Source organism: Phalacrocorax carbo, chromosome 2, assembly GCF_963921805.1.
Source record: "Phalacrocorax carbo chromosome 2, bPhaCar2.1, whole genome shotgun sequence".
Taxonomy (NCBI): Eukaryota; Metazoa; Chordata; class Aves; order Suliformes; family Phalacrocoracidae; genus Phalacrocorax; species Phalacrocorax carbo.
In genome coordinates, this window is record NC_087514.1 from 122,040,084 (window position 1) to 122,184,262 (window position 144,179).

General features: G+C 42.7%; 1 protein-coding gene and 1 long non-coding RNA gene across 4 annotated transcripts in view; both read left to right on the forward strand.

Annotated features, from left to right (window-relative positions):
• Positions 1 to 21,846: 21,846 nt before the first annotated feature.
• Positions 21,847 to 90,912, forward strand: LOC135311739 (uncharacterized). Of its 3 annotated transcripts, none has more exons than XR_010371326.1 (4): positions 21,847 to 21,932; positions 23,839 to 23,897; positions 52,912 to 53,021; positions 89,046 to 90,912. It is a non-coding gene; the product is annotated as an uncharacterized LOC135311739 (long non-coding RNA). The 3 variants fall into 3 exon arrangements; XR_010371328.1 differs by having other exon boundaries at positions 52,915 to 53,021; XR_010371327.1 differs by lacking the exon at positions 89,046 to 90,912 and adding an exon at positions 53,358 to 53,917.
• A 36,542-nt stretch (positions 90,913 to 127,454) lies between these two features.
• Positions 127,455 to 144,179, forward strand: part of TOPAZ1 (testis and ovary specific TOPAZ 1) — a 44,061-nt gene continuing 27,336 nt past the window's right edge. The window contains exons 1-5 of the mRNA XM_064444194.1: positions 127,455 to 128,982; positions 130,477 to 132,931; positions 137,917 to 137,984; positions 140,345 to 140,475; positions 142,484 to 142,545. Of these exons, the coding sequence (XP_064300264.1) occupies positions 127,812 to 128,982; positions 130,477 to 132,931; positions 137,917 to 137,984; positions 140,345 to 140,475; positions 142,484 to 142,545 (3,887 nt within the window). The 5' untranslated portion in view covers positions 127,455 to 127,811. The remainder of the gene's footprint in view (positions 128,983 to 130,476; positions 132,932 to 137,916; positions 137,985 to 140,344; positions 140,476 to 142,483; positions 142,546 to 144,179) is intronic.

Here is a 144,179-nt window from a genome sequence, read left to right on the forward strand (position 1 = left end):
TTCTTTGGGTTTGCAACCTAAGGGGCAGGGTAGTTTCCACAAGTTAGAAGAGATGATCAGCATCCATTAGCAGTCAGAACAGCTTTTCATTCTCCAGTAAATAGCCAGGAGGTTGTGACCATTCCTTTTCTGTTTCATTATTCTACCTCTCTGCCGGTGCATGGGCTGCTATGTTTCACATGATGGTTCATCTTAAATCCAGTTAGCTGGTTAAGTTGGTGCAGCACTTGGTGGTATGTGTCCTTTGCTGCAAGCAGTGCCTGTACTACAGCAAGCTGCCCTGGCTCCCTGTTGGCTTCTGGGTGACTTCTGTAGTGAGAAACTTAACTTCAGAAACACCTCGACACTGATTCAGTTTGGGCAATGTCTGAAAGTTCACCCAGGGAAGATATTTGGCGTTGAGCCTTCAACCCACCCAATGCAAAAGAAAAGCTCAGCTGACTGCCCCAAAGGCACATGCAAGTTCTGCGGCAGGACAGGCTTTGAGTCTGCTTTCTTAAATCTAAAAAATGCACCTCCTGTTAGCCTTAATTTGACTGTTCACAGTGTCTTTTTGCAAAACACAACAGAGGTGGCTTTGCAGGCCCAAGCCACTCAAACCCACAGCTCAGAGCAGCCCTAACTCAGGAAACCTGGATGGACAGCCAGCCCTACCCCATCCGGTCTTGCCTACAGGCAACCTGCAGCCTCCCTGCAGTGCTTCCCCACGTTGTCTGGTGGGTCTGGAGGTCCCTGGTTTCCTGCAGCCACCACCTCAGTGGTCCCTGTCCCCACGCATAGGTGCAGTCCCCTACCAACCCTCCTCCCAGGCTGTGCAGGGATCGAGCTTGCTGGCCTATTCACCAGGCATTCACCCTTTCTGTAACAGAGCCCACATTTTCTGCAGGGAATACTTGCACAGACAAAAATGTAAACAGTCAAAAAAATTCCCCCAAAGAAAAAGGTCAAGAGAAGAGAAAAAAGGGTTTCACTGAGGTTTTTCAGTAGGTCCCAGTGGATCATTTCATTGCAGGCAACTAATTTGTGGGACTTCATGCCAGAGGGCAGTGTCAAGTGTCACTGAGTTTCATACAGGTCCAGAAAAAGTTAGACCTGCATTTTAAATTATGGCAATATTCAGAATGACAATGGGTTTGCTTTAATCACCAAGCAACCTGCTCTGGGAATGTAAACCCTCGTGCTCCAGGACCTACCTCTCAGCAGCAGAAGTTAGTCTATGAGGAAACGGCCTTGGTGGGAGGGGAGGGAAAGGTTTTTCTATACTGCCTACATGAAGTACTGCCTAAATTAATCTAACAGCCTGGACTCGGGTGCCAGCAAGCATTGGGATGTAATGGAATGAACAGAGCTGGTGTCCTCTAGCCTTGGCAACCACTGCTGCCCCTCACCTGCTGGCCTTTTCCCACCTCTCCTCCCCTTCCGTAGCCAGCCATTTTCATCACAGGTACATGTAAACAGCAGCCAGTTTACATGCTATATTCCCAGTTACGCAGTCACAGAGTGTGAAGACTATTTGGTAATAAATACTGAGATGTTATGTATATGTATATAATACATTTGAAGCACAAACAGCAGGTATTCTTAAATGTATATGCCAATTATTAGTATTCTTTGGCTGTTTCTGAAAATGTATAGAGAATAACTCTAATAAAAGCTATGTCAAAAAAAGATGGGAGGGATAAAATCCCTGTGAATTTTTAATCTGAGAAATAAAGAACATACTGTTAATACAGCATAACTGTTTCATTAAATATTTAAAATATACCTTCCATACTAAATTTGTATTTTAACAAATATCTTTTCTGTTTATAAACTTGTAACACATTTTATGAATATTGCATAGAGCCAGGAGAAACTTCCTCAATAAAAAGAACTTAATCCTTACATATTCAGCCTTTTGAGCAAACATTTCCATTTTATATCAGGATACATTTGTATTATTCATTAGAATTTATAAATTTTCTACTTAGAGATAACGTAATTACAAATGTTTCTTGCAAATCTTTCTTACTCCCCTTACATACTATTTCATTTAAATATTATTCTGTTATTTACAATTGCTTCATTTTAATAAGAAAAGATGCTCACAACCAATTATTTAATTGAATGGTGCTTCTCCACACACTATTCATCTCTTTCAAAATAATTTGCATTCTGTGTATTTGGAGCAGATATCGGAAAACATTATTGTCATTTTGTCAAATAATATTTCTGCAATGTGACACTATTTGGGGCAAGAGCTGATACGAGAATGGAAATCATCAGCCTCATCAGCCTTACCAGGATTATATCCTCCTTTACTACATGGAATAAATATCTTACTGGAGGCAGACCTTCAGCTGGCAATTATTTTATGCCCCTGAAAACTGAGCTGAAAATGTTAATTTGGTAGGGGTGCTTCCATGTGCTTCATTTCTTCATGTTCTCAAAACAGTCAGCAAATCCACCAGAAACTGGCTGAGAGGGAAAGCTTCTCAGCCCCACTGTATCTCAGTAAAGACATCCATACAGTGCTCCTTTTCCTCTTTATTTATTTTTCCTTTTTTTTACTATTTTTCATTTGCATTTAATGAAAGTCCAGGTTGCATGAGGAGAACAAAAGGAGCTGAATAATGGACTAAAATAGTCTGTAGGCAAACAGCATCCCTGTAGTACAGCAACACCCTTTCACAGAGTTTTGGCATGGGTTTTTATGGTGTGTTTTAGGGTTTTCCCCATTTACACATCATTAAACTATGTATGAAATAGTAGTTACAAGAGGCTAACTAGCATTGGCTGGCAAAAGCGGTATTTGTGCCTTGATGCTCTTCAAAACACAAATGTCAGATTTTCTATTGATATAAAACATCAACATTGATGCAATCATATTATCTTAGACCAACGGGGTGTGCTCAGACCTCAGTTCTGCAAATACCAAAGCAATTGGTGACGTGTATTATGTAAGATCTCCTAAATGAGTGCTTAATTTTGCATGGTTGTCTGAGCAATTGTTACCCCTTCCTATGGGCATGTGGATTATGAAACATCTTTAATTATCTCACTATACTACTGGGTTTTTTTCTACTTGACCCCTCCCTCACTAATTGCTCCTCAAAATCCTGCTCATCCTCATCATAAATGCATGACTGTCTCATTTACTGCACACTGTTCACACCCTGCTCTGAAAGCAGAATTATTCATGCCTTCCTGGGCTTTGCTGCAGCATACGGTATCAGTGTTTCACAAACATTTAACTTACTCCCACAGTGCTTCTGGTGAGATGAATTATTACTGGAGATGGTTATGCATAGAGAACCAAGACACACTGAGTGTATGGTCCAAACTACCCACTAATTCAGGGTGGAAGGTTTGAAATACCTAAGGCTTATCATTTCATAGTACATCATATTTTCTACAGCACTTCATATGCTCAGAAAATAGCTTCTATTGATTTCGGATGCAACTGTGCACGCCAACGACTCCTGCCAGCCCAATCCTGAGATTTCAGCCTGGATACAGCAACATGTAAACTGTCATCTCTGAAAAACTTGGTTCCTGTGGCTTTCCACCATCACAAAGGGATTTTGTGGCAGAAAAAAGGCCAGGGTAAGATCCCAGGAGGGGATTTGGCTGTGCCATAGAAGACGCCTTTCTTTGCCCACGACACCATGTCCCATGTGCAAACCCACGCTCCAGCTGATGTAAGAAATGAGATGCAGAGAACTGCTCAACTTGCTCCACAGCTCTCATTCAGTCCACAAGCAAACCCAGGCTGTGCATAACACTGACCCTTTGCATTCAACAACACAGTTGTCCTTTAGAGAACACAGTTTGGCCATAAGATGCTGTAGATGTACAACAGAGTCAAATGAGAGTTGTCTGGACTGCCTTAGTTATAGCAGCTTTCAATGTTTGAGGAATTTCCTTTATCAGCTTTAAGACAGCAGATTTTTCATATAGTCTTCTGCATTCTTTTTCTAAGAAAGATGGTGAAAAATTAATCCCATCATTTAGCATCAGATAACATCCATATCGTTCATTTGAGTTGGTAGAAATTTCTATATTCACAGCATAAACCTGTGACGCTGGAGCCAGCCAAGTAACTGATAACAGTGGTAAGGTTTTGTGGACCAGAAGTAGATGAGACAGGTGAGATTCACGGATGATGCACATAGCTGGGGAACAGCAGAAGTCATGGATTTGGGAATCCACTGCAAGCTCCGGATGCCCGCTCCTTGTCCTTGGGGGCCAGCAATGGGAGCAAAGCTGCTGAGAGCACTGCAGAGTGACATTGCCTCCTTTTTACACTATTTATACAGGCATTTCAGGTAAGTGTCAGGTGACATCCGTCACCACCCTGGTCTTGGGCACTCTTGGGTGCTCTGTACACATGTACTGCTGTTACCGAGGTCCTGGAGATGAGAGGTGGCATTGAAGCACGTTGTGTGGTGTTGGTCCCCAGGGAGATTTTTAGCCATTCAGTAGGACAAGTAGTCAATAAGCAGATGCAGCCCACAACGGGTTTATTTTTCGTATTCTTGGTTTTTTAAACAAGACTGGGATGGGTATGGTAAAAAGCATGTCCTTGACACAAGGTCTTGGTTGCAGAAGAATTTCCAGCCCCTACCTTGAAGCTTTCAAACTTCAGCTGAGAGATAAATGGTTTTCCTCAGTTTCATTCTGAGAAAAAAAAATCAGTGAGCAGTAAACATCCAGCATAGAAAACTTTAATGCAAATAGTTAATACTTTCCTGTGTTCAGAAAGGAATGTTTTACCACAGAAAATACCAGGTCTTTTCAGTAAAAGGTAAATCTGTAATTAGAACAACTTCTGTAGTCCTAAATAGTAATTTTGAATAATAGTATTTTTCAAGTAATTTTGATTGATTAAATAATGAGCCACAAGCAGGAATCCAGAAAGATCAATGAAAGAGTTATTAACATTTGATATGCAATCCTGAGCCTGAAAGCAGGTAAGCGTACCCTGTTTTGCAGCAGGAGGCCAATGCATTCCAGGAGCATCACCTCAAAGTGATCACTGAAATGCTTTTAATCTGATATTTCATCTTATACCTTTCTTTTTACAAGTGGCTACCTGACCAACAGCATCAAGTTGGATTTCCTGTAGACACAAGGCACGGGCAGATGCTGGCTTCATTGACAGGATCCCTCTTCCCTTCTTAGCCCCTTAGTCTTTGTAGAACCTACCTGCAAGACCTCTGGCAGATTTTATCGGAAAAGGTTCAAAAGTTAGCAGAGAGGGCAAACTGACATGATAAGGTCACATGCACTTTTATTAAGGAGATGGACCTAGGAAGGTGTGTGCGTATATAATCACTATATACAGAGGGCACCATATACAGAGCACAGCTGAAATAGCTGGAGCTGCGCCAGTTGACATGAGCCGAAGATTTTGCACGTATTGTGCATTCTAGCCTTTCACTTGCGTGGCATGCGGAGAGTCCAAATGGTTTGCTTTTCTTAAAGCAGCACACCACTTGAAGTAGATTTCTAGGACATAATTGCTGTAGCTGCTCCATGTATTTATTATCTTCGCACAATAACTGACTCCAAAGCTTAATAGAATGGGATATCATTTCTTGCACAATAGCGATGCCTTGTTAAATTATTCACATTATTTATTTGACAGATACTAATAACCGTTATTTGGTATTCAAGAGAGAGACAAAAATGACTATTTGTTACATTCCTCCATTATCTAATATTCATAAAACGTATGTGATGCAAAATGCCTTTCTGATGGATGGCCGTCTAGGATGTGTTTACATGTTTTGCTTTATTAACAGAAAAAACAGCTACTGAAACTTATTTACAACTGTCCTCTGGTGCCCAGGCCAGCAAACTTCACTTCTAATCACTGAACCTCCCTCTTCCACATTCAGAAAATATCCTGATTTGGACCACGTCCCACTCCCGCGCTCCTTGGCCTTTCCCTGCGTGCCTGCCAGCCCGCTCTCATGTCTGCGAAAATGTGGGCAATGGATTTGTGCTGTGACCCCTCTGCACAGGGCTGAGGTCCCTCAGGAGGTCTCACTTACCCTGGAGGTAAATTGATGTTGACATTTGCCTTCAGAGATGAAAACCTATTATATGAACATTGGCTGTGTTTCCCAGCCCAGCAGATACCCCACCACGAAACAGTACATTCATAGGCTCGATTCATATGAGAGAATGGGCTGCAGGCAGGATTTATTTTCCCATTGTCCGTTCCCATTGAGGCAAGAGGTATTTACATGTGTTAATAGACATTAGTCATGTAAATCCCCGGTTCATCAATGGGAAAAAGGACTCTGAAATGTGTTAAATCTGATTTTCCAGAAGATTCTAAACAAGCCACACTTAATCATATGCTGCTATCACTACTCCTTTTTTGGTTTTAAGAATGTTATTCTGATTACTCAGATATAATGACCCAAATATATTCAGTTATGCAGAACAATGAAGGGAAATCAAGTGTCCTCGATTCCCTGACATGCTCCTATGGAAATAACTGATCAAATCTTTCAAAGTAACATATTTTCTCATCTTCCATTTTAATCATCACATTATATACCACTACTGTTCAAATGCAAAACCACAAGTTTAGTTTTAAATGCACATGCAGCAGCTTTCTTGTTAGATTTAATCTTTTTAAACCCCGCAAACAAGTTATCAGCCGATTCTATAACCTCAAGCAACGGGCTTTCATTCTAATTAGCAAACAGGAGCAAACAAATCCCAACAAAGAAGAACCGTTCCAAGTTTCCTTGCCAGTACAGCCCATTCAGGGCACAGCAGCCAGGCTGTCAGCTCAAAAATGAGAATTCCTCATATTTTCATTAATAACTTAGACACTGATTTTACTTGCAGATAAGCCCAAACTAAATGGGTTTACAAGTAGGCCACATGTTGAGATTAGAGTTCAAAACTGTCTTGGTAATCCTGGGATCCTTCCTCCAGCAGGAGATGCCATCCAATAAATACAGGAACAAAGTAAGAATAATGCACTGTACAAGCAGAAGGGCGGTTAGGCAGCAGTGCTGCAGAGAAGGATGTGGGCTTGAAGGGGTTTTCAACCCAAACATTAGTATTGGTGGTGTGCTCTGGAACAGCCAAGACATGAAACCACCCCTCACAGAAGAACTAAATCCAGTCTTGGATTTGGTAGGCCTCTACTGTTTGTTGTCTTAGACTGCAAGTCTTGGGGGCAAGAACACACTTTTTTCTTTATTATTGTCTCTGTACATCACATAGCATTATGGGATCTATGTTAAAGCTAAGGCACTCCATCAGTGATGAAGATGATTATGATATTTACTGACTCCACAGCCCCAGTCAGAGACCCAAGAGATGACGAGGTCTGACCTACAAGTGGGATTCCCAAGTGGGACATGTGGGAGCCACAGGGCAGGTAACTCTCCTCAACCCCAGCTCCTGCAGAGCTCGCTCCGGGTCACACATGAGGGTGAGAATGAAACATGGCGCATGTCATCCAAACTACTGCAACAGAGACACATCTGTGTGCTTTCCTAAACGTTAAGCAGACAATTTGTCGAAGAACCTGTCATCAGCTTTTGGGGAAGACAAATACGCTGATTCCAGAGGATCATCCTCATCCATAGACATACTGGCTCTTCTGAAGGACTCCAACAGTCCTGCAATGCAGTGCAACCCTCCAGTATCAATCCAACCTATCTGTCTGGTCTTTTTTTAATAGAATCATAGAATCATTAACATTGGAAAAGACCTCTAGGGTCATCAAGTCCAACCACCAACCCAACACCCCCCTGCCTCCTAAACCATGTCCTGAAATGCCGCATCTACATGCTTTTTGAACACCTCCAGGGATGGTGACTCCACCATCTCTCTGGGCAGCCTGTTCCAATGCCTGACCTCTCTTTCAGCAAAGAAATTTTTCCTAATATCTAATCTAAACCTCCCCTGATGCAACTTCAGGCCATTTCCTCTCATCCTATCACTAGTAAGTTGGGAGAAGAGACCAAAATCTTTTCATCACACTGCCTGAAAATTGGCTTGGTATGGAAGGCAGACAGACAGACTGTGGTTTCCCGGAGTTTTTTTTTGAAAAGAGTATCCTCTTTACCACCTCCGTTTCCTGGCATATGACTGATCGAAGGCAGGGGTTACACATCGCAGTTGGTAGTTCAGCAGTCTTGTAACTGAGTCTCCTCGGCAGCCCAGGGTGAACCCTGGCTGGACGTGGTGATTTGTTGCTATGCATTTCATCAGCTAGCTCTAAAACCTTCTCTTCTGACAGTTCAATCTGAGGCAGTTTCTCCCTCATCCCCAGTAGGAAAATGCTGTGGCGTGGGAGGCTTCCCGAGGCTCCCCTCCAGCGAACACCAGCACAGAGGGCTCGTCTGCCACTGCTGTTACAGTCCTATTGTCTCTAAGTGCTCCCATTACCCCACAGTCATCCGTTGGCCCTATGTGTTTGCTGGCATGTGGCCTCCACCTGATGCAGTTGAAAAAGGTTTTATTACTGGATTTTATGCCTTTTAGTAAATTATTCCACAAAATCCAGTTTGGCTTATTTTACTATGGTTTTGCATATGATTGCAGAGCTTGTGCTCTTTTACTTTCTCTGGTTTGGACACAACCTACGCTTCTTAAGGTTGTCGTTGACAGCCTTCTTTATCCAGCTGCTTACCTTATGCCTGTCTTATTTCCTTTCTAAAATATTTTCTGATATCTGGAAATACCTTTACTATGACCCAGTAAATATGGTGTCTTTTGAGATAACCTCCTCACCACCCTCAAGCATTTTACCCTATTGGCTCTTGCTTTTAATTTCCTTTTAACAAGCTGCACACCCAGATGTCACTGGTCTCTGTGTGAACCGTGCACACCTTTTTCTATCGAGCACCCAGATTCTCTACAGGCTGCGTTATTACTGCACCTGGTGGACATTTCCACCAGGCATGATAACCCACTTATTGGCTAAACAGGTTAAGGACAGGCACCACCACCTTCCCACTGGCCTCATTCCTTTGGATTTGGGGAAAAAGGGAGAAGACTCTGTTTCTTTTTTACCTATCCTACTTTAATCCATCTGGTATGGACTCTGGAGAGTGAGGGACTCTCCTTTTCTGGATTTGGGGACTGAGACTCCTCTCACCCCCTTCTAATCCATTGCCTTGTCTCACTCAGCTGGAGGAAGCAAAGTGACCGAGGCTGCCCTACAATTCTGTCCAGCCTCCATGGCTCCATACCACCATGACCCAACAAATGAATGAGCCAGCAAATGGCACCCCCTATGGAAACCAGCCTGCTCCACTGCGAAGTCTATGGTCAAAACAAGCAATAACCTCTTTACGGCCTTTAGTTTTGACTCCTGTAAATTCTTCTTTTATGATGCCCGCTCACTAAATATTAATCTTCAAGATGCAATGGCTCATCTTTTTATATGCATATGGCTGGACTCATCCCTGTATGCAGGAGTGTTCAGTAGCTTCCTGTGCATTACACAATCCAATACAAAATCTGCACCCCACTCTTAATGACTTTGTGATTTATTGACTTGCACATCTTGCCTCACTTCAGCTCGCTGAGATTTATTTATTCCTTTTGTACATCAGCTTGGGGAAATAAACAGCACACACATCTCCTTTGCAACCAAACGCATGATGGTGATACAACAACAAAATCATTATTAAGAAAAGTCTTTCCTTCCAGGTACTCACATTAACTACTTTTTCTGCAGCTTGCATAACCAAGCCTACTAAACACTGAGTAATTAGCCCTGCTCAGGATTTCTCCCTAATGCCATTATCCTTAATGGCACTGGCAAAGATTTTGCTTCATGTTCTCCCTCCATTGATTGTGTAATCACCAACACGTTCACGCAAATTTTCTCCTGGATGTTGGAAGAGATGTCTTGGTGTAAATTAATGGAATTTGAAAAGCTCTTAGCACAAAATTTTTCGAAATTTATTCCCTCGTTATCTCTTGTGGTTGTCCGCAAAGCAAACTATTCCTCTTTTCAGGAAGAAAGAGATGCACTCTCCTGCTGTGATCCCAAGCCACACTCCCAATTATTTTCCCAAGACCCAAAGACCTAAACGGGCTCTGAATCCACCAGTCCGCAAGGTCCCTCTACACTTCCAGGAAACCAGGTTTGTTCAAAGAGATCCTTCCCTGGGTGATGTGGACATGGTGTGATGCTCTCTGTGCTCAATTCTGCTCTGGCTATTCATGCACTTTGTGTATGCTGGCCAGTCTCATGTGTAGGAGAAAGGGAATAAAAAAAGCGCTGTTGTATCTATGCCCCCCAGTAACCCCTCATTTTCACAATATAACAGACACTTAAAAAAAAAAAAAAAAAAAGGCCAAGATTGACTAAGTCCCAGGACAACTCACTGAACTAGCCTCGCAGTAAAGACTGGGTGAGCCAGCCCCAAAATCTGAGGAGGAGGGATCTGTACCCTGAAAAAGATGTGGTGGCCATGGAGACTAGCAGCACACGGTAAGGTGCAGTGAGATCGCATGGGTGGCAGGGCTGGCACACCCTCTGGGTAAGTACGGGACAGGTAGCTGAGACCCTCTGTGAGGGTTGCATGTCCATATCCTGGCTTCAGAGGGCCAAAACTCGAGCAGAAGTGTCATTCCTATTAAGTGCTCTTTTATCAAAACCGTTTGGGTCAGCCTCCTACCTGATCAGGGCAGAGTATAGACATAAGCAGCTCAAAACCAGACAGAAAGCCAAAAATAACCTGCAACCACACCTTTCTTTCAAAAAACGCCTCTGGCTAGTTGATGGATTTTGGCTTTGGAGGCACTGACCACTCTATACTGAACACAAGCCCCTTGGGACACTTGGGATCCCTCAATGGTGGGGTCAGACAGAGGCACACTTAACCCTTGCAACCCTCCCTTGCCAAAGCCCTGCACTAAGTGTACCACCCTGGCCATGCTTCCCCAGGCTGCCCTTGTGTACACCACGCATCACTGATGACACTGAAATGGTCAGGGGAACAAATAACATGTGAGTACGCATGGGGCAGTCCAGGTGGCTTGGACTGGTGGGTCCCTTTCAGTAACGTACGACACATCTAGAAGCAGCAAATGCTAGTTGCTCCTAGTAAAGACAGGCCTGAAGCCTGGAATGGGTCCTTCAGAGAAATCCGGGGACCCCAATGGCTAAAGAAGAAAGGGCTATTTTATTTAAAAAAAAAAAAGTAACTAAGCACATCTGTATGCAGCACTGGTGAAAGTAAACTGGGAATAGTGAGTGTACTTCTTACATCCATGTTACCAGAAGTATTTGGAAAAAGTCAGCAAGCACAGAAAGAAGAGAGCCCCAAACCAATCGGACAATCAGAGAGCTATTCTCTGGTGAAAGGCTGGGAGTTCAATCTGTTTAGCTCATCAGAAAGAAGACTGAGGAAAGATTTGATAGACAGCAAAATAAGCATTCTAAGGGAGGAAAAATATTGGGTATTAAAGAGTTCTTTTAACTTCATGGAGGAAAAGGACAGCAAGTATCAGACTGGACGGCGAGCTCAGACCTGTTCCAATCGGAAATGTGGCATGCATTTTTAGCATGAAGGTTGATGGGCACTGGAAGCAAACTGCCATGGAAAGTTATGGATTTCCTCACCCTTAATTATTTCAATGAATTATTAAAGTCTTTCTGAAAGATATGCTTCAGGCAAACATGAACATCCTGTGCTTCATACAGAGGTAAGTGAGTTGCACAGAGGGGCAGAGGAAGCAAGAAGAAATGAGAGTATCTTTCTGGCCTTGGACACAACCACCAAGACTAACCTCTTTCATGCTCTTAGGGGCCCTGGTTGCCCCCTCAGAGGAAGAAAACAGATTTTTCTGGAGCAAGTCAGACCTGGGGGTATGTTTCTGCCCTATACAGGGGGACTTTGATGACTCCACTTCTGGACTTACTTCGGTGCTTGAGGACTTTTGGTAGCAATGCAGAAATCAGGAGAGTCTTCTTTTTGTTTACATTTTTAGTATTTGCAGAAATATCTCTTCGATTAGTCTTCCTTTCTAACATGCATCCAGTCAGCTGCAACTGTTTGAACTATTGCCTTGTGGGTTTTATCTCCCTTTTCTCTATTAAATAATCTGTCTTGTATCTCTGGTTCTGTAAAATTAACATTATTTGTAGGACTTTTGCTGGTGTTTACTTGGTTAACCTTTAAAACTGTACTAACCACCAATACATGTCAAAACGGGTGTCCACACGCTGCTCGCTGCTGTTGGATGCACTCAACAAACACTAGCTGGCAGCACCACATTTGCTGCATATATTAGCACTAGCCTATAAAGTTATGGCTACCAAAGTGCATTTCTGCTGTTTAGTTGAAATCCTATCATCTTTATCCTTGCAAGGCTTTTCTTGGCTGAAGATGCAGTTGTTTTTGTCGTTTCCTCGCCAGGCACAACACAAAGGCCTTATTGACTATTCTTTCCTGAGTGAAGGAAGATACCAAGAACAGTTTTGCTTACCTCGTAGGGTCCAGCGCATAAAAGACTTACACTGATACCATTTTCAGCACAGTGGGAGCCAGGGCTTCTGAAAGCCTGGATTAGTCATATTAATTCTGAATTCTTTATCATGGCACCTAATACACGTCAGCTATTGACAAAAACTGTTCTTTGTACGCACATTTTCTATCCTGTTACTTCCACCTTTAGGAAGCCAGTGTCCACAACCCTGTGAACTGGGAACTGCCTCTGGGAACACAATTTTCCCCTTCCAAAAGGCTGAGAAAGCTAAAGCTATTCCTCACCATGCTGAGGAGGAACCTGGAAAAAGGTGTGCCAGAGCTGGGGCACAAGGCAGCAAATGTCCCAGTGATGCCCACGGAAGGATGCTCTGGGGACCCCTGCACTGCCTGGCAGCAGGCGTGTGCTGGTGACAACCTCAGCCGCAGATCTCTGCTGTCTCTCAGATGTTGTCCCATGCAACCTCCTGATATATACATAAAATCCCCTGGCTGAAGCTGGGTGACATTTCTGAGCCAGGATAGTTGGTCTGGCCAGGGCATCCGCTTCCAGCTGAGCTGGTGAGGATGCAGGACATAAGCACCTGTTTTGTGCTGGTCACTCAACACCTGCAGAAGGATGGGTATGACTCCTCTCCCACTGAAGGCAGGAGGGAAGAGGGAAGCTTAGTGTACAGCAGTTAAGGCAATATGGGCTACATCCTTACCACGTCTCATCATTTGCTTACTGGGATGTAGCCAAATGAAAATACTGTAACTTGGAGATGGAAATTGTTGCTGTTAGCTCTGAAATGAGAACAGACACAACAGGACAGAGGAAGGTCCACATGGTTAATGGCAGAGGAGCAATGTAGTGGGTAGTGCTTCTCTGTTAGACACAGCCTCCAGGTACTAACAGCTCAGAGGGTGCCTGAGGTTGAGGTAGTGCCTTCATATGTAACAACCTTTGTGGGGAATTCTTCCCATCAATCTACATTGCAATCCATGTAATTCCAGAAGCATCATGTCCTGAGATAACCTGTGGGCTGCATGAGAAGTGTCTCCCTCTTTTTGCTTTGAATCTCCTCTGAGATTTCAGTTGGTGCCCCCTAACTCTCCTGCTGGTAGAGCTACCACAGACATAATTCTTGCTTTGGAGGCAAACCATACTACCAAGACCTTAATCCATGGTATAAATTACAGCAACCTTTGGCCTGTCCAACAAATGCCAGCACCAGGTGGCACAGGAAAAGGAAATTGAGACTGGTCTCTGACACCCACCTTTATTCCCTTTGCTGAGCTGCCTCCAGCTTTGGCTGACAGTCAAGTTCTACAGCACAAAAATCCTGAGACCTTGTATATGTAGCTCACATGAGCAGCCCTTCCTAAAGAAGAAGCCCCTTGCAAGCCAGGGACTTGGCCCAGGAACAGGTTTTCCTTTCATGAGAAATGGTTGCAGGTTCAAACTCTAATTTGTTTGATAATTTTTTATTGTGCTGGCCAACATGAAAGAAAGAGATTTATTCATGAAAAGGACAACGTCAGCATCTATTCCCTGTGCAAACAGATGAGAAAAAAAATATCTGTAAACAGCAGAAGTAAGAGAGAAAGCATAAAGAGCAGCATACTAAATTACCCCTGCCATGTGGGTCACTTTGGAGCATGTTTTTATTTTATTTATTAAACAGCTTCTGCACAAAGTGTGTTTTGCTCAACTAAGGCATCATACAGTGAATACTAAAACGATGCTTTAGCTCTTAAGTGCTGGGGGAGAGTAGAAACACCCTTTTTTTTCCTGGAGTTATTGTTTTATAAATAAAAGGTGCTGATGATACTGTGTGTACAACACAGATAGGGCATAAAGGATCACTGCAGTGGCTTGATAGGGATGATCTGTAGCTGAAAACCCATTAATGCAGACAGTAGGTGAGGCAAACGTGCTGAAATGTCAGGATGTGGGATGCCAGGAGAACAACCCTTAAAATAGTTCCACCAAAAATAGCCTCTGTGGACAATAGGAGGTGGGGGGTGTCTTCATTTATTTCTATTACCAGCTCCTTGACACGCCATCCCTCGAGCTCTCCCAGTCACAGACGGAGCAGGAGGCCAGGCAAAGGGCACAATTCCATCCCACACATATGTGGCACTGCTGCAGTTCATGTAGGGATGGGAGCACTGGTCAAAAAGCAAAGCCCACTGCCCCTGGTGTGCTGGGGCTGCCACAGCCAGGAGAGGAAACAGTCACCTTGAATGGCTGGCAAATACGCTGGGTAAAACTACAGCTCCCCAAATGCTTCAGAGCTGCTCTCTGCAAACAGCAGCAAATCCTCTGGTGGAGCCCAGAGGAAATAAATTGAACTGTGCCTACAAGCTGACAGGGTCTGTGCAAGAGGAGGGGACGAGTACTGATGGTGTGGCTCTGGTGGGGAAGTGGAGTCCTACACTCCATCATGCCCAGCACACCCCTATTCAATAATTCGAAAAAATCCCTTCCCAGCACATAGGTTACCTGGAAAGCTGGACCAGCCCTCAGGGATTGCAGGTGGTGCCCACACAGTCTTCATTTCCCTGGGCAAGCACCACTTAGATGGTTTTGGAGAAAAAGCCATCGCTCAAGATTAAAATAGAACAAAGCTTCAGGGGGACTCCAGAGATGCTGGGTGGTACCAAAGTGACCTTAACAAGGGTTAAAGGGAAAGACTGAGCAATGCTTTTGAGCTGCCAGGTACATTCCCCAGCCACATCTCACAAAAGCATGAGCCCTAGAGTTCAACTGCATTCCCCCACCCAACTTTGGTTTCTGCAGGAAAAAAAGTCCAAAAACCAGGTGTGTATGCAAGAACCACATGTCCCCAGAGCATGATGGCCGGAGGACTAGTTATGCCAGACTTAGTTCTTGGTACACACTATAGGCATGACCCAAGGCAGGGAGAGGAAGCCTCCAAAGAAAACAAAACCATAGGAGATACTCACATTTTGGCATGTGGTGAAATACAGTGATGTCAGCAAAGTTTCATTTGCAATATGTGCAGTGAACATAGGTGGGAACTCAGTGCTTGGGTTTGCAGCCGGCAGCTTGCGATTCAGTGTGATGACTCAGGACTTTCAGTTTCTCTGCAGGCAAAGGCTGCTCAGACCTTACCTAGGCAGAATTTCCAGTTTTCATGATAAGAGGCCATGTCTTGCTCTCCTAGTTCTTGCTCTGATAAAGCTAATTTTGCACCTCACAGCATTTCAGAAGTTTTGTACACAATCATTGTAGTCCTGAAAAGAGTTGTAGCCATTGTTTGTTGGCTTTACTGCCACCTTTTCTGTGCTTAAAACAATGTTTTCACACTCTTTTTGAAACCAGCTGGTCTGGTGCTGTATCTGCCAGATCTTCCTGGCAGACCAGGAGGTGAAACAGTCATTCCCATATTGCCCTCCCTCAGGTATAGATGTTAAAGGCAACTCTTGCTCCTGATGTCAATTTTGTAATGTGGCCATGGAGTATTTCCATGTACCAGCTGTGCAACATCACTCTATGCAAGTCCAAAGGTCCTCGAACCAGAGAGCATTCAATGCATCCAACACCTCCAGTGCTTTACGTCTCTCTAGGTGACAGTAGAAGATGGGAGTAAGATTTATAGCTACGTCAGGCATAATTAAATAACACAGGATTTGGAATAAGTGAAGTATAAACAATTCACTTCAGGTGTCAGAAAGGATGAGGTGGAAGTAAATCTGAGTGAAGCTTTGACTTTAGAAAGATTTGAGTGAACACAGACATTTCAGCACTTGGGAAGGTATCAGAAGGAGGCAGACTGTAGCCTTTGGAAGCATAAATCATAGACTGCATCTATCTTCTCCAGTCATTAGGAAAAAAGAATGAATGACAGAAAAAGAGAAAGGAGAGGAGGTCAACAGAGAAGGGTTAAAGGTTAATTTCCTGATTGCCAGGATATGAAAGGTAATGGCCCCAGATGCCTGTGAATTTCCTTTCAGAAGAGGCATCATCATTTAATGCACTCTTTTATTACCGCTCTCATGTCAGCTTCCTCGTGTTCCCAAACGGTCTTTTCTTCTGCTGTTAATGTGATAACAATTCACATACCATTGTCTTCTGACGGACCTTGGTGTTTTTCACGTGTTAGGGTAGGGCAGTAAATCTGTTAGAAACATAACCTGCTCCTGCTGAAGTCAACGGGAGCTTTGCCACTGATGTCTATGGCAATGCAGAAGGTCCGATTCTGATGACTAATGGCATTAGTCACATCTTTACTGGAACCTGTTGTTTATGAACAATTCCAAAATGTTTGTTCAGAGAGCTCGATTTACATGCAAACATTGCCAGCTTGTACTCCATATTATGATATCAGGAGCTCTCAAACCCTGGTGTATGTCACCCGCAGTCTGCAGGCTGCCCGCTGCTCTCATTTTGAGTGAGGGATTTGCATTTTGGATGGCAGGTAGCATACAAAGGGCTCTTTCTTACAACACGCGTTGTACAGAGAAGCAGTCTATATCTAGCTTTCAAGGTTGGAAGGTTACAAGCAGGTGGTGAGAGTCCTGGTACCTCCCTGCTCCTTTGCCACTGCTGAGTGGGCAGTCAGATTGGAAGGGATGAGCAATAATGCCTTAGATTCAGCCAATTCACCTCAGCCATCCTATAGAAATAATAAATTTCTGTAGACTGTTTGCTATGGGCAATGGCCCCAGCCCCATCATTCCCTGATGGAGGGCAAAGGACATGACAGGGGATGTGCCCTGCAGCTATGTAGTCACATGTGGATTGGTACCTCTCCCTGGGTTTCCTAGGTCCTGCCCCATAGAGGGTTGCTGGACCCACATCTGCTGCAACAGGGTTCAAAAAACGTCCTTTTTGGGATTGAGGGAGGGAAGTAGGGGGCTGTCTCCTCCCCAGGTTCTCTGGAAAGAGGGGCAGGAGCAACTAGCAAGCTCTGAAGCTGTAGTACGCTGCCTTTAGCACGGCTCTTACTCGAAGCATGTGGCCCCACGTGGATACTAGATGGGGAAATCGTTTGTGTTATGCCTTGACCTCTCAGCTAAGCTTAGGACCCAGTTTTGTATATGCTTAGTTTGTGGTCACGAGTGTCTAGGACTTATATAGACACAGCAGAGCGAGGCAATATTATCTCTCTATTGCAAGGACAAAGGGGTGGCGGCTGGCAGGACAGCAATGGTACCCACAGCTCAGGATAGGAACTAAAACTGACTCTACAAAGTCTTGCCCCCAACACAACCACAAGCTCACGCCTCCCCTTTGCAAGGCTTTTCAAGTCAAGTTCCTCTGCTCAGAGACAAGAGAACGAGTCCACAGTACTATAATGGCTAAATGGGGCTTACTGGCTTCTAACTGGGGTAATACGGCACTTACCCCCTTCTCACGTACAGCGAATAAATCACAGTTCACCTGCTGCTTTTTGGAGAGGAGCCTGAAGTGCCTGCGTAATCAGAAGGCAGTTCTGAACACGTCCTGAGGGTTGCCTGGTGGCTGAACTACCGCATCTGCCTGCCCTCGAAGGATGTGAGAAACTGATGCACAGATCCAGTGCACGCAACTTAATTTTGTATCTTCCAACTATGCCAAAACAGTATTTTACACTTCAGCAGAGAGCTAGTCACTGCGTAAATGGGCCACTAAACGGAGTTATGCTGTATTGGCACTTCTCAGAACATCAGGCATGGATATTGCCATTTTTTGGGATGTGGGTTGTAAGATGAATAGATTTCATACCATGACTTCCAAGCCTCCCTACTGGGACTTCTGATCAACTGTCCTATTCACCACAGTTATGGCAGTTATTTATGTTAAATAGATTAAAGGCTGAGCAACTTAGATTTTCTCTGAGTGATGTGTTGTTTCAGCTTCTTTTACATTAAAATTTGTTTGCATTAGTGAGGAAATGCCATACTTGCATTCCCCTGGGATAAAAATTTGCTCTTGGACTCAAGTTTACCTGTTTCTTGTTAGAGTAGAATTGTCTTCTGGTGAGGGGGTGAACAGGCCAGTTCCTGGTGACCATTACTTATTAAAACACTTAATTCTTTATGCACCTTGTAAGGTGACCCCTATGGCAGAAGCAGTGGAAAAGACTTTGTAATTTCCCATAAAAATAATTCTAACACATTTTCAGCCCAGCTCTTTTCCCACAGAGGTCACCAACCAAATTCCTAGAACTGTCCCCTATCAGGCAACTAGTACTTCTCTACGTACCATAAGTTGCAAGACACAAAAGTAATCAACTCCTTATATTATTCACAGCTTTGCTATTTATTGGGATTAGAGTCAGACTCTTCGGAAACACTTTCTAGCACTGTTTAAAGACTTTCAGTTTTCTGTTTTACGTAATTTAACCACTTTTGTTCAAAAATAACTCTGCAAGTATTCTTCTACCCTAAGTATGATTACATTACTAAGGAAATTCTGGAAATTTCTATAAATAAGATGACAAATCTTCCTCTGTTTGATTCAGGCTGCTTGTGTATGCTTTCTTTCTCTCCCCCTGCCCCACAGTATTGATCTGTGCTGCTGATGAATTAGTAGATTAGTTCTTATTTTCGTAAAATTACCAAAACTTCTGTTGTCCCCCTTGTAAGTATCCCTTCGGTAAGGAGGGAGAAGCTACAGGGGAGTCATACTCAAGGAGGGATGCAGCCCTTGTTCTTCAGTGCCTTTGCCAGGCTATGAAGCCCTGTGTCCCCACCACAGGCAGATGTTTACACCTGTCAGCTCTGCAGCCTGGCTGGGAACATCTGGCCAAGGGACAGGGAGAAGAGCTGGCAAAGGGGTGTTTCAGGTGAAGGTGAGCCAAAGGCTTTGCCCGAGTACTGCCAGGAGCAAAAGAAAGCAGGGGCATGCATTATACTGCTTTTGTAACCTGCTCCTCCTGAGCTTTGCTGCTTCTTAGTAGCACTAAAGGTTTAGAGTATCTGTGCACCAGAAAGCTTTCCTAAATCAATAGTCTCCTGTTGCTACATAAATACCTAACTGGAGCAAAGATGTTTATTTTCAAAGTGGGAGATGTTGCTCCTGTGACAACATTTTATTATAATGATTTTGATCCTGAACCTGCAATCTTTACACCGAGACAAGACTCTCCTTGATTTCAGTGCAAGCTTTGTCTGACTGAGGATTTCAGAATTAGCTCTTTGCTTTTATTTTTATTGAAAAACAGGCCAGCACTTGACAAGGAAAAAACAGTAAGTGGATCATGTCAGGGAGACAAGTTTCTATGAGAAATTTCTAGCAGGAAAAACACAGCTTTACGACTACATGGCAGTAAGTTACAAGGTTAAAGTGTTAAGAGTTTTCCAGGAGAAAAAACCGCTAATGCACTAATGTGAAGGGTACCTATTCCATCAGGGGAAAAGGCCCAACCCGGCATACGCCTCTCGTACCTCTTCATCAGAGACTACACCAACGACTAAAGGCTGAATAATAAGAAAATACGTCCATGAAAATTTGAAACATCCACGGAATGAAACACGTTTCGACCTAAGAATTTTTGAGGGAAGGTTGCACATCAGTCTGGCCATACTTTATGCCACCAAAGGGGCCCTGATCCCAAGCGGGCTGTAAGCCTACCCGGTAGCAGCGGCCCTGCACCAGCATGCTTCCCTCCATGAGATGCATAAAACCACGCCATTTGCAGAGGGGAGCCAACTGCACACAAACCCTGTAGGGATGGGCAGCACTTAAAGCTCTATAGCTAATAGGAATTGCAGATGCTCTGAAATGGCAGCAGAGGGGCTGGGGTGGGGGCTGCCTGCCAGCCGTGCTGTGCTCTGCAGGCAGGGAAGAAGCACCAGGGGAGCAGGGCAGGTGCGGGAGGCTGGGGGCACTCGGCATGGGACAGGAAATGCAGAGCTGGGGCTTCACTTGGTGCCTGACACCTGTCCCCCAGCATCGGTGGACCCCAAAATAGCCTGTGACAAAATACCAGCAGGCAAGGATGTCCACTGGCTTGTCCGGCGATCAAGAGCAAATGGGGTGTTTGGATGGGTTTGGGTTTTTTTCCTAGGGGTGGAAGGGCAGTTTGGGGAGTCATGGAGAGGTTTTTTTTGTTTCAAACCAGAAATTCCCACTGGGAGCAGAGGGTTGTGAGTACATCGCTCAGCCTGCAGCCGCTTGCTGAGCCCTGGTGTGCACCTTGGTGCCCCGCTGATACAGGTGGGTGCTCCCAAAAGTTCATCCCAGCTCTGGTTTCTCTTAAAATAAAGGGATTGGTGCTGCTGCAGCCACAGACCCAGCAAGGGGGAATGTGGGGATGCATTCTCCCAGCGGGGTGATGGTGGTGTGCTACATTAAAAAGCATCAACCCCATTGCCCAGAAGGGGGGTACAGGTGCCTGAATTAGGTAACCCAGTGATCTCAGGCACCAGATTTCAAAGGTGGGGAGCAGCAGGGGCCACACATCCGTCAAGTCTACCACCCCTCCAGTGCCCAGCACAGGCAGCAGGCAGAGGCAAGGCCCTGGCAGGGCAGGTTCCCCACACCCACACACCCCCCCGTTAGGAGGCTGCACCAAATAGTGATCTTCAGAAGCAGAGGAGCACCAGCATCACTCTGTAAAAACGAGCGTTCAGCTCATCCTTACATGCCAACCCATCGCAATGGGATTTTGCAGCCCCCTTGCTCCTGCTTTTTAAAAAGAGATAACAGCGGGGTCAATATTTTTAATTAAACTCATTCCTTTATAGGCGTGAAGCACAGGCATCTTCCCTCCGCGAGGAAAACGCGCTGGTGGCGAGGGGGTTTCTCCCGGCGCCCCCCGGGCCCCCACGCTCCCCACCGCGCCGCTCACATCCCCGCGGGACCCACCTGCCCACCTCAAGCAGGCCTTGGCACACCATTTTATGTTCCCCCAGCCCGCCACACGCCCCAGCCGCGGGTACCTCCGGCCACCGCGGCTCTCACTGCGGCGCTATTAAGCGATCGGTACCGGCCCACGGAGGGGGGGGGGGAGGGGACAGGGCCCCACCCGAGGGCGGCACCTCCGAAGGTGCGGGCCGGCAGGCTCGCCCGCAAGTCTGGCGGCGGCCGCACGGGGTGGCCCCCCGCGGGTGGGCGTGCCGGTAGCTCCCCGCCCCGAGCCGGCAGCACCGGGCACGCGGGGGGGGCGGCTCGGGAACGGCTCCGTTCTAGAACGCCGCGTCCGTGAGCCTTCCCCCCCCGCCCCCCCGCCACCACCGCGGCGTTCTAGAACCCGGTGTGGCGTGGCGTGGCGTGGCGTGGCGTGGCGTGGCGTGGCGTGGCGTGGCGCGGCGCTCCCCCCCGCGGCCGCCGCCCGGCGGGGCCCGCCCGGCTCCGCAGTGTAGGGGCTGCCCCGTCACCTGATCGCCGCCGCGCGCGCGCGCGGGGGCGGGGGTGCCCGGTATATACGGCCCCGCCGCCCCCGCCCCTGCCTGCCTCCTGCAGCAGGGGAGGCTGCGAGCCGCCGCCGCGCCGGGCCACGGCAGGTGGGCGAACCGGGGTGCTGCCACGGGGTGAGTGCGTGGGCGGTGGGCGCGGGGCTCCGGCGCCCCCCCCCCCCCACGGTCCCCTCCCAGTGGGGGGCGGGGGAGCGCCGCAGCCGCCGCCGTGGGAAGGTGCCGGTAGGCGGGGGGCTCGCCCGGGCTGTACCTGTTGCGGGGCTCGGGGGGCTGGGGGCGTGGGCGGATGGGGTGCGGAGTTTGGGGCGGGTGGGTGGCCCCGGTAGCCGCCCGCGGGTAAGAGCCCCACCGACCTCCGGGGGTCCGGCCGCCGGGAGCGGAGCGGCTTCGCCCAGCCCGCCGGGGGGCTGCGGGGGGCGGCGGGGGCAGCCTGCGCCCGGTGGCAGCGGCATTACGGCAGCCGCGGGCGCAGCCCCCGCCCTCGGTTCTCTCCGGAAAGTTTCTAGAACTCCTTCAAATGAGAAGTTACATTGACAAAAAATAAAATCCCGAGCACCTGGGGACCGGCCCGGTAAGGGTGCTCGCGTGGAGGCTGATCCTGGCGATCTGCCCTTCCCGCACGGCTGCGCCCAGGCTGGCGTGTGCGGTGTCACGGGAAACACGCGTGGTCCTCCTTCAGTCCGCCGGCAGCGGTGCTGGGCACGGCGTGGTCGGGTCTGCGCGGTGCCGGGCGGCAAAGGCTCGCCTCCCTGCGAAGGGCTGCAGAGAAAATGGGTTTGCAGTGCCTCAGTTGTTGGGGCACGTGGGTCTGGGGCTTTTATTTGAGTTAAAATCCTCCCAAACTTCTGCGACCATCACATTTTAGCTGCTATTTTCCTCAGGAGGATCAAGCAAAAGCACAATTTTCTCTTTTTAAAATTTTGTTGGGGAAAGCTGGTATATGAGAGAACTAATTCCGATTATTGGTGTGTTGGGGATGAGCAGCCGCTCTCCAGAAGCACGCCTTTAACGGGCAGATTTTGGGATGCAGGTGCCGTGCGCCGCGCTTGTGTGCGCAGGAAGGTTCCAGAACGGCGGCGCCGCCCTTTCCCCCAGCAAGGCAGGCGCTGCCCGCTCTGCGGCGAGCCCCACAGCACCCACCTCTCGCTAGGGACCACACAAGGGGAATGAGCAATCAGGCTTCCACGCTGATACAGCACATCTTGCTGTAACCTGGGGCGGGGGATGACAACGTAAAGGTTCTGCGCTGGGTGTATGCGATGAGGAGGAGATGTCGGCTTCCCTCGTGCAGTCGTCGTTTGATGACCAAGCTGTAGCTCGGTGCGGTCATTAGCAGGGAACCATCAAAAAAAAAAAAAACAACGCCATTGTTGTGTTGCTTCTACTGAAGTGGTTTTGAGAAATCCGGGTTGCCACAGCCTGAAAGAAGTTGAAAAACGGCAGTAGTTGAGGATGCTCCCTTTTAGCAAGCCCTCTCCTCCTGCAGTAGAGCACTAGCTCTCTTTGTAGCATAAGCGTTAACATGCTCTATGCAGCAGGACAGGATCTTTTTGCTTTCTAACAAACTAGACAAAGTACACAAAATCAGCTGAGAAGGGTGAGACCTACTGGGAGGGAGAAGAGGAAAAAGTGTTTGAGGAGACCTTGATTTCAAACATCACCTTGTGTGTCCTAGCATTTGTCCCAGCCAAGCAGGGTTATTACCTCCTGAAGGTGTGAAATGCATGGCGTAAAGGCTTGCTTGCTTTTTTTTTCCTTGCTGCTTTAGCAGGAAGAAAGTAGTTATTCATGAACATGCATTTCAGGTGTTTCTTAAACATTCTTGCATTACAGCTGTAACACCAAGAGGTTAAAATACCTAGAACGTTTGTTTCTCCTTATCCAGTCTCTCACAAACCGTATTTAAAATTAGAGCATTGTTAGCAAAATCACAGGTAGTTCTGGGGAAGCGGGGGATGCTTTATGATTGAAAGTCACAAAGTCAACAAATAACATCTTCACAAATACCTGGGTCTTGCAGGTCTTCAACGTGGTTGGCACTGCCACAGCTACCTTCCTGCATGCGGCTCAGTGCAACGTGTAAGTACGAGAGGTGTTCTATGAAATTTTTGTGTGTGGATTTTGGTAGATGAATGTTCTTTTCCTCCCTTATTTAAATAGGTGGGTTGATTGCGACAAACGGGGAGCGTAGCATATTGCAGATGTTTTTGGTTGGGAGGCATCATGGGTAATACCTGAAAGGCTTTGCTTTTCATTAAAAAAAAAAAAAGTAACTAGGAAAGAATTTGCCTGTATTTCCAATGCCCGCATCACTAGCACCTATTCCTTGTGAAAGAATGAGATGTATTTCAATTAACTGTGGCTATGTTATGGCTTTTCTTGAGCCATTGAAATGTCGGAAGGTAAGTATCCCAAGGATTTCATGAATACCGCTCAACAGTCAATGAATAGATGAAAACCGCAAAGCAAAACTAAGGTATGGTAACAAATACAGCTTATTTCATGTGAGAATAGTGGTTTCAGTGTAATAAGGCTATAAACTGTCTTACCAGCATGAAACATCTATGTATTAAATGCCTGTTCAGAAGGGAAGAGTTGGCCGCACTTTACCACAGGTTAAGTAATTGTGGGGTTAATAGGGTTCTGTCAAATCCGTACTGGGAAATACTAATGTAAGCAGTGATGATTCTTCTCAATATGCCTGCATTTTACCTTGAAAAGAAGTCCGCATTTCTGAAAACTTAGTACTGCGTAGATGCATGATGGCTGTCTGGAGATGTAAAGTAGGTTTTAAAAAGATGCTGTGGAGGGGAGAAATAATGGATGCCTGTAAGATCAGTTTTAGAAATAGAAGGGGGGAATTGGGCCTTTCCATGAAAATAGTGTCCTACCTGATTATTTTCCCTTAAACACATCAGGCTAAATGATGCTCCATTTTTGACTGGGGTTAACATAATACTGTTGTTGGCTAGTCTTAGTCAGGCTTGCGTTTTAAAAGACAGGTGAGGGCTACAAGTTCTCAATGAAACTGGGTGTACATAGAGAGACCTAGGAATGTGTGCTATTACTTAAAATTGTTTTGGAAACAGGAAATATTTTCTGTACTTTAGCAGTGTCTTCAGTATTTTCTCATAGTGTGTACTTGGTATTTAATGTTAAGGTACAGCTGCCTCAAATCAGTCATATAAATAGTGATTAAGTAAATGTGACGTTCTCTCACAGGAGACTTGTAATTTACTGTTATGAATTAGGTGGTTAAATTCAGATGTTTGTTGAAAATCTAATAACTTGGATTTCACAAGTATAAAGTTTTTAACATTCTTTTCACATGCCATGCATTTGCGTAGTAGTGTCAATACATACGCATGGTGCAAGGAGAGGAAACAATATTTACTTCATTTAATTTTAACCATTACACTTAATATATCATATGCGGATGGAGCGAGGTTGATGGGGGTGTGTGTGTGTAAAAATCCTTGTTCTCAAAATACTTTTAGTAAAAAGAGTTGACCAACATAGGCTTGCCTGTTTTGGGGAGGGGAGTGGGTGCTTTGGAGAAGGGTTTGAGTTTTTTCTTTTGGTAATTCTTCATTTTTAAATTGGTTTCCTAGATTAAGAAACCAGCAAGGGAGGGGGAGATACGCAAGATGTTAATACAGGAAAAGGTCCATACTATCCTCTTCGTTCATTGTTTCATTCATGGGGTTTTTCCTCCTCGTGTATGACCTGCCAAAAGATTACTTGGGAGGGAAAGAAGAGAGTGTGTTTTTAAGGTAGATACATGTATCAGAGGCGATGCTTAATTAGAAAATTGTAATACAGCCCTACAGCCTAATGGAGTGAAGAGATGACAATTCTCAGCCAGCTGGGTGGGGCACAATGCAGTGCTAACTGTAAGCCTTTTGTCTAATAAAAATGTCTGAAACAAAGTGATTGTCTGGCAATCAGCATCCCACTTGACCTTTTTAAAACCGGAAAACAAAGTTAATTAATGTATCTTTCAGTCGCCACCCGGTACGTCGGGATTTTTGTGCGTTACTAGAGAGCTTTGACTCTTGCTGCTTTGGTTCCTATCGCAGCAGTGGCTATTCAGACCTTGAAAGATTATTTGTAGAAAGAGTGCCTGTTGAAATTATTAAAGCCTTGGAGAGAGAGGAAAAAAAAAAAGCCCTGTAGACAGCTGCTAAACTACTTTGCCTGACTGTTTTTAAGGTTTCTTTTCTTGTCAGTGCAATGAATTGACTTTACCAGAGTTTCACAGGGTTGCTGGAAAATACAAATCTTGCCGTTCTTAAGCTGTGCTTTAAGTCTCCTGTATTACTGAATAGTTGGAATTACTAGATAATTACAGAAAACCTAGTGCATTATGTAAGTTAAATGTAGGCATTGTTTTAAAACCTTATTTTAATGAGATAAGGCATTCTTAATTGCTCTTGCTAGAAAAATGAATTTGAGCTTTTTTAAATGCTGAAAATACTGCATGATCATTAAAGAATTTGTAGCATTTCATAAGCAGGATACTTGCAAGACGCTGGTTTTGGTTGTGGGTTTTTTTTAGGGCTCTAGAATGTAAAATCAAGTCTAATAATCCCAGACGTGTAAACAGCTATTTGTTTTGTTAAATTCGAAACAGTATAAATTGTATAGCTTGTGCAAGACTCTAATAAGCCTGAACCTATTGAAAACTGTGGTGTACAAGGGTCTGATTGTTCTGATGCAGATCATCAGTGTGAGGGGAATTTTTTATGTGGTTGTGAGACCTTGGAAATAATAAAACTAATATTTGTGCTGGTTTGTTAGTCCATTAAATGCTTAATTACTTCCTTTGAACACAATTGAGGAGGTTCATTTACAAATTAATACTTGTTTTTAATGCTAGGTGACAGTATCACTACTGAAATGCAGAATTCTCTGTGGTTTACGCTTTCTGTAGAGACAAACAATTTAATTTGCATGTATCGAAAAGAAAATGGTGGCTTCTCATCTCTCAGTGAAGACTGAATAGAAAACTGATGTGGTGATGTCTTAACACTGGGGCACTGTTTTGCCAAGAATAATGTATATGCCGATGTATCATCGTAAAATTAGACAAACTTTAAAATGAGCACTGAACATCTTGAGGTGCAGTTCTGCTGCTGCGCTTAATATCTGAATGTTATAATGTGTGTCTGCATTACTAGAACACACTCAGGCTTATGTGTTGTATTATAGATAAAACAGGGAATAGACTAAAGAGGGGGAATGTAAGTGCTATCCAGGAACTGATTTTTCGTAAGCTTTCTGCAGGATATTCAGTGCTAAGATGAAAAAGTAAAAATGGTAAACGGTACATATTTATCATCTGTGCAGTATTGATCTAGATGAAAAGGAAACAAGTGAAAATCAGCATTTTAAATAGAACTTAAAAATGAACCTCAAAGACTTTGAAACCTGTAATCAGTGTAAATTGGAGGGGAGGAGAAGGAAGGGATTGGGGGAACGGTTGCAGGAGTAGAGCACATGCTCTACTTCTTCAGCTCTATTTAAGGAAGCAGGTATCGTGATGGAGAAGATAAAGCGACCACCTAAATTTACTGGATTTCAAAACAACTAGTAGCACTTGTGAATTATATGGGGTATTTCTGCAAATCAGTGTGTTGTGTCTGTGCTTTGTTGGAGCAGCAGACCTATTTGCAAAGCTGTTTGTTACATTCGTTTTTATTATAATAGGGCTTATATGGAAATATTCCTGCAATGCATCTAGAGAAAAGACAAATGGCAGCGTTTATAGAAGGTGGCAGATTATACTGCAACACGCATGTAGGGAGGAGGGGGCTGGTGTCATGTCGTCCCCAGCCCCCTTATTAAAGAGAGATTGACGTTATTTTGTTTAGTCCAATGTAACATGCACCATATTTAATGTAAAGATTAACACAATAGGACCCTTAACCTGGTTAAAGACTCTGGGTCCTGCCCCAAGGTAAATAATGAATATGGTTTTGTTTGCCTGGTGGGTCTTACTGTGTGCAAAAATAGCTGGGAGTCTGTTCTTTTTTTCTTTTTAACTGCTTGTCTCGCATATATATCAGTTAAAATAAGGGGTGTTCTGGAAGAAGTTTGGCCTTTCTAACAAGCCAAGAGACTTGGATTTTGTTGTTTTATTTCAGCTGAAGAGCCTGATCCCATTTTAATAATTTTATACTTAAAGAGCAGAACCATCAATTTCAAGATTAAAAAAAATGAATGGTGACCTCTTTAGCTGATGTAAAGCAGCAATTGCTCTGGTGATCTTGTGCTGTATATCCTCTGTAGTGAATGTGGTCCTTAATAATTCAGGAGTATATTGTTCATTTTTGTGTAAATTTGGAATTTAGTTTTTGTTAAAGCATAAGAAGGAAAAACATGAATAAGGAAGGCAGATGAGGAAAAAATGGTAATTTTTTTTCCTCATTGGGAAAGACTGCTTTCCCTGCAGAATAGATTTAATTTCTCCATTTTCCCCTGCTAAGGGGTAGCGTATGAAGGGATGCAAGTATTAGAGGATGATATAGGCTTTATGTGCAGGAAGGGGCAAAGCTGGACCCGAGTGTTTTGGTGTCCTGATGGGTCACACCTCCCCCACATGGGCCCACCTAGTGATGGATAGGTCTGGCTGAGTTTTTGGTTGCTCTTTGTTCTGGTGAAAACCAGTGCTCATCTTGGAGGCTGACAAATAAGAAATCGATTAAGGATTTACTAAAGTGTGAGCTTAAATTAGAATGCTTCTGAAGACAGATCTAACCTAGATTTAGACTGTAACTGAAAGAAAAGATGTGAATTATTATTTTGGTTAACTATTAAGGTAACGATGCCACGGTCAGTTTTGGAGCATATTGCAGTAAAATGGCTGCCTCCAGTTGTCTTGGCTGTGCTTACAGCAGCGTGAGCTCTGCCCCGAATCCTTCATCAGTGGTGGTTCATGGTCCCAAAGGCCAAACTGAGAGCTCCTCGCTTTGAGATGCACCTTGTACTTGCATCCTTGAACAGCTCTGTTAGCACAAGCTCAGTGTTTTCACTCAGTTTGCTGGTGTGCTATGGACTTTCATCCTGAGCTGCTTGACTCATCAAGACCTCTTAAAACAAATATTTGCAAGGTTGAGACAAAAAGCACTGGCATTGCTGCAGGCAGGAGGAATGGTGCTATTGACTGCAGTTGAGCCGCCAAGGCGTGCCCCGCTGGTGTCATGTAGTGGCTGTGCATCTCCTTCCCCTTGCATGGTGTCCTCCCAGGAGAAGAGGGTCTGCAAAAGGCACCATAAGAGCCTCTTACCACCTGCTTTACAATTCAAAGCTAGGTAACTTACCAGAACAGGGTTACTCGAGCCTAAAGAAATTAAAAATATCTGTGTAGCAGTTAGTGACTCTTGCACACATTGCACAGCTGCTCAGAGGCGATCGGCAGCCTCACTGTGCCGGAGCAGGTACTAGAGCTTCAGAACTAGCTCTGGTTGCAAGTTACCCTTGAGGACTTGTTTGTTTACTGGACGCCAGTAGAAGTGCGCTTGGTGTGCTGTGGTAGGTATTGCATCAGTGGAGATGCTAGTGGCTGTGTCTTAAATCCCTGCTGTTGACTGATCACCAGGTCCAAGTAAGCCTGAGGAGCTTGGAGCTGGCACTGGTAGGGCAAAGCTTGCTCCCAAAAGGAGAATGATGTTGCTGTTGATTCCAGAAGTACAACCTCATCACATCTTCCAGTGGTTCTCTAGCTAGGTGGTATAAAACCAAAACCAAACAAAAAAAACAAACCCCCAAAAAACCCCAAAACCATTTTCCTTCAAAGCTTCCTCTTTAAAAAAGTTAGAGGTATTGCCTGGTGACTAACTTCAGGACTGCAAGCTGGTTGTGCAGGGACTTAAGACAGCTCAATCTGTCACAGATGCCAAGCCTGACCTTGGACACACAGATAAGCTTCCCTCCAGCACTGTTTTTCTGGCAAAGAATTGGGTGACATGGTGGAAGTGGTGTTTATTAACTTCTTGTGAGCATGCTATCAGGTCTAATGTTTGTAAAGATGTTTATGATACTTTGGGAAGAAATGCAGCATGCTTCTGGCTGGCACTCCTGCTTCATAACCCCCTTTGTAGGGGTGAGGTGAGAAGCATGGTTTGAGTTTCTACTCCTCCAAACCTGCTCATCATGGGCTCCTTTGAAAAACAAGGACGGCTTTCCTGGATGGAGAGGTTGATTCCCCAGACCATCTGAATGCATTATTCAGCCAGCTGTCAATATCAGAGCCTGGTGGAATAAGGAGCATATGGGGCTGCATGCAGCCTCCTTTTAGGGGAAGGAAGGGGTTTTTTCCCTTGTTCTGTGTTTTAAGTGAAAGCAATGTCTGCTGGCCAGAGAAGTGACTGGGAAGCGCTGTGTGCTCCGTAGCCTATAAAGGGGGCTTTGACACTGCTTGGAGCCGAGCAACCGGAGCGTGGATGGGATTTACTGCTGTGAGTGATGTGCCCTCTTCCCTCTGCGGTGCGCTCAGCAGGAAGGCTCCGCATCTGCCTGCGGCTTTTGCCCCTGGACAGCGTCACTTGCTGGGTTATGGCGGCTGTCGTTTATCATCACTGTCTCTGACTGTAAAAGACAGTCCAGTGCTCCTGAGAAAACAACAGGAGGATTGGCTATGGCCAAGAAACAGCTTGCAGGGTTGGCAGGCTTTTTTAAGTAGGGAAGTAACTTCAAAGGAGGAAAAGGAGGTTGAGAGGGAGGGAACAACCCCCAAAGACTTACAGCAACAACTTTACATTTGCACAGAGTTGAAATTTGCATAAAGAATGAAAAGTGATATAAATAAATGTACCTGAGCACAATTAGACATAGGAATTATTAAAAACAAAAACAAAAAAAACCCCCAACAACAAAAGGCAAGAGGGCATGTTTTCAGAAAGGTCAGGAGGATTAAGATTCCTGCGAGGGAAAGTCAATGGGAAGCGAGTGGAGTTTTCTGGGCAGGAAGATGCAGCACATATCAGAAAAGGGAATGGGTGGGTCACCTGGATGCTGCAGTGGGCTCGTGGGGACTTGGAGCATGTCAGGCGCAGGGGACCCGGGAGCGCGCTTCTCATCATCAGTGGGCCAAGGGGTTGGTGTCCAGGTGGATAACAAAGAGCCCATATGAGGGTGTGTCGGGGTTGAATGGTAATGGGATTAACAGCAAATTCTCAATCTAAAAACTAACAAGTCCTTGTACTTGCTAGCTCAATTGTCTTCCCGTTTAAAATCTGCTGGCTTTCTGCTTTTGGTTTCAGCAGGTACAACTACGACACTGAAAGAAAGTCACCTCAGGGTGGATAAACTGCACAGGCTCACCATTAGCCTCTCTTAGAAAGGTGTTGAGTACTTGTGTAGCAGTTTATACTGGGAGCCATGGTGCCCTGTACTGCTGTTGTTTGGGGTTTTTTTCTTTTTTTTTAATTTTAGGGCTTGTCTACTCATGCAATGTCAATGCTCTGGAGACCTCCTGGTTTCCCTTCAGGTACGTTTTCAGCAAGGTTAAAGTGACTGTATAAAGCCCATTTGCCTAAACCTTGAGCAGGGTTGATGAGTTTAAAAGGTAATCCAGCAGTGTTAGGAAAACAGGCTGAGGGCCACTAGCAAATTCAGCAAACCCTTCCATCAGAAACCAGAGTGCAAAAGGGCATCTAGCAGGGTGCAGCATGTTACACAAGCAAGTGCATCGGGAAAGCCTCTGGCATCTGGTACCTGTACTGCCCCAGTGATACATGCAGGACCTCTGGTCACTACCAGCAGTTGCAGGAGAGCAGCCTCTGACTTTGTGCCACGTGTGTCCATTGTGCATTAAGTCCTTGCAAGGCTTGGCTGAAACATGTGGCAACTTGCAGTGGAGGAAGCCTGTGGAGTTGGGGTGCAAGTCCTTCCTACTGTGCTGCCTTCTCCACCAAGGTGCCTTAAAAGCCACTAATCTGTCTTGTGGAAAGTGTGTTTGGGGTTTTTCCTGTTGACTGTCAGCTCCTGCCTAGTCACATCAGCATCACGTAATCTCCTGCCCCCGTGTTTCTCAGTTGCCATCTCGGTCTCGATGACTTCCCCTCATGGTTCACCTTGTTCTTCCCTGGCTGCTGCTGTGCCTGCAGTAGATCTGGGTGCTGTTACAGGCTGGCATTCCTGTGCAGTGGTGCTGCGAATAACAGATGGTACAAGAACTCGCATCTTTGATGCATCCCAGAAGAGGCACAGATGCAAGTTCAGGCTCTTTAGGAGCAGGGATTTCTGAAAACACATACCCGATGAGCAGCAATGGCAGCAGCAGCAGCAGTAGAAAGCTTCAGTAGGTACCTCCACCCACACCCCATTTCAAAATAGTAACACGAGCATTCAGCAGTTGGTAGTTTAATGTGTCCTGGGATATACAGATTTTTTTTCTTAAAGCTGTTTTTGCTGGTTATTCAAGAATCATGTGATCAAAAGTTAGAGAAGTTTTATTTTTCTGCATCTTGAAGGTTAAAGTGGCAACAGTTTCTTTGTGGTGTTTGACGCAGGATCTAGCCATAGCCTGAGAGCACACAGCTTCCCTTTGGTGTGCGTGGCTGGTGGATGATAACATATCAAATACCAAGGAACAGCTGAACAAAAGCTCTTTTTAAAACAAACAAAAAAACCCCTACACCAAACTTCACAGAGGCCATAGCATTACTGGTTCTTAAACTGGTTTGCCCTGTTGGGCTAGGATTGGAGGCCACATTAGATGCATGTGCTCTGTCAGGGAGATAGAGAAGACCAAGTAAACCCTGTACTCCTGCTTGCAAAAATAATCCAGGCTAAGTCAAGCCATTCCTTAACACCACCTGTCCAGAAACTTGGTCAAAAATGCCATTTCTGCTACTTTGATTAGGTCAGAAGGTGTAACATTGGCGCCTCAGGAAATGCAGAAGGAATGGGATGCCTTGTTGGCTGTAAGGTTGCCTACAGTTTACCTGCTGTTATGGAGCCACCAAAAATGCAGCCAAGTTTTTGCTACAACCTCATAACAAAGTTGGTGAGAGCAGTGTTAGAAACTGTGGTGTTTGGTTGCCTCAAGGCTTTTGGGAATAGAAAATTGAGGTGATGCAGGAGATGCTTCTGACAGGCAGAAAAAGGGATGTGGGTTGCTTTGCAGGTACCAGTTCTTGCATTGTCTGCATCTTGCTTTGCATTGCTTGCTTATGTTATAAATAGATCAAGTCAGGAATATGCCTCCCTTATACGAATCTGCAAAAAACACAGTGTGCTTCTGGGTGTTGTATAGCTAACCTACAAGGGGTTTTGTTCTTGTATCTGTTTCTGGAGGGGCTGGGCGCTGTGTGTGATCCGCAGCACTAACAGGAGTGTAGGCAAGAGACGAAAGGCAGAAGGGCCTTTGCAGAGAGTGGTAGGGGAACAACCTTTCCATGGCTCTCACCCAGACTGAGAGGAGTTTAACCTTGCAAACTCTGAGCTGTCAGAGGATTTGAGGGGGAGAGATGGGGAGCGCGTGGTTTGGCAAATCGGCGTTAGGGGTTAATGCTGCTCAGAGTGTTTTGACCCCACAGGCAGGTGCTCTGGGGCTGGTGGGAAGAGGAGCCAGGCTTGGGACTTCTCTTGTTTGTGCATTTGCCTATCTTTTTTTTTTTTTTTTTTCTTGTCTGCCCTTGCAGCCCAGTCTAAAGCCATACTCCGGAGGCTGTGCCCTCTCCTATGACTGAGTAAGCAGGGTGAGGCCCCTCATTTGCTGGAAGCATCCCGGGGGGAGCAAGGGGAGCCAGGCTGCGGGGTGCCGAGGCATCCCGGCTTGGGGACTCCCCAAGCGGCAGGAAGCGCAGCTGTGCCCACAGCCCCTCTCCCTCTTAAAAATAAACCCATAGGGAATTCAATAAAAGGTGAAACCCAACGTAGTAATTCTAAAGAATAACTAATATTTTATTATTGGGAAGAAATTGTCTCTCTGTGTGAGTAGGAAAAAGGAGAATGTGAGAAAGAGTCTATTCTGTAAGGACGACAGGGTGTGGCTCAAGCATCAGTAACAAATGCTGGAAGAAAAAATGCTCTTTGTTCTGCAGTCAGGTGGGTTGACAACTATTCTCACCCATCCCTGGCATGCATAACACCCAATGCAATTAAAAGATTGGGGAAGGCTTGACATACTGAAACTGCTGCAAATGCAGCAAAGAGGTTCGTTCAGCCTAGAACCTGCTTTTTTTTTTCTTTTTAAACAATTAAGTTCCAAAGCTCATCAGTATCAAATCTGGTGTATTTGTGTTTCATACAGCTGCATTGTTCTAATATCAGTGTTTTGTGTGTTTAATGCTTTAAATGGTAAGTTAAAACCCTCTAGCACTAAAATTTATACTGGCCTACATGTGACTAGAATTGGACCAAGGTGTGTGTTGAAGTGTATTAAAAAATGTGTACATCCATATACTCATGCAGTACAGCAAAGTGACTCGTAACGACAATCTTACTGATCAGAAAATAATTTCACAGCTCTTCCTTTTAACCTGCTCTTGTTTGTCTGATAGGTTTAATTACTTTTCTTTTAAAAGATTAAATAAATACAAAATAAAAATACATTCATTGTTGCTTTCGGATTGCTACAGGCTAAAGCAGTATCTTGAGCTTAAAAAAAAAAATCTATTATCCTCTTTTTTTAATGCTTTGTTAGTTCTGCTGTAAGTTGGTTTGATTAAGTGACTAAAGTGTTGGTGTCTTTTTTTTGTGTGTGTCCGTCCCCTGTCCCTCGTTTCCCCCCCCCCCAAAGCATTGGAACTAAAACTTGGTCTCTGCAGTTGCTGGCAAGAAGTGAAATCCTTGCGTAAGTGAAATACTATGAACTTTTTTGTCAAAAAGCAAGCAGGAATGAACATATAATGCAACAAAAAGAGGATATGACCTATATACCTCTCCTCTCTCTTCCCATTTTAAGTAAATCCTTGTAAGTTCAGGGTCAGGAATTTGGACAGCTACTAATTTTGTGTGTCTGCATAAATATATGTATATTTTCATATCTTCTAAAAACGTCTTATTTCTTTTTCTGGGAGGAAGAGAAATCTACTTGCAAATTTACATCTTGTGACATTTCCTTACAACTGCACGCTGGTGTATGCACTGGTAGAGGCCAGCCCATCATTTCTTGGTAAAAAGAACCTTTCAGCTCGGTTACCTCCTGTAGAGAGCTAATTTTCCAGCAGTCAGGCTTGATCTGGATAAATAATTAGAGAGTGCAAGAGAGAGACTAAGATGATCACATCAGCGCTGTCTGTAATTCAGTTAATACAGCCAGACCCTGTGATTTCGCGTCTGCAGCGTACTTGCGTGGTCTCAAAAGCCGCAGAGGCAAGCAAGCAACAAAGCCAATCGGTTACATTTGTCTTGGAAGAATTAGCGGCACTTTTCATTCATTTGTCGAAAGCCAGCAAACAGCTGCAGCATGCATCTGCAACACGAGAAGGTGATTCTTGACACGTTCGCTCTCCCCGCCCCCCCCCCCCCCCCCTTCTGTATGCGAAAATTTCATCACGCTATTAATGCTGGGGTATTTTTTCTTTGCCGTTTGAGACCTTGTGGTGGTTTTATTTCATTTAATATCAGTATCTTGTATAGCGGAGTGAAAGCTGACTAGGTGAAGCCTACCATTTTGGCATTTCTCAATTTTTAAAAAGCTGGTCGAAATGATCTGATAGCAGTACTAAACTGCAGAGATGCGCTTGGTTCTTGAGTAAGTGGCAGCATTTCACATGACTCCTAACATCAGTGGAAGAGATCCAGTTAAAGCAAACTATGTTCTTGTACAGTCTTTGAGGATACATTTGTTATTGATGTGTATTTTTCTCCTGTGTATGGTGCTACAAAGGGGTTAAAAATACATCTTTGGTTCACTTTATTCCCAGTGGTAGCTCCATAGCATTTATACATGGATCAGATTAAAATAGGTCAATATGTTTTGTGGAAGGTCTTTTGACACTTTGGTGCATGACTGCAGTACACCTACCTTGAGGATGAATGGACCCGGAGGAAATCCATGCATTAACAAAAACACAGCCTAGGGATACTTTAGGATCACATTCCTTTATTCATCAACTAAATCAAAGGCTTGACAGAGGATACTTTGTCATCAAGTCAGTCTAAATAATACTTTTTGAGGTGACAGATAATACAAGGTTTTATATCTTCAGCAGAAGTTTGGGATGTTTCTTGCTTATCTAATCGTGTGGGTTTCTTCTGTTCTTTACACTGCATCATTTTGCATTGAAATGTATATGTATATGCTCTAGCTGAAATTTTTCAGAACCTTATTAAGAAGAAAATTGTGTATTCAGGATTTGCCTTATGTCAGGAAGTCTTTGTCTGCCTGTTTGCTTTATTGCAGTTGTTTACTGCCTTGAATTGATTTTGGCTACCAGATCAGTATATTGAGGATGGCTGGGGAAGGCAGAGTGGCGGGGGGCGTGCAGTTCTGCAGTTAGCAGGTCCAAGAAGCTGTTTGCCTTACGGTGTGTACGGGTTTTTGCCTTTTTTTTTTTCCCTTGGAATTTCCATATTATAAAGAGGAAGAGGCTTCTTTTTGATATAATGGAGCCATTAACATCTATTAATAATGCAGACAGGGTAAGTAGCTGGAGTTGGAGCTCCCTGGGGGCCTCGTAAAACAGATGTGCACTATATCTTCCCGGATTTGATAGCTGCTGGGGTCGAGGGGGTCGCTGTGGTTCCCGTTTATTTCCTCTGGCAGCGGTTTTCTAATTTAAGCACCTCTGTCTCCTGGCTACAGTTGCCTGCTGTGATGTGGAGGGGGTGTTCGTGCATTGTCATGCCTGCTGCCGGAAAAAGGGGCACGATCAGAGTCGCCCCTGCCTCCCGGCTCGCTCGCTCTCAGCGCCGTCTTCTCAGATGTGTTTTCGGTTCAAGGTGGTGGAGCTGGGCTCTTCTGTTGTGTATATATATATATTTTTTTTTTTTTCAAAAGAAATTAAGGTAAGCATTTCTTCTTCCTTGCAGCTGCAGATAATTTTTTTTTTTTGCATGGGAAGGAAGAAATATTTCAGCTTGCAAGAGCATGTAGTGTATCGCTTGAGGTGAGGTCTAGCCCCTGGTGGGAAATGTAGTTGCCGTATCCCCTTTTTCAGGATTATGCTTCTCAGTTTTAATTGAATGTATTCATGGTGCTGCCTCTGAATAGATAGCGCTGCATGTTCTTTCTTTAGCTGTCTGCGTTTAACTCGGAGAGGGTGGGGTATACAGAAGGACTTAAAATATTTCATTTTCTTTATGCTGTTTCTTTAGTTGCAGGTTACTTTGCAAAACTAGTGAAAAATATTAGTGGCCGTAGTGTATGGCAAAAAGTCTTTATAATCATTACTGTATCAGATGTAGTTCATCATAGGGGTTTGTGATTGTCTTCAGACAAATATGAGAGGTGAATGTCTGTCCTTGTATGCACTTGCATAGCAATATAGTCTTGCTGTGCGCATTTAAATGTAGAGGTATGCACTTTTGCTAGCTTGTCGCAGATGCGAGCGGGGGGAAAATCCTGGAATCCACTCTGGATCATTTTTCAGCTGGTTACACCAGCTGTGTATTACAGGTAAAAGTTGAGAAGCATGCAGAAAGGTAACGTAACTCCTTGGAAAGGAACAGACAGAACAGTTATTTCTCCACCCCTTTTATTCTTCTATTACTATGTATGCAAATGACCATTAGTCTTTCATTGCAAGGAATACTGTATTACATAGGGAACCATAATTTCTGCTGTATATCCTAAAGTAATATCCTCAGCTGAGAATCAGGTTGCATCTGTCTTTTCAGAAAGATGAAGATACATCAGGAAGAAGGAAACGGCAGGGGTGTGAGCAGGGTTTGGGTTTTTTGGAAGTGCTGCGTAACCCAGTCTATGGGATTTCAGCACGGAGCCTTCAGAATAGGGTGGATGGACCTTACCCTTCTCCCAGTTCATTGAAAACTTAAAATAAAATTTGCCTCTGACTTTATCACACGCTTAAAAACCCTTGCTGTGCTGCAAGGATACTGCACTGTGTGTTCTTTCTCTATACTGAGACACTGCGTATTAGCTCGCCTGTCCCTGTGAATGCGCACCGCTATACCAGGCGCTTCGCTTAAAATGGTACTGGCTGATCGCTGCCAGACCTGGGCTAAGCGGGTGTGAATGGACGTGTTAACTTGCCTACCTGGCGTAGTTAAAAAGCATACATTTTTATAAAACTTGTTCCTCAAATATTTCTCGAATAGTGCCCAAATCCAAAAGTTGAAAAATAAATAATAAAAAAATTGTACGTAAAACTTCAAGTGGGGAAAAAAAGGCTTAAAAGCCAACCTGCGCTTTTATATAAAAACTTTATCTTCTCTTTGATTAGATCCAGGATATACTTGCAGATAGTTGTATTTTTTTAATGTACTGATTGTTCCTCTTATCTTTCTGATGGAATTCCAGGGTAATGCTAATATCTGTAAGACTTCAAATATAAGTGCATATATTTTACAAAACATCTAAATTAATTCATTAAATGTGTGTAATTTTAAAATGAGTATATTTGCAAATAATTTTTAAAAATAGAGCCATTTTTCCTGGGAAAACTTGCTGTCTGTTATTTCTGGGAATTTTGTTTGCTGAATAATACAGAACATTTGCCCCTCATTACAGAAGAGGTCAATAAGGCTCATAACATAAGTCAAAAGAACAATAAAATACTATATATTTTTAATCATATACTTGAGTCAATGGTTTTTGTTGATATTTTGCTAACTTATAATCTATTTGGTAAACTCTGCTATGAATTTATACAACATTTGTATCATTCAGCCCCTTTTTTACGAATCAGTGCGTGAAACTACAACTGCTGTTAGTGCTTAATGATTCCTTTTCTCCTAGCTCTATAAAATAATCCCTTCAGAATAAATTAAAGACCTAAAAATTAACCAGCATAAGGAGAGATTGTGGGACTGAGCTCTGTTTTTTAGTTTACCTGTTGTTTGTTGAAACGAAACCAACAAACCTGAAACCTTCTTTTTTTGTTTGTGTTTTTTTTGTGTGTGTGGCACCAGTCACTTATCTGGGCCCTTTTTGGATTATCAGTGGCAAAAATGTACATCCAAAATGCAGCTCAGATGTGTAATATTTGGTGTTTTAATATTTAATGACTAATTATGGTTGAGATTATATACAAATTCTTCTTTGCCCTGGTAAGAGTTTCTCTGTGAGATGAAGAAAAACTATATAGAACTATATGGATTTTGTGGTGTTGGGTGTCCTTAGTGTATGCTTTCCACTTATTTTCCTGTAAGGGGAAAATACGTACGCAGATACGGTCAGTAATAGGAAACAGTAATTTTCATGATTTTTATACTATGATTGTCTTCTGGGTGATCAAAACCTTTTTTTTTTTTAAGGTAGAACAATAAACAAAGCTAGAAGGAAAATGGTCCACTTAGGGAACTTTGCTGAATATAAAAATACATTACTAGAAGTCAGGCTTCCGCATTCTTTGGGAAACAAAGGAAAGAGGATCTTTCCTTTGTTAATGGTATTTATCATCTTTAACTCATTAGTTGCTGAATGCAGAGATGAAATGTTGGAGGGATTAGAGATGATCCCTGATAAATTTTACATAGGCTCTTTGACGAATGCCTGTGTGCTGCTATTTTGCAGATAAAATACACACAAAAATACATAAGGTGCAGGCATTGCTCCTCTTTAATGCTCCTTAAATAACAACAGATTTTTGTCCTCTGTTGATGTGTGTGTTTAATGCCTTCTAAATAAAGAAAAACAATTGCAGGATTCCTTTTTATCTGAACTTTGGGTGCGCCCTTGTGTAAAATGGAAATGCTTTGAGTCATCCATGAGAAGAAAACAAAGTAGAAGGTGATATGGGGCTGCTTTATTTGACAATCTGTGTTTAGCCTCTTCTGAAAATATATCATAATTTTGTCTGAGCAGCCTTAAATTTTTGAGAAGTTAACCTTTTTTAAAGTTACTCTTCAAAGCAGGATCAATTATGGGTTGACACAGAGCAGTATATAAATATATGGATATATCTTTTAAATTTATTTCTTTTTCCTTTTTATTTACCTGTTGAGTGAAAGGATATGTGCAAAATGCAAGGAATGCTTTTTCCTTTTCTTTAGGTAGGCATAGCCTTTTGCGTGGTGCATATTCTTGGCTTTTTCCAAGTCCAGTGAGTTCTGTTCTATCTGAATTTTAAAGAACGGTGTTTCAGTGGATGCTTCACTACATTGTGCCTTGCTTGCATAGGGCTTATAAATGCATAAATAATTTGCACAATTTTTAAAATTTATTCCCATTAAATCATATATATGTGTTCCTTGAACTTTCTGTTAAGGGGAAAACAAGTCTTCCTTCCAGTGACTCTCGTGCTTTTGTGTGAGATCTTGCAAACCACTAACCAGGATCCTTGCTGTAGCTGCTAACGATAACCTCCAGCGTGTTGATGCAAAGGGAAGAGCAGAAATCTAACAGCTCACACTCCAGACACCCACGCTGATTGCAACAGAGGAAACTCTGTACAGCAGCAAAACAGAATAGTAAATAAAGAGTAAGAAATTGTGAAAATGTGGCAAGTTATAATTACAAAGAGAGGACCTACATCCAGCTGAACACTTTTTTCTGTACGTGACACTAGCGAGACTATTTTCAGGGAAAAATCCTCAAATTTAGGTATTGTGTTTACTTTTCAGAAATGTATATTTCTGTCTCCTGATTTCTGATTAACCAACCTTAAAAGGGGGGGCCCATTCTTCTCTGGATTATGACTCTCATACTCTTAAGAGTCAGGACCAGGTAGAAAGAGATGTAGCATTGGTAGCAAGAGCTGAAGAGCAGCAGTGACCCTCTGCGGATGTGATTTTCCCCATGTCTCTGTTTTGTTTAAGTCAGATATACGCAATTGTACATACATTTCTATTTCTGTGGGGCGTTCTGCATGTGGCAGAGTGGCTGCGAATGCTCCTCAGAGCCTGCAGGGATTCAGCAGGCAGGTTTCATGGATGCGAAGGGACAGTGCTTCCGATACCCTTTCAGTTTCCACGTGCAGGAATTTGAATTACTCCTCGCAGAATCTTGCATCGGGGAGAAGATTATTTGGATCGCAGGATATAAATTAATTCTTTATCGAATGTGCCTGGAAAGACAGGAGGCTGCATTTGTGTACAGAATAGGAGACAACTACTGATTAATTATGCTATAAACCACACGTGGCTTATAAATGTGCATGTGATAAATGTCTGTATTATACACCCTTTTCTATTTTATCCGTGGACAAACCATTCATTTGTCTACCTGAGGACTGCTGCAAATATTCCAAACACCCATCCCTTTTAAAATAAAACCTGTTGAGATAGTAGGTTTGTTTTTTGTTTGTTTTTTTTTTTTCTTTCACCTTGCTGAAATGGTGAATTTCCCCCTCCTGCAGATCATGCCTGTTTCTTGCTCATAAGAGGTTTGAAGGTGACTGGCATGTTGTAAGCAGCCTGACCTGAAGGAGGGGGAGTTGGGCCCCCCCCCACTGGCTGCAGGGCACAGCGTTTGCCTTTGCGGGAGAGGTGAGTGCTGGGCTGTGTGTGGGAAAGGAAGGGCTGGGGGCAATGCTTTGGGTAGAGCCCCTTGTCTCCATCCCTTTCAAGGCCTCTGCTCTTGGCCCTCTGATGGGAGGGGGAGCGTTGCATTTTGGGGTTGAAGGAGTTAAGCAAATGTGACTTTGTACCACCCTGCCTTTTATGCCTGCATTTAGTAAATGGTGTTTTATTAAAATGCAAAGTCACTTTCCTGACACTGTAGCTGCTTTGCTCTGACCTTCCCTCAAGGGCACCTGTTATCCCAAAGGTATGGTTTTCATCCTTGAGGAAATAATATCACTGTCCCTCCCTCCTGCTTGTTTTATGCCCCAGCATTTCATTTCTGTGAGAATCAATGTATCTTCTTTGTGTGTTTAGACCACGAACACTGCATAGGGAGATTAAACTACTGTGCATGACAATTATGTGTACATGAAACTCTTCATTAGCCTCAGTACTAAAGAAAGAAAATAAATGTCACAGAAAAATTTCTGCCCAGTTTTGCTTCTGCAGCAGATGAGTGGGAGTGCTGAAGTACCTCTTCTGACTCTGGAGCGGCAGCCTGCGGGTTTTCAGGCAAGCCTCATCTCCAGTACTAGATGAACAGACACTGCAGCATGCAACCGGGTGGTCCTGGTTGCATGGCTGAAGCAGGAGCTGGGGTACCTCTCACGTGAAGGTGTCTCTGGGCCTGAGCATCTCTGCATCTGTATCGCTCTGTCTGTGATTTCCTACCTCCGAAATCAAGCAGCTGAGCCCAGTCATTCATGAGACCATGACCCCCAGTGGAAGGGCTGGAAGTACTCAGTGCGTGGTGAGAGAGGGCTCAGGTCTTGCATTCATGTTGAATCACTGACAAAAGCCAGGCTAAAAACCCACTGTGGCTGGCAAGACGACACATCATTTTCTGCTTGAACAGCAGAGGGGTTTTTCTCAACATCTTGCAAGCTTCTTGCTCTGTTGGAGATGAACTTTGAACCATTTAAAATTCATAAAACATCTAGGAATATGCAGATTTTCATATCAAAAGTCAAATCCAAGAGCCTATTAAATACTATAAGTACTCTATAATTGGCTTGATTAGGCTAATATTAACTCCAAGTGACACTTCAGTGACATCAACTGTGACAACGGAAGTGACATTTCTGAATTGCCTTATTTTTAGGGAGAATGTTGATCATGGCTTTTTCAATTGTTGCTGTGGCATAATGCTCATAGACCAACATATTTCTGGCAAGCGTGACATGCCCCTGCTCTCTGGTTGCAGGGGTGTGGATGGTCAGACTTGCTGCTGCTCAGTAGGGTTCCTGCACTGACAATATGCAGCAATGGCATTTCTGTCAACAGAAACCCATTGATTTCTGTTAACCTAATCAGAATTAAAAGATTTATTTAGAAACAGCTCTCTATTAGATACTAGTAATGTTTACCAAGGCAAGGAGGAATAAAGACTTCCAATATTAATGGTAAAGCCTGTGAAGCAATGGCTTCAGAGGCTGAGCATATGATAAAAGACCATCAGCAGTGCAGCAATCCTTTCTTTTTTTTCTCCTTAGCAGTGACTACATGTTTTCGATTCTGGTGTAGCTTTCAACGAATAACAGTTTCAAGTACTTTGCATCTAGAGAGGGGCAGCTCGTTCCACCATCTACATCCCATGTCGTTCTCTGACTCCCAGGCTGATACCAGATGTAGATAGTGATCTTTGCAAAGTGCTATGCAAGCATTCATTAAGCCCCACTTTAGATCTTGAAGCTTGTGTTAGCCTCGATAGTATAGGCCAATACTCTTCTTTGAGCTCATGTCCTGTCAGGCTTCATTCCCAACAGTCTGTGAAGGCAATCTCTAAAAATGTGTTCCCTAATCAAGAGCCAATGACTGTAGGAAATCTTTTTATTGAGGGGAAAACTGTAAAGCTTTGGTGAAACTTGCTCTCTTTTAATGATTGTTTCAGCTACATTTATAGTAATGCAGAAAAAGATGGATGCAGAACAATTCTAATCGTGAAAGTGATGGTTTAACTAACTTCTTGTCTTGGTAGATCACCATGATTGGGGTACCACTTCTCAAAATATTCAATGCAGAATTTCTGGTTTGTTTGTCATGTAGGAAGTGCAACATAGATTGTAGCTAAGCAGATGGAGTACTGTCATTGTCTCTTCTGATTGACTAGAAATAACCGTATCTGCTGTGTTGTTGTTCTGTTCTCTTCACCTAGTAATTTTAGCTTTCAAGACCCTTGAGATACAGGCGTCTACTTTCTTAGTCTGTTCCCTGGACAATGGAGCCTTGGTCAGCCTGGCTGATAAATTCTGCTGTAATATATGATATAAGCCTGGGTAGGAACCTAATTAAATTGGCCTGTGCTTCCCTTTTGCTTCACATCTTTCAACCATCGATTGGACTTTTATCCGATATCTTCTAAGTAACTTGAAGGAATGCAGGTGTCTGTACAGAACCTGTACTGCAATATAACACATATCCAGCTTCCTCCAGTGTACCCAACCATACGTGCAGTAACTTAGCTTCATACCCAGATCTTAAATATATCAAGAAAATATATTTTATACAAAAAGAACATTTACACGCTAGTTATTTTCCCTATATACTCCTGCTTTATTTCCTTTCCAACAGGCTTATTGAAATTAAGCCTGTGATAAGTCTGTCACTCCTAAAAATCAGAAATTCTTGTCTGTTGTTCTCATGATTACATGAGATAAAATTTATAAGAGATACTTACTACAGATTTGGTTTAATCCAATTACTTGATTTTGAAAGTGAGGCTTTTTTGTGTTTTATGGCTTTTGTGGTCTTAAATTCTGATGTTGAACATTGCCTGCTTTGCTGCCATTGCTGATAGCAAAGTGTTTTATTAGTAATTTAATATTTTCTATATAAACATTCCAAAGCCTCCTTATCCTTACTGCTTTGGATATGACAGTGTGAAATCACGTGTGATTAACCACGGCAGTACGTCTTGTTGCAAGCCTATTCAATGACACTACCTACGTTCATCTAATATGCTGCAGCTCTGAGGGTAATTATCCAAGAATAATAGTCGTGTTTAGTCTACTTGCATGTGATGCAGAGTCTATTCATTGTTGTCGTGTGATCTTCCGGAAGACCGTTTACTATGATAACTTTGTAATTTAGAACTTGTTTAATGGTTATGTTCAGGTGAAAAGGAGCAAATAACCTATTGTGTGCATCCTACTTCATTTGAAATGTTTTTCTTGCCTAATCAGCGAATTTATTTCATGTTCTAACGTAAGACTCTGGTTTCCACCACAAAATTGTAAGGCTGTGTTTTACGTGTTTATAGCAGCCCAGATTACCTGTGTTTTGCCAAATCCAGCTTTCCTTTCAGCTTTTATCAAGCTGATTGCTGTAAAGTTTGGAACAGCTGGAAGGATTGTTATCTGCTAATGCCTGGAAATATGTTTGCTACCCTGAAGTCAAGGGAATGTAGTTCAATGCAAGAGCCACCAAAACCAGGAAGTTCTTAGGATGGTTTAACATTGTAGTGGATCAGCAGCCTTTAGTTGTGCGCTGTTAGGTAGACATGGCGTGTTCATCACTTCAGCGTAAATCTAAAGCATTTTGCATGCAGCTCTGTATGTTCCTAGCAAAGATCATTAGAAAACAGCAAAGTTCATTTATGGGATTGGTTGAGAGATAAGAGCACCTAGAGGTGACCACCATCCCAGCAGAAGATTCTTGTGAATTTTGAAGTTTTTTTCGTTCCTATTTTCAGGACTGTCCTGTGTTTGGTTAATGAAAGGCTGTTGTTGGCTGAGTGACTGACAAGTGTAAGCCCTGTATTGTATGCCTCTGTTACCCAATTAAAAAAAAAAAACAAACCTCTGTTTTAAGCACTACTACCAAGGATCCTGCATAGTTGTTTGTTTAGTTTTTTAAAATATCTCTGAAAAGAAGAAAAATAGAGCCATCTTTAAATTCACATGAAAAAAAGAGGGAGAAGCACATGGATTGACAGTCACCTGGACTGGAACATCTGCTAAGTGTTAAAATGAAGTGCTTTTCTGGTTATTTCCATTGATTGGGGCTCATGAATGGTTTTCTGTTCCAGCTGTAGCTCTGTAAAACCTCTGACCATGCAGATGATCTCCTTAATGTATCTGGTCAGTTGTCCTGGTTTTGCTCACATCTGAGAAAATCCTGTAGGAAATAGCGGTAGAGCTGGACTCTGTGGTCATGCCCTAATACTTCACTTGCTGAATAATGCAAACCCTTAATTACAAACTCAGCCACATTAAAAAAAATTGTTGAGGTCTGACATTTGTGCAGGAATTAAATGTGCGATGCATTTGTTGTGGAGGCATGAGGTTGTAATTAAGGTTTTATATGATATTGTAAAAGGAGATTAATGTATAGGGTGTTTCCTTATCAGCGGGAAGCAGGAACCAGTTCCCTGTGACGGCGCAGAGCCGGTCCCCATCCCTGGACGTGTGCTGTGCAGACATGGACTTGGGGACTCCATCTAAAAGGGTTTTCATTAAATACCATCTAAAAGTACTGGAGAGGCAGAGGTTGGTAACATAGTCAGGAGTGCTTTTTGGGCTTAATTCCAGGATTTCCTAATTTGCTGAAGTGGCAAAGTGCTCCCTGTCTGACCATGACATAGTGCTTGGGTACTTCAGTGGGGCTGTCTGGGGGTACCTAGAGCCCCTTCAGAGAGGACCCCAGGGCTGCTGTTGGTAGCCCTGTTCTCCAGGCTGCGAGTCAGTGAGGAGGGGGGCAGTGGCGAGGTGGTCCAGCTAGCGCTTGGGCAGTTGGGCTACTACACTGTGCTACTCATGTTAAACGTCAGGGAGCTGTACAGGGGCACGACTGGGGGAACTCCTAGTGAAGTCCATCTATCTTTTTTTTCTCCAGGTATCTGCTGTGGTTCCCAAGCTTTGCTGCTCTGCAGAGCTCACACACAGAAATTCTTGTTTCATCCCCAACCCATCACCGGCCAAATTTTCAAACCAATTTGCTTGTCTATCTGTCTCCCCCTTCCCACACCTACGCTAAAATCTTACTGTTTTCTTCCTTCTGCCTTCTCCCAGCTTCTCCCTATACCAACTGAGCTGCACAGCGAAGGTCGTTATGAAATCCTTTGCATACAGCAGGGTTGATGTTTTCTACATCTCTCCTCTATTGAGTCAAAATTATATTTTTAACTTCATCTGCAAGTCTTGCTTTTTATGTCCAACACAATGGATGGGACAGGCCCAGCCCTCTGTACACACCCTCTGCTATTCTTTTTCTCCCTGGATGGGAAGCCCCCATTTTGCCATCTTGTTGACATAATTTCAGCATTCCTTAAAGCTACTCATGTGCATATGTAAGTGGTTTGCTGAGCCGTACATAATGTGGTCACTTGAATGCTTCTGGAATGCATACGTATCGTGTGAAGATAATGATCCATATAAATGTATTTCCTAGCAAGAGACTCATCTATAGATGATGTGCGTGTAGGTTGCCTTAAGCATTGGAGCTGCTTTTGTGTTTTGTTCCTCTCTGCTCGCTCAGTTTTAGATCCCTTCTTTCAGCTTTGTATTTTTAAAAATGTTTTCTTTTATTAGCTGCGTTAGAGATATTAATTGTACTTGCGGAAAGCCAGTTAGGCACATATGTATCAAAAACCACTATGCTTCTCACATAGAGGAAAATTGCAGATTGTTTTCTTTAGTGATTTGAGTGGTTGGTTGCTGCTCAGTGGGAGAAGAAAGTAGGACTGTGTTTCATAAAATTTCTACATTCCTTTTCTTTTGTATGAGGAAAAAGCGTCAGGTTTTTCACACATGGTTCATCCTGCATCTGCAGCCTTCCAGAAAAGTTGTTCTGTTCTTAAGGACTATGGAAACAAAAAAATATAGATTTGCAAAGCTATTAATTAAAATCAGCTCCAAAATACATTGCTTTCTTTCTCAAGTGAGACAACTGAGATAATTGACAATTTTAGGTGTTGGTTGGTGAGGGCTGGAACTTCCTTTTCCTGTCCGTATGTGTAAAACCATGGCTTGTCTTTGATGTGCCAGAACCTCATTGTCGAGTCATCCCCATGGCCCTCGGTCCTCTTACTGTAACACTTCACATCACTGTTCTGCTGCACAGCCCCATCATTTCCTGCTGATGCCGTGAATCATGCCCTGCGGATGCCTGAAGCTGGAGAGCAATTTCTGCAATTACTGAGTGTAAAAAGTAATATTGACCTCAGCATGGCCATACAAAGACTGCAGTCTGATGTCATGAGTCAGGTCTTGGGCTGGAAAGGAATCAGGTCTCTGCTTAATGGGGAGCGTTGATACCACCAGTATGGTCTTGTTAGGGCTTCTTAGGCTGATCTCACATCAAGTGTCAATCTCAAACACATTTACAGTGTTTTCTTATTTTATTCTCCATATATTGAACTTCTGGGAAGCCTGGCTTGACTTGTGCCTCTAACCCTGTTCATTCACACGGGCTGGAAGTTACTGCTGCATCTGTCTGCATATCCCACATTTTGGGTATTGAATTAAAACACATTAGCCAAAAAGCATGCTCCTTGTTCATTCAATGTCATTGGTCTGAAAGTGCTTCATCTGAAGCATATTGCGCAAAAAAACCACCCCAAATTAGACCAGTTCATGACTTGGGAAATCAATAACTTCTCTGACCTCATGCCAACAGGAAGGTTCAATGACTTCTTGTTTGTATGTTCTGAGAAAAATCTCACTACAAACATGTGAACTGGACAATAGGGTAAGATTAAAAATAATCTCCAGAAGATATTTGCTCAGTTAAAAACAGAAGAACGTAAATTATAATTTTTATGCATATAATCTTGCCTTCATTTTGGAACAATACAACCTATGAAAATAAGCTTGTTGGTCACAAGCTAAAGCTTTCATAAATGTTTAAATTTTAAAAAAACACTATTAGCACAAATATGCTCAGAAATGTGAACAGTAGTTCAATTTAGAAAACCATATTAACATTATTAATCAAAATCCTGAAGACAGACTGCTGACAACACTGATCCATGTGCAGCACATTAGTGAAACAAGGAATAAGGCTTGTACTTTGAGATCATCTTTATACTGCAAAACCAGGATGTATCCATCATGTCACTAAATGTAATTTATAATCCACTGTAGAATAAACTCCTGAGTTAACATTTTTGCACTGCAGGCTGCTAGAAAAAGCAATAAAGCTTTTTAACGCTGTTCCTGATCTGAAAACATTCGTAATTTTGGATAAACATAAAAATACTGATAGAGCATCCCTGACAGAGTCTATGAATTAAGAGAATGCACTCCAAGGGAGTCCTGGCTACACAGCAGATTATTGGGTTTTCAGGAGAGTAAATGGATAAGCTTTGCTCGCAGCCAGATAGCCACAAAGGCATTCTTCCTTGGGCTGAAGTGGTCTTGGCATGAAATCAGTTTGTAAATCACATTGTGCATCACAATGCTACCTCTAATTATTATATGTATTCAAACTTCCAAATAATGTCTTCTCCAGAGCTTTCAAATACTGACTTACGTAGTCAAGCAAGACCTTTTTATAATGATTCAGCACATTCATGTGTGTAAAAGGAAAGCTGTGACAGGGTTTTGCAGCTTCTGAGCAGGCAGTTTTCCCGCTACCATTTGACCCAGGAACATCGAGCTGGTGAAATACCTAACCTTTCCTGCCTGGCAAACCTCAGCTGCATTTGTTCAGGCACTGCAACATCAAACTTCTAGCTTCTTGGAAATAAATGTAGCACTGGAAAAAGGTACCTGCCAGAGAACAGTGGCAGGATTTTGGTATCTTCCTCTGCTGAGGGGACAGGAAAGCTGTACTGGCTGCTTCTAGTCTGTTGTGGTCTAAAAGACTGAAGGGACAAGGATTCTGTCTCGAAACTAGCAGTCTTTGGCTTGTCTGCCAAGGTTGCCAGCAGTTTTAGGGGTGGGGCACCCATTCCCTGCAAGAGCAGTGATCATCCTGCTGCATATGATGAGCCACCAAACAGCTGCCATGCACCGCTGACTTTTGGTTTCTAGCAAAGTGCAAGAACTGTACTTCGCTAGGTAAAAGATGCCAAGTTGTCATCACACTATTTTTGTTTTTAATCTTTACCAGTTCTGTAGGATGTTGCTTAACGCAATCTGTGTGAAAAGCGATAGCTATTTGTCTTCCTTCTGTCTTGTCCCAGTATACTACTTATATCGTACCGTGCTATATTTATGTCATCGAACATGCTCCTCATTTTCATTTTGGTCTGTAGATTCAGAACAGAATACCGTCTTCTTTTGGATTTCTTGCTAATTCCTTCAGTGAGCAAGTAAGACCACAAAATTCATGGTAAACGTTGTTCCCAATGAACATTTGAAGGAAAACTTAAAATACTTTCCTTAAGAACACTTTTGGGACCCCTGTAAGAGACATGGTAATTTGCTCAGATGTACAGAAATGTTAGTCAAATTATTGACGTGATAAAATACTTTAATGAAGGATTCCTACCAGATTTAATCACAACCAGAGGAGTTTCCACATGACACTTGAAAAAGGACAAGCCCTGAAGTTAAGCAAAGCATACAGAGAGAGAGAAAGGTGTGTTTGCACGTTCTGGCACCGGTCTAGATGCTGGCACTTGGTATCTTTGACTGTGTAGTTCAGCCTTTGCAGTGGCATTGGACTTGCACATACCAGAGGTGGGAAATGAAGGGGACCTTACAGTGATTAACTTACCTGAGCAAGCAAAGACACACGAGTATGAAAAGCCTTGTGCACTGGGCAGTGTTTGCATTACAGCCAGAATACCTTCACAGGTTCCATTTTTTTACACTAATTAAGGAAATTGATCTTTTTTCATTAATCGGATTTGGAGTCTGTGTCTGCTCCTTTTGAAGTCGGTAGGGATTCTTCACTTGACCTTGGGGCTGTGTCAGAAGAGGTGAATGTGATACGAAAGAGTGCTTGGATTTACAGGGGGGAAACCCTTGAAATTATCATCACACCTTCTGGTGTAATGTTAAACCCCAAGCAATGATTTTTGTGAATTGTTAGCATTGTTGAAGAAATCCACAACAATGTAAAGGTTAGCTAAAAATACACTACCTGGCTCTTTTGTAATATGTGTTAAGGTCCTAAGTTTTTTTTAAACAGTATTAAATTTGGGTTGAAATACTACTTTGCAATAGGACAGATATTTGAAAATATGTTTTCATTTACATGCCCCTGAGCTAGGGGTGGTTTCATCGATGTTGTTTGGGTCAGAACCCAGGCATGTGGCCCCCATGTTGCCCAGCCATGACATCATTTTCAGTTGCAAAAGAAATACAGAATCTGAAATGGAGGAGGAGGTGGAAGCGACTGCAGGCTCTAGTCTATAATTGGGAATCTTTACTTTTATTAAAAAATGTCCTAGCAGAAGCTTTGTTGTTCATCTTTCCATATAAGTGGATATATTCTCATTGTCTGCTGTTAAGAGGAATATTTTTAACAGCTATGGAAAGGTCCTTGGGGTCCATGTGTGTAATAATAATTTCTGACTTTTAAAGGAAATCATCTGTAAATCCCATTAGTTATCATTTTTCAATTTTCATCTTTCTAAGCATGATTTAACTTCAAGTGTTGCAGTTCTTAAATCTAATTAAAGAATTGCCTTTAGTTCCCATCAGAAAGTCGACCTACTGTAGATTGTTTGATTGAATGTTGGAGATGAAGAAATTAAAGCCCATACCCATTCTGGTATGAAAGAGCTACTGGGATGTTCCTTGGGTGTAGAGTGGGGCTGAATGTGGCTGTCTTCCCCATGGGAGGTGCAGACCTGATCTTATGCCAGTGGGGCTACAGGAGGACCCAGTGGGACTGGCAGCGGGTGGATGGAGGAGGCATGTTTCCATCCAGTGCAGCTCTCCTGATGCCTTCCTTGGATGTGATCCCTGCCAAAGAAGAGAGGGCCATGAAAGCAGCCTTAACTTTGCCCCTTCGGCCGGGGTCCTGGCAGGCAGGTCCCTCTCTCCATCAGCATGGTGCATGGCCTCCCCTTCCCCCTGCTGCTGCAGCCCCGCTTTGTGCTCTTCAGCATCCGATAGCAGCATCCATGGAAACTGTCGCTGATGGTGGCTTGCAAAAGAATTTGTTAATTAAAAGATGTTTAAAATTATAATAAAGTCGCTATCTTAAATCCAACAGGGTTATTGCAAACAGTATCCCACTCTGCCATCACTCCCCAAAGCTGAAATGCAGCTGGAGATGAAGTGCCCCTTTGCACCCAGTTCTCATCTTCTGTTATCTTAGCTCACAGTCAAAAGGGATGGATTAGTATTAAAATTTCCATAGCTGCAGAAGTAGGGGCTTGACCCAATCCTGTGACCACCCATAAACTCTCTTATCTGTCCCCCAGTTTAGCATGGGGTGAGGAGCCTCTGCAGTGGAGCCATTCCCAAGAGCACAGAGAAAATAAAAGGGGGCAAGCAAGAAGGGAATGAAACTCAATAGCCTGGAAAACAGAGCAGAATCACTGCAAAATTAATGTGAGAGCTAAGATTGGACTAACTTCTCGCAGGCTGAGGGGAAATAAAAAGCTAAAATCTCATTAGAGACTTGTGGGTGATTGAGCTGAGGAAATGCTACATGTGCTGAGTCTGGGGGTGTCCCATGGGAAGTAACAGACATTGTCTTTGTGTTCGAGGCCTGGATCCGTGCAGCATGTGAAACCAAACATTATTTGCTGCTTTTGCATGCAGGAATCACATGGTGCTGGAGGGTTGTGAACGTGAGAAGGTAGCAGTCTTTGCTAAAAACAGCTCCAGTGTAACTTAACAAGCACGTAGATGTTATTTTTTAAGAAAAGATTATGTTCTCTCTGCGTGGAACAAAAGCAGGGAAAAAGTAGAAGCCGGTAAGGGATGTCCTTTGGGGTAGAAAAGTTGATGCAGTTTTAATATTAGCCTCTGGCTGATCATTTCCCTAGGGTAATTAAAGGTGACAGCTGTAAGGTTATGGGAGAGTCTGGGAGTAGATGGGCAGAAGGCTCAGCAAGGCAGCGCTTTTGCAGGAGCTTGCATCCAATGGGATCCATGTGATGCGAGGCTCCTCATAAACTCTGAGGAAAGGGTGTCTGACTTCTTATGGACAAACAGGCAGATAAGTTCAACCCCTTCTGTTTCAAGACCTCTTTACTAATATGTTTTGGCAGTTTTCCCTTTCCATCAATGAGTAGGCTGTGAGTAGTTCTTGCTAGCATATAGTAGCTCTGGTAGCTGACATTAAGACTTGAAAGATTACGTGTGGCATGCAAATAGGGGGAATTAATCTGTTGGTGTTTTCTTTTCAGCAAGAAAGGACAAACAACCTGGACACTGAAAATGGCTTTTTTGTTCTTACATTAGTTCCCCATATAAAAGAGTATAAAATAAAAGCTGTATCTAATTTTTTCCAAAGAAAACTTTAACTTATTGTAAGGTCAAAACTTCTCAAATTCTAACCCTGTTATTTCATTCTAATTCTTATCACAAATTGATTTTTTTTCTCCCAGCAGAAATAATTGGTTCTGGCCAATAACAAATCATCTCGTTTTCATTGGCTTGTATCTCGGGCAACACGAGACACATTCTGTAATGGCTCAAAATATCCCTTCTGGATAATGTAAGTAGACCACTAAATTAATCCAATTAAACTTTTTGTCCTTTCAAAGTTAAAAACTAAGGATTTGGGCACTGCCCACAAACGGAACTGAACATGCTCAAATCCTTTTACTATCTGTCATTTTTGTATGTTAACATAAAATTAAATGAAAATGCAGTTATTCCTATTGGTTATTTCTGTTTACTAGTATCACCAAATAATTAATTTTACAGTTAAAGCAGATGTATTAAAATGGAGAACCTCATCCCAGCAATGTACCTGCAGTTAAAGAATATTACCCCTCCGTGAGTTGAGGATTCAAACCAGTCAATTTGTAATTTGTTTCCTAATCTCCAGGAGGAACAAAAATGAACTGTACAGAGAAAGAAAAAGAGCAGAAATTGTATTGGCCTGTCTTGCTGAGTGAAGTGATGGATAAAGACTAATTCTCCATGAACAGCACAACTTATGTTATTGTGGAATGAAACAATGTGCTCAGAAAATGGTTGTTTGCTCTCTGTCTTCCTGACATAGTTGTCTCCACATCTGACACCTAGTGCCATTCACAAGGGTGCTGATGGCAGCTGAAAGTTGCATTAAGAGGAAGGAAAGCATTTCAAGCTGACTCATTTCAGTAAATGAACAAAATTCATGGATCCTCTGACAAGGGCAGTGAAAAGTATGTGTCTGTCTCTCTCCTTTGCTAGTAACGTGAAGTAGGAGTACAAGGGGTTTTCACACCTTTCCTCCCCTCCCTTACATGACAGGGTTGGTGAGTGGAAGAAGACAGCAGGGAGCTCCATAGCAGTGCCCAGTCTAATTCAGACCGCTGCCTACGTCAGGTGCAGGAGTCTCTTGTCTTCCCTATAAAAATGATGCTCTCAACCAGTAAAAAAAATATTCCCCAGAAGTTTAAGATTGATTTGTTTGAATCAGGTACAAGTGTATGTTGATTTGACCTCATTTTATCAAACTAAACAGAGTTTTTGTTTACTTTTTCTAAGATTTCATGTTGCTGAAGTCCCATTCAGCTATGGTGTTTCAGAGCAGAGAACTGTGTTGCTACAGACTCCCTCAGCACTGTGGTCTGAAGAAGGGTTTGTTTTCTGCTTTCACTGTAAAAGTCTGATGCAAGTCAGAAAAGGGGCGGGGGGGAATATCCTTTTTGCTGGTGTCAAGGTTGTGTTTCAGGAGGAGCCATCCCTGACCCATTCACAGAGCTTCCACCTCAAGCAGAGACCAGATCGTGTAGGTCTCATTTTCTGGTTCCTGGGGAGGTGGGGAGCAGTTGCCTTGTTGTGAACATTTGCTGGGTGGTTTCAAGTCAGCAGCTGGGGTCAGGTTTGAGCGCTGGGCTGCTCGTTTGCCTCCCAGCTGTGCTTGCTGTGCCCACCAAGGATGGAGTGAGAGGCCAATGGTGAAAGGTGGAGTTGAGCAGTCCCTGCAGGAGAGGTGGCCCTACCATGGTCTTCCTGCAGCCATCAGTACTTGGCTTTCAGTGGGGACCGTGTTCTCGTGCAGGGTGCAGTTCTACGGGACAAGTGATAAACATGGCATTTAGGCAGAGACAATTCAGAGCCTGAGCAGGGGATGACTCCTAAGGGGTTTCTCTTCTGAAGTTTGAAAGTTAGAAAATGTCAAACTAGGTGCAAGTCAGCAGTGATGTACTGTTGCAAGACAACAACTTGCTGGATCTGAACAGTATTGCACGTGTGACGCATGGATTAATTCTTTTTCAGTAGCTGGTACCAATAAAGACTCAGCTAGGGCATTTGTACGGCCACTTTGGGGCACAGCACTTCAAGGAAAACATAAGAGGGCAAAGGTTAACAATAAGAATGAGGAGGAATTTAGAAAATAGGATGTAGGACAGTAAGTTGAAATAATGCAAGCTGTCATCCAGTTCTTGGCTAGGCTGTGCAACCCTGGAAGGTGTAAAAGGCTGATGGAGAGAGGGGAGTAGCCTGTGATCTGTTGGATAAAGAGCAGTAAGTTGCAGTGAGGAAAATGTATACTAGATTTTAAGAAAACCTCTGCAGCAAAGAAGAGAGGAGCACCCGAGAGTCTGTTCGTGGCAGTCCTGGGGTCTTCAGCACCACGGGGTTCAAGAAGAGCTGGATAAATGCTGGTCAGGAGGAGTCTAGGTCACCGGTATTGCTGCCAGGGCAAAGGGGTGGGTGGGGCACTCCCCACAGTCTCTTTGAACCATGTGGTTCCCTCCTTTATTTTTATGATGGTTAATAGGGGAAAATTATCACTGCAGGTGTGAAAAGTGGGACCATGCCTGTGTCAGTGGCCAATGATCAGCACTGTGTGCACGTGGGGACAGAGGCGGGAGGTGCGGGAAGGTAGCTCTCCTAACCTGCTCACCCCATCCTGGTAATTGCAGATCGCTGCATCAGGGGTAGCCCTGCTTCTTTTGAAAATATCCCATTCTCTGCAGGTTAATAATTTCTTAAAATTTTCCAGTGCTTTTGATTATGGGATTTATACTGATGGCTACGTAGTATTTGTGTATCTGATGTACACTGCATAGAAATAATATCAGTGCATCTTCCAGCCTGGATTCTGCATTGCCTCATTGAGGCTTTTTTGTCATGTGTCAGGTCACTAACATCACTTCAGTAGGGTTTTATAATTGCATTTAATATGTCACTTACTATGCATGCCTCATCTGATTTCTATGGTAATAATGAGATAATTTATCTTTGCTGGGTTGCACAGTCAGTAGTGTGTTGATAACGCATTTAATTTTACCGAGTTAGAAAATCTTGGTTGATTTTAAAGAAGGGTCAAAGCTGAGATAATTTTGTATTTTAAAATACTTATCAATTCCAAACCCTTAATGTTAGCTTTCTCTTTGCGTTTTCAGATAGGGTAACTCCATTCTGAATTTTATTTAGAGAATTCATAAAACTTTTGTCATTTAACGGAGAGAGGAAACACAATGAGAAATTCTGTGCTAATGTTTGTTAGCTCTTATGGGCTCCTTTAGGGGAGGGTAGATGGAGGGTGACAGAGCCAGCTTTCCAGTATCAGAACTATCAAAACAGCAAGCCTTCCTACCTTGCAGCAATAAAAGCACAGTGAACAAACTAGTGGCAGGAGATGGGGGACTTTCTTCCATGATTTTATTTTTTTTAATTTGACAGGAATCTCTGGAGCTGTCTTCTGTCACTTTTAGCTGAACAAGGGATGTCACTTGTAGGAACAGTTTTAGTTTTTAGCCACTTTTTCAAGTACTGTATTTCACTTCTGTACAACAGTTTGCTTGTGAAGTTAATTGCTCTTTTATTTTAGTGACCTTGACTGTGTTTCATATCTAAAGAAAAGCAACATTTGGGTTTTCTAATTTAGAAGCACAAAAGAGGTTGAAAGAGACAGCATTAGTACCTGATTCGCATGCTGAAAAAAGGTGCTTGTGTTAAATTATAGGCTGCTGAAGCTGGGACCAAAGATAACATTATTAGACTTTTGCAATAAATGTGATTAATGGGACAACAGGGCTATCATTTGGGCCACCTCTTATGTATATACCTTATTTACTTTCATGAGTATGATTTCATCATTTCAATTAAATATGTGCATGCATGTATTTTTTAAATCTCTCTTGTTCTCCCCTTATTTGGAGGTTTAAAATGTTTCCTGTCTAAAAATATTCATGTTTTCTGAAGTCTACCCTGGCAGAATTTTTAGAAAAGGAGGAACTTCCCCTCATGTATCATCTCTTGCCCTGGTTAAGATCTATGAGGCTTAGGAGAACACAGGATTATTCTTTGTAATGGAAAAAACTCACCTGAGATGTGAAAAGAGTAGTCAGTTAGAGAGAGCTGCCAGTTTTTTAAGGCTATGAAAAGGTAAGATAAAATGAGCGCTCTGGCTTGTGCTGAGCTCTCTGGGAACAGCTGCTGTGCAGGATTCCTCCTGAAAACCTTGTCCAAACAAATCATCATTTAAATACAGAATTGTTGCTTTACCAAAGCCTCAGTCTTCCAAGATCTTGCAAGATTCTGGGGAGGTCCCAGTTGACTGGAAGTTAGCAAATGTGACACCCATCTACAAGAAGGCCAGAAGGAGGATCAGAGGAATTACAGGTCTGTCAGCCTGACCTCAGTGCTGGGAAAGGTTACGGAACAGATCATCCTGAGTGCCATCAGGCGGCAGCTACAGGACAACCAGGGAATCAGGCTCAGCCAGCATGGGTTTATGAAAGGCAGGTCCTGCCTGACCAACCCGATCTCCTTCTAGAGCCAGATGACCCCCTCAGTGCATGAGGGAAAGGCTGTGGATGTTGTCTACCTACTTTAGTAAAGTCTTTGACGTCCTTTCCCACAGCATTTTCCTGGAGAATCTGGTTGCTCCTGGCTTGGATGGGCGTACTCTTTGCTGGGTAAAAAACTGTCTGGCTGGCCAGGCCCAGAGAGTGGTGGTGAATGGAGATAAATCCAGATGGCAGGTGGTCGCAAGTGGTGTTCCCCAGGGGTCAGTGTTGGGGCCAGTTCTGTTTAATGTCTTTATCAATGGTGTGGACGAGGGGATCAAGTGTGTCCTCAAAGTTTGCTGATGACACCAAGTTGGACAGGAATGTTGATCTGCCTGAGGGTAGGAAGGCTCTGCAGGGGGATCTGGACAGGCTGGATCGATGGGCCAAGGCCAATTGTATGAAGTTCAGTAAGGCTCAGTGCTGGGTCCTGCACTTGGGTCACAACAACCCCAGGCAACACTACAGGCCTGGGGAAGAGTGGCTGGGAAGCTGCCTGTCAGAAAAGGACCTGGGCATGTTGATTGACAGTCAGCTGAACATGAGCCAGCAGTGTGCCCAGCTGGCCAAGAAAGCCACCAGCATCCTGGCTTGTATCAGGACTAGTGTGGCCAGCAGGAGCAGGGAAGTGATCGTGCCCCTGTACTCGGCACTGGTGAGGCCTCACCTTGAATCCTGTGTTCAGTTTTGGGCCCCTCAGTACAAGGATGACATTGAGGTGCTGGAGTATGTCCAGAGAAGGGCAACAAAACTGGTGAAGGGTCTGGAGGACCCTGTGAGAAGCGGCTGAGGGAACTGGGGTTGCTTAGCCTGGAGAAGAGGAGGCTGAGGGGAGACCTTATCGCTTTCTACAACTACCTGAGAGGAGGCTGTAGTGAGGTGGGTGTTGGTCTCTTCTCCCAAGTAACAAGCGATAGGACAAGAGGAAATGGCCTCAGGTTTTGCCAGGGGAGGTTTAGATTGGATATTAGGAAACATTTCTTCCCTGAAAGGGTCGTCAAGCATTGGACCAGGCTGCCCAGGGAAGTGGTTGAATCCCCATTCCTGAAGGTATTTGAGATGTGTAGATGTGGTGCTTAGGGACATGGTTTAGTGGTGGACTTGGCAGTGCTGGGTTAATGGTTGGACTTAATAATCTTAAAGATCTTTGTGCTTGAGATGGATGATTGTAGTGCAGAAGCCTACAGTGCATCTTTCAATAGTCTTTTAACCTCTGTTTGGTCCGAGGGGAGTCAAAGCATTGGACAACGCTCAGCTTGTGCTCACTCATCTTTTGCAGTGGCTTGGTTTTTTGTCAAGCCTGTAAAGAATTTTGGAGTCCAGGAATGATGCTTCCCCCTGCATTGCTTCTCCAACTATGGATATAAATTGTATAAATTTCCCACTATTTTTTAAGACTGAGATAAAGGAAAAAATATCCTTTCACAAAACCAATAGTTTTTGCAACCTTTTAAAAGTACAGACTTGGTAGATACTGGGTGGACAGTGGCATCTGCGTGAGGGATTGGCATGATTCCCGTGCCTCCTATGGGGGTTAGCAGAAGCACGCATTATTCTGACACGTTGTTTGGTATGGAGGAGAGGAATGTTTCAGAGCCTTAAATCATCTTTTGTGAGCAAAGATCAGAAAACGTTGCTCCAGCAGCTGAGCTAGACCTATCAGCTTTTTTTTTTTCCCCCCTTTAAAACACTGCAGTCCACTGTCTTCCCCACTTCCTTGCCTTGACTTCAGTCTGCAGGACAGAGCGCTGTGGCTTCGTTGTGTATGCCTGGTTTTGCACTAGCCTCCATGATATTTGTGTTTTGAAAATAAGTGTCTGTCAACTCCTCCCTGGGAAACAGCTGATTTCTTTGTTTTGGCAAGCCAAAATAAAAGATGCAAACAGAATAAGCACATTTTTCAAATACCGGTATGACCTAATAAGCTAAGCGGTTTTGTTTATGCTTGTGTCGCTGACCAAGATGTTAATTGACTTCTCAGAAGCTGAAAATTAGTTAAAATGGCAAAAAAAAGAGAGTTTTTGCCCATCTGAAAGATGAAATTTTTTTTTTCCTAGAGGCCTGGAAAACCCTTAACTGTTAGCAATATAAAATATTTTGACACGTGACCTAATATTTAACAACCTACCAAAAGCATTTAGGGTACTTTTCATGCTGGTGAAAAAAATAACCTATTAAGCCTGTGGGTCACAAGTATTTTCTGCTTGTAACGCTACCTGGAGGTGGTAATCGAGTGTGGCCTGAGTTCTAGCAACAGTATGAGATGAAACAAGGAGACCATCCGTCCTGCTTGCGATCCTTCTCCAAACTGCCGTAACCGCTGCGTTTGGGAGTCAGTGTGTCACGGGGAGTGGGGGCATAAAGCTGTTGGTCTTGGATAATGTGCAACGTATTCTTCATGTTTGTCGAATTCATTGGGGTTTTACTAAAATTGCTTTGGTCTGGGATTTACATTGGTGTCCGGTGCCATGTCAGCAAAGCTGTGTTTGCTCACCAAACAGGTTTTTGCTGAGGTGGTACATCAGCTCTAAAACCCTAAATGTCGATCCCTTTTCCAGCCTTTCTTGTGCAGAGAGTAAAACAGGATGTGCAGCTTCCCCAGTGCGTTGTCTTATTTCTGTCATCCAGAATAGATAAAATGTGTTTTGAAGGCACGGGCTCCCTCCTAGTACGCCTGTTTGAAGTTGTTTTCCCTGCTGCAAAGCTGGCTGCCTTCGCCTCAGCTAAAATCCAGTGCCTGTTCGGGAATTGTTTTTGTAAAACCAGTTTTAATCTCTGCATGGCATGGTAAACTGGTGTCAACATGGGAAAGGGACTGTCCCAAAAAGCGCAGTGGATTGCGATCCATTCTGTAGCGATTGCTGTCCTGTAGGCTATCTCTTTTTAAGGGAACAATGCTGAATTTAAACAAGAAGCAGGAACAGCTTGGCTTTTTGATCCCTATGCTGAAATACATCCTTATTTGAGGATCAAGGCAACTCTGGAAATTCCTATATCTTGAGCTGTTAAATGATGTAAAAACCTCCAAAACTAATATACATGCAGTGCAAAGGTGTTAGCTAAGTGCCGAAAGCAGCATAACTACATCGGTCCATGCCAGAGCCCAAAAGATTAAATCCAGCCCCCAGACTTTTCCTGGCAGGCCTGAGCTGGCTGACAAGCAGAGCTTACTATGACCATGCTGCTTGCCCTCCCAGTTCTAGCAGAGCTTGTGCTTGGGCGTTTGCGCTACTGGCCTTTGCTCTGTCAAGATAGGTGCTCTGATAGTTGAAGGGACTGTCTGCGGGGAAGCTGTTTGGAGAAACACCAGGGTTGGGTCACATCTATTTCCGCTCTCTGCTGTTTCAGGTAAAGTGGCTGGCGGCTGATGGATGTGATGCTTAATGGCAGTGGTGAATGCATACATATTTCCCAGGATGTCACTAGAGTTGGGAGGGGTGGGGGGGAGAGGTCTACAATGTAGTACTGTGTCTTCAAAAGAGCGCAGCCTCCATGCTTGTTAGTGTCACAAATGTGTGTTTAGAAAGGAAACCTGCCGGCTGTTTCTCATTCCAGATACTAACATAGTCCTGTACCAGTAACATAGAAAGAGACTCAGATAACTCTCCATAGGTAGCATCTATGTATTTGGGATTAGCCTTTTCTTCTTTCTTATTTCTTTTAAGTAAGCAAAATATTTTTATTAAGGATCCTTACATTTCCTCACATTAACTGAGTGAGTAGGTATTTGCATCTGGCTGGTCTGTGGCCAGTTTAAGAAGTGTCATCACAAAGAATTTATCTGGGAACCACATTTAGCTCTCAAGTGTATAAATATAGAAGAATGTAGGAATTTCCTGAAAACTGGTGCATGATAAAATTGAGGAAGAACAGGAGGAAGTTCAATTTAATTTCTGGCAGGTCAAGGTATAGAAATACTTACTTGTGTGTGTCTTGCTTTGTAGCATTGAAGACACAGAAATGTTTTTCGTTATCAGCTTAGGAAATAAGATGTGCATTGAATTTTGACACCAGTGACAGCCCAAGGAAGGGATTGGTATGATTTTGGTACCAGGTGACATGGCTGTACCATACTTCAGCAGCTGGCTTAGTGATCTCCAGGGTAAGAATTTCTTCCACTTCATTGCCAGTATCCTCTTCTGAGAAAATCAGTGCGGACTTTTGCAAATAGCTTTGTCCTTTCTCCAATAGACTGTGCTCTTAATAATCAAAATGAGTTGCAGGCATCCCATTAATTGTCCAGATAATTAGCTTTAGGCAATCTGGCATTTCATCTTTGTCTCTGACTTAATCTCAGCTAGTTTTTGTTCAGTCGCTGGCATGTGTAATTCCTCATCTATTTTGACATTTCTCTGTCGCATTAGCATTTGCCATACTTCAATTCCTCTAGACTCGAACAAGCTTTAATCAATCGTACTGGTTTGCAACTTACTTATGCTACATAAAATGCAGATAGTTAGAACTTTTGGGGTCCACGGATTTCATAAATATGTTTTTTCTGCTCCTAATGCGCACTTGCCGTCTTAGCTGGCTTGCCTTGCATTTCTCGTAGCACTTCCACATAGGTTGCTTAAAACCTCCTGTAAGAATTCTCCTTCCCTGGGCATGTATGTGGTATTTTAAACCTAATTTTGTTTTTATTAATCCCTAGAATGATGCCAGATGGTGAAATGCAAGGATATGCAATAGGGCTGTGTGTGCGCGCGCCCATGTGCACACACACACGTTTTTATCTCTGTGTGCATGAACGCACAGGGCGATTCAGTGCGATGGAAGGTTTTATTAGATAATAAAGCTGCATTTTAAGTTATGCAGGTTACTTCAAATGAGGACTAAAAAAAGGATTTATTTAGCTCTATGCTGTATATGGCTTCATAGAAAAGCTGTTTAGAAAGCTCTGCTATTACTGATTGGGAGCACTTACATTACCTTTCCCCAGAAGTTGAATGCCTTCTGCTGCTGGGTCCAGATGAAAAAGGAGAAGCCGTTATTCTGTGTTCATTTGGAAAACTATGAACCTCCCAGTTAGTTATATTGGTCCCAAAGTGCTAGTCTGAAACGCTGCATGGGCATCAGGGGCTAGCCCTTAAATCTGTCACTGGTTCCCTTGGTGTTGCACACTTTGCATCTGAAACCAGTAACGAGGTGGAAGGATTTGGCAGTAAAAAAGAGGAAAACATCTTTCTGCTAAGTAGATTTTTCTTTTTAATTAGGTATGTAACTGCTGAGAAATTCAGAACATTAGAGCAAGATCTGGTGGAGAGGTGTTGCGTGTGCAGAGGTAAAACAGAAGTGTGTTCCCTATTTAAAAATTGGAGGGAAGGTATATACAACGTGTGCATATTCATGTCTGCTCTACAGCAGAAAGGAAAAAAGGCTCTTGAAATAGTTCATTTGCTCAGTTGTTCTACATTTTACTGAATTTCCTATCCTTTGTTTGCTTTTAAAGGGGAAATACTGTGGCTTCTTCCCCTAAGGCTGGAAGAAGTTTCCGTTGGTCTTTTCTTGTTGTTGTTGTTAAGGGCAAGAGCAGTCAGGCAGAGAAAACTTTGTCAAGACACAAGTGCTTTGAAGAGGTGTGTAACCTTGTGCAGCAGCAACCACCTTTCAGGCGGGGGACTCTTCTGACTATGATATGCCCATCAGGGTGGGCGCACCAGCAGCACTGCATCTGGCATCCCAGTGCCATAGAGCCCTCCTCCCACATGCTCAATCATACTACCTCAGGCTGAAGCTGCCATGGACTTTGCTGATTAATTGATCAATGAAATCATTCAAGGGTGCTACCTAATGCTCAAAAAACCCCCAACAAGTTTGCACCTTCCTAAGGAGCCCTTGGGCTAACCGCCCGGTGCGCCATTGGAAGTGCTGTAAGTGGGACGTAACCAGGGTCAAGCACCGAGCATCCCAGCGTCACACAGATCCTTAAAGATCGTGGTGTGTTTTTCTCAGTGATATCTCTGAGTCTTGTGTCCATTTCTGTGCGGGAAACCTGCCTCGTGCTACTTGTCTTTGAGGGAAAAGTCCAAGGGGTTTCAGAACTGCTGTTTCAGCTGTGAAATGCAAGTCTGTGGCTCAATAGTTCACCTTCAGAGATGCCTGCTTCTCAGGAGGGGTGTCAGGTGCAAACACCAATTTCAGGGAGAGTAATACATAGGGCTCTCATTTTGCATGTAACCTACAGATAGATAAATTCCTAACTGTGCACGCAACTAATCCTGCTCAAATATGCTGTGGAGTTGGAACCCATAAAATCCATTACTTCACTGATATCTAGTTGCTGTGTAAGTCCCCTAAGAAGAGTTTAAGTGCAGTTATGCATTTTTAAAAGACCCTAGTCCCCTTTGGGTTGAGAGGAACAGGCTGCCACAGCTTTTTTTTTTTTCTCTTCTTTTAATTCTCTCCCTCGCCACCACCCCCCACCCCCCCCGATATGGTCTCTCTAGCCCAGGAGGCTGTGTAATGGCTGGATTTTTCACATTAGGGTTCAGTTTCTGAAACACTGTGATAGATGAGGTATTTCTAGCTTTTAGTAGTGTTAAATTAGATTCATACTGTAATCTGTTCCTCTTTATGTATGATTTCTTCTTCAAATACACTGGTGTTTTATGGCAAGAGATGTTATTTTAGAGCTTAGTGTACAAACTGATCAAAAGTTCCAGGCTCAAAGATTTTACCGTAACTCATCTGATCTCTTTCATAATGAAATAAACCTCTTGTCCACTGGCTTACATGGGGCTTTGGTTGATTGGTTTTACTATTTTTCAGGCCCAAGTTTACTTGTCTTTTGGTAGAAGGATTTGCAACCTGTTGTGCAATAGGTAGGTTTCCCTAAAAGATTTTTAAAGCCAGAAGGGGCTATTGAATTATTTAGTCACTGTGACACAAGCTATAAAATATGATTTAAACTAGGTTTTTTCTGCAGTGAATCACCAAAGTGGCGGTGGAAGCTGTTCCAGCTCCCTTGGCTGAAAAAGCATGTCCTTTTTGGTCTGCTCTGGAGCACCTTGGTCTCTCCTTGCATTGACTGAAGGAAGGGAGATGGACGAGGTTGCCTGTGTACTCCTTTGGTAAATACATACAGTTTGTTTTTAATAAGGACAGCTTTAAGTGGTGTGAATCCACGTACTTGCAGATGACTCTTTCTCAGCCTCCTCACACATTTTGCAGCCGTGGGAGGAAGTATTTGAACACAGACACAATTAAGGATTTATGGAGACTGCTCACGTGAGTAGAGTTATTCATTTGCATTACTATTTGCCGGTGTAAGTTCGTGCATTATGCTCTGCCTTTTATTCTCCCTCTGTGGATCCACTACCACCCTTCATCGCGATGAGCTTTCGGGGAAGAGTACAAGCACATGGTGGGATGGGTTCAAGCTCCAGCTTTAGCCCCTGCCTTTATACCCCTGCCTTTCAACATGTGGGCTAAGAGCTTTTCTCTGATTTATTGCAGATGTTTCTGGAGTATGAGATGAGCTACTGCATCTCTGCCACATGTGCTGGCTGTAGATAGGCATTTGTGTGAGATTACCTGAGAAACGGGTTAGGGAAACTTTAAAGCCGATGGCACTAATCAGCATCCTGCATGCCTGGTCTATCAGGCACATCAGATTCACGGGAAGGACAGAAATACCGTGTGCAGGAAATAAGGGTCAGAAGTGACTGGCAGGGAGGGGGGAGAGGGATATTTAAGAAATATCCAGCAAGAAAATGGAAAGACTCAGAAATGTGTTTGCCTGCCTGTCAAAAATCAGAAGCTGATGCATGCTTGTAAGAGGAGCCATTTTTTTGCTTTAATATCTCAAATTGTAGATTGTTGTTTATTCTGCAGTGCCTGAGCAGAACATAGCATGGTGAGGTCCTGGGCTGTGGTGGTTGTTTTTGCGGTACTCTCCTAAATTATAGTAATAAATGTAATACATTAGAGTAATAAGATATAAAACTACATTTTTTTTCTGGGTGTGACAACGACAATTTGCCTTTAATCAAGAAGTTATATCCTCCTGAAATTTCATTTATAGGCTGTTTCCTAAAATTAGGAGCTTAGACTATTTCCTGTCAGTCTTAGTCTGCACTATTTCTCCTAAATTATTTAAAGGTATTAAAAATGCATAGCACATACACTGTACCAAGTTTAATGAAAGAAAAGATTGGTCCTGACTTTACATAGAATTACACATTAGCCATTATTTATTGTTGCACTTTATTTCATTTGGGAAACAGTATTAACTCAGATGAGTACTTTCTGATGTGCATTACTCAGCAATACCCCCTATGCTATTTAACATATTTTGTAGATCTCTGCGGTATGTTTCCAAAGCAAGCTGATTTTCTATTAAAGTTGAAATCATAGAATGGTTTGGCTTGGAAGGGACCTTTAGAGGCCATCTAGTCCAACCCCCCTGCAGTGAGCAGGGACACCTTCAACTAGATCAGGTTGCTCAGAGCCCCGTCCAACCTGACCCTGAATGTTTCCAGGGATGGGGCATCTACCACCTCTCTGGGCAACTTGTGCCAGTGTTTCACCACCCTCATTGTAAAAAATGTTTTCCTTATATGCAGTCTAAATCTACCCTCCTTTAGTTTAAAACCGTTCCCCCTTGTCCTGTCATAACAGGCCTTGCTAAAGAGATTGCCCCCATCTTTCCTGTAGTCTCCCTTTAAGTACTGAAAGGCTGCAATAAGGTCTCCCTTATGGGCAGAGTCACCTCTTTAAATTGCAAGAATTTAGCATGATAAACTCTAGTGGTTTTTAAAATCAGGTGTCTATTTCTGTCTCCAGTCAGCCTGGAGAGAGTCAAGTAAAAATTGAAGACAAATCCTTCCTCTCCTTTCTCTGCCAGTCTCTTCTGCGATATAGTTATAAGAATCTGGGGTTTTGCCTTGAAACCATAGAAGAATGTCGTCAGCAACCTTGTTAAAATACTGTGAAATTAAATATGAGTCTCATACCTAATACAATGGCCAATGATTTGTATCTCTGTTACTTAACACCTTCCTTTGACTGGAGAGTCTAATAGGTTAGTAAATAGTAAAGCTATTTCACTGGTAATTGGACATATATTAGCCTGGCTTGATACCGAAATACGTTCTTGGAAGAACATGTATATTAGTTACAGAAAGACGTAATGCTTCTCTCCTCATGTCATCCATGCAGATATAAGCAAATGCTGGCAATGCTGGGGACTATGGCTGAAGATCTCTGAGTGATAGCTGTGCTCTGCATCACGGTTACGGGAGGAGTATTTGCACAGAGAGATGAACACTATTTGATTCGGTTCATGTGCCCTCGTGTATCAGCAAGGCTCATGGGTTGGTTGTGATCTTCTAAATATACCACTTCTTCAAGAAAAATTTAGGTAATTTAAACAACTGTCCACAACAAGGCTGTAGTTTTGTTGCTTAGGAGAAAGGTACTGTATGAGGTTGTAGTCGTCCAGATCTCTTTTTCAGGCTTGCAAGATGCTATTTGTCAAGGGGTGTCCTATGTAAAGTTTTCCTTAAAACCTGCAACCAGGAGTGGGATGGTCCCTTTCCCTGCTTGAACACCATTCGGAGCCCAGGCAGTCCCCACGTCTCTCATTCAGCATCTTCTAGTGGTTGCTTAACCTGAGGGCTGATCTCCCTGTTTGCTGGGGGATTTGTCTCCTGCCTCCCTGCCGCAGTACCGCCCTCTCAGGCAGCTGAAGCCCCAGCATTAGAAATGGTCTGTCTTGTAGCAAGACATCCCCAGCCAACGCTGACGGTCTCCGCCGAGAAAATCTCAGACAAAACAAGGAGTGACCTTATTAGTTATGCTGGGTGCAGTAATTATGTACATTTGCATAAATGTTGCTAACATGTGCTATTGCTTCTAGATGAGCTGGTCCTCACTTAACAGTAGCACAGTACTAAGCCATTAATTATAGGAGTCAGAGGAGAGGTACAGCTGCAGATCTGCCCCATCAGGATTTATCAGGCTCCATTTTGTAATCAATGGTTTATTTATTAAACCATCACAAATCGTGCATGCGCTCTAGCCACAGCCGGCCGCAGCTCTGCTTGGATATTTCATCTGAATCAATGGAAGCAATCATCTGCTTTACATCAGGTATTGAACCTGTGCAGGTCCTCAGTGATAAATGACACTATTGTCTGGGTGGAATTGACTGGAACTGATGCCTGGAGCTGGGGGGGTGGCAGTAAAAACACTGAATTCCTCTGTAATTGGTGCTTTTGTGCCTTTCCCCCCTCCCCATGCCTCTCCATCTTGCTCTAGCTTCTGCAAAGCAAATCAGAGTCTTTGCCTCTGCATGGCTGATTCTGGTGCAATGAGGGGAGAGGCTTGTGAACCAAGGCAAGAGGGAACGTGCTGGAAAGCAAAAGTGAAGAGGGTTTGTTTGGTATAAGGTGCATTACAAGTCAAGGGGGTGCCCAGAAGTGGTGGCTGCTGCACTGGTCTCGGCTCTGACCTCTCTGGAGCAGATGTCACACAAATGGGCCCAATGGGCTTTGGGGATACTGTGGGGCCCTTTGGCTGCTGCCAGAAAAACAAAACCAAAAAAAAAGGCAAACTAAGCAAAAATGCAGTTGAAGCAAAGCAACCCTCGAACCCCTGGAAATACCTCTTCAGCCCTTCTCACTAATGTTGACCAGGTGGGGAGTTGACGCTAAGGTCAGTAGATCATAAAATTTCCAAGCACAATAGCGCTATCCTTTTTATTTTTCAACTTAAAAAAAAAAATCCACACAGTGTTTCTCTGCATTTTTGTGGCAGTTGATTTGTTTTGGGAGATGGCAGGGCATTGGCTTAGGTTCACTTCTGCACACAGGGCTCTGTTTTTAACGGGGGCAGTGTGTCCCCTTATATCCCTCTGACACATGGGGCTTTGGCGCTCACAAGTTTTGTGTTCTTGTAGCCTTCATTTTTCTCTTACCTCTGGCCAGAGACCTGGCACAGAAGCCAGGGTTGCTCAGCGCTCAATTGGTGTAGCCCCTACAATGTAGAAGGAGACTACTTGCCTAAGGACATTTCGATTGGAAACTCACTCCAAGGTCATCATTCTTGCACCATGTAGTCATTTCTGTTATTTGAACAGCAGAGGGTCTTCCTCGCCTGTTAATACAATGTGGTAAATAACTTTGGCTGGGTGGCCCAAGACTGGAAAGGAGCCCAATTTAGGGTGCTTTTCACAAGGTCTGTTGAAGTCCATAGAGGTTGTCCTATCTTCTGCAGTGAGCCCCAAGCCCATGGATGTTGTAAGAGAGAAATCTGAATCTGTGTGAAATCCTTGCCTCTGCACCGGGGATAATTTCAGCCCAGACCTGCATTCTTGAAAGCTAATTCACCCTCATGCAGGCTGCTTTACAGGGGCTATATGATTTGCATGTTGCGTGAGGTCTGCTATTGACATAATGAGGCTTTATTGGATTAAAGGGCTTGCTGCCAGAACTAATTGTTCAAAAGAATATACGGGTTTTTATAAGCCTCCAAAGCTAGCCTTTATAAGATCTGTATTAATATATTTCACGCCCATGCTAGCAGTAATTCACGCATACTGTTCCTCCCTTATGACCAGTATGCAGAGGAAGGGAGAGGATTGCCAGAGAGACATGTCCCCTTGTAAGACCTTGGTATCCAATAGTGTTATACGAAAAGGAAAAAAAAAGGCTTGGGCCAGTGTATTATAAAAATACTGCATTAAATATTTACAACCTCTACCTGTTGAATTATATCCGTGATACTTTGTACTCAGCCCGCTGTCCTAAACATAGAAAGGGGTGGGGAGATCATTTTGTTTTCTCCTGGTAATAACATGTTCTTTTGGTTTTTTCCAAATTAAGTCTGAGTAGGCTTCTGTACGGGCTGCTCTTGGTGGTGTTAGACAGCAAAAAAACCAAGGCATTGAATACTCAAGCGATTCCTCACCATGCACTCACTTTCAGAAGAATATACAAAACTTTAAACTAGCAAATGTAGCTACAAAAGAGCAAATCTGATACAGATACATCTCTGCCAAGAATGCCTTGTTACGTGGAGTTACTGACCCTTGGTGTGAGCTGTGCAAACCTCCTGCCCAACTCCCAGTGCCTGTGTGTGCTGCTGCCACTCGCAGCCTGCACCATGCAGGACCTGGGGTCATATTCCTGGCTCTGCTCCTGGCTGCTGTTTGACATTGAGCAAGTCACTCAACATCAGCATGGCTGTCTTCCCTCTTCTTGGGGCTTATTTGGTGACGCATAGCTGTAAACTTACAATGCAGAGTGGAAACTTTCCTGAGTAGAAGCAAGGGAGAGAATTAATTTCCCACCGGAGCTTACAGTTGATGCTGTGTGATGGGGTAGCACCGGGGAGTAGGAGATAGATAGATACATAGCCATCTGGCAGCCACAGCCCGCTCCCTGCATTTCTCTAATAGCTTCGGAAGAGCTGCCTGGACCATATGAACTCGACCTGCAGGGTGGGAGACGAGGGCAGTTACACATCTAAATCACATAGAGAGATAAATATTCACCTGTCATCTTGGGCAGCTGTTACAAAAACCCACTCCCAAAGGGCAACTCTGAATAGGAACAAAGCAGGATTTTCAAGGATTTGCAGAGACAGATAAAGAAACAAAAAAAAAAAACCCTGAGTGTTTAATTCAAGACATTCACACAGTAAGTGTCATCATAGAAATGGAAAAGCACAAATACACCTCGTCCTAAAGACCTGTTCCAGCCCGTTAGTGGGTGGTCTGTTGTGAGGGGAACACTAGTGCAATGTATGGATAAAGAGGTCAGTTCCCGACAGCACCAGGTTTTGGGGTGTATCCCCAAGACCTGCAGCCTGAACACGCTTTTGCTCCTGCCTGGGCTGTCCCCTGGGAGCAGGTGAGGACCACATCAGTGATTCCATTTATGTCAGTGGTGCCTCAGCAGTTGATGTTCCACAGTGACCTTAGTCATTGTGATGCTTACTGCCATGAGACTTTCAAAAATGTTCATAGCTGAAATTTCAGCTTGGAGTAAGTCAAGCTATCTGATTTACAAACGGGAGAGCTGCTATTTTCTACTCTAAATGTATATCCTAGTCATTTTTGGTGCTGTATTATAGTGAGAATTTTTGTAAGCGATGGACTTTCTAACTGGTGACCAATACAGTGATACCTTTCACCTCTGTGTTTACTTTTAATGTTCTCCCCTCCAGTACTGCTAGTAATAAAAATGTAGTGAATATAAGAAATGTGTAATGCTGCAAATATTATATCTTCTTTCCGTCAACCCATTTTCTCTACAAAAGACGTCAAATCACGTTAGGTTTTTACCATTGAGATTCCATGGCTTCTAACAGAGCCGTGTGAATCTGTTCAATGGAAAATTAAACTAATATGTGTTTACATTAACACATGAAAACCTGCACTGATTTTTTTTTTTTAATTAGAGAAGTTAATTATCTGACCATAAAAGTGTATGGTAAAAGGTCATGAATGGAAAATGATTATTCTTTTAAACATTTTGTTGGACAACAAGTTACACAAAAAAGCAGAGATTGTTGCTTCTGAGTTACTGTCTTGCTCCTCACTTGGGTATTAAATGCATTCAAATTTATACTAGCCAGTTCTTTGGTGTGCAATTTCTGTGCATGTTGATAGGGTTTCAAAAAATGTTGGGTTTTTTTAACCCTCTGGGGACTCTTTATGTGCAAGCCAAGTGCTTCTGCATGCATGATAGAGCAATTTCTTCACTCTGGAAAGTGCTGCTAGATAGAAATACAATAGCAGAGCAAACATTGACTTCCTCAGAATTGTTCAAATTACGATACCATAACAAAATCTTACACGGGGTCAAAAGTGCTCACCTCTGTACTGACGGCATCTCTGGTTTTGGTAAATTTCCAAAGAAAGGGCATAGCTTATTGAAAGTTGGTGCACAGTACAGAGAATCAGCTTATATATACTCCTGATCTGGAAAATCACTCAATTTAAACCTTAAATCTATTACTAAGTATTTTTCTAATGATTTAGGGCTTGTTCCCTAGCTAGAATAGATTTGCAGAGTTTTGTTTTGGTCAAAGGATTCATACTGATTTGCCCTTTTGGAAAATCAGAAGATTATTGGAGATGTTTGGGAGTGGTGTGGTTTTTTTTGAAAGTTTAGCACTTCATCTCATTGGAATTGTTTAATGCAGTGCCAATGGAGCCTAGAGTGTAAAGGCATATGTTTTGGGGTTTTTTTAATTATTTCTTTTATTTTTTAAAATTCCTTTATAAGATGAAGAGTGGGTTACCATACTGTATAATATTATACCAAAATCTATCACGAAAAGTTGAACCCAAGCTAAGCATGTACATTTATTTGCAGAACCCATTTCAAGAGCAGATTCACAGCACATACTGATTTTAAGGGGATTAATAGTCTATGAATAATACATATCCAAGATAATGCAGGGTGGATTTGGAAATGGAGAAAACTTCAGTGAATGGTGGTGGTTTTGTCCACACTGAAAATGGACTCACTGGGGCACATCTACTGATGGTGCGAACCAGCACAAGGTCTTTTGGCTTTGGAAAAGGGATACCAATATAAAACAGTGGAGCATCTAGTTCAATCCATATAGCATACAGATCTATTACTATGCATATAAGTAACAATTTCATACTTGCATTTTGAACTATTACTCCCTTCTTAATCCGTATGCTAATTTTCTTAAAGAGGAGTCTAATTGCTCTCTTTATATGCAGCTCCAAGTCAAAAGCTTAATTTATCCCTCCAGTTGGATAATTAAATCATACAATGTTCATCTCTTGTGACTCTTCCTGTCCCAGAAATCTTAAATTCTTCTTCTCTAGCTGTCTTCTGCAGAGCACAGCTCCTGACAAAGCCTTCACCTTTCATTTACTTGTGCCAGTAAAGACAGCAGTTTGTCTCAGTTCAGAGGCGAGGCTTCATTTTCCTTTCCTTGAGTTTCACTGCATATTTTTTCTTCTTAAAAAAAAAAAAAACCATCTCTCCCACACGTACCTTCTTCAGGCATTATACAACAGGGTTTTTTTTTTATTTGCCTGTGACCTGATTTTGCAAACCGCCAAGTACTCCCATTTAAATCAGCAGCCTGGCTTGCGTGGGTATGTTTTTGGAAATGGATTAACTTCAAAATCAAAAAATCCAGTTTGAGTTCCTGTGTAGTGCAGTATGGGTATTACGGTTTTGGGCAGTTAGAGCTAGAGCTGCAAGGGTGAGGCTGCTGCACGGAAACAGATGATGATACCCTGCTTCGGGGAAGTCCTGGGAGTCACTGATGCATAGCACCCCAAAGCAGCAGGCTGCAGAAGTATAGACTTGTATTGGAAAATAAATTGAAGGTGTAGAAGAGTTCACGCTTGGTGAGGCATTTCTATTAGAATGCCTTCCTTTGTGAGGTTCAACCTCCTTGCTTCATTTCTTTTCTTCAGCATAAGAATTTTTTGAAAGCTCAGCTGTAGATCAAGTAGACCTGGGTGTGAGCAGTCCTCTTAAAATCAGGAGGACCATGTATATGCCAAAAATGAAGATGACCTAGTCAGCCTTGCTCAGAGGTTTTGCAGGATTGTATCTGGTAAGAGGGATCTCTGAAAGGCCTTCCTGTGGGGTGCTTGGGGGCTTATAAGAGCTGGTACAACAGTTTGTGAAGTGGTAATTCTGGTGTTGAAACATTGGTTCTGATATTATTTATTGGGTCTAACAGTACCTATACCTGCAATTGCATTAACTTGGCTTGGCCGTTATGCCTTGGTGGAACTGCTGTGTTGGTACATCTGAAGGCAAAGGGTTGGTGAAGCAAGAGAAGCTGACCATAAAAAAGCTATCGAAGGACTGACTGCCTTTGTGCTTTGTGTTGTGTTAGGGTACTGGCTTGCTTCTGAGGTTTCACAACATAGCATGTCTACTAGCAATGCTGACTTTCCTTTACTGGAACTGTAGATCGGCATCTCGTACTTTCCCCATTGATTTTTAAGTGCTTCATGTTTTCCAGCACATTCCATTCATGCCACTATTCAACATCAGTATTTAAACATCATTTAAAATGACTACACTGGTTTAGCAAGTAGCGAAACAGTGCTTGCACCCCTTCCCCATCTTCCCCAGCATCAGCCCCGTAGGATCTTCTGTCTCTGCTGTCCCCTTCCCAGCTGACTGAGGGTGACCCCACAGGAATTCCTGGTGGAAAAGCCAGGACATTCCTAGTATTTAAATTAAATGTGCATTTACTTGCTATGTGTCTGGCTTGGGTGATACAGCAGTCTACCTTGTGGTGCCAGTACCTTACTGAAAAAAGGCATCACTGCTCCTGATGGCATTTGTCGTGTTGGCTTAACACTGATAAAGCCCTGACTGCTTTGGGCTTAAACGGGACCAAAGAAGTGATCAAAATTTCACTCTCCCTCCAACTGGCTGGAGTGCAGAGGTGGGAGGCATCACAACTACGGATTTTTTTTCCTTCCCTTTGATTTTGAAACAGCTTATTTGTCAGATTTCAGGTAACAGTCTTTGCTTTGCAAAGGTTGTGGTTCTTAAAGGGAGCAGGTTTGTGTGCAAACGTGCTGCTGCTTATTTTGCAGGAAGGTAGACTCTTGTTTGGCAGTAGGGTGGCCTGCTCCTACGTAGGCATTCTTTAAGCATCGCTAATGGTTCTTTTAAGTGTTGTTTTATTTAAAACTTGTAGAAGAGTGATGCTTAAAGAACAGACTGTAGTTGAAAGAGGGGGCTGAATTGCCTGAATTTCCAGAATAGTGCACTACATACTGTGGGTCAGTTTTAGCATCTACAGGTAGGGGTTTTTTTTGTGTGTGTGCACGTTAGCCTTGAGACAGCAAGCAGCCACGCAGGAGGAAGCACTGTGATATTGGGGCAGTGATTTTGTCAGAGGTCTTGTATGCATCTTGAAAGGTCTGCTCCTGAGATACCCAGATTGCTGAAGTTGCACAGAGATGTGGACAAGGAATCCCTTTGAACACTGACCTTTTGCTTTTCCCTTTTTAGTGATAAAATATTCAAGGGAGCAGAAAGTGACCCATTTTGTGCGCTGCCTGTCAAAGCAAGCAGAGGAAGGAGAATACAACGAGGGCCCAGGTGGAACCCAGTGAATGCAAATGATTTATGGAGTAGCTGCTTTAAGCATTTCCAATTACTTCTGTCATCATCCAGTGGTGCCTATTTATGGGGATGAGCTTAAATACATTGCCTAGAAGAAACGATGGCACAGGCAGCTGCAGGACTGATATGCACTCCAGCATCTCTCTTTGTCCCTCTTGCTATCTGGGTATTTCCTAATGATATTCACAGAGAAGAGAAGCCCTGCCAGGCAATTCCTGTGCTTCAGCTTGGCTTTTCTTCACTGCATTGCAGCTAAGCAAGCAAAGTTCGGTACTTGGTGCATCCTGAGCTCAGAAATGCCTTGCCAGCTTTAACAGTTTTTTTTTTTTTTCCCCTGTAGGCTGGAAAGGAAGGTAGTTCACCTGACCAAGCTGCACCTGAGCAGGAAAGATGTTTGATGTGGCAGCTGGTTACACAAGTGTGTGCTCTTCATGTCCAGCCCAGAAGCATCCCTGGGTTCTGCCTAGCTGAGGAGTGTCTGAGCACCTTTGTGAGTCACAGCCACACCACCCCATAGGTGCAGAAAAGTGGCAGTCGCTGGCTCAGAGAGAGAGAGAGAGGAGGCTAACTTATCTAGGCACAGCCTTTCATTTCAAAAAAGGTGCCATGGTATGTCTGGTGGTACATGTTCTCCCAGGGACTCCTTTAGAGTAACCTCGTGTGAAAGTGAATATTTCATTCCTCCTAGGTGTCAGAAGTTTCTTCTGTGGTTAAAACAAAAACAAACAAACCCACCCCCACCCCTCCAAAAAAAAAAAGGGGGGGGGGGCCTGTTGGAAATAACATTATCTTCAAACCGGAGTGAGTTTGCAAAAGGAGGAGGTTGGGTAGAGCTGACAAGAGTCTGAAGTTACCAAGAAACACCCAAGGTAAAGGAATCAACCATCAAACTGCCTATCAGCTCTGCATTTTACACTGTTTAAGGTGGGCTTGGGATAGTTTGTGAAGTTGAACAGCTTGGCGCACAGTGGAGCTTTTATAGGGCTTCAGCATCAGGAGCACACTTCACACTCCTGAGGCTTAAAGTATTTTTTCCTCCATAGTATGGCAACACAGAGAACATATATAATTACAAGGGATAGCATAGATCAGATAAAGGTAGAGCTTTTGGATGTGACTTAAAGGATATTACCAGTGTTCTGCCTTTATGCCAGAATTCTTGTCCATTTTTAGGAGTGAGAGCTATTTCAGGGCATCTTCTTTATCTTCCCTGCTGCTTTTTACCTTTTTTTTATTAAACTGTGTCCTATTTCTGTTTAATACACTGAAGAGCAAGCATTACACTGATGACATAGCTCCAATTCATTAGTGGCATCTTTAGAAAATGAGAAGAAATCAAATTCCCTTGACAAGGAGGACGCTGATTTAGAGATCCCTCTTTTCCTAAAAATATAACCTAGGGATAAAACTTTTAAAAACTGCAGCCCAGATAGTAATTTATGTGCATTTAAAATGTAAGCCAGGACAGTTCGTTGTACAAAACTGTTCACAAGCAAATAGCTTCCAGAAGACCACTGTACTATCTTTTCTTCATAGGTACTTAGGTCCTACGTAGTAACCGATTTTATGAAATACAGTACGTCTGTTAACCAACAGAACTGAACTCTTCAGTTGCTTAGTAACTAATCCAATCCAAGGAGGAAATATAAATAGCATACATAATTTTAGAACCTTTAGGACCTTTGCCAAGCAAAATATTCTCACTAGCAGCAGTCAGGTTTGTGATTTGAATGGGTTAGCTTAATAGAATAGATTCTATTTGTTTTATGTAGATAAATGGTCCTTGCTTTTCAAATCTGATTAATTACGTATCCGGGCCATTAGATCTTGTAGCTTCTGTACTCTTCCACAAGTTTATTTAACTAAAAATATAACATAACTAAATATAATCTAAATAAAAATGGAAAAAATGTTTTAGTTGCCGGCTTCTTTTCAGCCTTAATCTGGTTAAAAAGCTGAAGACTGCAGTATAACTCAATAAATCACATTATATTGCCAGGAGGAATGTCACAAGCATCTGCGTAATTCAAGTGTGGCTTTTTCCTATATTCATCTGTAAAGCTTGTTGAGAGGGAAAAGGATAATATTTTTAAAAAGAAAATATATTATTGCCACCATTGGTGGAAATTGCCATATGGTACCATAGCACCACTTATTCAAGCAAGGTAGGAACCTGATACATTTAGTTTCTCTAAAAATAATTCTTTAGCTGACAAAATATGCCTCCTGTTTTAAAATACATCTTCAAAAATTTAGCTTTTGTCTGCATTTCTAGATGCTTGCTCTGTTTATGCACATTGCCTGTGCATTTGACAAGTTTCATACACAAGGCTTTTACAAATTACGGTGAGGATCTTTTTTTCCCCCACAATTTTATCAGCATTGCCACTGGATGAAGGATTTGCAGGACTAATTCCTAACGTGTATGAATAACATTGCCAAAGTGAGCTCTCTTGCCTTTATTCCTGAATAAGGTAGGTGGTACGGGATCCGATATTCATGTAATGCGTGTATTCTGAAGCAGTCACGGTGCGTTGGGCTATCAAAACAGATGGAGTGCTCCTTTAGCAAAACAATTCGAATACCAACTTCCAAGTACATGAATTCTGATCTAATTCCCCGCTCCTCTGAACCATGCATTTGGGAAGGTCTCAGGTATTCCTTAATCTCTTTCAGTTCAGTAGGTATTTTAATGTAGGGTGAAAAGCACTCGGATTCAGTTTTACGTGGCTGGTACATTTTGCTTGAAGAAGAATAATATTTTTTAAGATGTAGTGATTCAGCACGTTTTTCATTCTACTTTGGGATTATCATCCCGTAGGGTAAAAAGCTAAATATAGCAAATACAAGCCTTGCACAGTAGTTTTAATGCATTTTGCTTAATGCTTTTTTTGCTGGTAGAGTTTCAGGTGCTATTCTTATTTTCAGCATTGTAATTTATTAATACAGCTAACAGGCTCGTCTGAAGGAAATTAAGATTTTTCATCATTGTGTGCTGAAAGAACAGCGTACCAAATCAAAGCGGAAGTTTCCACTGGAACATGGTTGTAATTAGTTTACATGCCTGAAACCAGGAGAGATGTAGTAGGTATGTCCATGACTGAGAAATAGAGCCGCAGGATTTACCTTGCAAGCCCATCATGTGGCCCATTGGAGATGCTTGGGGTGGAATTTCTGGGTGCAGCAGCAGGAGACATGGCGTGATCCTCTGTGTTGGCATTTGGGGTGATACCAGCGGGAGGGGAGCTCTTGCAGGGAGCCAGTGCTCATTTTCTGCCTGGAGCTCCTGGTCTTTGCTGCCCTGGCAGCTTGCCCAACCTCAGAGGTCTGCCTGAATGACTGTATTTTACTGAGGATAAAAAAAAATGCAGGTGCTGTGGTAAAATGCAACTTGATATGCTACTAATTTTTTTTTTCCCAAAGAAGTTCAGAAAACATTGCATTAATACAAGTATTTGTGGCCAAAATGTATTATGCAGTTAATTCGAGTAAATCGCAGTTACTCTGTAGCAAATAATTACCACCTGTTTCACATCTGCCTCAAATCCACTCAAAATACAGCAATCTAGTCATCATTCTTGTGTTATTTCTGTAGTTTTATTATTTGCAGTTAGACCTCTATTTACTTACCTGACTCACAACAAATTTCATGCCTTCTGTACACAGAATGGCAAATTCAATAACCTCCTTTGGATTTGTTTATAAAACCTTTCAAAATATGTTTGTAATGGATGACAGGGCTTCTGATACGCTGCAGACACTCAGTGGCCTTTTCCATCATGAACTGCGTTGGGAGAGTGCTGTTTGCTGCCCTCAGATCTCAACGCCTCCGTTTCACCTTCAAAAATGGTTCACATTAACCTGTCACACACGTGGTCTCCTAAGCGTTGCCAAAGGCACCTTTTGCTCGGTTAAGACGGGAGCTCCTGCGTTGCTCGTTCAAAGCATTGGGATGCTTTGATGTTGGGATGGACAGTGAGGTAAATAATGAATTCTAGCAAGAACGATCACCGCCTGCAAGGGTGGCCAGGTATGATGGAAATGCAAAGGAAAGACAGGGACAAGAGCCAAATGTACGCTGCTTTAAAATGCTCGAAACACTCTGCAAGCAGGGCTTGGACTTCTTGTGCTTTGTGCCGATCGTTCTCACTCACAGCAAGATGTGTCGTCGTAGTGGTTTCTTTTGATATTACACTTCAAAACAAAACAGCAAGTGCAGGAAGGAGGGCGAGGGGTTAATTCCTTGCAGCACATCTAGGCCATCCCCTGAAATCACAGGAGCAAAACCAGCTGAGCAGTGAATCAGGCCACCCTGCCTCTCCGGGACAGGAATAGCAAGAATCAGAAATCTTGCCCTCAGCTGTGCTGGCGTGCAGGGATGCAGAGGAAAGTCATGGGGAAATACAGCCAGTTTCTTGCCTCTGAGTTTCAGGTCTTCTCCATTACACCCAACTGGTACGTATGGTTTTGCAGCTCTGATATTAAGAGCAAAACATGGTTTTCCACACATTCAGCCTGAGTTAGGGTGATTTGCCTCCCAAGATCTATTTCTGTGGCAATACCCTGTCTCCCCTTAAATTTTCCACCTTAGGTAAGAATTGGTTTTCCACACGGGCAACTCAATTTCATTTCTGTAGTGCCCTCCTTACGTTAACCTCTCTCGCAACAGGAATGGCATTCCTCTCCGCTAGAAGCATCTCTGTTTGGCTGTGATGCAGCGCTTGTGCCCAGCACGTGCAGACGAGGGAAAGCTGGATGCAGTTTCTGTTCTGACATGCTTCTTCAGTAGGGGAGGGCAGCGATTGGCTGGGATCACAAAATATTTGTTGAAGGTGGAAAAAAAAGAAATATAGCTAATAAAAGTTCAGCTTGGAGGATTCCAGGGGAATGAGTCGCAAACTCAGCAGCACTATGGCATGTCTTTGTGATACCTCTCAAAACTGCCTGTCAAAATCTCCCATTAAGGAGCATTGCAGATTAGTAATTATGCGCATCTATTAGCTAAGCATCCATTCTTTCTCTCCAACGCTTTGTGGCAATATCTTTCCAAAGCAGCGCATATCTCATCTAGGTGTCTGCTAGATGGCGGTAACACCTCCCCAAGGGAGATGCCTCTGATAACAGTATATTAAAGACAGGGCTTGGTTTTGTCTTTTAAACCGCTATCACAGAAGCCAGTGCACAAGGAAAGACACCTATTATCATTTTGTAGACAAATGCGAACAAAAGCTGCCTGCACGCATGCACACACAGAAGAATTCAGTGTTAACATTGCAGGAGGCTGTGATGATGACAGGAGTACTTTTATTGTCAGCTTTACTGGGGAAGAAAAAAAAACCAACTTATTTGTGCAAATAATGCAGGCTTAGCTTCATTCCTGAGCATCCTATTTGCACATGTGAGTATGTTTTGTCAGCTATGTCTTTAGGTACCGATTCTCATCTTCAGATATTTGTGCTTGTTTGTGTTAAACAGATTAGTGCCATAATAACACACGCACATGTAGAGGCATGAATATTGTATAGTAAGAATCCCAAATACATGGTGGCTTTGATGCCTTTTTTTTTTCCCCCCCCAAAAAATTATTGAACTCTGTTATGCTTAATTGTCCTAATTATATTCTGTTCATTAACACAGAGCAAGTCTGAAAAAGAACTAAGAGCAAAACTGGAGGCAGAGGATAATAAAATCCATTGCTTATTAATTAAGCTGAAATCCTCGAACATGCCTCTTTCCAACTTGTTATCTTCCAGACTCTAGATTACTTCGTTCTTTCGGTGACTACTGCTAGACAGACACATCCTGTTGCGATAAAGGAGACCAGCTGGATTTAGGACTGTGGCTTCGGTTTTGGGGTATGACTGACCATATGTGATTCTCTGTCAAGTTTGCAGCTTTAATGGGAAACCTCTGAAGTATTTGCACTTTGATTCATGTTTTGTCACATGTTTGGTAACAAAGGAGGGGCTGGCTTTGTGCAGCTGGCTTGCACTGACATAGGTTGCAGTGTGGTCCCTGCAAAGGAAAGGGAAGCTCTTGCATACTTAACCTTAAGAGTTGCTTTGGGCTGGTTTTTTTTTTGTTGTTTTTATTTGCTTGGGAATGTTTTGGCTTGGGGGTTGGGGTTTTGGGTTTGTTTGGTTGGGTTGGTTTTTTTAGGAAAAAATACTGGGACCAGAAACTACATTTCATAAGGGATATAATTTTAAATTCTTACGCTGATCGTGGTTTTTATCTGGCTTCAACAGAACGGAATAATTCTGTTAATTGTTATTGTCTTCCTGCCTGCTTTGAGAAATGTGTGTCTCCAACCTCTGTAGGTCTGGGAACAAAAGGGTAGCTACTTGTGAAAGAAGTTTAACAAACAGCAGACAGAATTTGAAGGAGATGGGAACTTTTTTTCCTGAGAAGCAGTACTGTCAGACCCATGGTGAACTTTTCCGATATTCCCAATCTCAGTGTAATTTGATTTGGAAGTGTGTAAAGAACATGTTTCCCATCCCTTTATCCATGTGTCCACCATGTCTAACCCCCTTTGCTAAAAAATCAAAGCCTATATATTTGTATACGGTCACAGACCCGAATTCCTCATTTAAGTCTTTTGATGCATATATGTTGTTCTCTTGCACATATGGCAATGGACAGCTGGTATCTCTGGCTGAAGGGAGAAATGGTACACTGTGCAATCCTTGCCTGCTGAACTCTGCTGGTGCGTCTGCGTCCTGACCTACAATATCCTTGCTGATCTCTGAGGTCCTGTCCCAAATGCTGAATATCCTTCCCATCCACTGAAGACTGTAGCAGTGTTCCCTTAGGAGAGGCACCATGCCACAACACTGGAGAAAATATCAAATTCCTACAGCTTTATTAGACCTTCTGTTAACCTGGCCATCATGTTATGTTAGCTCTCCCTATCCCCAGATTATGACTTGGCTGTTAAAGGTATAGTGGGCAAGAGTTGAAGGTGCCTCTGTCATCTGGCTGAGGACAGGAGGGAGGAACTAGCATTAATATTAGTCTTTAATTTTATAAAAGCAGAGTGATGAGGAGAAGGAATTGCTTCAGTCATCAGGATTGATAAAGTAATTGCAGCCTGAAGAAGGGTTTGCATTTATTGGTCTTCCAGACTTGAGAGGAGTACACGTAGGAGCAAAGGACAGGGATGGTCACATGGATGTGGAGAAAATACGAATAAGAAAATTCCCTTTCTCACTCTACACAGGTTTTACTCAGAACGTGCAGTGAGTTTATTATAATTTTTAATGGGTTACTTTCACCTCCATTCTGTCTGCCTCTCTGAGCTCTCTGGGTTTCAGCCAGAAAAGTCAAATGCCACAGGAAAAATCTCATCTTCTAAGATTTGCAGCCTGAAGGCAATTGGCAAGGCATCAAAACTTCCAAGACAGACACAGAGAGAAAGTGTAAGTTAACACTCAATACCCAGCCCTGGGCTTACCATTTGCCCTTTAGTTGAATACTTACCACGTTTGTATTTTATATTGCCAGTGGCTTGTGGCTGGACTGTATCTTCTCTGCACCTTATCAAACACTGAATGTTTGAACAATGCCTTAATTTTAGCAATCGGTGTTTGCAAACAGCATCTTTTAAGAGAAGGTGGCAGAAAGGGAGCAACTCAGACCTTTTTCACCCTGCTTTGTCAAAACCCAGGGACTAAGCAAAGCAGGAAAAGCAGGGAGCAGATCCCTCCTCCACCAGTGAGAATGATGCTCAGTAGTGCTGGTTTACAAAAGACAGGGGAGGTGAGATGCTTCTTACTGAATTGCTGCACCTTTATATTTTTCATCCAGGACTTTCATGGTAAAGGAGGAGCAGAGAGGAGGTATCCCAAGAGTCATGCAGGTGTGTGAGCCTCTGCCCACCTCACAGCTGCAAAAAGCTCCATGCTTGTGCTGAGGGATGCACAAGTGCTTGATGGCCTTGCATGTGTTCGGGCGAATTCTTGTCCCTCCGCTGCACCCCAGTGCTGCCAAGACAAGGGAGGAAGAGGCAAGGAGCTGGGCACCTGAATGCTGTTTCTGAAGCCTCCCTCATTTTGGGTTAGGTACCAGCAGCATCAGTCCAGGGGCTGTGCCTCTGTTGCAGAGGGAGCAGGTGAATAGAAGTGCAAAGATTCAGATTGGTGATTTGTCACTTGGTTTTGCTGGTAATTCCTCTAAATGGACAGGCAATCTAGTAATGGGCCGTAGGTTTGCCAGATGAAAGCCAGCTTGTTATCACATAGACGTGAGTATTTTCTGATAAAGGGTTTCTAAAATGGAGGCACTGGCATCCAATTCTTTATGAAAATCATATATATATATATATCTAAGTGAAGGTTGCACTTAAGTATACCAAAAGAAAATGGTACACTTAAGTATTTTGTGTGTATTTGAGATCCTTTAATTTTTCTAGAGCTAAAATATGTTTAAATTAAAATGGAACCGTACAAAATAAAAATGATCAGCCTCTGTCCCTGAAGAGGCCGTACTGCAGCAGAGCGTTTAGGAAGGACCACATCACTACTTGTTCCAACGGTGGGATACTGGTGGGCAGAAGGATGCTTCCAGGCCTTCACAGGTCCCACTGATGTGGCTGTAGAGTTGACAATCAGGTAGATAATACCATTTTATTTTAAAGTGTTCTTTTACTTGCCCTGTTCTCTATTGTTGTAAATCAGTTTCCTAAAATGTATGTGTTGGGTTTTTTTCCTCCTCTCAGACATGTACAGTTCAATACTTCTGAATATTTGATCATATAAGTATTAGACTATAATCTCCAAGCCTGTAAAACAGGTTGTGTCAAGTACCACAGAGTGAGCTCTGTCATGGATGGAAGCAGCCCTGTCCTGCTTCTACTTGGGTAATGGGGAAAAGGCTCTGACTTGTCTCAATATTGCATTCAGCAAGCAAATCTGTGTATTATTCCTTTAAATCAAAATGGGCAGTGACATCCTAGACTAGTACGGTGCCTATCAGAAGTGTACATTTCATCTAAACATGTCTGGGAGACTATTTATTTTCTCATAAAGAATATGCTGGCCTAATGTAAATGTCAGTGAGCTCAATGCATTTTGTGCAATGAAACAGACAGATCTAAAACAGTAGCAAGATTCAGGCCTGCATCCTAGGAACTGCTGAACAGCTCTTGTTTTCCCATTTGTTTTTTAACCACTCTGTGTTTGAGTCCCTCTGCCCACTAGTTTGAGTCTTGGTCGGCCTCAGAAGGGCAGTAACTTTGCACACACCTCTTTCCCTGAGACGGTGAGAAATTATTCTTAATAAAGTAGATGATCTAGCAGGTTGTGGTGTGGGGGTTTTGTCTTATATTTTAACAAATATTTCTTTAGTCTGCGTTTTAAACATTCCCATACACACTAAGGAAAATGTGAACGAGACATCCTTCATGAACAGATGTGTTGGTGGGAAGGAGTCTCCTATGTGCAAACAGGAGAGTGACCAAACCGTGTGGTGTCCAGTTTCGTTATCCGCAATCAGTAACACTTAGCGAGAGACAGTAAAGCATCTGGAAGACTATTTTGAAGTACGTATGTATTGTTTTAGTGAAAACATCAGGAAAAAGCCAGAAAATCCTTTTGAATTTCACTGCAATGACACAAAGTCGCTGTATCAGGGCATCTAAAAGCAATCCTGAAGTCCCCAGTTTTAACAACCAACATTGATTACAAGGTGATTTTTCCAACAGAGAATCAGCTCATTAAAAAAAGCATCTTGCTTTGCATATATAGCACGTACCGGCCTTTATTAAGGGATCAGCTGATTATTATTCTGCTCCCAGCTTTTATTTTCTTCTTCTAGTCCCTCTCTTGCAGGAAGGCTGCATACAAATATAGCAATCGATTGAGAGATGTTCTTCCTTTACGAGATTAATTACAAACATAGGGATGCTGTGTCTAGCCCGCATGTGTGATTGATCTTGTAGGAGGAAATGCAATAGGAAACTAATGCTTCCTTTTATCCAGTAAGCAAAGTTCATAGATGTTTACATTCTGCTAGGTAAGCACAGCTGTCTAAAGACGTGAAGATGGATGGACTGTCCTGTCAGCACAAATTCATGCCGAGGTAACAGGCTACACTGTCTCTGTGGAGCTCTTTCCGGCCAGGAGGCTGTAGGGCCAGAACCACTAATTTAGCAAACAGCTTAATTGTTTTACTTTTTAATTAACAGGGAGATCCAGGCAAAGCCGATGAGCTACAAGGGGCAGCAAGGGGAAGGTGGTGTTGGACTGCGCTGGTGGGGCTGTGGGGCGAGGAGGAAGGCTCCTGGTGATGCCGAGTGTGGGGCGGCCGTTGCAGGGCAGCTTTTCAGAAATTACAAGGGGTTTTTGTTTAAAACCTGGCTGGCATCAGGAGGGATCTGTGCATCCGCTCTCAGGGGCTCACAGCGTGTAGCTGTGGAAGCATCTGCAAAAAGTGCAGTGCTTAGCTGCCCTTGTTTCTATTTGTATATAACTATAATCTCACAAACTCGGGATTTGGCTCAGGATCCTTCTGAAAAGGTTCGTTTCATTCTTAGGCACAGGCTGGCACTTGTATTTAGGCTGAGAAACAGTGTCAGAGGTGACAGATCCTGCTTAGTGACTCAGCCTTCTTCCTCACAGTATTTTAAATAATGGATGTGCTACTGCTGATATTTAACTCCTGACAGAGCTGCTGAAATATACAGCATGTTTAAAATACCAATACAACATTGAATCTCTGCTCAGGCAGAGGAGGAGAGTTCCACCTGGGATTTGCTTTCTTAAAAGGAAAAAGAAATCGGAGGAGGAGGAGTGGGGAGCCCAATCCATAATATCTTGTAACACTGTAAAAATGCCCTTCACCTGAGGCAGTAAAGCAGTCAGCTCTAGCAGCATGTTTACAGAGAATCCTGAAATCGATGCTGCAGCCTGCGTTATATTTATACAAGCATATACACTGCGCTGATGATGGGGGAAAGAAGGGGCTGTTCCCTGCATTAAAACAATTAGTGTAATAAATACAGCCTGGCGAGCACCAGAGGAAGTAGGGATCCTTTTGTTCCCATCTTGCCACTTAGAGCTGGGTAAGCAAGTCTTGTGGAGTTAAGCTCAGAATTTACTTACCCTTTTATTCTCTGTCTAGAGGTCTCAAGCAGGATGCTCTGCTGATGCCAGAACTATCAAGCGACGCTGATCTCTGCTGCCTTAGAGCAACGTCGAGGATTTCGGGGGTCTTTTCTTTTCTGTCCATGCAAATCCTGCCTGATAAACATGGATCCATTTGCTGTTCAGCAGTCAGTTTGCTAGGCTTGACAAAGGTTATTGCAATAATTGATGTTCCTCTTCTAATAATTAATGTTAATGAGTCCACTAAACAGTAAACAAGACAACAAAGAACTGTTAATGAGACAGTCTTTACTCATTTGTTTAATCTTTTAGTAAGATAATGGGCGATAAATATATTGCTATTCAGCTATCTTCAAGTCCTTAATGCGTGGAGAGTGTTTTAAAAAGAGATTTGAGCTGATTTTTTACACTTCCATTTAGTAAATTCAGCTGACTGGGTAGGTGGGGCGCCTGAAAGAGTTGGGAGACCTATATAATTAAGTGCCTTGACATTCTGCTTCTGAAGGACATTGGCAGATATCCAAATGCTATGTTCTGCTCTCAAACCATTTAATTGAAACCATACAAAGGGGGGGGGGGGGGGGCAAAGGGAGAGAGGTCTTGGCAAAAACCTTATGTGCGGTTTTTTGCTATTGGATTGACCAGACAGGGCAACAAAGCTGATAAAACAGGATTAGCAAAATTGCATTGTTGGATATTATATGCTGTGTGACATGTACTACAGCAAAGGAATTTGGCAGGATTAACCTGCAGAGGATAAAGATGTACCAGACAAAAGGGCTGAATTAATAGACTGCTGTGACCAAAGCAAGGAAATCTATTTGCATGGGATATTAAGGGCAGTAATAACCTTGCGGGGTGGGGTTGCAGTTGATGTCCCAAGTCCTGCGCTGACCCCATGCCCGAGTCCTTCTGACTGCCCAAAAACTCAGTGTACAAAAACCAGCTTGTTGACACGGTTTCTCATTACACTTTCCTGTTTCTAAATATATTTTTTAAAAGCTAATTCCTAGGCAGGATTATCTGTGTTATTGAGGTTCCCCCCCCCCACCCCAAGAATGAGAAGTTTATTTCCCTATTTATAAGAGATGAGATTGTTCTTGTAATACACTAGTGTCATCCTAATGTAAATATTTGGGTTTGGTGGTTTTCCTCAGGGCTTCTAGACCCAGCTGGCCAGCCAGGCATGGGGGAATGCAGTTCCCTAGCTGCTGGTTACTCGGCTGTTTAGGAAATTGTACACTTCCATATACGTAACCTTACTGAAATCATATGGAAGCTTTCAAACCATGTAGTGTTAAAGAACATGAAACCTATTGCCAATAGATGAGTGAATAAAATCATACAAAGTAAAAATGGGAGAATATTAAAATTAAAGCTCAGACATACTCTAAGGCTATGTCTGTCTATTTGACTGAGAGGGTAAAGAAGCAGAAAACCAACCTCCATCTCAGGTAAATAAGGGGAGGGAAAGTCTTAGATTAAGTGTTCATTTCTTACTTGTACAACATGTAATACTGTTTTTTACTTGAAAAGGCTTTTAAATTGGCGTCTTTGGGAAGCAACCAATGCATACACAATAGCCTGCTTTTTTAAGCAGGCTCATATACTTCAGCGCAGATTGTATGAAAGGTTTCAGAAGGATTTAAACAACCTTGAAAAAGGCTTATATCATTTGTTTTTCTTTTCCCGCCCACAGTACTAGTGGCAGACTTTAGTGTTCCCAGGGAACAGAGAACGTACAAAAAGTATTTGGCATTACTCTGTGTGTGACACAATGTACTTCGTCAAGTGTGCTCAGTGCCACCTCACGCGGTGAGAGATCTGCTCAGGGGAGACAATTCACCTTCATCCGGCATTATCGTGTCACCATTGATCAGCACCAGCCACAACACAAGTTCAGCTTTCAGGCTCTTCCTTTCAGAGTTGAAGGCTGAATAATAGATACGCATAAAATATAAATACATTGGGTTTTTTCAACCTGTTAAAATCCCAGAAACTGCTCTTTAAATAAAAGCTCTGTTAGTAAAACATGACTGAGACTTTACAAGTGTGCACACATGCACAGGTGTCAAGAAATTCAGCTCCGTTTCGTACGACAACTAAATTGCGTAAGCTGTGTCTCTGGGCTGTCTTCTCTTAGTGCATATGTTAATCGCTCTTCTGTCCAGGGACTAAATGTGACCATGTCTCCCTTGTCTGCAGGGGAAAGACAACACGTGAAGTTTCCTTTGGATTAAACTGGGCCATGGGCATGGATGGCGGGGGGACATTTCCTTTGTCAGCAGAGTCAGGAGTTTTGCCTCATCTCACCTGTTTCAGGAGACCCATTAAAAACCAGTAGTTTCTCCCTGGAGGTTTGCTAGGCTTCACATCGCTTTCTCTCTGTACAGTTTTGCTTAAGGACTCCTGCAATGGGCCCTTGTCCCAGGGATAGTCCTGAGCTGATTCACAGAAACGCTGCTTTCTTTTGGGTTTTGGTTGCTGAGGAAAGTCTGTAGTACACAGGATTAAGTTTATTATTTATTTTTAGTTTATTTTAAGTTTATTATTATTTTTTTGCATGTGCCTAGATGAATTAGCCCAATAGGGACCTGTTGGTAACCCCTTAAAAAACATGTCAAGCAAGTCATTGTACCCCCCATGCAGCATTTTGAGGGGAATGGGCGAAAAGCACGTGTCTGTTTCTACCTTTTTTTTTTTTTTTGGTCTGCTTGAAAAGCTGCAGGACCACCTAGACCCGTGCTGTCCCAAGGCCATTCCTGTCATGCTGCAGCTTTGCAACGCTGAACTTTGTGCTGCCTGAGATAGATGCTGTGTGCAGGCTACAATGGTCAGCGTGCTCGCCAGCATCAGCCCTATGCAGCCAAGGGAGATTTTTTTTCCTGAGCAATGCAAAAGTCCCAGAATCTGTAACTCCCTGTGTGGTTTTAAAAGAAAATCAGCTTTCCTGGTCAGCAGCAGGTTGTGTCCCTCAGCTTCTGTGAGCTCTTGAGGATGGGCATTGGAAGGGAATGGGAATAGAAGGCTGCATCCTGGGAAATTCACAGATCTCAGCAGGACTTCTGTGGAGTGGGGGCACCTTCCTGAATGCCAACACACTGGGCAACTTCTGGGGAGCAGACCATGCATGTGCTGATGTCTCACGTACCTCGGAGGAGCAGACAGGGTGCAGGCATGAGGGTTAATGGTGGCGTCGCGCTCAGGATGCCATGCGGTCCCTGGGGCACCGCTCTCCTTCTGACTACACCCTGGGATCTGTGAAAAAGCAGCCTGTTTCTTCTGTGTCTCTGAGGGCTTGACTGAGTTTCTAGGTTGCTTCCCACTCCTGCAAGCCTCTATCCCTCCTGAGATGAGCGCAGGAAATGAATAGCAGGAGCGCAGCTCTGCGCGTTGCCAGCATTGTGCTGCAGTGCCCACCTCTACGAAACAGTAGATCTTCAGTGCAGAGACAGTCTGCCATTTTTATTTATTTTTGTTTTCTTCTTGGAGACATATACTCTTCACACTTTCTTATTTTAAACAGGCAGGGGTGTATAACCTGTGGGATTGATGGACCTAACCCTGTCATTTTGCTTTTCAGCACACAGTGGGATGGAAGATGGACCCTGGAGGAGGGCAGAGCGTGGAGGAGCCTGGCGGCAGGCAGCCCGGCCAGGGGGCCCCCTCGGGTGCCGTGCAGCAGCTGGTGTTGTGAATCAGGCCGTCACCAGTCGGAGAACGGCTACTTCACAACACCAGGGTCGCACCGCACCACGGTTCGACCACGTGCCGGAGAGGAGCGGAGCTTCCCGTGGGTAGGCAGGAGACATGGAGCACCTCCTGGCTGCCCCCACCTCAGCCCAGACCTGCAAAGGTAATCAGGTGCTCAACTCCTATTTAGGCACCAGCCTCCCACTGAAGTCTGAAATAGAAGTTAGGCCCCTAAATATCTCTGTGGGTCTGGCCCCGAGGCCCTGCCTTGCTGTGCAGTGCAGAGCAGTGCTCCGGCAGGCACAGGGCAGTGCTGCCAACCATGTGGTCACTGCCTGTTTGCATGCCATGTGAATGTTAAGGAACAGGTAACTTTTATTAAGCTAGGGAAAACAGTAAAAAAAAAAAAAAAAGCCTCTGCATGCTCCACGTGTAGTTCTCCCTGACAGTTGTGTCTGTGGGTCTTGCCTGTGACTAGTCCTGATCCCTTCCCTATCTAGATGCGTAGGTATGTTATCTGCATAAGATGCTGTATATACAAGGAAAGAAGCCAGACTCCTTGGAAATGACACTAATATTGTCCTAGGTGTGTTGTAATGAATGAAAAAGCACCAAAAATAAGCAGTGGTGCTGTTCAGAAGTGGTACCAACAGCTGCTGTCCTTAAAATGAGAAAAAAGTTTGATTTTGCATTGCTTAAGTGACCTCTTACAAATTATTAGGCGTAGAAGGACAGCAAAGCACACTCAAACCCACCCTGTCCAAAGTGGCCCTGTAATATGTGCCATGTGTTTCAGGTCTGAAATGCAAGCTCTTCCCTGCTTCCTCCCTCATACTCTAATGCAAGTGCAATGTTAGTTTGAGGGGAGTGGGTTACAGCAGAGTACTTTCCACCCAAAACCAGGTCATGTTCGTGGAGGTCAGCACAAAGCTGATGGCCGTATACAATCCCATAAGTCAAACTGAAATGCTGTTCGGTTTTGATCTCTGCAAGCAGCCATCTGCTCTTGGACTCAGGATGGTGTTTCCTCTGGTGGGTTTTCCCAACTCTGGTGAAATCCCTTGTTCCCACCCTGCAAGAAAGACTGGCTATATGCTTTTAGGTGTTAGCTGGCTGTTTTCTTGTGTGACACAAAACACTGGATATGTCTAAAGCAGAATGGAGAAATGCAGAGAGCAAACAATCAAGGTAACAGAACTGATAAGGGAATTTTTTAGAAAGTTTTCTTCGTTATCCTAACTAATGTGATTGAAGCTGGTAGTAAAAATTACTTAAATCCCATTGTGGATGTGTGACTGCTGACAGGGAGGTAGACATAGGGAAGGGTTAGGATATACAGAAGACCAGAAATAAGATGGGACAGCTGGAATTGCACATTAAAAGAGACAAAGGTGGTTACATTAGACCCATCCTAATCTTTCTGTTCAGGTGTGCTTCCTACAGAAGTAACCCTGAATTTCTGTCATAGCAAAAAGTCTGCAACCAACACCACAAACAACAGAAGAGATACATGGGAGGCTCCCTTATACATTAGGAGAGGGCAACCTGTTGATGCAGGTTTGCACTGTTTTTTTTTTCATTGATCAGAGGAAAAGCAAGACCGTGCTTCTAGTTCAGGCACTATGGCAAGGTGGAGTATGAATTTGTCAATCCGACATGCAAGAAGTCTGTTTTATTAAACTTGTTCTCTGTTAATGCAAACCGTGTGCTCTGTGTGGTAGTCTCATTGTTCATTATAAACTTGTTTTAAAGCTTGATACCTTTCACTCCAGGGTTGGTTTCATGGGATAAAACACGCAGTTCTTCAGCAAGAGGAGACAACAGTGAAATAGCCCCAATAACCCTTGCGCACACACACACGCACACGCACACTGATCTACATTCATATATAGGAAAAAAACACCATTTCATCTTTCACTGCAAACCAAAAACCCATTTGACCTATTCAGCTTCTGGCAGTAAATACGCATAACATTTGAAAGAGGTTAATGCTTAATATCTGCCGGCGGGTGACCTGATAGACTATCTCCATACTTCTCTGAGTGTGGTATGTGGAGACAGGCCATTTTCAGTTCCCTTTGTTAAAGAATTTCTTGGGAATGTCACACTTCAGAGGTACCTTTGGGGCATTTATTGTAGTCCCTGTTTCTAACTTGAATCCATCACACTTTATGCTTTTTTAAAGTGATTTCCTAGCAACTTAATGCATGCCACAATGTAGCACTGCTGCTGAAAACCAAGCACTCCTGCTTGTCATTAAGGAGTGTCATCTCCTGGGGTAGATCGCAGGCTGAATAGCCAACCGTCAGCTTCGGGTGATGGAAGCAATTTCTGTTTGCTCCCTTTAGCAGTTAGGAGTACTTGACGTTAGGATATGACACAGTGAAAGGTGAATGCACAAAACAAATAGTTCAATATGGGTTTTAAATTTGTGTGAGTGTTATTCTTAAATAAGCGCCCACAGTTCTTGTTCATGTCAACCCCAGTTTTGGCTGCTGAGCTGGAAAAACTGGGGCTTGCAAGGTTTCTGGGTAGCCCCCAAAATGGGAGGCCCTGGCAGTCTGTAGGTACACCTGGAGAACTTTCTGGTGCTTTCCAGATCCTTTCTTCTACTTGCATAGTATTATAAAAAATGGTAGTTTACCCCCCAAAAATACCCCTTTAGAATTGTTGAAAGGCCTAATTTTATATTCTTAATAAAACACTGTGCTCAGCGGTGGGGAGAAAAAAGAGCAAAGTCTATCAAAGCTGACATGCTGTGCCATAATCTCTTGTGAGATTTTTTTATGTTTAAGGGGTTGTTATTCCAAAAGTGATTTTTATATTTAAGCAAATAATATTACATTTCACCCTTGAACCCTTTAAAATCTAAATCTGATGGCTTTATTTTCTCAGTGCATCCACTTAGTACTACAGATGTTCTTCAATTATTTTGAATGGCTGTCTTTGTTTCTTTCCTGGGCTCGCCAGCAGTGCACGTAGCACTTCAGAGAGTAGCATCCTTGTAAATTTTGTTCTCTTTCCCCTGCATGCAAAAGCCAAGCTGACAGGCACAGTAGGGCTCAGCATCTCTCGCTTTCTGTGCTCACATGCACGCTGCTTTGTTATCGTGGGGTTCCTCATGAAAGTGCCATCAATGGATTTCCTTTTCGTCTCTTTAATTGGGCTTCCTCTTTTGCAAAAAACTAATATGAAATGAAAATGCTATTTCAGGCAGCGTTGCAAAGCAAACAGTAGGTGGAACTGAATTTTGGTACCCACAAACCTGAGTCAGGTTTTATTTCAGTGCTATAACAGCATCTCAATAGGAGGGAGAAAATACAGAAACAGTTTTCAGGCATCTTAACACAGTAAGCAAGAGGTGATGCTAAGGAGGAAGAAAAGGGGCTTGTTCACAGCTACCATTTTAAAAACCAAAGTAGAATTTCAATAGGAAGTCTGATCAGATTAAATAACTGATGAAACTCCCATCTGTTTATTCTGTGCTTGGTACTTTGAAGTAGTTTCTGATCGACTTGTGCTTTATCCAGCACAAAGCAAAAAGATGGTCGGTGGCAAAGAAAGCAGGAAAACAGAAAAAAAAGGTAAAATGAACAAAGAAAAAGGAGTTGGGAGGGAAGAGGATGGTGTCCCTGCGGCAGACATTGAGGCTGTGAGGCTGGTCTGCCTCACCGCAGCCGCCCACCCCACCAGCAGCAGCAGCAGCAGCAGGAAAGGCAATGCTAAAACCACGAGCCGGAGAGCGAGCGCTGCTCAGCTGATGGCACCGAGTGGACGATTATCTCGCTATGGTTGAGGCAGATGTGAAATGTAGGTCTTGGTCAGCAGAGAACGTCGTGCTGCTTCAGCACTTGATTTCCATAGCCCTGTATGCGTTGCTGTAAGGTGATTGCTCTGCAGCGCAGCGTGCCTGGTGATGCCCAGCTTTGTTGCCCTGTAGTAGATGATTGACAGAGATTTTTATAGTTCACAAATGCAAGTGTATTTATTAGATATGTATTTTTTAAAAAAAAATCAGAGTCCTTCAGGTGTATAGCCAGGCCCCAAGCATGCACGTAAAAGGGCCTGAAACATCCTCATTGTGCAATGAAGTGGCACCACAAAGAGATAAAAATCACGAAGTAAGGCTAAATAACCGTTTCACTCAAAGGTTGATGTAAACAACAGAAGAGAGTAAGAAGACTCTGAAGATCACATAAGCTACTCAGAGAAGTTTTATAGCCCATCCTATAAGGCCATTCTCCCTGCTTAAAAGCCAAAGCAATGGAGACTTTGCTGTGTCATACTCCTTTCTTTTTTTTATATGGGCAATTCCAAATATTATGACTCTTCTTTGACAAACAGTTGCCGCTCTTCTTTGACAAGACTAAATATATGTGCCTCAAAAATGAGTTTTTATGTTGCATTTGATTAGACCAAGTCCTCCAACCATGCATTAGCAGGAAGGAGCTGCCTACAAGTGCAAGCTTAGCGCATGCAGCTCTCGCCACCATAGAGACCATTTTGAAAAAGATGTGCAAAACAGTCCAGTCAGAGGCTCTTGGATGCCTGCTTCATGCCAGGAAAACTCCTCTGCTCCCGGGGGGGCACAGGCACTATGCCAGGTGCCAGGAGGGAGGCTGGGACTGGGTGCCCAGCCCTGTGCCACTGCAGCTTTGACCCTGCCGCTGCTCATCTGCAGAGCCCAGGGCAGGGGCTGGGGATAGGCTGGATTGTTTTTGGGCTGGGACAGCGCAGAAAAGCAGAACTGGGAAGAGACCTGAGGTGTGTATTAGTATTTTGAGTAAGTGGCATCTCAGCGATTCAGCTAAAAATTTCAGTGATTTGGGAAGAAAATCCCAAGTCTAGAGAACTCTTTGCTGTATATCAAAACTCAACATCTGAATACATTGTCCCCTGTACGCCTTTAGTGAAGTGGTTATTAAGAGGACTAAACCTGTATTTTAATTCCTTCCTTGGCACAGGGGTCTCATGACCTGCACTCTTTCCACCCTGGTTTCCTTGCCTCCTTGCCATTTGGGATGTGTAGCTGCAGTAGCACACCGTGCCCCTGGGCTCTCTGGAAGAGCCGCAGCTCCTCCGTGTGAATAGCTGTGGACTGAAGCAGCTGATAACACAGCAAATTACATTTCATTTCCAAAACTCTGGCTGAATTTTGTAGCTACAGATGCCAGATGAGGTAGAGGTCTGAGGAGGCAGCACTTTGTGCTGGTTTTACCCCTCCCTGCTGAAGCACATTTCTGCAGAACCTGAGAAATTCCTGTAGCTCACACCCATTACGATAGCGAGGAGCCCTTGGATCGTGTCGGAAAACAAGCCTTGTGAGCTGGCGTAGAAAGTCCTCGGGCAGGCCAGGAAAGGCAGTGAGGGAGCAGCTTGGGCCCTGCCGGGAGGAGGGCAGTGATGGGCACCCACCCAGCTGCTCCCCTCTCCAAAGCCTCCCCTGAAGGCCAAAACACACGTAGGTGCCCACCACCCTCAGCCGATGAAGAGCAGGACGGTCTTCTGGAAGAGGCACCACTCTCTCTGCACGCCTGATAGCTGGCCATATTCCTCACCAAATGGCAAAAGGCTTTAGTACTGACAACCTACAGGGGTTTTACATGACTATTTTTTACAATGTAAAAATATAAGTTTCCATAGTAACAGCCACATGGGCCAGCGCTTACCCCAACACTGGAGATGCACTGCAGAAGATTCTCAGAAAACAAAAATCCCTGTGTGCCCCAGGAACACATCCGCAGAGCGTTTCCAGGAAAAGTACTCCTGCACTCCATAACCTCTTCCTTTGCTGGATTTCAACATATCTAGTTTATTATTTTATTGTTCCAAATAAAATTCTATTGTTGTTCGACCGTAGGGGTCTCCGGAGAGACCTGTCACACAATAGCAGCATCTCCCATGTCAGCTGCAGTGTGTGATAACTCTCTGGTGAGAAGAAGCAGCCCTTTTCCTCCAGGAATGGTTTTTGATCTCTTCCCACTTCCAGCTAGTCTAAACCCAAAAGTATTAAATCACATTCTGGCAGCTGCATTGCCAAAAAAGCCCTTCTAGTTCTATTACTTGAATTAAAAGCATACTGTCTTCAAGACTTGAATTCAAAATGGCAATGTCTTTGCTGCTTAATGACAAGGTAAGGGAAGCGGAGCTGGCAACTGCTGCCAACAGCACGTGCCGAGGGAACAGCATCGCTCATCTGGCCATGAGGGAGGAGTGTCTGCTGTCAGGAAAAAGTAACCTAGAAATGCCCCCCCCCCCCGCCCCCCAGCAATGCGGCGGTGAGCGTGCGGGCAGCTGCCTGCAGTGGGAGGTGGTGCATGACCCAGTGCCAAGGCAAGAATAACCCCAGGGCTGGGGCAGCTAAAATGAGCTTTCCATGCTCTGGACTGCAACAGGCAGCTCGGTCGTGGGCAGCTTTGTGTGGAGTTGGTTTGTTTTAATCCATGCGAAGGCAAGCCCACCTAGTCGAGGGCTGGGCAGGAGGGGTAGGGGGAGGTGGGTTAGCCTTTGTAAGCAAAGTAGTCATAGTTGCGGGGAAAAGGGAGCCATCAACCAAAAAGCCTCCCCACCCCTGCCAGGATGAGCAAGCAGCTTTCCAACATTAACACAGACACCTCCGGCATGGTGCAGCTGAGCTCCCAGCTCAGCCCCTGCCCTTGGCTGCCCACGTCCCAGGCACTTCACAAATTCAGGCACCTTTACTGGGGCTGCAGCTTCATTCACAGGAGCTGAAGACTTATTCCTTCAAAGCCAAGACCCAGAAAAATACCAGACTGCAAAATACAGATGTTTCATAGTGACTGAAACAGTCGATGCCCAAGAAAACCCTCACATGAGTTTTCTTTTTTAATAAAGCAAACCACACTGCCTTGTCATGTGAATTAATATCGCCACAGCATGCCTTTGTGTATTTATTCCTTGCTGATGTTGGTTTTGATCACTACTAGATGAAAATGAAATCGTGGATGCTTCAGGGCTGCTGTTAGGACAGATTCAATGAGATAAAAACACATTTCAGGAAATACCACTGAAGTCAGTTTCTGTTTTAATTTCCAGGGACACACAGGGCTCCATTTCCCTGGAGACAGGAGGAATGGCAGTTGAAGAAAGACACACTGAAAACATACATTGAAAGTCTGTCCTTCCAACCCACAGAAGCAAATGTAATTCGGAGGCATTGCTGTTACCCCCCCTCAGTCACAAGACTCTTCCTTTTGAGGGCAATATTTGGGAATTCAGGTCCCTTTCTTCACAGGCTTTTTGAAGATGATGTGGTCACTGAGCACAGACTGCAGCCAGGGCTGTAGCACCCCAGCACGCTCCTTATGTGCTGGTCCCACAGCCTCTGTCCATCTGTCCGTCAGTCCATCAGTCCTGTCTCCAGGTTACTCAAAACCCCACTTTGGTGCCTGGCTTTCTGTCTGGCTTGTGGCCTCGCAGGCAGGTCCCCAGCTGAAGGCATCACCCCTTGCTTGGGGAACATATCCCTGGCTAAGGTCCTCTTCTCGCTCTAACAGGGGTAACCTCCTTTCTCGAGTTTATATCCCCACATCCCCATCTGGGAGGTGTACCTGGTTGGGGAGGTGGTATGAACATCAGGTAAGGCATGAGGTGTGCCTTACTCAACACTTGTAGTTACACAACCAGCCTAAAGTAAATAGTGCCAGACCAGATGATTTATGCTGTGTAAATCACTGCTTTTCACAATCTGCTTGGTTCAATCCCAACATCAATCAGCTTAACCTGCATCTGAAGAATCAGGTCTCTTCTTCTAATTCAAGCACATGAATGGAATCCACCAAGTGTCATAGTTAGATATGGTCAGGAAAAAAAATTACTTTTCCACATGCACTCACAGAAGGAAAAAGTCAGACACTCTGTTATTGAACATAACCCAGGTTAACAGTGACAAATTCCAGGATTTTCTCAGAGGGAAAAAAAATATCCAAACCACTTCAAAATTAATTTTTTCTTACAAAAATTAGCGTTAGGTGGGGGACAGCAAAACTTCTGTCTACACCAGCCTCCCTCTACAGCACAGTGGCAAGGATCTGGGTGCCCTGAGTGTCTCCTGCAAGGGTGTAGGGTGAGCAGGGACAGCTCTCTCCTCCTGCCACTCCTGCTGTACCGAGATGGCTTAAAAGGCCAAGAAATTTGGCCCCTTTCAGGTTTTCTTTCAGAATTTCCCCAGCTTCCTCCATAACACATAATGGCAGTGGGGTTATGACACACAGCGGGGTTTTCTAAACACTTGTAATAATAAAAAGCAATAATAAAAATCCCTGATCATCCCCATCTGGGTGTCCACATAAATGGATTTAAAGAACTCATGGTCTACAGACAGAGCTTGCAAAGATGCTGATGAAATCCCACTGCCCTGTTGCAAGGTGGGGAGGAGACCTCTGATGCTCTAGAGCCCCTAACTGGGTCTCAACCACCCACATCACCATTTTGACCTAATTTCAAGCTCAATGCCGGCACCTCTCCAAAGACAGATTAAGTTTGCTGCCATATCAGCCCAAAAAACTCGTAGCAAGGAAACAGACGTTGGACCTGATGTTCTTAGCAAGACCAAATGAAACCCCATACCATGCGTGAGGCTTGTTGGGGCTCTGTTGCTGTGCACAGACCAGCATCAGTCATCTGCAGTATGAATATAATAAAAATATACTTGTGAAGCGATTCAGGAATTAAGGAATAAAAAACCTTGTACCTTCCTCCTGTCCAAAACTTAGGTTGGGAGGGGAGGAGATAGCTGAGAAGAGTCCCAGTGTCTTTGGGAAGCAAAAAAAGTTATATCATGTTCATTTTAATTACCCTGTGAGGAAGCACAGCTGTTGTCTCAGCATAGTAAAATACAGCAGAACAAATACAACCCAGATGGGAGTTTCTGAAACTCTCCATCAAGTCTTCCCTCTCTCCCCAGATAACCCGAGCTCTCTTACATGGCCACGACACAGTAATTTCACCTTCATTTAGAGCAAGATACTGAAATGGAAACTTGGGGGGGGGGGGAACCCTTCCAGAATGAAATAAAAACAAATCACTTTTTGCATATTAATAAGGCTCTTGATTGAAAGTGTTCTAGCTGTTCACAGAGGAATATCAACAGTAGATGCTGCTAATTTAAGCCTGGCTAATTAAAAGCAAAAAGAAAAAAAAATCACTCTCCTAGAAGCAACCGCACGCAAGACGCAGTCATCCAGCACATTTCATCAACCTTCACTTCTTATATCTGGGTTTAGGGAAACAATCCTATGGCTTTTTTTCTCTCTTACTGGATGGGGTTTTCCCACTGCACATTGCCTCCGGCACCCTGCCCCTCTGTGGAGCAGGCTGCAGTGACCAGCGGGGCCGCGGGGTGTCTGTGGCTGCGACTGGTTTGGGGCTTTGGCAAGGGATCACCAATGGCGTGGGGCATCAGAGGTGGCTGAGCTGGGACCATCCCTGCAGCAGAGCCTGTAAAGATTGACAGTTGCCAGAGTGCCACTGGGAACTTATTGCAGGTGTGCTCTGTTCCCTTGCCCAGTTCACTGGTAAAAACATTAAACTGTGCCAGCCCCAGAACTGATCCCCTAAGAACCAAACCACACCTCACCAGTTTGGCTACAAGGATACTACAGAATATTGTGGCAAAAAGCCTGCTAAAGTAGGGACAAATGGCATCCACCACCATCCCCCCAGCCACCAAGGCAGCAAGCAATCTGGTCAGGCATGATCCTGCTTCCCCTTGCTCTTACTGATTAAAGATCAGTAATTTAATTTGACAATGACACACAGAAATGATGCAAAAACGCAGGGGAAAAAAATAATGCAGGCAAAGTGTAGGAGGAAGGAGGGCCGTACCCTTGACTGCAGAGCGCTGGTGGTGTCCAGCGGGAATCAGGAGAGTGGGTGGCAGCAAGATGCCACTTTCCCCAAGCAGCAGTTTTGAAGCAGAGCTATTGTAGGAAAAGCTGCTGATGGGATCTCAGAAAGCCACTGAGCACTTTGCATTAACGGCTTGGAGGCATATGGCTCGGGCAGCGCAGCTGCTTTTACGTTCACCGGTTCAAAAGGGATAGGGGAAAGAGCCGGGTGCGTAACCATTGGTTCTGCACAGACTGAGGGTACCTGCTGTCAGGCCAGTGCTCATCTGTGGCTGCTCTGCGAGGCCACGGCTGGGCAGACCCATTTTATGGCTACCCTTTCAGCAAGAATCCCCACGCTGGGTCTGGGCTCTGCAGCCTGAGCAGGGAGCAGAAATATCTCTGCAAGTCTGCTGTCAATCAGCACATTCGCACTGAAATGGGAAGAGGGGTTTTGTTCTCCTCCTTTTTCTTTTTTTTTATGTTGTGGTTATTTATTGTGCCTTTTTGAATTTGCATCCCAAGGGCTTCTGTATGACAGAACGTAATAGCATTAGTCACCATTTTACACATTAGGGAACATAATATTTAGCACTCATAACAATTTCTAGCTTCAAAGTGCCAGGCAAACATTAAAAATACACTGTATTTTTCCCTGTTTTTTTCAGGGATAGCTTGTTCTTGCCTGAAGCTGTACAACTTCTCTTTGTATTATCCCTCATGAGAAATGGGGCTTTTCTGTCACCACCTCTGTCACACCAGAGGATGCCAGTTTTCTGACCTCTCACTCAGCAGCTCTGAACAAAAGGGGTTTCCCTGGCTCCCTCTTTTACCCACCTGCAGCTCCCTGGCACCTACTATATTCCTGGCTACTGAAGTCCAAGTCCAGCATTAGACAGCACCAGCAATGGTCAGGCAATCCTTCCTTCGGCAACTTCTCCCATTGCCTGTAGGATAAAAACTACAAGATGTTATATTTTTTTCTTCTTTTCCACTGACACTTTGCTCATCCTGCCAATAAGTTCATTCTCTGTATGGGACTGGAGACATGTGCTGTAATCCACCTCATGGCCCCGTGGTTTGAATCTTGAAAATGACCCAGGTAACTTGCAACAGGCACGTTTGAACAGTGGAGGTCTGCAGAGCTCATGGAGGTAATAGTGAGACTGCCCTGTTGAGTTCTGGGGATCAAAAAGACCTTGTCTAGTAAACCTGTACCCTGAGAGCAATGCTGAATGCATCTGAGAAGTAGTATATCTGACATGTTTATGTGGGAGTATCCAGCTTGTGATATATTCTCATAACTTTCACTTGAATTTTAGTTAGACCAGAAGAAATGCAATTTATGTAATGGGTGACATAATGTTTTACATGCTATGACATATTATGGCTTCTTGGTCCCATACAGCAGCATATGAAAAGTGGTTGAGAGTTTAAAATCTGTTCTCTTAACACAAGTGATTTTTCCACCTGCAAGAGTCTAAAGCTTTTGCACGATCTGTGAATTTCCTCGAAGTGTCCTGCAGAAGAGGACTAAGATAAATTAGCTTGTCTGTTATTTGGTACGTCTGCCTACATTACAATTGCAAAGGGCTCTGCACCTCTGCTGGAAAACATTTGGGATCCCCAAATCAGAAAACATCCCTTAATGTTATGTCTCAAGAAACATTTTTTTCACCCTTTGCATAACACGTCTTAATCTTGCCTTCAATTTTACTGCATTTAGACAACTGAGAAAGGAAGATTAAAAATACTGTCTTGGAGACATCACAAAGGATTTGTATTCATTCCCCAACTGTGATTTGTAGTGAGATGAATTCTCAAGAAATATCTGAGCTTGGCAAGTGTATTCCTGGAAAAGAATGATTCAGGCTGTATGGGATCTCTCTTGGGTCATCTAGCCTACCGCCCAGTAGTAATTTCTTTAAAAACCAATGCTATGACATCGGTTGCATTGAAAGGTCTTCAGTGAAAGAAAAGCAAAGAACAGTCTGTCATGGTATGTATGTCACACATGCTAGATTTGACAAACAGAAAATCCCAAATCTAAGAACAATGAAGCATATAAATATGCCAATTCAGGAGTCATAACAATCCACAGTTTCCACAAATTGCACGCATTTTTCTTCCACCAGCCCCAGCGTTACACGCCTCATGCATTTTAATGCACACTTGCAATGTAAATGAGTTTCGAATAACTCCTGTTTGTCAGCTGAACAAAACCCAAAAGTCTCAACCACAAAATGTTTCTGCAGACTCAACAGATGATCAGCTGCACTTCCAGCCTCAGCCTCTGTGGACGAGCCAGTGCCTGAGCTTTGGCGAAGAAAGGGCTGGGACACTGGTCCACAAGCACACTGCTTTGGGAGGGGGGAAAACTCACGACTGGGAGTACGTTCTCTCAAATTAAATTCCCTGCCTATGAGCAATTGCCAGGTAAGTGAATTCTGTAGCACATTTTCAGAGAGGAATAAAACATGCTGCCTAGTGAACCACCACAGAAGCCTCCGTAGTTTCTGCGGTGCTCAACTGGAAGCCTGTAGACATCTCAGCTGAGCAGGAACTGGGACCCAGTGCTCCTATAAGGCCATGCGGCCCCAGCTCCTCACCTCACTCCCTAGTGCAGACAGCCAGTGGCCATGTCTTTTCCACAGTATTTCAGCCGGTGTCTTTTGCCACTTCCTTAATTTTATTTCATGATGGGCAGGGAAAAAGTGTCAGGGCTTATATCTCACTGAGTGCTTCGTACAGTTACTCATTTACAACAGATGTAAGCTTGGATGGATTCGGTACAACTTCTTAGCCACACATCCCCATGAAAAATTTCCCAGCCTGATCATGATAGCACCAAGTTTCATACGTCCATGTGCACATCCCTCCTCTTTTGCTAGTTGTCTGCAGGGACAGAGCCCTAGAGCAATGTCATCATAACCCTCCTGCAGTGTCCAGGTCTCAGCCACCAGCCAGAGGCTGCCTGTAACATGCCCAGTAAGGCTGGTACCCACTCTCAAACTCTCTTTTCTCCTGTCAGATTTAAGCAGTGTCTTGCCATATGAATATGTGTAGTTGATCACCTGCAAAGGGAGAATAAGGAGATAGGAAGGAAAAGACACCTCTAGGTTAGTTTTCACAGATTACTATGAAGTAAGTGCATGTCAGTGTGCACTGGTATAACACACAACATGACCAGTCCAGGGTGCAAACCATTGGTATTCTGGGTCTTCAAGGGGCTTTGCTTCTGAACCTGCAAAGTTGGAAGCTCTGTTTTGCCTACCATCACAGGAGATAAAAAAATGGTTTGGTGCAAATTATGCCCTGTGTTGTCCCTGTTTAAACTGGCTTTTAGCACAACTCCTACTACAGAGCTGCCTCCAGCCTAACTAGCCAGTGGTCTTTGTTCCCAGGCTAGAGGAGATGTGGCAAAGTAGTCTCTGTGCAAGCATCATTTCTAAACTCCTCCCAAGCCTTGCTCTTTGCTCCAGTCACCCAGGAAGCTCCAAGGAGGCAACGTAATCACCTTGGCTCCGACTCCCAAACCAGTCACAGAGTCCCTAAGCTTTTGGAGGGCTAGGTGTAACTTGCTGGTATTTAGCTGAAGATCTTTAACGTATTTATTTGCTTGCAACAGGCCAGAAGTGAAACAGGGCAGATACTAAAACACAAATCTGAGACTCCTCCACTTTTGGGACTGACATTTTCTAAAGACTTGATAAGTCTTTAGAATGTGTGCACCGCTTGGTACCCAGCATTCTCCATCTTAACATTTGTAAATGATGTTTTGAAGCATTCCAGTTCTTTTAGGACAGAGATATTTCTCTGAAGGGAAAACCAAGTCAGCTATTATACATTGCTCTGCCTCTTCCCTTAGCAGCTCTCTGCATCAGAATCTGGATGTCACACTGACAGGCAGCTGGTGAACTGCAGGCAGAAGTAACAGCCAGTTTTTAAGCAGCATAGGTTGTGAATTCCAGTACGGAAAAAGTGGGTGCATAGCGGCACCTAGGATCTAATATGAGGTTAAATCGGGGTCCTAACCTTGCCCAGGCTCACAGCAGAAGCAGGTAATTCAAGGGTTATTGTCAAGGGGCTTTGCTCCAGGCAGACACTGATACAGCAGCTGGAAGGGGGCTAATCTTCCCCCTGCTGGCTCCTCTGCATAACAGAGGATTAGGGTTGTCCAGGTTTACACTGCACCTCTTAAAGAGATGGTAGAAACTGCTCAATTTCTGTTTCTCCACCCAACCCACAAACCTAAAATAGACTCTGGATAAAGCCGTGGCCTTGTGACCTCCTCTTGTGCTGACTGAATTAAAGCTAGTGCTGAAGGTGCCCTATGGGCAAAGACAAATGGTTACACATACCGCGTTTGGACAATGCAAAGAACTGATAAAAGGCACTGAACAGCTTTAGAACTATTAGAAGATGTCACCTTCTTCTCCACCTGAAGAAGGAGGCATTCAACCAAAGTCTGTTCATTCCCTGTGACCCAAAAACCAGACTCAGGGCCACTAACTGAGCAAACAGAGCAGGAGAAGTAAGCAGCAAAGAGAATCTAGAGTGACTGAAGATCAGAATGGGTAGAGAGGTCATAAAATAAATAACGAGATAAGGAGCTAGACATGAAGCAGAGATGTCACGCAGAGCATCAAAATGAGCAACTGCCAGTGGGCAGTGCATCAATAACAAAGACATAGTATGTTGGAGGAATCTCACAGGTGACTAGGGGAAGCAGAAAAAAGCCCTGCGCTGCTACAGGACCCACTCCATGCAGGGGGCTGTCACTCCTCCAGCAGAAAATAGGAGTATAGGTGAGCAAGAGCCTTTATCTGGGAGTCAGTTAATTTAATGCTGCTCACACTTTAAGTGCAGCAAGAATGCAGAACTTCAAGTGTCGAGTAAGTAAATTTGTATTAAAGTAACTGAAATTATACACAGCCTGCACTCACTCCCATGGGAGGCTGTGGCAGGTTTGTGATGGACTTCACTGGAAGCAGAATTAGGATGATAATCGATACAAGCACAGCCATCATTTTGCATTTTCTTGTAGCTGCCAAAGCCTACGATAGTAAAAAGCAAAGGGCTTTTTAGATTACAGAGCAAAGGCCTGCAGAGATTTCAGCTACTCTCTGAATAATGGCATGTGATCAAGTCCTTTTGTGAACAAAAAAAAAAAAAAGAATTTCCCGCTACGTGCATGTAATTCCAATGCTGTGATAAGTTATTTGTTTCACCGCTAGTTAGATCGCTGCACAGTGTTCAGTGGCACAGAAGGTTTTGGTCAATCAATGCATTTTTCATCTCTCATATAAATACTGGTTTGTGCCTTAACTGTGTTAGTGCAAATGGATCTCTGGTATAACAAAAGCAAAACTAATTTTAGTGCTGTGAATAACCCACTGTGCTCAAAAATTAACCACTTCCTTCAATTACGCACACAACAAGGTAGCTGAAAAAGTCATTCAGTATATTATGAGTTTGATTGCTTTTTTTTAAAAAAAAAAAAAGTAATAATGGAAAGAACAGCAGTTTGCCCATCCAAATGGCAGGGGGGCAGAGGGGATTAATGGGAGGCAACTAGTGCTGCAGGTGGGTAGTGAAAGTTGCTCCCTCAAGGCATCTGAAGTTGGTTGGGAAGAGAAAGGCTTGATGAGCACCACTACCACAGAAAATCTGAGGGCTGCAAGACTGAAGGTGTGATTACACCAACGAACAGCCAGTGCAAACTATGATCTGCCCTTCCCAGATAACTGCAGTTCTGAAAGCGTGGAATGGCAAGAAAATCCTCATTTGGCTGCCATGCCCGGCTAACCTAAAGAAATAACAAGCTCCCTAAACAGAATTTATTTTCCAAGCCGATACCTCAACCTGCTTCAGGGCGAGCCTCAACAATTCCCATGGACTGCACACAAGGTGGACTCTCTCACCATCTTCTCCAAGAGCCGACCTGCCTCAGAGCAACCAAGAAACAGACGGGAGAAAGGGAAGAGCTAATCACCCACTGTTATTCCAGGGACACTAGCTTTCTATTGATGAGACCTCTACGTTTCAGAGGGTACCTACTGAAGCGTAGTGAGAATGACTTGCAAGGATCCAGAAGCTCCCTTTTGCATCCCAAAGCAGAAGTTCATAGTTCGCTTTCCTCTCGTTTGGGGCCAATGATGTGTCTCACTTGAAAACTTCAGCGGTTATCACTGAAACAGACTCAGAGAGACAAGAGGCAACAGTCCTGCAGAACAGCCAGGCCAAAAAGATGCAACTGTCGCATGAGCCACTGCTTGGGGAGCTGAGGCCAAGCTTCCCCGCGTTGGGTCTCTGCGTGCGCACTGCCAGCCCACTACTACCTCCTTGAATTCCCTTCCGAGCAGGATCGGGTAGTGCTGCTGTTTTGTGGGAGAGCAACACACAGGGCATGTTTTGGCTTTCGGATGCTTCAAGAGGAGCTCAAAGACCTGAAGGAGCTTGAAATGGAGAAGAGGGCCTATCCACTGGTAGGGCGTGCAGAGATTCGGCTCCAGACAGAGTTGAAATCCATTTTGCACTGTGCTGGAATTAGTAAAATACATATGCCTGTGCACAAAGCATCTCTTGAAGAGATAGGCCAACAGCAGGTGGAGACAGGGAGACGACGGGAAAGACACTAGGACAGTGGCAGAGAAAATCCTTACCTTAAGCTGCCATGCAGAAACTGTTCAAAAAGAAGAGAAGAAAAGGAAGGTAATGATGACGAAATGAGACCTTAGGCTTGGGAGTTGGTAGATATTTTACCTCTGCTGTATGTTGAAGCTCATGGGAGCTGCCAGCGTGCTCCCTGCTGCCCATTGGGTGTACATGGGTGAGAAATAGGAGAGTGGACCTTCACGGTGGTGGTTCATGACGATAGGGAGTGGGAGACACAAAAGGGGGATCCATCTCCCTGTTTTTTTACTAGTCCCAAAACAATCACCGTACCCTTTAATGAGCAAAATCCTTTCACCAAGGGCTGGCAGGATTTCTGCAGTTTTTACAGTCTTTGGGTTCCCTATATAGTCTTGGGGAGAACTGGTCTCCTCTTCCTAAACTAATCTCCTCTCTGCAAAGTCTCCCTCTCCACTGGCTGTAAAGCAAATCGTGCCTCTTTCTCCTGCAGCCCGAGTTAGAGGGGATCACTTCCGCCTCAATGCCAGAGGGCAGAACAGGACACATCCTCCCTTGCTCCTGCACCTTCTTGAATTTCTCCCGGGGCAACAGAGAAGAGCAGCAAGAATTGTTCGTGCTCTCTTTTTCTCTGGCCCTGTGACAGTGCAACCCTGAGATGCAGGGCTGGCACGCTTGTAATTTATCCTGAACTTTGCTCCTCTAGGGAGAAAATGCCAGAGCCTGGGAAGGCGCACTTTTTTCCCTTCCCCACCTGCTTTCATCTGCATGCAGTCAGGGGCAAGAATACATCTGAAACAGTTGTACAGTTGTCTTAGTAGCAAGTCCTGCTACTATCCAGCATGATTGCTGGGATTAAAAGGGTTTAAATTTTCAGCACTTTCCTCTATGAACACTCTTTTGACAACATTATGTCCTATTGAAGCTATTTTGCAAATCTTTTAGGCATCTGGGAGCAAGGTGTGATGGAGAGATTTGGCTATTGCCTTCTGCCCTCAGACAGGGCACAAGGATAAGGAGGCTCACAGGCGATCTCTGCCTTCCCCCAGCTGCAGTGGGGTCAGCCAGGTTTAATGCTTGCAGTTTGTTTGATTCATTCACCACACTATCAGCGTAAGCCAAGACAACATGGGTGACATTTGTTGTGAGCTGGCCCCTTTTTCATTAAGAATTGGCCTAAATCCACACATTTAATGGTAATTGCTAGGCAGGCAGCACAGAGCAAATACCTTTTATTTCAAATCCAAGACAAGTCAGTGCTGGGTGATAGTTTGTTGGCGCTTTCCTACATTAATTAAGTACCTCTCATCTAATATTACACACAGTCTTTCTGAAAACCTCTAGTGAAAAGTCTATTTGTTAAAAGTGCCAGTTGAAGTCAAAACAACATCCAATATTGCAAATTAGGATTCCAGATTCCAGGATGAGATCTATTAGTCTTTCCCTGTTTAACTAATTAAAAACATGGAGGGACAGAATTTGTTTTGTCATTCTTCTGTCCATAGGACTCCTTACAGTAGCTAAGAAAAGAAAACAAAATTCCCTTCATTTATCTTAAGATATCGGCTGGCTTACCCATCTGTGAGCAAAGAATGTTTTTGCTTAGCTTGCTTAACTAAATGAATCTTGGTTCACTTGCTCGCAGCTGAAGACAAATTAGGCTGATTATATACGAAAGGGCATACAGTACATCTAGGAATTAATCTGTGACTGGGTATTTAGGATGAATGAAATGAATAGGCAGCAGCAGCTTTGCGTTGCTCCGAACAATCAGCAGTCTCCTTCTCTTGCAATCTTTTTAAAGCACTTTCAAAATAATCCCTGGTGTTATTCTTGTGTATAATTTGCTGGTGTGCAAGTACGGATTTTTAAAGAAACAAAAAAAATCCCCACGCAAACTTTTCCCCCTTTGGTATGGGAAGCATTACTGAGCTCAGCAGCTCACTGCAATGCTGCCTTTCCTCCTCAGCTGAGGAATTCCTGCCACACCATGCTGCCAGGCTTCGTGTACAAATCGCAGAGGCAAGTAATAGCATTGCATCCTCCAGCACTTTTATTTCCCGCTCCTCTTTTACCCTATAGGTGCCACAGAACGTATACCGTGTCTGCTGCAAGTGCTTGACAGGTGGTATTTCACATTCGCTGCTCTTGGTGGTATGGGGAGTAGGCTGAAATACTGAGTTCTTCACGTGTCGATGGTTTTCAGTAATTAGCATATTTCAGCCCAAATCACAAACATCCTCCCTTGAAAAGAATGATAATTGGTGACAAAATCCATGGCATGCAGTTTCATCAAATGCAAATTTGGGCTAATAACACAGACACCAGGCTATATTAGGAGAATGAAATGCGCCACAATTTTGGTAAAAAAGTAATTATTGCTAACATTTTGGGCATAATGATTTTTGAGAGGACATTTGTAATTTTAGTGTTTACATGGTAAAAGTGGGGATTTGAAATACACAGGCAAAAAAGTCTTATAGAACTCTTCTTGCACCTTACTACTGACGTGAGCCCATCCCTTGTACTTCTCAGTACAACCGCAAAAGATCCATACATCTTAAACAAACTGGAGCTTTAGTTGTCCAGATGCCCTCTAAAAAACACACGTCCTCATTTGTGCTATCCCAGGTCCTTGCTGACATGCAGTAATTCCAGTTTTGTGCTCTCCTCCCTCAGTATCGATTCAAAACAGAGGTGGAAGACTGCCTTTCCAGTTGTTCGTGTCAACACAAGCCTAGGTTGGCGCTAGCTCCTTTGCAGTGCTGGTTTTGCAGCTTCATAACCCAAGCATAGGGTCAGGAAGATGTTTGCTCCTGTGATTGATGTCAATAGGGGAAAGAAAAGCAATCCCTCTAGCAACAGAAAACATGCATTTCTTGAATAGTGGGTGTTGCCCATACACTGAAATCAGATGAAAACTGAAAGGCAAATATTTGTGCCCGGGCAGGGCAAACCTCTCTTTTGAAAGCAACAGACAGCTTCTGGGAAAGGTGATAGAGGGCTTGAACTGGCCAGAATCCTGCCAGCGAAATTCCTAGGGTCACATCTCTAAACAAAGAACTACACTAAGGTGTTTGGAGCTTGTTGACCAAAAGTCTTTCTACATTGCTATCACCTTAAGGAGAGAAGGTTGATTTGTATTTGAAACTACATGTAACTCCTCATCCGTTTGGTACTGCATGCAGATACACTGCTACCTCTCCGGTGCCCATGGTGACTGGAAGACAGAAATACTGAAGTTGTTTTACCCACTACGACACTGGAAGCCCAAGCCAAAGCGAATACTGAACCCAGGTCCCTGGGGTCTCAGCTGACAATTTCAGCTAAAGCCATCTTTACTTCCCATCACTTTTTTCCAAAGTCTGATTGTTCTTTCCACCTGCACTTGCTTTGCTGCAGCTTGGTTATCCTCTCTCCCTGCAGACCCCTGCCTGTACTCCTCCCTCCCCAGCAAGCGGTGACTCAATCCTTACGGGTGCAATGTCTAATGCCTCCAATGCCTGGTGTGTTTTCTGCGTGCTGTTTTAGCAGCATGGATAGTCATGGTAGGCTGACTCTTTTGCCTTCTCATCTCAGCTGCTCTAACAAATACTCAGGCTATTGAGAAGCAATAGAGCACTTCCTAAACCGCAGGCACAAGCTTTTTCTCTTACTAAAAATACCCAAACTACCAAACTACTACAGCAACTGCAGACCCAGCCACTCTATGTTGACTGAAACGTGATTCTCATCTCAGTAAGAAATCAGAACAAAAGTTTTCATTCAAAGACTTTCTGACTGCAAAAACAAGTCAAATCCCCAGTCCGAGATAACATAGTACAAGGCAGGACATGGCTTTTGGTTGAATTAGATGTTGTCTTATAAAATGCTGATAGGTGCTCATGAATATAAGTTAGCAGTTTCCTTTTATCTAATGTTTTTGTTTTCCTCTGATATGACAGGCTCCTGTTTTAGTATATAAACTTGCTTTTGATGTATTGAGGCACCAAGAATTTATCAATCATGGGGAAAACAAGACAAACGATCATAAATTGTTTTTTTTTTGTAACACAATTGTTGAGCTTTCATGATACAAGCATTGTAGTAAAATGATTAACTACATACAGGAGTGCAGATCCAGCTTGCTTTTGAAAAATTGCATTCCAAACACACACACATATATTTCTATAACAGCCATATAAATACATACTCAGTCATATCCTACCCTACAAAACATACACTACTGGCAATCAGAGAGATAAACCCTTGTCTAACACTGAACAGCTTTGTCTCTTCCCTCACTATAGCTCTCTACCATGTTGAAAACAATTTTGCATCTACTGCTGAACACAGGCTCTGAAATCTGAAGACTGTTCTATCACTGTCCTGTACAATCACCAAATGCCAGATTAAAATATACACAGGCACGGTATTATTCCATTATCAGGAGAGCACAAATACGCCTCCTCTCAGATATTATTTATACGGTTTTAAGAAGCTGCATTTATTTCCAGAAGAGACTGTTTGAGAATTTCCATCTTTATAATATAGTAATGCTACAGGTATCTAAAGGAAAAAAACAAATGCAGCAAGTAATTTTATACATAATATGTATAGAATGATTAGCATCTTAAAAATGAGGACACAGTCACACCCATCAGAGATGTGAACATTCTGTAAAATAACAGTGCTTTCCTTGGTGTCACAAAGGATGAAATTTAATTAAAATTTTACAGAACTGCCGAAATACATTTAAAGTAACAAAAAAACCCACCCACCCCTCTTATTAATGTTAATAGCTAGCTTGCTTTAACAGCTATCAATAACTGATCCTCACAATGACTTCATGTGGCACAGAAAGCCACAGTATCCCCAGAAGTCTACATGCAGGGAAATTTTAAAAAGCAGTCACACAGCGAGCGAAAAACCAGGATCAGAACAAAAGTAACCCCAGAAGCTGCGTGTTTTTTTAGCAGTAAAGGCGTGCCAGTCCTTCTCTCATCTGCAGCATCAATGTTTCCTCACGGAGCCGTGTCAGCAAGAGCTCGGCAGCTTGGGGAACAGGCAGTCCTGGGGCTCGGCATGTGTCAGGAAATTCCTCCTCTTTTCCGCTGGCTGAGCTGCAGTTACTGCGCTGGCCGTGCAGCTCAGGGAGCAGAGGAGGGAGATGCACTGCAGGGGCCCGGGGAGGTGGGGAGCACCTGGGAATAACCCAAGCCACACTGGCCTTCTGCCTCACAGGCATTTGCAGGAGTTTCTGCGGGAAAAATTTGATTTACAGACAAGCCAGAGAGCTTCCGTTTTCTGTAACGTGTGAAATCAGGCTACACAGCATACACGTGAAATTAAACCTGCCTACATGCAACAGAACTGCAGTCTCAATTCAGCTGTATCATTTTCCATTGCTGCTGTATAAAGAATAGCATTTAAAACCTGACATCAGTCCTTTTAGGCATACAGGGCTTCCCTAGACAGATGAATAAACAACTGTGCAGGCAAGAGGTGTAATGAGTATTTTCGAGACTATCTTTCTCTAGAAAAGATCCCTTTGCACAGATATGAGCTGTGGCCAGAATGTTTAAGTGATTCATAAAAGGCTAGTTGTTAATCAACTAAGGTTTCTCATACAGGGCTTCCTCTCCACTGGAAAAAATGAGGGATTTACAAATTATATATACTTCTTCTAAAAAAAGGTTTAAAACTCTGGAATTGGCATCACTGAGATGCACAGACAAACAGCAGGGAAGGACAGTGTCACTAACCAGAAAGACTGGCTGCACCAGCTGCCTTCACTATCCTGACCAGTGTGTAACTGGGAGGCTTCCCTGGGGGACTGACTCATAGAAACACCAGCAGGTCCCTCGTGCAATGCATGGCAGAAGAACAAAGCCAGAACTAGAGCTTATTTTGACTAAAATTCATCTGCATGATGTGCGTTCAGACAGGAGACACCAAACCTCTCCCGTGTCCCCCTAACACTGAGCAGACACAACACCGATGTGTGAGGCACAGGCGGCTGTTCGTACAAGCCCACTGCAGAAAGAGCGAGCCACCCTGGAATGAGTCAGTGCAAAATGTTTCCCAGCATAAAACTGGATTTAGTCCATTTTGGTTTCCTACTTTTACTCGTTACCTTTTGGTTTTTACACTGACATTTCCAGTTCTGAGTGAAACTGCACAGAAATGCCAGCTCCTTCCACAGAAGCAGGAAAGCGCAGACCCCTCACAACACTCCTGGCCAAATTTGCACACTCACTCCTTTCCCAAAGCATCTAAAATCTTTGGTTGCTAATTCAAATCTACCCAGCAAACCCTCCACACAGCATTTCCTGGAAATGACCAACCCTTTTAGCATACCCAGCAAGCCCTCTTTCCTGGGAGGTTCAAAAGCTAGGAAAATAAATGTGTCAAACAGGGATTTTAAAGGAATAATTAAGGTAGCAGGAAACATGAGCCAAAAATGGAGCCTGTACCTACTATCCTCTAATATTTTCCCTTTCATATTATCAAAAGATCAAGTTCTTAAGCCTGCCGCCGAACTCCAATGGCTACGAAAACCTGAGCTCAAACAGAAGCTGCTAATGAGAGGCATTTCCGAAAGCTTCTTTAGCAGGTGCTTCCTGCTGAAACGGGGAGGGTCACGAATGTAAATCTAATTTGGAAAGTTTCTAACCCCGGGGATAATATTCAGTGGTGCTGCCACTCTCACTGCCATCTGCACTAGAAAGTGGTTCAGACTGAACTAGATAGCACTTGATCCCACTGAGTGAGCCCAATTGTTTGCATTCTTGCACAAATGTGTGAATGGCAGCCTTCCGGCGAAGCAAATGGTGGGTCTGCTCCCTTCAAAGGCTTTGCCAGTGATCCTTGCCCTGCTGGCTTCATCCTTAATTGGCCTACACGGTGGGGAGCAATTAAAAATAAATGGTAGCTTGCTGCGCTGCTGTAAGGGGAAGTTTTGCAACTCCAGGCATGAGTGCAGCTACCTTAGTCCACTGCATACACCATGCACACGGAACAGCAAGAGAGAAAGGGGAGAGACCTGGCTGTTCTGAGTAAGCACCAGGGGAAAAAAAAATCACATTGTAGGCTGCAATAAATCATCATTAGCCTTACGATTAAAGGTTTGATTGTCTGGGGCAAGAGCACACGTTCCCTGGTGTTTCTGCAGAGCGTGGGTATGGCATTTCTGATTATGCCTGTAGTCCAGAAATGGGATTTTTCATACTGTCTTCACCAGACAGTATGCCACCCCTTCCATAGTCTCAACAGAAAGAGCAGAATGGCTCTTAACCACATGGAAAAATAGGTTTCTTCAAATGAAACATCCAATACCAGAAGTAAAACTTGTCTTTAATGAAAGACAACTGACCTCAATGAAATGCAGCACCCCATAACGGCATCATCAGGCTCTCTGAAACTTCAATCATAAAGGGGGGAATTTTGAACCAGCAATTAACTCATCATAATCATCTGTATCAAGCAATGGAGTTTCTCAGATAATTTCCTACTACTTATTAATGAAAGTCACTATCAGGATGAACTGAAAATCACTATAATTTATGGAATTCAAACCTAAATTAAAAATACAGACTTTCACTACACACCAGCCCATAGTTTCATGACATTCAGAAGCAGATTAAAGCACAAAAACAGGAGGAGCTAAGAGTCACTTGATTTTCCTTTGTTCCCTGAAGATCTTTGACACTGAAGGCGGTCAGCTTCACCCAAGAACTAACCAAGTAACTCATATCAGCAACAGCCATTTTATAAACACCACATGTATGTTATTTCCTAATGACAGGGTTGCACATCATTTTCAAATCTTGCTACTTTACTATAAAGCACCTCAATGCATCCTGTATTAGAGATGTGTGGTACCTTCAGGGATGTCGCTTCATTTCATGGTGGAATAAAAAGGGAAGAAGACTTCACTGGAAAATCTCCAGGACACCTTTTTCTCTCACCTCTCTTTGTTTATACTAAACTGAGGCTAACAAAAGGCTTTTCTCAGATGACATCCTAAACAATCTGCGATGCAGTTTTTCAGAGCTTACCATCTCTGGAAAAAGCTACCACTCTTTTTAAGCAGGTGCAGTGAGCATGGAATAGAGCTAGTGTATGGACGTACACTTTTTTCTACACTCATTTTTATGCCCAGTGTTTAGAATGAAAATCTAGACGTACCTCTAAGAATTCTTTCTCCTGTAGCTAATGTGTGATGTTCCAGTGCCTGCAACACATGTTGAGAGTGGGCCAGAAGAGTATATTGGCTATGTACCAGCCCAGTTCAACTTCTGTGATTACAGAATGCTCCCCTCTTCCAGGAGATGACCTACAAGAAGCAGCAGAGAAAGATTTTTTTGCAGTAGATTTCATCTTCAGAGGGGAAATAGGTTATATAAATCGGATCTCTGCATAGAAGTATCTTGTGTGTTGTGCTGCAATGTAGAAAACCATCTGAATTGCACTGACAGCATATGATTTACTCAACTGCTGAACTAAAGACATTTATGTGCAAGCACATACCTTTGATATACTGTTTGTAGGCACCTCCAAAATTCGCCTTCTCCAAAACCACACAATTTCAACAGCAGTAGGATGCTGTGGGGGCTGCAGAGACGCTTTTCATGTTCTCTCCATAGAAGGCTGGAAAAGACAATGTAACCCACAATTCTTAAACAAAAAAATGTCACTCATCCAAGGCACTTTCCTTTTACTCCATTAATTTGTGATAGTTTCTAAAAAAGAAAAAGTTTGAAATTATGCAAATCTCTCTAAACCAGTTCTGAGCAGAGAAACCGTGAGGGGCCAGTTGCTTAGTGATAACCACAAAGGCAGGGAAGAAAATACTGCAAGCCCTGCTATATCTGCGCAGTCAACATGATGAGGCGGCCATGGCCTTGCAAGGGAAGCAACTTTGAGCTGCTTTGTTGTGTTGCTTGTAAAAATTTCTTATACGTTCATCCTACTTGATTACACTGAACATTGATAATCAGGTCTTTTGACTCCAGGGTTAAAGATTTCCTACTAAATAATGTTAAGGGTTCTAATATATTACTATGACCTTTGTAAAAGGTCTTTAAAAATCAGGTGGTATTTCAAAGCACAGGGAAGTCCATAGCATTTTGCATATACTTTGTGTTCCGCCCACATACTTACAATACATTTAAGCGCTACAAAATATGTTTAGATGGGGCACAAAATATGCCAATGATATGAAGCCTGCCCTAAAAAGTTTGTCTGCTCAGAGGTAATTAGACAAATTATGTGGGAAGAACGTAATATTAAAAAATTACTATTTCTAGGGCTGGTCTTAGGAGCCCTAAGGTCATTTTATGGGGTCCCTTCCCCATTTCTCAGGAACCTTGATCCCGTATTAGTCACTCCATGGGCCACAGGCAGCTGGGCCTCCATAATGCAGGAGGATGTTAGCACAATTGTTTCTGACTGCTGCCAGTGTTTTCCTGTTGGAGAAATGCAAGCCAGAGCTTACCGAACTCACATTTTTAGAGTCAATTCCTGAGTACAGCGCTTGTGATTAGAATAGCAAAAATGTGACTTTATAAAACAAGTATAAAAATTGCAGTTTTGCTTACCTAACTGCTAAGTGCTTTTCATATTTACAAGTCAGTCCAAAATAGTAGAGTATGAGGTGATCCAAAGATTTTTTTTTCTTTTTTTACCGGAAGGCTCACTAATTCTTTAATTAAGAATGGAAGAGGAGCACTGCCCTGGCCCATCTAAGAGGATTAACAAAATGAGGGTGCACATTATTTCTAGCCCCTGAACTATGCTGTATATTTATACAAATTATGCAAACCTTGAGGAAATACAATACAAAGCCAAGAGAGCAAATGAACTAAAGATTAATGCAAAGATAACGAAATGCCACAAGGGGAAATTCAGATTGTGCAGCACCTACGCGTATGCGCAGAGAGACCACTTCCACATCGCACCCTGGTGTCCTCGGGATCCCTTTCTCTCAATAAGTGTTGCATCTCAAGTTGCGTATCACAAAGTGCTGGACAAGAGCTGGTACCGGGACGAGGAGCAGCCCTAGGCGCATCCCTTGCTCACGGCCACCAGCGCAGCACCATCTGCTGGGAACACACACGCTTTGGACAAATCTTTCCAGCACCAGCGTTTGTCACCACCCGCCTCCCTAAACAGAAGCCACCTTGAAAAATTCCACCTCTCTGGTTCTTCACCTTTCTTTTCAGCAAAGATTAAGTGATTAATCGCTGCAAGTTAATCAGATTGTTACTTGAGCAATTGGCAGCTTGGAGGACTTGGCAAAGAGCACAGTATGGTGCAAAAAGCATGCATTTTAAGGTCCATTTTGATACAGTAGCCTCTAATACCTGTGGGCTAACTTCATGGACAAGCATTTTCAAGAGACTGGAACAGGCTAGTGATGCCAAAATGAAGCCAGGAACCTGAGGAAGGATCCCTTCGACTGAGCAATGGTTTTGGATGTTTGACCCTTCCAGGGAGACTGGTTTCAGACATTCAAAAGTGAGACAGAAAAGGCAAGGGTTAATTCAGCAGAAGGTGCTGCTAGGTGAGAGATCTAAGCTAACAGGCATAGCACTGACTATGTTATTTTGCCAGCATTAAATCTGTGGAAGAATTAGCTAAATTTCCACAGTCAAAACTAAGCTTGATTATAAAGTAGGACATCAACATCTTTATTAGCTATGAAAAACACCATGCATCCTCCCCACATTAACAGCAAGAGCCAGCTGGAAAATTTTGGCAGGCTTTTTTTTTTATCTCTCAGAAATTTTTTTCTACTCAGAAAAACATCCATTGGAGGAGTCTGAACCTTTGACGGAAATCAGAAAGCTTTCACACTGAAAGGGTACTTCAGGACAGAACTTCTGCAACCTCAGAAGGGCTGGTTGGGGGTATGGGCAACATGCTGAGACAACCATCCTGCTGCCGCTGTGGGAAATACCTTAATTTGTCCTTCCTCAGGGATATCCTCACCCCATCCTGTTGCGTGGCACAGGCAGGGCCAGAAAGACATTACTGAAAAATGTGCAAACTTTTTCCTTGCAGAAGGAAGTACTCTATTCAGTGATAATCCTGAGGGTTTTCCAATTTGGGGGTGGGGCTTTTTTGGCAAAACCTTAATTCTTGGATCTCTTTTAAAAGCAAAACAAAACCCCCAAGAGCTAAGGATCCTTTAGAAAGATCTAGGTAAGAGTGAGTGAACTAAATGATATTATCTTAAGGTATAAACTTTACACTGAGTAAAAGAGATAGGAAAGACACCCAGGAACCCCTGATAGGTTGTAGGCATTGTCTGGTATCAGCTAACCAGTTGTGCATAGTGTAAAGTGGTTCGAGATGACAAAATATATCAGAGACTTAGAAATCAGATGCACCTAGGAAAGCCAACTAATCTAGTTTGCTAAAGAAACTCTTTTCCACTCTTATTGGTAATCCCAGTGGACTGAGTTAGCACAGGCAAATCTGCTTGCGTGTTCAGACTTTCAGCAAGAGCTAACTTTTTATTCACTGAGAATATCATCAGAGATTAACAATTAAGTAAGGGCCATCCATTATGTTTTCCAAAAAAATGCCTCCTGTTTACAGTTGCTAACGTATCAAAATATTACTAGGTGTTCATCACTATCTGTCTACAGCTTTGCTAATTTTGTCTGCCACTGTGTCATTTGCCCCACGATGGTATTTGCAAGCAGAGCAGCCATTCCCTCCTGAAAAATCCAATCTACTACCCACAGCCTATATTTCTCCTAAAACATGTTTTGATTCTGGAAAACCATTTCTATGCCGAGAATTTTGCAAAATAGCAGGGAAAACTGAGCATATAAATCTATATAAATACCTAACCATAACACTTTAATTCAACATAGATTAGTTTTCTCCTCATAAAAATGGTTTCATTTCACAAAAGTTACATTTTAACATAAAGATTACTAGAGTTTGAATAATCTGAATGACATTCCTGATTCATTCTTTTTTCCAACTACTTTTAGTAACAAAAAATGAACAGGAGGGAAGGTCACTGTGACCAACAGTGTTCTCTGAATCCAGCTGGAGGCTGCTAGCAGTAGCTATTTACAGTTTTAGTAGACAAATCCACAAGCCCCAAATATTTTTCAAGTGCTAAATCAATTAGTCAATATTTAAAGGCCATATATGATAAAATTCTTCATTCAGTTGCCCCTCCAAACACTATTGGTGTTCCCTCCGGTGTACAGGGCACAGCAGCAACTTGCAGGCTCCACCAGCTGGTGCCTCACTCTGTGAGTCAGACACACCCAGAACAATGGCCCCTGACCCAAAAGCCTGCAGTTTAAATGGCAAGTTTCCCCGAAAGGGTGACACAAATGAAGGGTTGTATGAGAGGGAATAAGAAAAATGTATAGGTTGTGCATTCTAGTGAATACCATTGCAGTGCATATAATTCCTTTTCAGAACAGTATCTCTGATTCTCCACCCAACTAATGAGGCGTGCTGTTTTAGTTTGGTTTTATTTCACATAGGCTATGTACTAATTCATATTATAAAGCTTGAAGCCTTCATGCATGCTGGGGCAGCAAGCAGAGGAGGGAAAAGAAATGGCAGTCTCCCCACAAAGCATGCCAGCATTTCTCTCTCCAAAGTCTCCTGCTTCTCCTTTTTCTTCTTCTCCCAAAATGCAGAGGTTTGTACATGCACTTTGTCTCGCTGCGGTAGCAGAGCACCAACTCCAGCTCACGGGGCCAGCATGCACTGGTCAAGGAGGTTACCTGTCTCTCTGAAAGAGAACAACAGATACAAAATCCAAGGTGAGGGTCCAGGAGTACTGGTTCTGGCATGGAGGTCTTGTATGAATACTAGTTTTCATTCACACTGGGGTATGCCCCTAGCATCTACTAACACATAAAAGAGGAAGACATAGGTGTCAGGGAAATTGTTGGCCAGGCATTGATTTCAAACAGCTTTCAGGCCATCTTTAAATCCTTACATCATGTCATTGAGAGAAAAACGATGTCAAATGCCAAGAACGTGGTCAGTCATTCAAAATGAAAGGTCAGCTAAAACATCGGCTAAGGCTTCAAAGCCCAAGACCAGGGCTCCGCAGAAGTGAGAGCAGAGCTTCCTAGCAGCCCCCAGGCTAGCACCAGAGGGCTGTGCCTGCCAGAAACAGGTGCCGGAGGGTCCTGCCTCATTTTTACGTTTTAGCAACACTTGTGTTGGCTTTTGTCCTGCTAATAATATCCAGTTGAATCCAACTGAAATTACACTCTCTGCCTAGCATTCACTGCTCAGGACTGCTGGGGACAAAAAGGCATACCAGAGTGCAAGGGTCTTTTACTAAGAGATCAGGCAGTGGCTTGCATGGGACCACTTCATTGCTGTTTCTCTGGAGTTAAGCAATACCAAAAATACCCATCGCAGAGCTCTACACAACCCCATGTGTAGCCTCTCGGCATTGTGGTATGCCCAGCTGCACCGATAAATTGCAAAGCGAAAGACCCTGGGCTAGTTACAGTAACCTCCTTCCCATCTTATTCCCTGGAAAACAGTTATTTAGGCAAAAAGAGGAGGATGGGGGTGTCAGAAAACAGGTCTCTGAAAAAGCAGCATCAAAAATAAATGCTGTACATAGTGAAGCATTTCTGTTTTAATAAATACAGCCTATAAAGTAAGGGAACATATTGCATTCACAGAAGTCTGTAACTACATCAGTGGAAAGATGTTAGTTAAAAATACCCAGATTCCTGATTAGAAATAATTATTTGTCTTTGGTTACATCTTTTAATTTCCTCAATGGCCAGGAATACAAAGATAAACACACACACCCCCGAAGACCACAATGCAGATTATGAGACAAACCACTACCTGAAGATGAAATGTAAATGTTACAGGATGGTGGGGAAAAGACAAGGTACCAAGTCTACCCTGCACCACAGGTAGAAGCTTCAGTTCAGCATTTGCCTAGCCCTGATCCCCTGAATCCCTGAAGGCATCATTCTTAGCCCATATAGGGCAACTGACTGACTTCACTTGTCTCCTTTCAGACTTCTGAGCATGCAGAATGAATACAAATTATTACCTGGCTCTTTTCAAAGTTCAAAACAGAATAAGAAACTCAAACTTAGGCTGCAAAGATAAATAACTATTTGCATATTTACAAGAGCAACTTACATACTTTTAATGTAAATAAAGATATTTATTTACATCAATTTATACTTCTATTACACAACATAAACTATATATAAAAATGATTTTGCTGTAAATTCACATGGAGCAAGGAAGAGGTTCATTTATTGGAACAGTCCTGAAAAATCATTCAGATGCACCACATATGGAAGCATATAAATCCACATATCAATTACTACTGCTTTGCTGCTACTAGCCTGTGTGCCCCAACTTTAGGAAACCCTCAGGAACAACACTTAGGGCCTTCTGGTCATTAAGATCTGCTAACAAGTGTAATTCCCATGGAAGCTCTCTCCCCTCCAGCAGGTCTTCTCATAAGCAACATGTCCCCTGACAGCAAGTCCTGCCTGAAACCCTGTTCAAGAGCTTATAATCAGTAGCTCTGTAAGCAGTATGACAAGACCTCGTATCTGACATTGCTCTTTTCTGTGGATTCTCTGGTATTTAATAAGGGGTGAGCCTTTCTTTCCATGGACGGTTTCTCATGGATGTCCATCTTCATGAAATACACGGGAACTTAATAGCTCTGTGGTCTCTATCCCATCACAGTCAAATTTAGGCAAAATTGCCCAATGTCTGATACTTACTCAGAGGCCAGGAAGGAACGACTGACATAAGCAGGCACACAAACAGTGAGTGCAACACCATCATTGCAGCCAAGAAGGAAATAGACTGCCTTGCTGTTCTGACTTGCCTGCTGAATGGTGACAACATTGCTATTAATTGAGAATTATCACTTATTGCCAGCCATATTACAGGTAAGTAAGCTTTTGAAAGAGAGGCTCCTGAGGTGCGAGGAAGGTACTTCTGCATAGATACAGTAACATCAGAGAAGACCTACTCTTCTTGATTTCTGTACCCTATGCCGTGTGAATGTGTAACCTCACTTCTCACCTGATCGTCACAATATGACTAATGCAAAGCACTCCAATTCTCATGTTGAGCAACAAGCCAAATAAGCAGTGAAACTACAGTTTTAATTATCATAATGAATAAAAGTCTTTAAACCATCCATGTATAGTCTCTGCTCAGAAAGCCTTCATGAAGCTAGCATTGAGATGGCTCATTCACCTGTCCTGAGGTGGCTGGCCTGGGCACCAGGAATATAATTACTCACTTTAGGATTCTACCAATGTAATAGCAGTAGTAATATTATGCAGAAAGCCTGCAGTGGAGACATGACCCATAATGGGGTTTCAGAGCTGTTGTATTATACCATTAAAGGAGTTCTTCTTTATTTAAAGTCAAAGGAATTGCTCTAGAAAGCAGCAAGGCTGAAGGGCAGTCCAGCAAATAATTCCTCCTTTAACAGTGAATCATCTAATTTCTTCAGTAATTACATATTTGTCTACACCTGACAGGTACAGAGACATTCTGATCAGCTCTCTGCAGTCACAGAGTTGCTGTTTGTGGGATATTGACTCCAGAAATAACAGTTTCCACAATTACTTACATGCTCAGACTGACCCACTGGATAACAGCCAAGCAGAATAGTGGACACTCCTGCAGTTAACACAGTATGGAACCCAGGCCATCACAAACACACCAACAATCCTCTTGCTGATTAGAAAAATATTTATCTAGGTGAAGAGATGAAAAAGAAATTAGCCCCAAATGCTGGTATGTAGAGCATACAGGCAAGGAGTAGTTAAATTTTAAATGAAACTATCTTCTCATATGCAGAATACAAATAGCTTAGATACCACTTAGAGGTTATGACCCAGCCACTCAGCTCATCAAAGTATGAAGATATGCAAGTGATGTCGGTATTAACTGAAGAATTTATGCTGGATGCAACTCCCTGCTGAATGGGTGCCCTGCTTTGACTTTGCACCAATGAATTTTACCTCAAATCCTCACTACAGCACTTAATATGTACCTGGTTTATCTTAAGATCATTTTCTGTTGTTTTCAAATAGCATAATTAATTACATATGAGGAAGTAAGCAGACGAATGTAAAAACAGGTAAATCTCTGGTCTCCTCCCACACAGCAATTTGTTGCACACTTGAACCAACAATGTCAACTTTCATGCCACTCTTCCCATAGATTACCCCAGATATGCAAGTGGCAAAATGTTTAGTGGTAAAGTGAGCATATGTTTTAAAACAATTGTATGCTGTGTTGGTTAGGGTCAGCTTTATAGTCAGTCCATTGCTCAATACAGTCAGCATGGCTGAAAAAACTATGTTTCATTAACTGTAAAAGGTACTTTCATTGCTAGAGAGTAATACTGTCCAAAAAATTAAAAAAAAAAAAAGAGGTAAGCAGCAGCCATTTCCTAGATCTGCAGCTCTAAACTCACATTCAAGTTCTGAACACATATAGTAACTGCAAATACACTCCTTGGGTTCAAGAGGACGTATACAAACTATATAATATATTGGGGAATGTGGAGTGATCTGATGCTTACGGATGAATCACCCAAGGAAGAAAAGACACAGCAAGTTATTCTGAGGCTCCACACTTTGTACATCAGCCACCTTGACACTATTAAGCAGACAGAGATGAAAGGGCTTAATGGATGACCATGGCACAAGAAATTGAACCTAAGGGCCAGTTGCTGTTCCATGCCCAACAGCAACGTTAACTAAGATTCAGATTTGGATTCTAGTTTGCTATTGATCACTGTCACCAGTCAAAGTTCAAGGCTCTCTTTACTTTTCCTAGGAGCACTGCAGACGGTCCTCCACTGTTTCTTCAGTCAGACTGAACCACAGAGAAATTTCCCATTACTCTGTTTCATCTTCACTTCTCCTTTCTTTTTTTAAGAGTGATTTTCAGAAGCAATTTGCCTTTTTTTTGGTCCAATTTCTGTCTAGCACTGTTTTCCCTGTTTACTTCCTGTTTTATTACATTGCCTATACCTTACCCCACCCCTACTGTTTCTAATCCTATGCCTTTTCTAGCTCTGATTTACTGAAATTTAATTTCCTCTTTTCCTTTCTTTTTTTAGTTTTCTCATTCAGAAATCACATTTCATAATCCTTTCTGGCAGCAAGATGGAGGTGTCATGTACTTGCTGGTATGCAGATGCCTTCCCCGTAAGTCCCAACACCTTTTTCATCCAGCCACTAAAAGCTGATTCTAAGGCAGATTTAGTGGTAGGTACATGGTTATGTACCATCTAGGTAAAGCAAAGACATGCTTTCCTTAGAGCATTTTAAAATAAATTGAGACTGAATGTATGGTCTCCTATTTGACTAGTTAATCCTCTACTGCATCTGCATTTTTTAAAAATCTCAAATTCCAGCTAGCTGGTTAGTTTATTTCTTAAACTCCTAGCAGTGGAAGTTTAAAAAAGAGCTATAAATGAAAGGGAATAAAACAGAATACGAACCAAACACTGGAGCTCCCTTGTGGAAACTTAAAGCCAATTAGTGCCACTTTCTGTAAGGTTCAGATCAGATGTGATCATCTGGAAAGTCGGTCTTCCAGAATAAATGTCAAGCAGTATGATTACAAAAAAATGGGCAAATGGTATAGATGACTTTCAAGCTTTGCAAAGCTCAGTCTGAGAGGCTCTTATCCCTCCTATGACTACTCTTTGACAGAAACTGAAGGAGCACAAAATGTGCCAGAGGGAAACACTGATTCCATACAATCAATAATTTTGATTTTCATGCTGTCACAATTCAGTAGTAAATTAGGAATCAGAGGATCTACCAAGAAATGCCAGATGGTTCATTATGAAATACACCAGCTGTCCTTTTTCCTCCAACGTCTCGTTTTAAACTGGTGGAAAATGAAGTTACTTTAATCTACCCTGTATAGCTCTATAATAAAAACAGACACCAAAATAAAGGTTGAAATATCCAGCTACTCACTGGATTCACCTAGTCTACCATCATGATGCCATGCAGTGTAATCACCCAGCTACTTCACAAAACAGATCGCGTATTTCCACTGAGGTACCTCTGCTCTTAACACCACACTGGCCCTTGCCTAATGGAGTAGTGTCAGGGTAGACAAGCAGACAAACAGCTGTCAGTATAAACTGGATCAACACCTATACCATTTAACTACCAAGGGCATGAGCTGAATGCATATGTTGTACCTCAAGCTTAGTAAGGGCAGTTAGCACGATTCTCATTAGATGTCATGTTGAAGGTGGCTCCTGTATTATGTGTCTGGGAATGGAAAGCAAAGGAAGTTTTGGAGGGATATACATGAATGGCTTGAGACAAAACTCCTTAGCTCAACAGATTAGCAATGCACCTACTTCCAAAACACCCACGTATTTGAACTGAAGCCAGGGGGCAAAGAAGTTACTTAAAAATCATATTTATGTTTACTATCTTTGGGTGCTACCCTTGCAAAATAGCTCAGAACTATTAATACATAAATCCCTGGGGTTATAAAAGGATACTTTCTTAGACATACTGGACTAAAACTCTTACCTATTTCATTTTAATTGTATTACTTAAGGGATTAACATGGCACATGTTAAGAATGTAATAGACTACGCATATTCTTCAGAGCTCAGTCTCAGTTATTACAGCACAGCCAAACTCCTTCTGCTAAGGTTTGCTAGAGATAACAAATCCATCCCTCAGCCAAGCATGAAGATGTAAGCAGTGCAAAAAGAATGGTCCAGGAGGACATTTTTCACATTGCTTCACAAAAAACCCAATTCATTTTCAAGTTAATTCTTTTCAGCTCCCTAGCTAAAAAAGACGATTTAATTCCTGTTGCTAGGTGAGTGTATTAGCAAAGTCCAAAATACAGTCCAGTAAAAAATTTATATGATTTGCTCACCTTTGTAGCTGTTTTATGTGTTTATAAATGTCAATCCTTCAAAAAGTTTTGGAAGGTTACTCAAATGTATTATTGTTAGATCTACAGCCACAATTTTTCCACACTAGTAATGTAAACTACATTAGCTGGGGGGCTAAGTGCACACACTCCTCTGAAAGAAGAAAGAATTAATGATTTCATGGACTTTACACAAATGTAATCACAGAAGTTCCTTTTTACCTCTTGGAAATTGTAAGGCATCTCTGAGTGTACTGGTTATTCTGGAAAAAAAATGGTTTTAGGCACCAGGATTCCCTTTTTACTTTCAGACACTCAGTACCCCATATTTCTATTACTGTGTTTAAGTGTCTAGGATGAAAAAGAAACCAGTGAAACAAAGCAACAGATCAGCAAGAGTTGAATTTGTTCTAAAATTTGCATGTGGCATTGAGATACAGGACTTAAAAAAATCAAAAGAAACAAGCATTTATCTTTATTTTGAAACAATACATAATTTTAAAATAAAGTTTAAAAATTTCCGTGTAGTATTACTAATTCAAATGTTGTTGGAATGTGAAAATAACTAATTCTTTCCCTTTAAGATGTTTATATGATTTTTAGAAGTTATTTCCACTTTAATAACCTACAGTTTTAATAAACACTTGACACAGAATTTCTTTAAATAATATGTCTATGTATTAACATTCTCTCTTCTTTCAAGTATTTTTAAAAGATGGTTTAATTGATCCACTTTGTAAGACAATGTTTATACTACCTCTTTTTAGCGGTATTATAAACTGAATGCAATCTGTTTTTTAACATAATCCACAGCTGCTTCAAAATGTCCTTTCTGAGGCTCTAGCCCTTCTTTCAAAGGACTTTAATGAAAAATGTCTTTAATTAGTATTCATTTCAAGTACATTTTTTATTCATTTCATAAAAATCTGGTCTGAGTAGAGTTCTCATCATTGTAAATAACTGACTAAATACTCAAATCTTAAAAATTATACTGCAGAGCAGTAAGATAATTCATACGCCGTTCTTCCAGATTTCTGTTACTACTGCTTTTCAGCATATCTTTTTCTTTCTTATCTTGCTATCAAACTTAAAAGACTATATAACACACTGGAGAAGGTTATATTTGAACTGGAGAAGCTTAAATTTTGCCAGAGCTGAATGTTTTATGTAACACTAGTCTTGCAGAACACTGACGATGATAAATGCTGTGCAGTTAACTCCCTTTTATTGGGTCCTTTCTGTCCCAAGGACCTGAAGTACAATACAGAGCAGGGGGAGAAACTGCCTAAGAAATCTGTATTTTCTGCTTTTATTAGCTTTAGGTAGACACTCACTGACTTTTTTGTTGTACTTAAGCATGTACGTGCAACCTAAGAAGATGATAAGCGAAAGCAAGTTAATGGCTTCCCTGCCTGCCTGTTCTTTGCTCATCTATGGAGAGCTTTTGCCGAAAATCCAGTGTTCTCTATCTTTATTTGGACAGTGATGTATTATCTCTACCTACAGATGGAGAAACAGATAAAATGAGTAACATGAGCTGAAGTCACATAGTGAGCCAATGTCAGTTAGGCAAAAATGCCTTTACTCTTCAACTACTCTTTTACATCCGCGGTACTGCACTTCTAGAAAGTACTGACACAAAAAACTTTACTTCTATCCACGGGTCTCCAGCTAGGACACATGAAATGTGAACACTGCCAAGCACTAAGTCAGGGTGAAATTAATTTGAATAAGGCATTTCATTCCTCAGAGACCACCTGTGAACAGAAAGGAACTGCTTGTAGGACACATTTATTGACTACGTGCAATTTTGCCAATTGCATGGTTGGCATTAAAGTATCACCTTATTAAATGTAATAATTTATGATTTTCAGAGTATTCACCATTTAGATTCAATCTTTGTACAACATTGTTTTAGTAAGCTACCTTCTACGTGGTCACATTATAATGCAGTGAATGGTCCTGAAGCTTTGGTGTCCTCCATTTGTGTTGAGACTATCACCACATTTGAAGACCAAACACCAACATTGTCTGTTTTATGATTATATAGCCTAACTATTTGAGCTATTTTTTTCCTAACTCCAGTCCTGAGAAACTGTGTTATTTGAAATACAAAGTTTACGTTAGCTATGGTTATGGTTATGGTTAACAAGCATATCTCATCTCAGTTTTGGGGAGCTTCTGAAGTGCCGTGGACAAAGGAGGTAATGCTGCTTCACTGAGGTGGATGAAAGACCTGAAGGAACTGGAGAGCCAGGCAGTCTGTGTTTTTTTCTAACTGACTCTCAGCTCTGGCACAGTTGAATGTTTGCCACCATTTGGCGCTTCACTGGGTTTGGTAGGTCCACACAGGCCCCCAGTACCTTGGGCCACCCCTGAGTCCATGGCTGTGGCCATGGCGCTGCAGCACGGGGCTTCGGGCAGCAAGGGAGCAGCATGAAGGCTCCCCAGCCGACACCAAGAAACCACTGCCCAGCCAAGCTCTGCCGCCCAGAGGAGCAGCGTTTGCCACCCCCGTGCTCGGCCCCGCCTCAGGAGAAGGGTTTCTGCCATGAAGGTGCCACCCTTGACCCCGCAAGAGACCGAGCGGAGGGAGGCGCCAACGCCTCCTCTCCGGCCCGTGAGTGCCGGCACACCACGCCTCGGAGCCTCCCGCCTCGGAGCCTCCCTCGCGCCACCGCCCTCGGCCGCCTCCCGCCCTGCGCCTGCGCCGGCCGCGCCGCCATTACTCCCCGCGGCGGGCAGGCGGGCGGGCAGGCGGGCGGGCGGCGCCCATCGCTGTTTCCGAGCGGCGCGTTGCGGGCAGGCGGCGCTGGCGGGACTTAGGCGAAGCGTCGAGGGACGGATCGGCGGACGACGGACGGGGCGAGGGAGGGTGGCGTGGGGGTGACTTGGGCGGCTGCTGTGGTCGCGAGGGTGGCGCGGGAGGCGGCGGGCGGCGCGGCGTGGCGTGGCGTGGGCGGCCGCAGTGCGGACCTTGAGGAGAGAGAGGTGCGTGGCTGCTTCCTCCTACCTCCGCGGTGAGGGGCTGCTCTCGGTCCCGGGGCGGTGGTGGAGGCTCGCTGGTATCCCTGGGCTTTCTCTCTGTCAGGCTGGGCACCCCCGGGGTGACCCTTGAGGTGGGTAGTCTGAGGGAGGTCGTGCTCCTCTCCTAGTCGGGCCTTTGGGTGCTGGGCTAGCTGGCGTGCTCCTAAAAGTGCGCTGGTGCGAGTGGATTTTGTGGATTTTGTGGATTTTGTTGCTGTCTCTAGGCTCCTATGATGCCGCAGTTAAGGTCAGGGAAAGTGGTAACTGCCTGCGAGGTGAAGTCGGCTGACAGGATGGTCACCAGCCCAAGCACTCTGGGTGCAGGGGTAGGATGTGAGCCAGGGAAAAAGTTGGTAGTCAAGCAGAGTCGTCACCTGGCACCAAAGAGAAAACCTGAGCAGCCAGTATCTTCCTGCGTGCAACCTGCCATGCTCTTCAGTGTTTCTGGTGAGCAATGTGCTCCTCTTGTGCCCATGCAGAAGGAGCAAGGTGAGAGTAGCCAGAGACTCCCAGGTAAAAAATCGAACGGGATACAGTGCAGGAGGGCTGCCAGAAGCAACAAGGGTGTAGCTCTGCCAGTTTCAGACACTGCTGTATGCGAAGATTGGCAGGCAGCAACCATGGCTGCAGCAGCATCCTGGGAAGAGACTGTAAGGAGGGGGACAGGGCAAGGTCAACAGCTGTTTTTTTCAGGAATTACTTTGCAAAATAAATTTGAAGCAGGGACTGAAAGGAAAGAATGTAGCTCAGAAGGATTGAACCTCTCAGGTTTCCAGGAGAGTTCAGAGATCTCAGGAAAAAAAGGCAAATATTCCTTTATGGAAATAAAATCACAAATCCCATCCTTGGAAGAGGAAATTGAGAGCACAGAGAGACATGGCATTTCCTATTTGCCAGAACCAGAGGTGCTGCAACCCAGAAAGGGCACATGTAGTACTGAAATGAAAAGCATTGACTCCATACTGGAGATGCAAATCCCAGGTCTTAAGAATTTGGGGACTCAGGAATCCTTTTCTGAACCAAAACCTCAGGGAGAGGTAGATAAGCCAGAGAAGTTGGATGGGTGTTCTTTAATTGGATCAAGAAAGCCCGGGACACAGGAGAAAAGAAAGAGGTGCTTGAGCAAGAAGGGTCAGACACCTTTGATGAAACCAAAACTACAAGGTCCCAGAGGGAGGGGTAGATCTGCCTTGCTAGAACTGCACACACAGTGTCCAGAGTCCAGGAAGGGAGCTGTGAGTCTGAGGAAGAGGGACAGAAACGCACTGGTGTCATGGCGGCTACAGGGTCTAAGTGGCCAAGAACAGTCAACAGCCAGAGGAAATATGCACAAGCACTGCATGAAAGAAGAGCAGCAGAGCTCAAACCCTCAGAAGGGAGCGCACAGCTTGGGGGAAAGTGGTAAGCATTTGTGCCCCATTGTAAAAGTAGAGGTGCAGAATTTGGGCTCCCAGGACAAGGGGCTGATACTGCAAACCCCATTAAAAAGTGAATAAACGACACAGTTTTTCTTTTGCAGATATGTGGGACAAAGCATGGCAGCAGGAAAGAGTGGCATGTACCTTATCTCAAAGTGACTTTTAGTGTGTGGTTTCTAACTTGGCTCGAGAAGTGTAGAGATAAGAGCTAGGGTCTGCTTTACAGTATTGTGAATACAAGTCTTAGAAGAAAACAGTTTTTTAGGAAGAGAAAAGGCCTTTCTTGAAGGAGATAGGCACAGAGGAGAGGAGACCAGATACCCTTTTGGGGGGTGGGGGGAGGAAGGTACATTGGCAGCCACTGGTCCTGAGTAAGATTTTTGGTTTTTGCCCCCTCAAAAGCAGTCAGTTCATTTATGCATAGAAGGTCAGGCACAAGCAGGAAAGCAGGCAGTAGTTTCAGCAAAGCCAAAATAAAAGATAGTTCATCATTGAAGTGTATATTTAATTATTTTTGAATATGTGTCATGCTGTCTTGTTTTAGTGCTTGCCTTCATAGGATCTTGGTTTTTATTTTCAGAACTTTATGCGTTTTAGTTGCTATTCTCTGCAAAATCCTAAAAGATGTAGAGACAAAGACTGTATTTTGTTGTTTTAGGAGAGTGTTGTATCAAACTGGAACAGTTAAAAAAGGATTTTTAAAAGTCTCATTTTTCTCAGGACAGTTGTCTAAAAGACATTCCTTTTACTTTCAAAGTGGATACACTGAAATGACAAATGCTTGCTCTAGGTTATTTTTTATAAATATTATATCTAGAAACCATGTTCTGAAAAACTGAGGTGTTAAAATTGTATCTTACTTTAAAAACCAAGATCTAAAAAAAACCCCCCAACATTCTAGTAGTACATTCTTGAGTCTGTTCTCCAGATGAAATTTTCAGATGTACAGTATTTCTACATAATCTGTATTTGCTTTTAAATAAGTAGTACTTTTATAAAAATGTAAGTCCTGCTGTTTTTCAGGATCTTCTTGACCAGTTTGATGCATTTGGTTGGACTATATATCTGAATAAATTGCTATAATCCTATGAAAAAGCTTTCCTATTACAGAGAATCTGCTCTATAAACAAAAGATTTTAAGGCCAAGTGTGCAAACAGGATCTGCATTTTCTTGCCAGACTTGCTCTAATTTGGTTTCCACCTATGTTTTAAATATACAACTTTCAGTGTCCTTATGACACTTTAACATTCTGTTCATCTTCGCATTTGTTTCTGAAGACAAAACATTGCTACTGTAAGTCTGCTACTAGTGCTCATTAAAAAAGAAAAGGTAAAACTTTACAGAAATGTTTTAGCCTTATACATTGTCATGTTCTTTAGCCTTGAATGTTTTTTGTTCGCTTTATAAAATATTACAATAGGGGAGTCTTCTTCCCTTAGTGTATTCTTTAATGACACTTCTTTGTTTTTTAATCAGCAACGGAAAAATGGAAAGCAATTGAGCAAGACTCTGGTGCACTTCACAAGGCTGCGAAGAAGCTTAAGATAAATCGAAACAGATCAGAAGATTCCAAGGAAGAGGAACCTCACTACTCTAAATCTTCTACTTTAGGTGGGACTCAGAGCAAGAGCTTTCTATGTCATCCTGTAACAAAAAAGTCTGGTGTGCAGTATAAAAAAAGGAAACACAGAATTGATCAAATCAAATGCTTGCAAAGTTTTAGTGTGGCTGCAGCTGAAAAAGTGAGAAATGTATCTCCAAAATGTGATGCTGAACATTGCAGAAATGACCTAAACCATTGTAACAGCCTGCTCTGTGCAACAGAAAAGAATCCATTTGTGAGATTAGAGGCCTGTAGTTACATCAATACCTATGTGAAGTCTTCAGTTAGTGGAACTACCAGCAGTTATAAATTAAATGGATTCTTCCATGTAGCCCAGGATAAAAGAAAGCATGTTTTTCCTGGTGGTACTGTAGAACAGAGTGATATGGATTGCAGCATTAGCAGAATGCAAAATGAGAGATCACCCATAAAAGGTGATTTATTGTTTAATAAAGAAAAAACTCAAAATGGAGAAGGGTGTTTTTCATGCTGTCAGAGTGAAAACAGTAAGTGTGTAAGGGGAAAAAAGTGGAATAGTGGTAGAAAGCCTAGAAAAAAGATGAAAATCACTGAGAAATCGGCAGTGCAGAATATGTTCACAGGCATGGCTAATGAATGCAGTGGGTGTGAGTTACAAACAGAAGCGGCAGTTGTCATGTCAAGCTCCTTTGCAGTCTTAGGACTAAATGATAAAGAAATTACTCTGTCACCCTCATGTGATCATACATCAAATTTTCATATAGGAAAAAACAGTCATGAAGCAGAAAATGTATCAGCCTGGAGAAAAAACAGTACCAAATTGCTTCAATTTGAAGATGGCTTTAAGACGACATCTGAGCTCCCTGTAATAGCAAAAGGAGAAGATTCAAATAGTGTGGCACATCATTCTGCTGCCTCAGGTAGCCCAAGAGTGCTAGCTCAGATCCATGGTGATTTTAATTGCCACAAAAACAAGACAGATGAAAAATTGAACAAAGTTAATAAGAAATTGCAGCAGTTCACCTGTCAAAGAACAGTACCTATGACCGGTAAAAATGTTTGGCCTTTTGAATCTTGTGCCAGGACTTCTGAATGGGTTCATAAAAATCATGGGTCCATCTCAGAAGGAAAAAGAATTCTAAGGGTTGCCTTTGAGGAATCCTTGGATAAAAGCAGTGTTAAAGCTGTGGGAAACAGTGCTGTGCCTGGGAATTTGAGACAGTTGGATTTGCATATGTCATCAGCAGAAATTAACAAAGAATTTACACATAAAATTATAGATCTAAACACTGAATGTCTGGCTCCACTTGAAACAACAGAATCCTCTTCCATGGATATTTATGAGACTTTGAGAATGAGCAATGAAAATGAGGAATCACCAATTAATATGGATAGAAGTACCGTGGCTTTTAGCCATGATGATGTGCGAGAAGTTAAAGCAAACTTGAGTTTAACAACAACAAAAAAAGATAAAGGGGCTGTAACAAAAAGAAACCTGTCTGTGACAGTCCAGAATGGTACACCTACAGGTAACAGAAACAGAATAAACCTTAGTCGTAAAGTACCTGTAGTGAAACAGACGGTTTCTGATTTAAAGCCAATTAAAGTATTAAACACTGGAAACCTGACAAAATTCAAAATTCCTTTATGCAGAAACAAACCTGAATCCAGGAAATTAGAATCTGTCTGTTCATTTGAAAGAAAAACCTGTAGTCCACTCAGGCTTCTTAACAGCACTAGTGCTTCAAGAAGGCAGAAAACAGGTGAAGAAACTTTTTTTGTAAAGTCCGAGCAGCAGCCTCTTCCTGTCACAAGAGACACCACGTCTACAGCTTCCATGAGGGAAAAAGAGGCAGAGATCAACAGTAAGGACTTTCAGTGTGATGGCTCTCAAAACCTTTCAAACGAGATGTCTGCATTCCCTGAACATTTTTCTTTATATCCTTTTCTTGATGGACAATTAGAGTCATCTGTGCCTGATTTCAGCGGTACTGAATGTGTATTAAAATCTAATTTTCCTGATCGTTCTTGGAATGCAGTTGACCACCCTGTTGCATTAGAAATAAATGATGACAGCAAATCGAGAGGGAATCTTTCACAACACAAAAATCAAAATTTTCCAGATATTCTTGAAGCTTACAAAGAAGACATTCTTGTCATTGATGTGGTTCAGGATGACCCTGACCTTTTTGGAACCAGTAATGAAGAGAAGCTTGCACTTGCAGACTGTGAAAATTTTCCTGTGAAGGCATCCTATACTAGCATCTGCATTAAAGACAAAAAGCAGGATCTTAAGCCCGAGTATCCTGTTATCTCAGAAAATAGTGATTCAGTTAATGATAATGTTAGGTATGCATATCATTCTTTTTATTACAATAATCCTAAGTACTTTGTTTTTATCTGTATACTTTGGTTGTAGTGGTCAGGCTTCCTCACAGAATTTCACTAATTTCTGGGTTGATTTTAAGTGTCAAAATTTGGTTAGGGTGTGATACTATTCTGAAGGCACAAAAATGCATTTGTTCTTCATAAGAACTAGGTTAAAAACTGAATCAAAGGAAAATGTATTCCTAAAGAGTTGGTTTAGACTAAGTGAAATATGAAAGTATAAACAAAGCTAAGAGTAATATTCTTAATAAATAACTTAATTTTTAAAAATACCTGACTTGATTTGAGATAGCAGATATCCCATTGAAGGAAGTTTTTTAGTTGTACAGTGATATAATACTTAGAAATACCTTCTGCTTTATAGGTGTAGCTTATTCCTTTGCTGGATCTGTATGAGTAAATGGTGGTCTCTACAGTAGTATTCCATTCTGTCATTCTCTGTCCCTGCTTTTCTCCTGTCCCCTGGCAGATGAATAGTTTTCTAATCTGTAATTTGGCTAACACATTATAGATGTTTATGATCCTGCAACTTCATTCAGCAAGTTCCTGATGTAAATGATGAGGCATTAATGTTTTGTGGGTTTTGAGATGATAATGAAAGTCACAGAAGGGGGAAGAGAGGTTTAAAGCAGAAACAAACTTTTGTAAAAGAGGTAGTAGTCCTTAGTGGGATAGATGAATCCAGCAACTGTCTAGTCTGTTTCCTCTATAAGCTTTGCTACTCATGTTTGATAAATGAGTTTTAACATTAGATTTTTCATATTATGATAAAAAACATAATGCTTAGGTAGACATAGTACAAGATTTTCCTCCGAATATTAGGGATTTTTATTGGGGGGGTGCTTTAATTTTCTTCCTCTGCTCTTTCTGGGTGGCTTTACGTTATCCTTAATTTAAATAATGTTTTAATTATTTTCAACATTGTACCATCTGACAACTGCTTTTTTTTTGTTTTTACTCTTTGTTCTACTTATCCTTTCCCCTTCATTGAACCCATGTGCAAAAGAGGAAAGGAATCTTCTTTGAGGTGCTGAATGGTTTTTTTTAGACATGAGAATAGAAAACTTGCAGGTGTTAATAGACTAAAACTTTGGCGAAAACAACCCTCCGAAGAACAGGGCAAGTTTTCAGTGGGAGCATTCAACTTCTTAAGAAGCAGCTAGGCTGCATCATAGTAAATTTATTAGAATGAGGATTCATTTTTGTGTACAGAGTATATTGTATCTTATATACACTGTGTAACAGAATGAGTATTCACTGTATATTACCCCAGGGTAATAATGGCTGTTCAGAGATAGTTTCCAGCTGACTGTCCAGACAGCTGTTGCACAGAATGGAAGACCAGAGCTTCTGAGCCCTTTACACTCATGTGTTGGTTATGGTAGTAAAGTTTTCTATTTATATAAATACTAACTGAAAATTTTATTGGACCTTCTAAGTACTTAGTAGGGAGGACAAATATTCCCTTTAATAAGTAATGACATTGACTTAGAGTAGCATTATCACAACCCTTATACAGCTGAAAACTGAGCTTGTTTGAAGTCATATTTCAGCTTTCTTCCTGGTATCTGCTGAATTTGCTTGCCATCAGCTAAAGAAAATAAAAATGCATGGTTCTTATTTCTTAGAATTTCCCCTTAATTTGCTAAAGAAGCAGGCAAAATTGTCTGGTTTTGCTTTCTACCTTCCATAGTTTGATGCAAAGATCATTAGATGGTGACTAATCATAGCTGGTAAGGGTCAGAAACATATTAATGAACTGAATATGAGATTATTAAAAAAAGACAGTAGACCTTGCCACATTTTTATCAGGTAACTTGTGATATCACCAGGTAATTCCAGATAACGGCCAGTTCATACTGTCGTTTTTTCTTTTGTTACTATTTACCAGATACAACTGGGACTTCAACTTTGGCCAGTCAAAGAAAGTGATTATGCGGGTAGAGTTATGCCTCTACTACATATTTTAAAATAAAATACTGTTTCTGTTTCTTTAGAGGTATTTTAAACTATTGTCTGTTTTCTTGTTTGGCTTCTTATTTTATTCATACTCAGCTTTGCTTCATTGCAATATTAGTTTGTGATGCTGCTTCAATCTGTGTAGAACAGTGAGTCAAAACTCCACTATTGTAAACCATCTCTAACTTGTATAAATATTAGTTTATATGCAGGTTTTGTTTAACATTGGGTTAATGTTAGCCATACACTCTAGATGAATGTAGTGCAGGTGATTTTAGGTAGAAGAGCAGTGCAAGCACTTAGTGGCTGCACATGGTGCTTGTTGCTGAATGTTTTCTTTCACTGTATCAATACATAGCTTTTGTTATGATTTCCCTTCAGAGTAATAAGAGCAGGCAGATGATGATAGGAAGAATCTGGATCTTTGATAAAACTGTTTTAGTGCATGTACGCATGGGGATGGACTTCAGTACATCTTGTATGCTGATATTTTAGTCTGGTGTTGGTATAGAGCAGTAAACCATATTTCTGCTAGCAGCAAGTTAATTTTGAAAGTATAGCTGGGTTGTTAAAAAGCTTTTTAAAATGAGTGTTACTTACGAGTTTAATAGCATTTAAATTGTAATTGTAAAGGAAATGATCGGTGCCTTAATTTGTGGCGTTCTTCCAGCTACAAAAATCTGAGATCTAGCAGCCTGTCAAAATGACAGTTGCTATAATGGAGTAATACTTTTTGTTCAAGTTCCATTATGAAACTAAAGCACTGGAACTGTGTGAAGGATGTAGCAGGTTGATTCAGTAACTGACAAGTGGTCAGTGGCAACTATTAGCCACTGTGGATGTCTAACTGTTAGGGCAGATCCATTTTGCTTGAGCTTTGAATTTAAACACCAAGCTTTGTTTAGCCAATGACACTTTTCATCTTTGTCTGTGACCTTAGAAGATGGAGGGGTATTTTTAGTTATGAAAATTCAAGGATAATAATTTTTGGCTTCTAAATTTCAGATAATGAAAGCACATGTCCTTCAAAAGTAGAACATACTGGTCACAACAATGACTGAGGTCCAAAACCAAAATTCAAATCAGGCTTGTTTCTTAGTTTTTTAAAAGCAAACTAACAAAGCACCCAACAAACAGAGGCACCAGACATTGCTACTTAACTTTTCCTAACTAGTGTAATTGTGCTTGTGCATGTGCCCAGAACCGAAGTCTCTGAACAAGGAGGTGTAAGTAGGATAAGCAGATCCTGTCTCTTAATCCAGGAATATTCAAAAATATTCAAAAAAGGCTCCGTGTGCGTATGTCCTGAATGGTTTGATTCAGTTAGTGTGCTCTGACCTTTAGGATCAGTAGGACTGGTTATTACTCTGGTGGTGCCTTTTAAGAAGAGAAGAGTGAGTGCTGGTCACTTCCAGGCATTAGTTGCCAGTCATCAGGAAAGGACTGTGGACCTGCAGCCTGAATTGGGCAGTGAAACTCACATAGACCTCTGTTTGCCATTTTCTGTTGTCTACCCCTAAGTGACTCCCAACAGTGCAGGTGTTTGAATCAATCATCTGAGGTATTTCTTTCCTCTCAGTAGGGAATCTAGACACATAAACTCTAAGTGGCACCCAGTATTTCTTTTCATCCCAACAGACCTAGTAGGTTCAGTGGATACCTTTGAAAGCACATCAGCAACCACTCTGTTGCTCTTAAGAGACTTCTGCTTTTTACTGTTTTCCTTTCAAATGAAAGGCCTAAACTTGAATTCATTTTGCTTATGCAGAATAGCAACCTGAACGCTGTGGTTTGTGTAACTTGTGCTGTACAGAGACATTTGTTTAAACTTAATCAGGAGCAGCATGCGAGAGCATCCTACATTCTGACATGGTCTAGTATATCTCCCTTTCTAGATCTCAAAAATGTGTTGACTTCTGGTTCTGTCAGTGTTCCTGGATTTGTCAGGCTAGTGAGCAAATGACAGGTACTGTAATAAATATAGTTTTCTGTATGTGTTTTAGACACCTTCTTTACGAGAACTTAAAGTGCTTCTGTGACCATTTCGCACTACACAATTAGCAGAATCTGGTAAAGATTTAGAAGTGGCTTTTGACCCAAACATGAAGATTTCAGTCTTTTGATGCTGTTAAATATTTTTCATTTTAAGCAATGTTTATGAAGATGACAGCTTTCTGGAACTGTCTGCACTGCAATTTTACAAAAAAGAAAGTAAATTGCTGTTGCAGGCAAAATCACTCAAATTTTGCGTTTCACATAAAACGTGGGGGAGAGTGGAAATAAGCCTACAGAGAGCCTGCCTCTAATAAAAATCCCTCTTGTCTCTGCGAAATTGCTGTAACTTATTAAACTCTGCTTCTTAATGTGTCTTGTGTTTACCCTTGGTGTCATTGACCAGGTACGAGCTTCCAAAATCTGCGATGATGATGTTGTAGTTTTATATATTCTATATATAATATTTTAATATGTATTTTTATCTTCTGAGCTTTCCTAAGGAGAAATACTTGGGTTTTTTTCCCAATTTATCTTTCAAACAGGTGAAGTAAGTATCTTTCTATGAGCAAATGTTTTTGTTACTCTATTTGAGATTCATTGTTATGCAAATTGTCTTGAATATAAAATTACTATAAATCACATTTTGTAGAAACTGATGAATTGGCTCATTAGCACAGTATTTCCATAATTTTCTATAGAGAGGAGATTTCCCTTCTCAGTATTTTAGGCAAAGGTGAAATGAGATAATGACAAACGTTGGGATTTGAAATGTCTTGGTTTTATTTAATGTGTTTAGTTGTATATCTATAGGGATCGACATAAGACAGCCAAAAAGATAGAGTTAAGAACAGTCTTAACAACAGTCTGTTGTACGTAAGGATTCTGTCCCTAGATAAATGTATTAGTGAGAACTTCAATTTTACATAACTGGTTAGATTAATTCTGCTTTTGCGTGAGATAGAAATCTTAAATATACTTTTTGTTCAAAACAGACACATTGCTGTAAAAGAATCTGGAATGTCAAATGATTCTGAAAATTCCTGTGATGGACTGCTAAAAGGTAAGAGTCTCTGGAGATTTTTGAATGTAATCAAGAGAAGAAAGTAACCACAAAGATGTTCAGTGGTAAAACCTAGGCTTTCTACTTTCCACGTAAAATGAGAACTTGACAGTTATATCTTTCTATTGTAACAGCAATTTGTTTCCTAACGCATATTAAAAAGATCTAGTTTGAAATGGTGCAAACCCAAGCCTTACAGGGAACATCTACTCTGTAGTACTCGTCTGTTGGTAGTACTGGGTTTTTTTGTTTGTTTTTGATTGTGGTTTTTTTAACATCTCCCTGATACTTTAGGCAAGGAATTCTGTTTGATGGGATGATGGTAAGGCACTGAGTGCTGTGATACTGCTTTGGAGTCTGATTCATAACTCACCTGGTTGTTCTCTCATGTTCATCATCAGACAGAATTTTATAACGGGTTTTTTTTCCAGGTTGTGCTTTGGGTTTTTTTGCGGATGCTATGCCTGTTTCTCTGAGAAACTGTTGTTTTTTAAGGATGCTTATTTTTTTTTAGAGAAGGATACTTCTGATTCTTCCTGTTTTAAAAACAGTCCCAACTAAGCAGCACCTGAACATACTTTGTTTTGTTTTGTACGGCTTGCATACACACATATATAAAAGGTATGTCTGATGTGGAAGTTTCTCTTAGATAGGCTGGAGGAACAGGATTTTGGCTTTGAATAGAAGCCAGTTGCTGACACACCAAATTAGGCACAGAGCGCTGATACTGGTTTTGAAGGTTCTCAGTGTTTCCCTTTCTGGTGTCAGTTTGTCAGCTTGCTGTTAATCTAGTACTCTGCCATTACATATTGATTTTGCTGCAGGCTTGAAAAGTGTCTGTGACAGTACCTCTTGTGCAGTTTTTTTCATATTAATGTGTTATGTTCCTGGAGAAAGCATGAGTGGTTTGGGCAGATGTAGCCTCCTGGAGAAAAAGGAGTAAATAGTGATGATTTGGGGGAGAGAAAGTTTCAGGCTTCAGTGATTAGAAGGCAAAATAAAAGGTAATGAGGGTTGAAGAGCTCAGACACCAAGAAATAGTCACAAGTTCCCTGAGGAGGAGTAGGGAGGAAGTAAACAGTTTGGCCTCTGGCAATGTAAAGGGACAGAGGGGCCTGTGCTCTGGCATCTGCAGTACTGAGGTGATTGAAACCAAACCTGGGAGCAAGTCCTGTACTTCTGCATTTTCTTAGACTGTTTGTTGTTTTACATCATGTTCTAATGAACTTTGAGCCTCAAAGTCTTTGAGTCTCTTTGTGGCGCTTAAAATAAAGATTTAAGTAGATCCTTCTTCCCAGATCTGAGAAACTTAGGATCACATCAGACTTTCAGATTAATATGCACATAGTAACTTACATTTGATGTATGACTTCAGAAAGACCTGTACAGAACAAAAGAAAGGTGCCTAGTTTTGGTAATTACTGACAATTTATGTATTTATTTAGAAATACATATTACTGCTTTGTTGTCTTGTCTTACGTAGTGAGGTCATGGCTGCTTGCCTTGGTGGTGTCACAGTCTAAGAAGGGCAACAAATAGTACAGTTAAGGTATTCTGGATTACATCAATCCTCTTCATCTTTCAGGTGGAAATCTTACGTACATTGTCTTCAAGCATATGTATCTTGTACTGATGATCATAGAGACCAGTGACTATAAGATAAAAGCCTTTCCAATAATAATCTGTTTCTTTCTTCCTGTATCTGGACAATGCAGTGCAGTTGAAATTCATTCATGTGATCCATTTAAACAGTGAATTTCTTTTCTATGTAGAGCTCTTCTGTTGTGCATGAACAGCAGCTTCAGAAAGCTGCAGTCAGGTGTTGTGTTCATTTCCTGTGGCATCTGCAAAAGGTGCTGAAATTTCCTGACACTGAATTCGCATTGAGTTTACTGTATTACAGGAATTTGGAGTTTCTCAGAGCAATCTATATTTAGTTCAGGGTTGCATCATGTCATTATGATTAACTTACCCCCTTCTGCAGCAAAGACTAAGTCTTTATTTGCTTAGCAAATTGCCATACATATCTTTGGCTGTGTTTTAATAACAAAGCTTAACTGGATTTATTTCTAAAATATTGAATTCAATATAATATAAACAAACCTGCTGTACTGTTCTACAGGTACTATTACAGAACATACAGCTTGGATAGAATTTTAATTGCAGATTCAGTTTAATATTTATTTGAAATGGTTCGTGCTTTAAAGGTGAAATAATTTAACATACAAATTTCACATTTAGGAAGACCTAGGAGTTCTTAAATATCATTAGTATTAAGGCTTTATAATATTTAGGAAATAAAAGCTTTATTGTCTTGTAGCATGGGAAATACACACTGTAATGTGTTTATACATTTTCAGCTAAAGGTATTAAAACCCGCAACTGCTCCAAAGGAAGGAGTCCTTTGGGAGGTGTTACTGAGGAATTTTTTGAAGATGGGCAACTGAGAGAACTAGATAAACTTTTGAAGAGTTTTGACGTGGATGACAAGGTACTGAGAAGTCATGCTTTCTGTCACTAAATAGTTTAAGAGATTATAGTTCATTGATAGGATAATTTTAATTACTAATGCCATTTGGTAAAAATTCTGATTTATTGTAATGAAAAGAATATTAGCATTTCCTAGATTACTGTGCTATTGACAATATGTTTTGCTTGACAGAACTTGGTTTTTTACCTTGTCACTAACAATTCATCTTTAGATTTGAAATGAAACAAGATACTGTTTTATCAGTTGTTACAGTAATTCTGTATTACCAATTGTATGAAAGTTACTGTTCCACTGAACACCTAAGAGTACTACGGTGCGTATGTGACATTTTTACATAACATACCTAGTTCTAACAGCTGGTGTTAAATGCTTCTCACCACGCAGTCTCGGAAGGATGGGATGGTGTTGGAAAGCTGGGGAGCTGCACAGCCATCATGCATCCAAGAAGGATCATTCTGTGGCTCATTACATGGGCAGAAGGGCTGTTATATTAACATACTGGCTTCCTGGCAGTTCAGAGGGAACGTTAAGCCATTTTTATGCTCACTGACTTTATCTGACCTTTCTACTCTCTCTGTCCTCCTTCCTCTAGATAAGTCTAGGTCTTTTAAGACTTGCTGAAGTTTTATGCTATTTACTTCTTTGATAATGGATTGGAATTTGCATCTCACTGCCACTCAGACATAGCTGCTGATAGTATTTACTGTTTTCCACTACTTCAAGAGTAGATAATGGTTTTAACTGGATAAGTTAAACTGTAAAATTCACATGGCTAAAAACTGGTAAGTAATTGATAAGGTAATCAAACAGCAGGGAATCAGTTTCCCTGGCAAAATCATTATTTAAAAGCAGAATAGAAATGTTTCCGTCAGCGAATGGAATTGGGGCTACTAACATCTGATTCACAAAGTGAACAGCGCCATTTTGTTCCCTGACCTCTTAGAGAGGGTAAAAGGGACTGTCAATTAATACGTGTTACTGGAGATGTAGTGCTTGTTGCCATATTGCCAGGTCAGTCCCAGTTGGGCTACTTCATTGTGTTGTGGCTTTATAAAATTAGTGTCCTAATGTTTGCTTCTCTGTGCTGTGTTGGACAACAGTAAATATGTACAACTAATCTCACCCAAACCTCAACTTAATTAAACTTAAGCCACAAAATGCATGCTATAGCCCTAAACCTATTCCTGTATGTGGATAGAAAACTAGCTATGCAGACCTGGAGAGGGACTGGAGTGGCAGAACACTTGTTGCAAGCATTCTACCATTTGGGATTATTTTGGGGTTTTGTTTTTTTGATGGCTTTTACAACTAATAATGCTGTGAGAAGGACAAAAACTAACCATGGAGAAAACCCTAAAAATATTTGGGGGACTGGTAAAATTAAGTGTGGAAATCCAATGAGCGCATATCCATCTCTAATTCTTTGGCTATCATAAATTTGTGATATAATGTGACATTCAAGTTACTTCATGAATAATGGACAAAACAAAGCCAGGATTCCGTGGCATTGTTCTATGTCGGACCTTTCACGTTCTCACCCCCAAATATGTTAGGTGCTGTCTTTTTTCTCCATATCTGTGGACCATGCACCATGGTGCACAGCTGAGCAAGAGCCTTAGATTTCTCCTCAATACAGCTTTAAAGTTTAATGAAACTTGATGGAATATCTTTTGTGGGTTTCTATACATCTGCCAAGTGCTTTTAAAATTGGGCAGTGGGCCTAAAAATTGCTGGGATTATCAGTGGGAGCAAAGAGAAGTGAAGATAATCATGTCACCTTTTTCCAGTTAAAAATTACTGTTTTAAAGATTACAGAGTATAATGGCAGTGTGTCCATTTAAAAAGACGGTATAAGAGTAACCCTAAAGTCCAAATTACAATCTTTGTGGTCAAGACTATTTTATCACACCTTTCAAGGATCACTAACAGTTGTAATTCTGTGTGTAAAGCGTAACAGGCTTCGTAGTGCTTTGCTGTATCTGAAAGTACATTTTCAATATCTTCACAGTTCAGGTTTGCAGATGGAGTGCCTGGTGTTAAAAAAGAAAAAAAGGGTGAAGCTGAAAAAAGGTATATATACCATGTCCTTCATGTAAACTGTGATGTTCCCCCTGTTACTGTACCAATGAAATGTGGTGTTTTTACAGAAACACCATCAGCATTTAAATTCAACTTTTCTAAGTTATTGTGACTAAGCAATGAAGAAAATAAATACGCAAAATAATATAATTTCACTGTAAAAAGTACAAGACAAGTATAGTGATATCCTGACAGGGCAATAGAGGTTATTTTGTCCTCTGGCTGGTGACAAAATATATCCACTTTATGCCAGTGTCTCACCTTGGCATCTCAATGTAAGTATAGCATATGATACATTTCCAGCCACAACAGCACTTACCAGAGCTTAAAAAAAAAATAAATCAATGAATCTTTCAGCTTGCTTTTCTGCCTTTTGGGACTTTCTAAGCTGATGAAAGAATTGAAAGATCTCATTCAAATTCGGGCCGACAAATATTTGAACAGCAGTTGAAAAAGGCACTTAAAAACATGGCATGTAGAGTTAAGCACGTGCTTTACTGTTCTGCTAGCTTCGAGCTGTGTTTACAGTGTTTACTGTACATACAACTTGAAGTGTCAGACTAAGAAATTTCCATTCAACATTGGCACAAAAATGAAGCAGAATAAAACTCTGTAGAAAAACTATACTTAACTGATGGAATGCTTAAGTAATTAGAAGAGAAATAACAGATATTTCAAAGTCATTTTCACAATAATCGAGAAACCTTAGCTGTCATAGAAGAGGGTGTTGATTTTTTTTTCTACTACTGGTCACATTTCTGTGACAGAATTGAAGTATACCAGAAGTCCGTTAAATGGAGAATGTTGCATCTTTTAATTAATCCACTAGAGAGCTCCAAGCTCCTCTTCCTGGTAAAACACCCATTTAAAATTACCTTGGTAGCATAAATAGTTTTTTGTGCTATAGAATAAGTAGATTATGCTGGATGAAATATGTTTGTGCAAGTGATACTGCATTACTTCACTTCCTTAGCTGAAATGCAGCACACTCCGCAGTTAGAGAAGAGGCATTTATTCATGCATATGGAGTCAAACTATTTTCTATATTTCTACTCAAAAATGTTACCACTGCAAAGTTTCATCTAGAAGAAGACATAATTACTGTTCTTATTTAGCAAACTCTGCTTCTAGTGATGCTGTTACTTAAAAAAATAGACTTTTTTTGTAGAGCTATATAGTTTACAGTTCTTGGCAAAACTGTGTGTAGTTTCATGGCTGAGATTGTTACCCTGAAGGTAAGCTGCTATGAAAATCCTGTTGTGTCAGATCTGAGGCTGGAATCACAAGGAAGCATAAAAACAATTTAATGTGGTAACTTGAAAATGCTGAGTAACTAGATTGCAGATTTTTTTTCTTCTGGACACCAATACAATACAATCACTAGAATAAAAATAAAGTTTGATATTGGCAAATTTGGGTTTATTAGATAGAATCTATTCTTTTCTGCTCTAGCATTTTTTATTTCAAACTGTATTAAAATAGCCTGCAGTTTAGGTAAGACTTGAACTACCCTGGCAATGAGAAGTATTAAATAGCTAGAATGTGCCTCTCATAAGGGATAGCAAGTCTATTTCTGTCTCTAAACAGCAAGCAGGGTGAAATGTCCTTTGTACTGAACCAAGATC